Raw genomic sequence first — 144,179 nt, forward strand, 5'->3', positions numbered from 1 at the left:
TCGCCTTTTTAGTGTCCCGTGTCCACTGTTGCGCTAGTCACTTCAGCATAGACACCAGAAACGGACTGACTATAGGAAGGGTTGGTTGATAATTGGAATGACTGGCTACTTGCAGATGCCTTTGGCTTTGCCTGAAAAGAAAGAAACACCAATCAATTAAGGCTCTTCAGTTATTACTACCATGAGTACCATTGTTACTCAGATAAATAATAAATAATTTCTAATTCACAACTGTCATTACAAGTGCCCTTGTCAAAAGAAATGGTTCAGACTCAGCAATGTTGGTATATATTCATTCGTAGCCTTATAGCATAAAAAGCTTCATATGGAAAGGACCCAAGTGAATTGATGGTTTGCTTGGAACAAGAAAATGTCACGTGCGCATTATGACATTCAGAGATTACATTTCCCACATTTTGGTAGAGCTGCATGGCCACATACATACTCCGGACCATAGCTTTCAACTTGCAATGTTCCATTAAACAACTTTGCAGATTTTACTGATCCCAAAACAATGAAGCAATCTTGAAACAAGCTCAAACCATGCATGTTGTTTACTTCTGACGCAGAACAAGCAAGCCAAAGATACTGTCCAGCTGACAAGCTGGTAGAATAGCATCCATACAAAGAAGCCATGCTTGCACCACAACTGTGCCACAATAGCTGTCAGCCCCTTTCAGATATGGTTTGTTGTGTCATGAAAGAAGTATCAATGTGAAATATTCTTTTCACTCAAGCAGTGAAAATTCAAAGTTACGGTCGCGAATGCATCAACATACCCTCCCCATTTTCTTAAAAAACAATATTGCACTGTGTTCACCAAACAATTTGTCCTTATGTTAGTGTGTGCTCTTCGAAGCAACTGGTAGCATTTTCGTGACGTAAAGAAACCTACAAGTATGCCTGGACCCCATACATGGCTCCTACAGGCAGTACTGTTTATTCTGTCCGTTTCTTGACTTGTAATTCCACAACCACACAAATAATGCAACATAGTTTTCCAGATTGCGTTGCTTTATGTCAATGCGCTTAATTCGGGAAATTTCTGAAATGAATCAATCCTCTCCTAAAAAATTTTTAATTTGAGTAATTCATTAACATGCCCAGACATGAGCACGTCCCGTGGATTTTGAGAGCCAATGTGGACAGAGCTATTTGCTCAAATTTCTACGACTTTCATGGCAACAGGATGGAAAAATTCTGTGCTGTTAATAAATGCAAAGAAAAAAAATTTGTCTAATTTGTGCAACGTTGCGTTCCAATTTTCTTCTTTTTTATACCGTAGTGAGGATAATCCGTGGTAATTAGTTGGAATTAATGCTATTCGCCTGCAGTCTGGGACAAAATATTTTTAGAGCCGCAGCGACAACACTTTTTCTTTGGGATCTATCCAAAATGCAGATTCGGTAACATCCAGGAAAAATGCTTCTAACTAAACAGGTGATTCTACATTGTTTTTTTGCAGAGACCCCTTTTCTTATTACGGTGAAACTAAGGTTGATTTCATTGTCGTCAGGCTCAGGCAGCAAAATAAATTTTTTTAAACAAAATTAAGAGTGGTCGCCAGACATGTCCAGTTAAATTTATCTGAGCATGCCCTACTGTCTGCAGTGCACATCTGGCCACGTTAAAGGGCCGCAAGAGGCACCAGTTATATTTTCTAGGGAAAGAAGGCAATGAAATATTGACACGTGTACTTATATTTATCGGGCGACCCCGTTTCGCCGCCTAACAAATGTTATCGCACAGCGCGGGACGCGCTTGCATGTATCCGAAGTTTCTGGAAAGTTATCGATGCTTCTATCCGCAGTCTGATGTCGCCGAACCTTGTGTTATCTGATTTATTCGCCTGACACGAATGGTGTAGAACTTTGTGGAAGGCACGCGGGTCCCAACGATTAGTCTGGAACATTCGACGATTCTGTATAAAAGCCGACGCGCTTGACCCGCTGATCAGATTTTCGACGATCGCCGACCGTGTTCGCCGCTATCGTTGTGCTATAAGTGTAACCTGTTTTGTGGGCACAGGTTCGCCCAATAAAAGTTTACTCGTTCACAGTATTGCTACTGTGTTCTTCTACGTCACCACCACGTGACAATATGTTACTTAAGGCAATTAGTCACAGGAGTCCTAGATCGGAAGAAGAAAATTTAAAGACTAAAAATTGTTTGGAACACTTACGTCACACACTAGTGAGTCACGATCTATAGCTTACCATTAGTCTTATTGGCACCATCATTGCATTGTGCTAAACCTAACCTAAGCAGCAGAACTGATAGTTGGGGGAGTTGGTACGAATTCATAGTGAAATATTTAGCGCGCACAATTGACAAGGATACAGTGAAGGAGGACACACGAGCGGTTGTGTGTGCCCCTTCACTATGTCCTTGTCAATTGTGCGCGCTAAATATTTCACTATGAATAACCTAAGAGACTGAAACCTGGCATGATAAAAATGAAGCTTGAGAATGAAGGCCTACTCAACAAGCAATAGAAGGGCAAAAAGTGATATGCATGATAAATAAAAAAGGTGCTGTTGAGGACGGTAAAGAACTAGGCACCATGACAAAATTTGTAAATATGCAAGCATAAGATGGAGTCAATTGAGGCAAGCCATATATATTTACAGATTACCAGGAAAGGCCTTCGTCCCGCAGTGGACATAATGTATGTGAGAGCACTGGGCCTCTTCGATTATGCTGTGCCGGACTGTCCGCAAACTGCCTGTGGCTTCCGGTCTGGCTAGCACTGACAGAAGAGCCCGTCACAGTCCCTTTATCCAGCTGTCTGGGACTGTCCGAGGTTTTGTTTGAAAGCAGCGTGATCGGAAGTCGCTCTCCTCGCGGCCGTCGTCTGCTCTTAGCTACTTGTAGATAGTGTCCTACCCAGTGAATTCAGTTGCGTGGCCTCCGAAATCGTGCAGTCTCAGAGGCCACGTCGCCGACACAACCATAAAGCTTCCATAATGGAATCGCAGCCTGAGCACATTGAACATGTTCAATAAGCTCAGTTAACACCGTGCTCTTGCTCTTCGGGCCCCTTAACCACTGTATTTAAGCGAGTTCATTCATTGCCTGCAAAATTAAGCGTCATTGCCACACGAAAATAACAAAAACACGGTTGTGCCACATCGCTGTTCACCCAGAAAGCACATGCCAATATCCTAAAAGCTTGTGACACCGTCTACTAAAGGCCCAACGGGTGTCTAGGACAAAGCGCGTCTACACTGTCTACCAATCCTGCACGTCCAAAAGCAAACGCTTGAACTTGGTAACAGAAGGGATCAACATACATGTCAACAGGAATCGGCGAAGTTCTCATTATACAGGGTGTGCCACGTAACTTGAGCCAACCATTAAAAATATGAAAATGCGACGTAGCTCAGCAGAACCAGGGTAACGTTGTTTGCCGTCACTTGGCGATACTCAGATCTTTTTTTCATCTTCGTTAAATAATCAACTTTTCAAATATTATAATTAGATTAGAAGTGTCCATGAGAAAATTGTAGAGCAACATGAAAAGCTCCCCATAGAGCTCTCACTTGTTCAAGACACGCTACATAGCAGTGTTTTTCCGAGCGTGAAAGAAGCTCGCGAATACACACAAAGTGCTGCGAATGGCCAGTCGCGAAACAATTTTGTGTGTATTTGCAGGCTTCTTTCACGCTCGGAAAAACAATTTTATGTAGCACGTATTGAGCAACAGAAAGCTGTATCGGGTGTTTTTCATGTTGCTCTACAATTTTCTCATGGACACTTCGAATATAATTGTAATATTTGAGAAGTTGATTAATTAATGAATACTAATTCCTTAAGTTGGCGGAATGAAAAAAAAGATATGAGTATCTCCAAGCGATGGCAAACAACATTAACATTACCTTGGTTCTCTCCAGCTACGTGGCATTTGCATATTTTTAATGTTTGGCTCAAGTTATGCGAGACACCCTGTATACCACCCCCGCTACCAGCATTAAATATCTACATGCAATATGATGTTTCCTCGTACACCAGTTTCAATCATCTGAAAAGCGAAATCTACCTGTTTACTACGCATATAGCAATGAGTATGACATTTCACGAAACACATCAAGAAAAGCAAGCATTTGCGCCGGATCACTGTGCTTCGCTCTTGAAGAACACAAGGTCTAAAGCTGCAGCAATTAGACCATTCGTGAAAACCTCGCATTATTGCACAAGAAGCACCGATATAACGGAAGCGATAGCTGAGTGCACAATATTTGCCGTCTGAAACGCGCAAAGTACACAGAAACACACAGCCTCTTTTAAAACATGGCGTCAAGCCCGCGCGCACCTTTTTACGACAGCCATCGTCTGCTTGCTACTTGCATATGTCCAAGCAAATATCTGCTAACAGCTCTGAGAGACCGTAGACAATCTGTGATTTCTGTTAAAATGAATTCAATTCTGGCAGCTCCCGGACTGCTGGACGCAGCTTCCAAAGCTGATTGAGAAAATCAAATGTGGAACAGCAGTCCTAAGCAGTCCAGGACTATCAGGGACTGATACTCGAAGAGGCCCACTGATGCTTCGTCTTCCTATCCTACGTAATGTATTCGTACTGATCAGCTCAAGCTGCATGGCGAAGAAGTCTCTTGTTAGTGCTCTGCAGACAAGCCTCCTGTCCAAACAGTGGCTCTAGAGACAGCCGTCGTTCGACAACTGTTGATCGGTTCATAGAAGGGAGAATTCCGCGACAAACTTTTCAATGAAGTATGCAATATGATGATTAACTTGTTTCATAAAACTTCATAAGTAGACCTGATCTGTGACTCACTTTTGCATGTAAGTAAATAATATGAAATTGTCTCTGAACAGTTGTGCCTCACTGCTGTACACTTGTGAGAAAGAATTAAATGTATTTGAAGGTTTGTATAATTAGGCAGGAGAGCCGCACTTGCTGGATGGCTCATCATATTATTTGGAAAAAGATTCAGCAATGAGCAGCAATTGTATCACTAATGACCTTAAACATCTTTTATACTTATTAATTTGTAAACACATGTTGTCGAACAACCTAATCACTAAAGTTTTGAACACATTGCACACAATTATAGCACGTACTACATGAAATAAAACCTGTAATAGAACTTACCACATACAATATTAGTGTGGCGGCAGGTCAAATGGCTCCTCAGCAATGCTTGCGTGCCTCCTGGTAGAACAGAAAAAGACGTTAGGCTAACAGTGACAGCACCAAACCACACAAGCTTAAGTTGTAAACAAGTGCCCCAGAACATAGGAAGTTCTAATTACATACGGTCAACCTGCTTAACCATGTCACAGACATTCAATGACAGAATGTACTTTCATGAAATACATGCTAATACAAACATGCTAGCACACAGAATCAAACTGCATGTATGAAAATTCTGATTAAAACTATATTTCCTAGCAACCACAAGCGACTGTCTAACCTACACTCAGAGGGTGGAAAATTCGGGATCCTCTCTGGTGAATAACTAACCATATCTCTACCGGTCAGCAGCGATACAAAGGTGAATAGCAAGTATTATATTGATAAAAGAAACACTTAAGTTCTACCAAGCAAGTACAATAATTAAATTATTTCAAATTCATCTTCATGTCAGGCTAATCAAGTTAATTTTCTTTAGATCACATAAAAAATTCTGGAATCAGTCACCATTGCTGAAGCAATTTTATGACGGCCTGCAGATAGAAGTTGTTGGAATAAGACAAGGGGCAGGGGGAGAAAACACAAAGGAGTGTGATAAAGCAAAATGGGGCCTGTGCTAGGCAAAACAGCAGATCTAAATGACGGGCACCCTCAGGTGGTATTTTGCAATGTTATTTCGAGAAATTGTTTCAAGGAGCGTGTCTCCTTAATTATAGTCATGTAATCTTTAGAAACGGATGGCATAAGGATATACTTGTTGAGAGTTTCATAATGAGTCATGAACACGATGCACGCGGGAGTTAAAGAAGCACCTTTAAAAAATGCTATAGAAACTTGCAGAAAGCAAGTTTCTATAACCTCTCACAACACCGAGCTTTGCCTACAAGTGTTGTAACATTTCCTTGCAACGTGCAGCACTGTTTTCACAGACATAGTTTGAATAATTGTGTCACAAGCTTTGGAAACAAAAGTGCATAAGTGCTAAACAAGCACATATGAGGCCCTACCCCTACTGCATAGTCACTTTTATCTAGACTAACACATGTAGATGGATTATGTCATCCGTTTGGTAGCTTCTGATCATGCTCGAAAGCATGAATCTCTTAACTGCAAATTCTGCAAGAATGTGATACCTACCGATTACTTGGGGATAGCACGAAAGGACGGGAGAGGGCTAAACAACATGAGCACAGGCTAATACTTTTAACTGCACACGCATACACGTAAATATTAGGCCTATTTGTCCTGCCTATATTTGCAGCTGCAGGACAGCGGAATGTTGTAAATAATAACCACACAGTTGAACTGCCGCATGTCCCTCTTGCTACACTTCGCGTCAGGGCCTGGTCTGATTCACCTTTTTAAACCCAGATTGATTGAGGTGACAAATAAAATTCTAGCTCTCCCAACAGTCGTTTTGAGACTATGGCTGACCTTGTGAATGCGATCTAGCAGTGGTCACCCCACTGTAGGCCAATGTCAGACCTGGGTATAGAAGTTCTCCTCCACTTGGTGATGCCTCGACTTCTTGAGGACGCTATGTCGTGCTCCTGTGACAGAACTTCACAGCCAAGGAGTGCGCTGATGCGAAAGGCAGAAGTCCCTCCTTAAAAATGGGGTACAGATCCAGTGCGCATGACACTCCCCAAAGAAAACACTGAGGTCCAGAAATTGACGATAACTGTCTAGTGGTAATTTTCCAGTAGAACACTTTGTGGGGCTACTTGGTTCAGAGCTTTCTGAAGATGAAGCGCCAGCACAGACAGCATACTAAGAAAGAACAAAGACAGGACAAGGTGCTACTTGCAACTGTTTATTGAGGTCAAACGCGGCTCAATATATAGCCATGGGGAGAGGAGAAAGAAAAAAAAGAAGCACTGATTATGTGAATGCCCACGTGCGAGAACACCGAAGCTGTACATGAAGGGAATCACAAGATCAACCAAAATCTAAAACTTATCTAAAAACATGCATTCATTTGTGTAGGTATTCAGAAACGGGGTGCTGACACAGGCGCCCCCTCTATTCTTAATCTGGTTGGCCTCCAACAGTTCACGCGCCAGTGTTTTTGCTTTTTGTTCTTTCTTATTGTGCTGTCTCTGTTGGTGCTTCATCTTTTGAAAGGTAGATTTCTCCTTCCATGAACTCATCTGGCACTGTAGAGAAGACAGAAAACAAATCACTGTACACATTTAGTAGCCTTACTTCCCGTCATATAGGGTAGAAAGTTTCCAATGAAGCAGAATACCTTTACTATGCTGGTCCTCCCAGCAGCTAGTTTTGCGACTAGTTGACAGTGTTCTCGGCAGTGAAAAGGCGCTAGCAAAGGGGTTTAGCAAGTTTTTATTGTCTCCTACAAAGTGCCACGCATGTTCAAGTAAGCAAAGCTACTACTAAAAGGCAAGCTCCGCTATCTGGGCCTGAAGATTTTCTGTGGTGAGCATCGAGCTGGAGCTATTCCCCGCCATCTAAGGCGTTTTTACCTTTCTTATTGGTGTACTTGAACAATGAAGCATGTTGTTGCTACAGCAACACCATAGAGCACCTTTAACACTTGGTACCACCCCGAAGTGGAGGAGAGCTTCCATAACATGCAAGTACAATGTTTGCTTTTAACAGTGCATTCGCACTGCATTTCGGCATGCATCGTCAAGAGGCATTTAATGTAGTTGAACGTAGCTGACGTCTCAGGTCAGACAACTTCGAGGAAGCCAAGGCCTATGACAGTTATGCAATCTGTACACAAAGGCAGCCATCAATTCAAGCAAATTGCTCAGAGAGTTGGAACTACCTTTTTATTTTCAGCGCTAAGCAATCTTGGCACATACAAAATGTTAACCGGACAGGCCAAGATGTGAATTTTGCATCAAAAAGTATGTGCTGGAGTTCATAGGAAGTACGGTTGGCGCTGTTTACAACATCCCACTGTCCAGCAGCAGCAATTGTGTAGGACAAACCAGTCTACTAATCAAGGATTATCTTACGAAACATGCACAGACCTTTGACACAACATGGGGGACCAACATAGCTATTGATGCTGCTTTGTGCAGTAGTACACCAAATCTTTAGCAGTGAAGTGTCTTCATGACACATTTTCAAAGCACACAAAACTTGCATAATAGTTCCCACTATGCTAGCGTGTCATCACTTAACCTGCTTGGCAAATTGAAGTGTTCAGATCAAACTGCAGGAACGTTCTGAATTCGGCTGCTTGGTGCATGTTTAGAAGTGAATCGAACAGGGCTACAGAGAGGACAAAGGGAATATGCTGCTGTGTCTGCCACTGTCACTTCGTACTGGCAGTAGCACTGTTCATTCCCTTTTAAATATTTACATATTTTAGTCGCCTGACCACGCGACGCAGCTGCGAGCTCATGCTATAATTTTAGATTGTTACGTTGCCTTCCAATGTTGCGCTTAATTACGGCGTGGCATATTCCCCTATTATAGTTAGTTCAACCCTAGCTCACAGTGAGCTTATTAGTCGCTAAACTTAGTTGCCATGGAGCCCATGCATGACAGTGCTAGTGATCAGTGTGTAGTGTTTTTGCATACTCATTACGGCAACACTAGACAAACAATTATTTTATTGGTGCATGTTTTATCTGTTGCCTCAGATCCTGAATTCTGGCACTATTAGTGTTCTTCAAACACCACTCATATGTGCACCCAAGTCAGGTATGAAACAATATCACTTTCAAGTCGACGTGCTCATGCTGAACCAATTTGCTGCCACAGGAAAACAAATCATCAATTATCTTTTGAATGCATCTGCAAAAATTACTCTACTTGCATAGGCCTCGTCATTCCACCAACATTTGCAGTCAATGTCCATGACTGCATATGAAAGGCAGTTATACAATAGAATGGCACAGCTTACCACAACAAAGAGCACCACTCGACAGACGGCTGTGGCATACTGACATTGCAACGAGGCCCCCATGGCTGAGAAACTGAGCGCAAACCGGCACACAGACATTCTTCATTGGTGCAACAGCTGCAATTGAAATACTAATATCAGGTATTTTCAGACCGGTCGTCCAAAGTAAAAAAAAACATTTTCATATACAATTACACTTTTGCACATAAGCTTGTCACCGAATTACTGATTGCTGTATCATTTGGTATCTTCAATTGTATCGTTCAACTCATTTAAAAAAAGATTTCGTGAAGCACCTTTCATGAAACAGCAGACATTTTGCTCGACATAACTCACAACGTGCGTTTTATAGTAATTATTGTAGTGATGCATATATTGTTAGATACGGGACCGTTTCCTGAGCCTACTTCGAGTTCCCCAGACCACATCGAATCGCACCACAGCTAATTAGGGAGAGCAGAAGCACGGATGCCACATTCCTGAGGCACGACACGTGCAAACAAGTTGGCGGACCCCACTTCGTGTGCAGCCGGTGGAGCTATTCACTGCTTGACTCTTCCCGAAAGTAAAGCGAGAGCCTGGCACTGTTCCAGGTAACGTGAGTCCCGAAGCAAGACGGCTGTGATGTACCGGGAAGGCCTGGCGGCGTCGCCCCCGTCCGCCTTTGAAGAGGGCATTTGCAAGCCAGCGAGGCAATACCGCAGAGAGAAGAAAGCCCTCGGACAATCGGAGCCCAAGCGTCGTCCCCGTCCGCCCATTGTGTCGGCGCATTGCAAGTCAGCAAGGCAAGACCGCAGGGGGACCAAGCAGCGACTCTCTTCGCCGGGTGTGACTCCATCGCACGGGCGCCTACTGGCCGAAAATGGAGTCACCTGAGCGGGCTCTCCCATTGGCCGAAGGTGACACCGAAGGGCGTAAGAGACGCAGACAGCAGAAGAGCATTCCTACAGCATTCCTTGATTCAACTCTCTCGAACTTCTTGCGACGGACCGCAGCGTCCGAGTTGCTGCCGGCCCGTAATGACTCTAAGACTGTAAATTGACTCTCACTGTAAATAATGTAAATAAACCTCCCAAGTTTTTTATACCGAAGTCCTCCTCAACTCCTACAATATATGCTGAAAATTAGTCTACGCAACTAGAGACAGTCAGTATTAGAACCAGCCTTTAACATCAGTGTTGACACATCCTTTGATTTTTGTACTACTTTGGAACATTTGTAACTCTGGAATGTCGATTACACACTTTTGGCCACCGCTATTCCGTGTTAAGGTTACGTTAAAAATTACTTATCACATGCATTTCCTTTACAATTACGGCCGCATATGGGCAGAATTTACGTGGCAATCAACTACCAGAATACGTCAAATGCTGACGTATTGCGTCGGAACGTTGATCGTCAGCCTGGTAGCTGTCAGTAGCAGAAACAAAACAAAAAATTCTAGAGACATCCAAAAGACATCCAATGCCGATTACCAGCTAGCAAAATAATCCATTTCTTCTGCAGCGACCCTTAATGGGTATCACGCGGACACTTTCAACTGCGATCGCGCACGATTGCTCGGGCTGGATCCCAAATTAATGGGCATCGTGTGAGACCAGTGTTACCTAACACTGGAGATCACACGAGGTTACGGCAGCAAGCAGGCTACACCGTCTTTTCATTGTAATGTATGGGCATCGCATACAACATGCTCTATGAGGTGTTCGTACACAAGCAAACTTTCAATTCCGGGCAAGCAATCTTTCAATTACGGGTATGAACACAGCGATTACGCACGCCAAGCCAAGACACTGCGTGCTAAGCTTAAGGAAAAATAGAATTTCGCTGTGATGCAATGCGTCGTCGAATACGGCTAACATAGTGTTGCACCGCGTCGTGAGAGATTGCTAAGGGGAACTGACTTCACTTTATTTTGGAACGCCAAGAACACAGCACAACACAGTGCAAACACGAATGCCAACGTCAATAAACCAGCTGGCACATACAGCCGACAACGGACTGCTACAGACGTCATCGACGCTGATATTGTATACGCGCCTCAATGTACGCTATAGGAAATCAGCACAACAAACGCTACACCCTCTATAACAGACTCGCAATGTCGCGGCCTTATCAATCCTCATGGCCAATTGGGAATGTCGTTACAGGGCATGCTCACACAACACAGCTGAGCCCGTCACCGGCCATCGCGGTGCATTTCGCACGCGCGACGTGCACTAACAACGAAAAAAGGACACTTAAATCATTTACCTGCGTAGCAGTCCATCGTCGATTCCTTCCTATTCTCAAAGTGAAATCCTAAATGCAACAGGTATACCACCCTCGCACACCGCCATTTCCAGTCGCTGTTCACTCTGTACTGTTCTGCCGGAGAAATGAGACTCGTCGTGTAGGAGCGATGAAGGGTGGTAAGCAGCGCCACCGCTAAAAACTCTCCTGTTAGTGTGTGTGTGTATTTACGGTTCGCCTATGAATAATGTTCAGACAGCGTCACCTATGGTGATATTATCTAACCGTTGGTAAGCGTGGGCCGTGTCTTGTCTTGATATTATTTGCATGTTGGTTTTTCCCTCTTAACATGTTCAGTTGCCCTCCACGTGAACTTACGGACGGCTCTCCGTATTTCAAAAACAAAGCTCGCGTCCGTTTTTTTTTTTTTTACGTAGAATTGAAGCGTTTTCATGAAACTGAACCGTCTACGTAATTTTTACAGCAAGTTTGACCGTAAAATTACGGTATTTTATTACAGTGTAACATTTATTAAGCTGGGATTCGATACAAACATCAGTTTTATCAACAAGTGCGAATCTAAATCTAACTGCGACACAATACATGGCGAAATGGTCGCCGGTGGCCGCTTACGGCGCACCGCGACAGACAGAACAAAGAAGCCATCAGTAAGAGGCTGCCTATCCTTCGATCAGCGCCTGCCATCGCGCGTCCCAGAGCAAAGAAAATGGAAATAGAAAGAAATGACAGACGAACAGGCAGGTGCACGAACGATCGGAAGACGCTGTCTCAGGACATCGAGGTGACGGAAGAATATCACTAATACACACGAGGAAAAACAGAGCGACGGATCCTTGAGGAATGCCTGAAAGTACTAAAATCGCGCGCAAAATGACGTGAAGTCGCGTCCGTCAATGGACGCGACTTGACATCTACATCAAAGGTAGGCTTCTATACAAGCTAGTAATCTGATATTTTTTACTATTGGTTTTAGCTTCAATATTATAGTTTTCCATGGGAAACACGGACAAATGCCTTTTCAAAATCTAAAATCGAAAATGGGAGCTGACAGATGAAGTAGCGCACGTGGCGCGAAGGTTATAAACAGGGAGAAGGTGCCTCAGACAGGCTCGCCAACGTTTCGATAGGAGGACCTATCTTCGTCGAAGGCGGGCTCATCATCCTCCGCAGGTTAGTTTTAACGGGTTAGTGGAGTGACGCCACGTGCGGTCGTTCTCCGTGGCGGCTGGTTGTAAAGGAGAGACGGCAAAGAAAATGAGCGCTGTCGCCTGACGTCTGTATAGGCTTGCTTTCTAGACCAGGGGACAAGAGCGGAGAGTGCGAAGGCGGAAGAAAAGAAAAGACAGAAAGGAAAAAAACGAATAAAAAGATTATGCAGATCCCACGCACTGTGGGAATCGATGTAAGTGAAGCTTTCCGTACTGGATGCTTTGACTGACGATAATTAGCGGTGATGTTGACCCCTAAAGCTTAATTTCTTCAACGTTTAGGCTAACACGAGAGGGGTGAGTTGATGTTAAACATTAACTCGCGTGCACCACTGCTGTTTTTCCGCGTAGTACACACAACACAGAGGCAGAGCTGTTTGCTTAAGGCGTTGTTGTGCGCCATATTTTATTACCTGTGAGAGGGTTGAGCGCTGTCATTGCCTCACATGGCACATCGTATTGCGGCAGAAGTATTAAACTTGGATTGGATTATGGGGCATTGGTGCACATTCGACGCGGTGGGATGAAAACGAGTTTCTCCCGCCGCCTTTCCTCTCTGACTCGCGCCTGTCATCTATACACATGCTCTCAACTACCCCCCGACGCGCCGTGCGAGACAGCAGCAGCACACGAGTTTAAAGAATGACTTGAGTGGCGTAGCAAGAAAGCGTCGGGTAATATTAAAGGCGCCGTAATATTTCTGCGGAAAACCGCAAGGTGGAGAGAAGTAATTATTTAAGGGAAAATGAGACAACCACCCAATCGTAGCAATTGCTACAAAGGAAACCCATACGGATTCCTCGAAAGAAACGCCTCGCAGTTGAGAAAAATTCGTCCTGGCCCGGGACTTGAACTCGACACTACCGCCTTTCCGGGACAGCCGCTCCACCATCTGAGCTAACCAGGCGGCTAGCAGATGGCAGCGCGAAGTCGAATTTGTCAAGAACTCCCAGCAAAGGCAAGAGTTTGATGTAATAGGTCTGCGGGAACCCGCAAGGTGGAGAGCTTGCGTTGAATGTGTTACCGTGCGTACGTGTCTCGTGGCTTTTCCAGAGAGCGAAGCGTCCCGTTCAGCCATTCTTTCTTTCCTTCTCCTTAAAGTTTTGTTCAAACTTGTTGAAATGTCTAGTACACTTAGCCGCTTTCAAGGTCGCCTGCTTATGCGCGGCTCAAAACCACAGTGTTGGAACGATTTGTAAATATTTTCTTGCCGCTTCTTTTCTCCTTTTTTATTCATAATTAATTTCCTTCTCTCGCGCCTCTCAACCTAGCACTGGTTTAATGGATAATTAGTTAAACCTTTGTCTTACGAATACATCACTCCCGTTGGCTCGGTCTTAGATGTGACGCATGCCTTTTTCTGGTAATCATTCATTGAACGGTTGTTCCCCAGCGCGAATTGTAAAAGCAATGCCTGACTGATTGGAGGCGTGTTTTCTGTAGCCTAAAAAAGGCACAACATTCCTCATATGCAAGCGACTGGGTTTGAAAGGATTTTTGGATGCCTGTGGCAGCTAGACGCGGCATTAAACAGTTGAATGTGTCACCGTGCGTTCGTGTCTCGTGGCTTTTCCGGTGAGCGAGGCGGCCCGTTCCGGCATTTTTCGCTTTCGTTCTCGTTTAAGAGGAAGCTTTTAGCTCGGGTGCTCCTGTCTAAGTACATGTAAAAGGAGAATTCGTTTTTCTCAGCAACCACTGCGCCAAATTTGGCGAAGTTTGTTGCATTTAAAAGAAAAACGTAAAGTCGAGTGACCGCTGGTTTCGAATTCTTGATTCAGGTCGTCAATTTTTTATAAGGAATTGGCGAAAATCGAGAATTTTCAGAAAACGAGCCTATCTAGTTTACAACTCCGTAACTCAGTAATGAAAAATGATGCTACAATTCCGTGGATTGCTTATAATAGTACTACAAGTAATCGTTTCATCCAGCCGAACTCGAGCTACGATGAAGAAGAAGGTGTGTGGCTGATGATAATTACAGATGAGGAATTTGTACAAGTGATGATGATGTACAGAGATGAAGAGTCAGTCATGAGTCGCGCTCACACTTCCCGCGGTGGAAGCGGCCGCCTGGTCATGCGGCATTATGATGAAACGAGGCGAGCGTACTGTTTTAAGTGCAATACATGCACAATTTCTGTACCACGGCAACGGCTGTCGGAAGAAATTCTAAGGGGTGAGACGCGGTAATTAACCGGAGATGTCTGCTCAATGACCGTGTAGTGTTCAATAAAACGACTGTCGAATTTCGCGCATAAACCGGGAACGCACACAGAAGTCCATAGAAGAACTTCGTCACCAGGGGAAAAAGTGACAACACAGTGAGTCGAGTCGTAGCCATGCTTCCGCACATCCTAAGCAATGTCGGTGTAAATGCGGGCTCGATGACGGCAGTCTTCGAGGCGAGACGAAAATCGGTCTGAGAAGGGCGTTGCTAAGGACACGGGAGCCATAAGCAACGAGATGTCCAGGACGAAACAAGGTGAGCGGCCATAGACGAGGAAAAATGGACGAGGAAAACGGTGGTGTGTTGTATAGCCGTATTGTAAGCAAATGTCACAAACGGCACGATTGCAACCCAGTTGGTGTGGTTGGGGCTGATGTACATTGCAATCATATCCGATAGAGTACGATGAAAACGCTTTGCCAAGCCGTTGGTCTGCAGGTGGTAAAACGAAGTGGTCTTGTCAACGGCTTTTGAGGCGCGCAGAACTTCGGTAAGAAGATGCTAGCGGAAGGCTTTGCCACGGTTGCTGATGAGAACGCGCGGAGCTCCGTGACATATGAGGATGTTGCGTAGAAAGAAATCGGCGACTTCAGCGGCTCTCCCAGATTGTAACAGGCTCTCTCGACGTAGCGTGTCAGATGGTCTACGGCCGTAACAATCCAGCGATTGCCATTGGAGGTCTTGAGAAGAGGACCATACAAGTCTATTCCAACAACCTCGAAAGGCGAAGCGGGACAAGGAAGAGGTTGCAAAAGACCAGAACGAGGAGTCGTAGGTCGTTTGCGGCGTTGACAAAGAGCGCATGATGCGACGTACCTGGCTACGGCAGAAGAAAGGCCAGGCCAAGAGCACCGACTTCGTATGCTGTCGTATGCCTTGTGGTATCCGAGGTGACCTGCCATCGGATTATCATGAAAGGCTTCAAGCACCTCACGTTGCAGAGAACGTGGTATGATGGGTGATTAGGTTTCAGCCAGTCGAGCTTTGAGACGGACAGGGATGATGAAGTGGGCTCGGGCTGTACATCAGTACGATTAGGCGATGCTGAGTCATTATTGCTCCGCAAAGGGTAACAAGATATAGCAACTGTGTCTTGGTGACTCTTGCCATAGCTGTAGGTAACATCGAAATCATACTCCTGTAAACGGATCACCCAGCGACCAAGGTGACCCGATAGGTTCTTTAGCGACCATAGCCAGCACAGTGTGGTATGCTCGGTGACGACTGTAAAGTGACGGCCGTGGAGGTATGGGCGCAACTTTTGCGCTGCCCAAAGAACAGCAAGGCAGTCTCGTTCGGTCATGGTGTAATTTTTCTCACCAGCGTTCAGCGCCCCACTGGCGTAAGCGACGACTCGTTCACGCAAGGTGGTGTAACGTTGCAGGAGAACAGGAGAACAGCGAAACCATGACTGCTGGCGTCAGTGTGAATGATAGTAGCTGCACTTTGGTCAAAGTAGCACAGTACCGGGTCGGACGTCAGGGCATGCTTGAGCATCAAAAAGGCAATTTGACAATCGGCGGACCAAACGAAGGGCGCGTTATTTTAGAGCAGTTGATGTAGCGGAGACGCAAGCGCTACGAAGTTGCGTATAAAACGCCGGAAGTACGAAGCCAGTCCGAGAAAACTGCGCGGGTCTTTTGGGCGCAGAGGACGAGGAAACTCAAGGACGGCGGAATGTTTCTCAGGGCCCGGTCTAATGCCATCTGTGCTGACTAAGTGCCCCAGAACTTTGATAGTCTTTCCTGCGAAAGTACAGCTTTTCGAGTTGAGCTGAAGGCCAGCGTTTACGAGGCAGGTTACCACTTGTTAAAGACGCTGCAGGTGTCCTGGGAACGTGGTTGAAAACACTACGATGTCGTTGAGATAGCAAAGACAGGTCTTCCATTTTAAACCGCCTAGGACATTATCTATCATGCGTTCGAAGGTGGCAGGTGCATTGAGAGCCCAAAGGGCATCACATTAAACTCGTATAGCCCATCTGGGGTGCCGAAGGCGATTTTCTCCTTGTTGGACTCTGACATCGGCATTTGCCAGTGACCGGATCTAAGATCACGACTAGGTAAATAATCGGCACCCTGTAAAGAATTTAGTGCCTCATCGATCCGTGGCAAAGGGTAAACATCCTTGCGCGTGATTTTGTTCAGGGCACGGAAATATGCACAAAAACGCACTAAATCGTCTTTCTTCTGTGCTAGAACAACTGGAGAGGACCAGGGGCTCGAGGAAGGTCGTACTAAATTCCGTTGTAGTATGTCCGATACGTTTTCCTCGATGATTTCACGCTCCTTATGAGACACGCGATATGGCGGCCGGTGAACAATGCGGGAGCCGTCAGTGTGTATGCGATGAGTTGCAGCAGCCGTCTTACCGAGGGGAATTGATGTCGAACAAGGAACGATGTTTTTCTAATAGTGCGAGCAGATCACGACTCTGGGCAGGGGTCAGGTCAGGGCTTATTGTTGCCGACAGCGGTGTAGAAGATGCAGTGAGTGGTGACGACGTTGACTCTGGTAGCGCAGTCGAAAGGGCAACAACTGCATTAGGCTGTGTATCAACAGCGCAAGTGACACTTGATCCACGGGGTGACAGTCGAGGTTCGGTAGTTTGGTTTAACGCGGTGAGGAATGTAGAGCCATCAGAGAAGCGAACAAGGCCAGGAGTAATAAGAATTCCTCTAGATAGCGTATGACCGTAGGGAAGAATGAGAACGTCGCCATCCCGAATGTCACTGGAAGTGACACTTATAATTTCTTTTCTTGATGGCCAAAGAACATAATCGGAGGAGGTGACGAGGCGCATGCGTTCTTCATAATTAGGAAGAGAGTAACGGGTGGCATTGAGGTGTACGAGTCGCTCACGACAAGAGATAGCAGCAGACGCCGAAGAAATCCTATCCTAAATTAACTTCGTGGGAACACTGGGGAAACACAGCAAAATCAATGTGAGTATGTATTCCGTCAATGAATACTCGAACTGTACATCGCGCGACGGGACGAAGAACGGCGTTGGTCGCTGCACGAAGAGACGGGCCGAAATAAATCGTCATCACTTTCCGGAGGCGGGAACAAAAGTTGTCCGAATAATCGAAATGGTGGCACCTGTGTAAACAACAATATCTGCGGAATGCAACAGGCACACCTTCCGCAACCACTGACAACAAGTTCGACGGTTGCGCTGGAGGAAGTGTAGGCTGTCCGGTGGATGTAGTTTCCCCTCTCAAAACTGCATCGGAGAGTTTTCCGAATGAGCGTTGGAGGCATGAGAAGCAGGTCGGAGAGGTGATACGGAACGACGACGTGGAGAAGGCGATCTGCGGCGAGATTCTCGAGAATTCAGAGGCGTGTTGGTAGGGTACGGAAGAGAGGGGGATCGGTGAAATGAGGAGCGGTAGGAGGTTCTCTGGTAGCCCGCTGCTGGACGGACGCCTGTTCACTCTTCGGATGTATAACGACGTTTCTCACTTTGTTGACGCCGTCGACAGAACTGGGAGATATGCTCGCGGTAGCCACAGTAGTAGCAAATGGGTCGAGCAGGGAGTGGAGCAGAGTGGCAAGGCTGTACACGCACTGGGGGCGACAATGAAGCCACGGGGACATAGTGGTCTGTTTGTAGAAGGGCGGCGGTGACCGCAGGAAGCGCCGCGACGTCGGCGTATGTTGGCACCTGTCGAGCGCAGGGGCCGTTGGAGCACGTTAGACGCGATGCAGAGGCGACCTCTTGCTTGACTATGTCGCGTAAGCCGGTCGGAGAAGGCGCGACGCCAGGTTCTGGCGCACAGTGAGAGCACCGCCCATGAAGTTCCTCCCGAAAAATATCACGTAGGATCGGGTGCAATTCTACTGCTGAAGGCAAACAAAGGTCTGTGTTATGCGTGCATAGCCGTAGAGATTGAAGTTCCTCTAGGCGCTGGCGAGTGGCTATTACATCTTGGATGGTGGCAGGATTTTGTGTAGCGAGGGTGCTAAAGCCGACGGTGTTTATGCCTTTAATATAATGCCGTAGGCGGTCGGTCTGGGACATGGTGGCGTTGACACGTTTGCACAAATCCTCAATGTGGGATGTGTACGATTCCCCGAGGAACTGCACATGCTCACCGAGCTTATTCTTCACGACCTCAGTGCGGACAGCGGAAGCGCTGAAGATCTGAAGAAGTTGCTGCGTGAACGCTTCCCAGTCGGGGAGATCAGGCTGATGGTTCCAAAACCAGGTTATCGCAACATCGGCAAGGTTGTAGGGTCACATTGTGAACTTCTGTGAGTTATCACACTTATTGAAGTCGCTTGTCAGGTTGTAGTTATGGAGCCGTTCCTCGGCGTCATCTCCCCGCTGACCAGCGAAGACTGGTGGGTCACGGTGGCGGTTGTGGATGGCCGCGACGGATGGTGAAGGCTGTGCTGGGGTGGTAGGAACGGACGTGCTCGGATTGTCTTGAGCAAGCATGGCATGAGATGGTATGCGGCGACCCGAGCGGAGCTCGAGTGAAAAGGGCGAGACGACACGGGGAACGAAATACACCTTCCACCACTTATAAGGAACCGTTTAATCAAGCCGAGCTCGAGCTACGACGAAGAAGAACAAGCTGTACGGCTGATGATGATAATTACAGATGAGAAATTTGTACAAGTGATGATGATGTGTAGAGATGAAGAAGTGTCAGTCGTGGGTCGCGCTCACGGTACATCTAAAGCGCACAAAATTGATGTTACACGTGAATCTAAAAAAAATTCAGTAATATGTAAATACAGCTTTTGCAGAACCCTCGTACACAACGTAACAAAGTCACGTAAGATATAAGTTGACCTAAAGAATTTGTCCGCTTCGAATAATCTAATGGATACCTCGATATCTGTTTTTGATGCACAGCTATTAATTTGTAAGCTTCGTTCTTCGTCGAATTTTTCAGAATTCTTTTAGGATAATTCAGGTAAATTACGGTTCTAGCAGTCACTAGAATTTAACTTTCTCTCTTAAGTGCAACAAACTTCATTAAAATCGGTATAGGGGTTATCTCAGAAAAGCGTTTCTACGTTTTACATATATTTGAATAGGCCGCGTCAGAGGTGGGCCCGAGCTAAAGCTTCCTCTTAATTGGTGTTCAAGCTTAGTGATGTGCCGAGGGCTCCAAGCCGCTTTCAAGTTCGCCTGCTTACGGGCGGCACAGAAACTCGATGTTTGAACCGTTCGCAAATGTTTTCTTCCCGCTTCTTTTTTCCTCTTTTATTCATAATAGATTGTCTTCTCTCGGGCCTCTCAATGCGGCCAGAAGCAACGAAATGTGTAAAAAATATCGACCTACCTATCGTCATAAGTCGCGCTTCGATAGCCTAGCACTGCTTTAAAGCATAAATTAGTTACAACTTTGTCTTTCAAATCTCCGTACCATCTCCAATTACACCTGTCCTGCACCAACCGATTTCAGCTAGCTCCTTACGAATTTCTTAAATTCATCACCCTACCTTATCTTCTGCCGTCCTCGATTGCGCATCCCATATCTTGGCACCCATTCTCTAACACCAATGATCCGCTGGTTATCTAACCTACGCATTACATGACCTGTCCAGCTTTATTTCTTTCTCTTAATCTCAATTAGAATTTCGGCTATCGATGTTTGCTCTCTGACCCACACCGCTCTCTTCCTGTCTCTTAACGTTATGCCTAACATTCTTCGTTCCATCGCTCTTGGCGCGGTCCTTAACTTCTTTTTGAGCCACTTTGTCAGTCTCCAAATTTCTGCCCCATATGTCAGAACCAGTACAATGCATTGATTGTACACATTTCCTTTTAATGATAATGGTAAGCTTCCACTCAGGATCTGACAATGTCTGCGGAATGCGCTCCAAACTAGTTTCCTTCTCATGATCAGGGTCCCCTTTGAGTAACTGACCTATGTAAACGTACTCCTTCACAGACTAAAGAGGCTTACTGGCGATCCAGAACTCTTGTTCCCTTGCCCTGCTATTCATCATTATCTTTTTCGTCTGCATATTAATTTTCAACAGCACGCTTATAGTCTCTCTGTTAAGATAGCAGGGAGGGGCTTTCGTCCTGCCTTCGAAATAAAATGGGCTAATGATGATGATGATGTCCTTCGAATACATCACGCTCGTTGGCTGGGACCTAGATGTGGCGCATGCCTTGGTCTTGTAATCATTCATTGCACGATTGTTCCTCAGCGCGAAGTGTACAAACAATGCCTGACTGATTGAAGGTGCATTTGCTGTAGACTAAACGAGGTAGAACATTCCTGACTCACAGGTGACTGGTTCTTAAAAGGCTTCTTGGATGCCTGTAGGAGCTAGACACCCCACTAAGCAGTTGAATGTGTCACCGTGCGTACGTGTCTCGTGGCTTTTCGCGTGAGCGAGGCGGCCTGCTCCAAAATTCTTTCCTTTCGTTCTCGTTTAGGTGCTGTTCAAACTTGTTGAAAGGTCTAGGGCCCCTAGCCGCTTTCAAGGTTGCCTCCTTACGGGCGGCTCACAACCTCGATGTTAGAACCATTGCTAACTATATTCCTCCCGGTTTATTTCTCCTTTTTGCCCCGCAGGGGCGTCTGCGTCAGCAGGCGTTTGGTGTGTCGCGACACCACGTACCCGAGCACACGAGGGTTGTCCCCTCCCGCGTGTAGCCGTGCGCGGCTTAGCCATGTCCGGGGAAATGCGGATCCTGGGTGTTGAGCCGTTGCTGGATGTTCGGACCATTAAGGCCCCACGTCGGATGCAACACAACTCTTTGGCCTCTGCTTCACGTAGACGGCACCCCTGGACTGACCCACCCTGGGGAAAGCAGTAGTTGCCTTTTGCTGTCTCTTTCTCTCCCTCCAACCTTCGTCTTTCTTCCACTTTCCATCTTTCCTGTCTGCTCCTGGCTTTCCTTTACTTCCAATTTTTCCAGACAGCAAGGGTTAACCTTGTGTGAATAGCTAACTTAGGTTATTTCATATTTGGTTATAATGATAACGTACAGCAGGCGTTAGCATGACCTCTTTTTACAGTCCCTGTAGCGTCCTCTTGTAGGCATTCACGGTGGGTGACTGGCGTTATTGCCGAAAACTACGCATTCCTAAATGGCTAGTTCCTTACCCCCCTTCCCTGATCGCCCTCAGAAAAGAGGGCGCACCGATGAGGTATTCCATCTTTTTAGTCGGCAAGAAGAATCTTTCCCCCGTTTCCATGTCATTCATTCTAAAAAACCCGATAAATCTGTTCGAAAAATTTCACCGTTTCTTGTTTCAAAATCTTTGAAGTTTTTGGTCGAGGTTATAAGGTGTCGAGGATGGGAAACGGTGATCTTCTCTTCGAGCTCCGCGATAAGAAGCAATATGAGAAATTGCTGAAACTAGTGTCACTTGGGAAGACCCACGTAACAGTAACCCTGCACCGTACTATGAATACGACCCGTGGCGTAGTGTCAGAGGATGATCTCTTGGAGCTGACTGAAGCGGAACTGCTGGAATGCTTCAGTGAGCAGAATATGATCAGTGTCAGAAGAATTAAGATGAGGCGGTATGGCAAAGAAATTGAGACTAAGCACCTGATACCTTCGGTTCAGGTGTCCTGCCCGAGTCCCTCGAGGCCGGGTACATCAAGCTTTGCGTAATGCCATACGTGCCAAATCCCCTGCTGTTGCGATAGTTGACGGGCGGAGGCAACGCCCCTCCCGTAGTGAACGAGACAGTCGTTCCAGCCGAAGAACGCCGGGTTTATTCACGCTCGGAAATATAAAGAAAAGATAAGGGGAGAGGGAAGGTGTGACAGAAAGAGTGCGCACATGCGCACTGAAGGAAATAGCTTGCTTGTCATGTTCATGGGTTACCGCATTTCTTCACCCTTAGTAACCAAAACGCACGACAGGTTTCCTTGATCGTGTGGAGCGACGTAGCTCCTGAGGTTGCGCTTCTGGTATTTTCTCAGGTGTTTCAGAGGTCCTTGGTTCCTTTAATACCGGGGAACCCGTTGTAGGAAGCCTCGACCGGTCGACGGCTGCTGGGGTCTCATCTGTGGTCCGCTTACGAACTTGATCCAAGTGGCGGCGGACAAACCCGTCCGCAGTCTTAACATCCAGGAGGCGAGCGCGGGAAGTAGTTTCCACAGTGCCTGGGGCCCACTTATCGCCAACGCCGTAATTTCGCACGTACACATGGTCTCCCGGTGCAAAGTTCCAGCTTGAGTCATTCACAGCTTTAGCAGGGCAGGCTCTGGAAGGGAAAGACATGTCCAATCTTGTGCGCAACCGGTAACCTAATAGCATCTCTGAAGGAGAAGGGCCTCCTTGGTGTGGTGAGTTTCGATAATTGCACAACAGCCGGGCCAACGACGTTATGATGCAACTGCCTCCTATCTTCTTCAAGCCTTCTTTGACTGTGCGCACGGCTCGCTCGGCTAGGCCATTACTCTGGGGGTGATAGGGGGGTGCCCGAATATGCACTATTCCGTTTCGCTTCATAAACTGCTCGAACTCCCATGCTGTGAATGGCGTCCCGTTGTCTGACACGACCGTGCGCGGTATACCGAAACGGCTAAATATTGTCCTGAGGGCATTAATGGTACTGTGAGCGTTAGCCTGCGACATGGGAACCGCCTCAATCCACTTTGTGTGTGAATCGACGACTACCAGAATCATTTTCCCTTTGATTGGTCCCGCATAGTCGATATGCAAGCGCGACCACCTTTCGCGCGTATCGGGCCAACTTACTGGTTCTTTCGCCTGAGGCATCGGTAATGTTTGCACGCAGTTGTGGCAGGTCGCTGCAATGCGCTCGATGTCGTGGTCTAAGCCGGGCCACCAAAATAAAGACCTGGCTTTTGCCTTCATAGCGGACACGCCGTGGTGGGCTGCATGTAGTAGCTTTAGCAGCTTCCCTCGCGCATTTGTCGGCACTACAAGACGATGACCCCAGTAGAGCACTTCTTCAGTAACAGACAGCTCATGCCGTTTTTTGTAGAACTCTGCCATCTCTTCCGTTTCCATGTCAAAACTGCGCGGCCAACCTTCTCGTGTGTACTTGCGTACCTGTGAGAGTACCTCGTCAGCGACGGCGAGTGCTTTGAGTTCCTTTAGCGGCACGGCAGGCTGATCCCACTGGTCCAGGGTCAGTACAATTTGGGCCTCATCCTCCTGGTCCGCTTCATCCTGTGACGGTTGAGGCAGGCGGCTCAGAGCATCGGCATTGCACATGGATTTTCCAGGCTTATGTTGCAATCGATATCGGTAGGCCCCGAGTATGATTGCCCATCGCTGAATGCGGGCAGCGGCCATAACCGGCGTTTGCCTGTCCGCTCTTAGGAGACCCAACAATGGCTGGTGGTCAGTTATTAGTGTGAATTGCCTGCCCAGCAGATAATCTCGGAACCTCGTGACACCGTAGACGAGAGCTAATGCCTCACGCTCGATCTGCGAGTAATTCTTTTCTGCGGCAGTGAGCGTCCGAGATTGGAATCCTAGGGGCTGATACTGTCCTGCAATGCGATGGAATAAAGCCGCTCCCACGCCGTAGGGTGACGCATCAGCCTCCAAAAATAGCTCTTTTGAGGAGTCGAAGTGAGTCAGCACCGGAGCGGAACACAAAACGGCTTTAGCCTTCCGGAATGCCTCATCCTCAGGCCCTTCCCAAGACCATCTCGATTTCTTTTCTAGAAGTCGGTATAAGGGTCTGAGGAGCGTGGACAGATTAGGCAAGAATTTGTTATAAAAAGTGAGCATGCCCAAAAATGACCGAAGCTCCGTAACGTTTCGAGGAGTCGGAGCCAGCTTAATTGCCTCGATGTTCTTTTCTGACGGGTGCAGCCCTGCGGCATCAATTCTATGTCCTAGATACGTAACGGACGATTCGCCTAGTCGGCACTTGTCCGCCCGGAGCTTGATGCCGTATTCCCTGAAACGCTGCAGAACTGCTTGCAGATTCTTATTTGGCTGATCCTTCGCATCTGCTATTAAGACATCATCTAAGTACGCTTGAACCCCTGGAAGACCTTGGAGAACGTACTCAATCGTTCTTTGAAAAATCGCAGGTGCAGACGCGATTCCAAATGGCAGTCGATTATAGCAGAAGAGGCCCTTGTGTGTATTTATAACAGCTAATTTACGCGAATCTTCGTCTAGAAGAATTTGGTTGTAGGCATCGCGTAAATCCAAGATGCTGAACTGCTGTCCCCCGCGAAGCGTAGCGAAAATGTCGTCTACTACGGGTAGAGGATACCTTTCCATTTCACAAACTGGGTTCAGTGTTACTTTAAAATCTCCACAGATGCGAACTGTCCCATCGCTTTTCAATACAGGAACCACCGGGGTGGCCCATTCTGCATAGGAAACAGGCGAGATAATGCCGGCGGCCACGAGTCGGTCTAACTCGGCGGAGACCTTGTCTAACAGAGCGAACGGAACATTTCTTGCCTTGCAGAACCTTGGTGTTGCTCCGTCCTTTATATGCAGCCGTGCGGGTGGCCCCTTTATGAGTCCCAAGCCCTCCGTGAAGAGGTCAGCGTACTGCTCCATCACGGGTGCTGCTCCTTGGCTATCCAGCTTCACTTCGGTTGACTGCGACGTGATCTGAAGAAGCGGCGCCCCTTTTATTTCGAGTTTCTGCAGTAAGTCACGGCCACAAAGGCTAGGGCCTTCGCAGTTCAACACTACGAGATTGCAATCAACTGTCGCAGACTGATAGGAAGCTTGCATTTGCAGAACGCCCAGCACTGGTAGCTTTCCAAGGTAACATGAAAGGGTTAGCGCAGCCTCACAAAACGGTGGCCACCTATGACGATGAGCTTCGTATATTGCTTTAGGCACCACGCAGACAGGCGAACCGGTGTCAATTATCATTTTCAGCGGAATTCCATTCCACGTGACAAGTTTCTGTATGGGCGGAACCAGACTTTCATTACTTTTTACTGACCATATTTGCAACCCATTGCTGCCGCTGACTTCATTTCAGCTGAACATTCGGTTATCGCCAAGGTTCGTTGGGCGGGAACTGTTCGCGAGCATACTCTCGCCAAGTGACCTTGTCGCCCGCATTTGTAACACCGGCGCCTTCGCAGCGAGCACGCAATGGCTTGATGCCCTTGTCGGCCACAGCATCTACATTGTTGCACTGTCATACTCGGTTCATTCCTTGATATTGCGGGTTCCCCTTTCCGCTGAAAGTTGAGCCCATCGATGGCGTCTCCTTGACTGCTTATCTGTTGCGAACCTAGCTCTGCGCTTTCTGCTGCTAGAGCAAGTGCTTCGGCTTCCGCAAGAGTCAAATCCTTCTTGGCTAGTAGCTGTTTTTGCAAGTTTTTCGACCGCACTCCGCAAATGATGCGATCCCTCAGCATTCGCTGCAACATCGAAGAGAAATTGCAGTTATGGGCTATTCGACGAATCGCTACGATAAACGCCTGCATAGACTCTCCTTCTTGTTGGCTTCGATGAAAGAACTTGAAACTTTCCGATATCTCGTTAGGAGATGGATCATAGTGCTCATTCAAGGTTGAAACAACTTCTTCATAGCTTAGTGAGCTCGGCTTTCTAGGTGCTACTCTACCGCAAAGAATTTCCACGGTCCTAGGTCCTAACGCCGCAACCAACAAGGCTCTCTTCTTGGCGTCGTCTGTAACCTCGTTTGCTTCAAAGTAAGCGTCGACTTTTACGAGGTATGCGTTCCACTTATCTGTGTCCTCTATGAAATCCGGAAGCTTGAGGGCCATGGTCGCGGCTGGGCTGATGGGCGTCTTCGTGTCGTGGCTGGTGCCCGGTCGCTGTTGCGTATCCGTGGGGGTTCTCGTCGCCACTGTTGCGATAGTTGACGGGCGGAGGCAACGCCCCTCCCGTAGTGAACGAGACAGTCGTTCCAGCCGAAGAACGCCGGGTTTATTCACGCTCGGAAATATAAAGAAAAGATAAGGGGAGAGGGAAGGTGTGACAGAAAGAGTGCGCACATGCGCACTGAAGGAAATAGCTTGCTTGTCATGTTCATGGGTTACCGCACCTGCAATTTTTAAATGCCAGCGTTTCGGCCACAGTGCAGAGAGCTGTCGCGGCCGACAAGCTTGTGCAAAGCGCAGTGACCATGAACACACCTCTGAATCTTGCGAGAACTCTCTCCACTGTGTAAACTGCGATGGAGAGCACGCCGCGTACTCATTGTCGTGCCCATCCTGGAAAAAGGGAAAAGACGTTGTGGCGATAAAGCTAAAAGAGAATATTTCATTCAAAGAAGCACGCAGGCGGGTATCGTAACTCGCAAAGAACAGATTTGCCTTTGCCGAAGTGGCGCGTCTGGGGGCAGCGCCATAACGGCCCCCGTCGGCTGTCCGACCCACACACAGTGAGGCGGCAGTGAAGACATCCCCCCCCCCCCCCCCGGCTGCTGCAGGTAGCGCTGTTCCGCCGCCCCAGCAGAAGGGACCATCGACCTCTGGGCCGGTGGCCTCAAAGGTCTCGTCTGCCGGGACGAGGCCTTCTTGTCAAATGCAGCACTTGGAAGAGCGCGTCTCCGGTTTCTCGCAAGAGGTGATGGACACAACAACCAGCCAGACGGAGCCTCCAGCGCCTAAGGAGCGGCGAGAGTCTCGCGATCGCTCCAAAAATGACAAACCTCGCGTCATGGCCCCTGGAGAGGGCCCGTGAGCGCTAATTTTCTTCTCTGATACACACAGCACAGAACACATTTATCATAATGGAGACACAAATACTACAATGCAATGTTAGAGCACTTCTTCATAACCTTGACGATATTAGAGAACTCCTACAGAGACGTAATCCAAAGTTGCTGTGTGTTCAAGAGACACATCTGTAACACACAAACACTAATTTTGTTGGCCATTACACCATCTTCCGAAAAGACTGTGACGAGGCTACCGCCTCCGGCGATGTTGAAATAGTTGCGCACATGTCTGTAGCTGTCAACATGCCGCCCTTCAGACGCCCCTTGAGGTAGTGTAAGTTCGCGCTACCCTTTTTAATAAACTGGTCACTGTGTGTTCTATATACATGCCTTCTAACGTATTACAGCGTCGAATAGAACACGCATTGAGCGACAGATATAGCAATGGGTTCTTCCTCTCTTCTGCCTCACCTAGAATGGAACGTCATCAACAAACTTTTCGGAAGTGAGCACTTCGCTGTAACTTTAAACCTGATAACTCTGCATGAGAACCCTCCGCATATTCCTCGATGGAAATTAGCATCGATGGACTGGGATCATTTGAAAGAATCATTTTATCTACCACGAAATCTTCCAGATGATTTTTCTATAGATGAGGCTGTTGCATATTTTACCGCTTTCATTATTCATGCAGCCGAAAAGTTTATCCCGCAAACGAATGGTGGTTCACTTACAACACGCGTTCCCTGGTGGAATAAACACTGTAGAGAGGCGCGAAAGATACAGAACAAGGCATGAGGCGTATTCTGCAGATCGCGAAATCCCGTAAATCTAGTTCAATTTAAACAAAGTAAATCACAGGGAAGGTGGACACGACGTCAGGCAAAGAGAGAAAGCTCGGTGAGGTTCTTCTCCTGCATTACTTCATACGCGCAGGAGGTTTTCGAAAGTGTGGAATGGCTTAAGAAAGTGAAAAGGGCAACAAACCCATCCTTTGACTCTGGTGAACAACCAAGGGGATACCTTGCAATACTAGGCAGACTCTCTTGGTGAGCACTTTGAGCATGTGTCGAGCTCAATCCACTATTGTCAGTCCTTCCTTAAATACAAAGAAACAGAAGACCTTAAGCCGTTTGTACGTAAAGGCAGACAAAACTAACTGTGTAACCAGCCATTCAGTATTGCCGATTTGAGAGCTGCCTTGATCTCGTGCAAGAGCACTGCACTGGGACCTGACAGGGTCATGTATGACTTGATCAAAAACACACACTGACCCACAAGTTACACTACTCGCCCTCTTCAACCCTATTTGGGCTGCCGGATACCTTCCACACACATGGAAAGAAGCAATTGTGGTCCCTGTTTTGAAGCATGGTAAAGACCCTTTCTTGGCGGCAAGTTATCGCCCGGTAGCTCTTACAAGTTGCCTGTGTAAGCTTTTTGAAAAAAATGATTAATCGTAGACACATACATTTCCTTGAACTCAACAATATACTTGATGCCTATCAGTGTGGCTTAAGAGAAGGGCGGTCCACAACTGTTCATCTTGTACGCATTGAAGGATATATCCGCGATGCATTTGTACATAAACAGTTTTTGTTATCGATATTCCTCCATATGGAGAAGGCGTATGACACAAAGTGGCGTTACGGGATCCTGCGAGTCTTGCCTGGAACGGGCACCCGTGGAAATATGCTAAACATTATTGAAAGCTGTTTGTTGAATCGTATCTTCCCCGTGAAAATCGGCAACGCCGCGACCTTTTATACAAGAAACTGGTGTACCCGAGGGAGGCGTGCTTAGCTCCACGTTCTTTATGGAGAAGATGAACACTTTTCGTGCTTCATTACCACCGGCCATTTTTTATTCCATCTACGTTTGACGACGTTTAAATAGGCTTCAAGTCCTGTAGCCTCGCAGTGTGCGAGAGACCGGTATGGCATGGCTTGAACAAGGTGTCTAAGTGGGCAGACAAAAACGGATTTAAAATCAACCCCCACAAAAGCACTTGTATTATTTTTACCCAAAAGGGAGGCCTGGTCCCAGCTCCTTGTGTAGAACTGTGTGGACAACAAATATCTGTCAACAAAGAGCATAAATTTCTAGGTATTATATTTGACTCCGGGCTTACTTTCCTCACACACATTAAATATCTTAAAGGAAAATGTCTAAGAACAATGAACTTATTGAAAATTCTATTCCACACAACATGGCGTAGCGACAGGAAGTGATTGATGAATCTTTATAGGAGCCTAATTCGATCACAATTGGACTATGGTGCCGTCGTATAAAACTCTGCCGCCGCGAGCACGCTAAAAATTCTATATCCTGTCCACCATCTAGGTATCCGCTTAGCCACTGCCGCTTTTAGGAGAAGCCCTATCGAAACCTCATACGCAGTATCAAATGAATGGTCACGCCATCTACGGAGAACATAGATCAGCCTCACATATTTTCTCAAAATACACTTTAATCATGAACACCCATGTTTTAATGCCGTTAACGATATGACATGTGCTACACTTTTCCGTAATCGTTCCTCTGTAAGACAGCCTTTCTCGCTGCGTGTGAGGGAGCTTAGCGATGAAGTGCATGTCCCACTCATCGAGCATCGCTTAGTGCATCTAACCAAGCTGTTACCTCCTTGGGAGTCGCAGGTGGTAGAATTTGATATATACTTTCTAGAAGTTACAAAGCACGCTCCAGAAGCCGAAATCCGAATGCATTTCCTAGAACTCCAGCACAAGCACTTGTGCACGGAGTTCTACGCAGAGGCTTCAAAGTCACATGCTGGGGTGTCCTATGCAGCCGTCGGTCGATCCTTCTCGGAAACCGATGTAATGCATTCGGAAACAATCATCTTTACGGCCGAGGCCTGCGCACTATTGTCGGTTGTAAAGCAAATAAGTAAATCAAAACTCCAATAAGCAGTTATATATACAGACTCCCTAAGCGTCGTGAAGGGCTTGATGTCACTGTGTAAGCACAAAATCTAGTGCTTACTGAACTCTATTCCTACCTGTCTAAAGCGTATCTATCTAATCAGCATATCATTATATGCTGGGGGCCAGGCCATAGGGGCATCGAGGGCAACGTTTTGGGGGACGAGATGGCCACGTCAATTGCACCACATGCTGTTAATCCTACCGCTGCTGTCCCTGTCACAGATCTGAAACCCTTCTTACGAAAGAAACTGCGAAAACAATTGGCAACGCATGTGGGACACAGAAACAAATAATAGGCTTGGTAAAACGCGTGGTAAAACCACGATTAGGTTTTTGGGCCTCCGTAACAAAATTTCGCCCTCATAATTTTCTACTTACTGGAAATGAATCTCCAACCTGTGCTAGGTGTGGTAAGAGGCTGACCGTCCTCCACGTCATCCTGGAGTCTCGGGAAGCCGAAGCTGAGACAAACAAACATTTTCCTCTTGCGTACCGTTAATCCGTCCCTCTTCAGCCGCCTATGTTTCTTGGAAAAGAAGCGCCTTTTAACATCAAAGCAGTCCTCGATTGCTTGAATGATATTTTCCTACATGTTATAAACCCACAAAATTCGTAGCGCATCCTCTTTCTAGAGGATGTTGATGTGATAGTTGTTTTGTATAGCACATGCCTCCAGGCCCTTGTGTTTCAAGGGCTTGAATGAGGTAGAAGTGCTCTAGCCAATTTTAGCAGCAGATATATTTTGTATATCGTAACATTGTCTCGCAATGCATCTTAATGCTCGTAGTACCCGTCATTTGTCACCGCTATAATCTTATTACACATTGATTTACGCACTTTATAGCGACTATGGAAAAGGCCCCTTTCTAGCCAAGTCACATCAACTTCATAGAAATCATAGCTCCACAGAAAACTCATTAACACTGGCATGGCGCTCTTTGGCCATACCTGGCCCTTGCGCCACTAAACACTAGACATTCATTCATATTTCTCCTTTCTTCTTGATAATTGATTTTCTTCTCACGCGCCTCTCAACGCAGCCAGAGGCAACGAAATCTCTAAAAAAATTTCGACCTGTCTATCCCAATAAGTCGCGCTCCGATAGCCTAGCACTTCTTTAAAGCATAAATTAGTTACACCTTGGTCTTTCGAACACATCACGCCCGTTGGCTCGGACCTAGTTGTGGTGCATACCTTCTATATACTTTCAGGGTCCGGCGAAAGAGCGGAGGACAATAGCCCGCCGCCGTCGGCGAAAGTACAACGCATTGCCGCCAGGTGCCTCCACCTAAACAGGGTTTCCCGACGCTGGCTTACCAGGGCAGCGGAGGGGCGGAGGCGGTGTGCGTGGTGGCAAGTGGCACCGCAGCGGATAAAAACACAGCAACACGTGTTCTCCCGCTTTGTTTGCCGCAGATCTGGATAAGTGACGATGTTTATTTGAACATATATTGCCCCACGAGGAGCACTGAGCAAAGGTACCAAAGAAAAACGACCGAAAGGCATCCGAAGCAGATACAGATATTACAGAACGTGAATGGATGTGAAATGCATTTGTCTTTTTCTGGCGCCAGTTGAATCCATTGGGAATTTAGCTTTACTGCATTCATAGCACCTCAGGATAATGCAACGCGCACAGCAGCAGAACAGACTAAGAATACCAAATACAATAGGCGATGTCGGGTTGAAAGAGTGCACACACCATGCTTTAAATCACCTCAACAGAATCTATTCGAAGAATTGTCAAGTTTTCAAAATCCGAACGCCATGCAAGGACCTTCTAGAATGAAGGCATATATGAAAAAGTACTCCATGTAACATATAGTGTGTTCAGAAAGAGCCTCTCTGGCTTCTTCAGTGGCATACCTGAAAAACAATGAAACGTGCGACACTTATTCAAATCTGCAGAATAAATTAAATGAGAAGTGTTTCAAGTTTAATGAAATACATACAAGGGATGTTTATTTTCAAACGGCTCTCGCTTTTCATCTTTATGTGCACGATTGTGCAAAGAGCAACTGAAGGTGTTACACTGGTTATCGCAGTTTTAGACTCTTTCTTGAAAGGGGCTTTTGAGCAAAGTACTTGTAGGTACCGTGCCTGTCTGTGATGCTAAATGCATAGTTTGCAAGGAGAGGCCTCACAAAACGCACTGCAATAAGTTCCATAAGCTTCTGTCCGTCCATCATGTCATTCTCTTTACAATGCAGACAGTTTGAGGCACACAGAGCTGGAACTGCGTATGCCACCTAGCTAGTCATGGGTCTCTGAAGAGCTGCATTTTCTTTCAGGGCTGGCTAAGAGTAAACACGCAAGATGTCCAGGACAAAAAGCAGCTGGTCAGAGGCATATGAAAGTTCCCCACGGTCCTGGCTGCGAGTGAACGCCTACAGTGACTGCTTTGTTAGTGGCTTGGATGCGATTGCCACACTAATTCTCGCAGTTTATCTGCTCACTGATGACGCGGACAATATAGCCACCGACATAGACGGTCGCAGCTATCTGCAGAGAGGGCATGTTCACAGGCAAAACAGTAGTGTTGAGTCTTTGAAGAACATTCAGAGCAGCTCTTCCCAGTTTCGAATGAGGTTGAACAGATGTTTCTGGCTTCTCAGATTATACAGTTAGTGACATGACTACAGGCTCACTGTGTGCCACATTCGAAAGTGTATTGGATGCAGCTATTCCAATTTTCAGCACTTTCTGAATTCCTGAAAGGGCAGCACGAACATCTAGTGCACCATTGCACCCAGCTAACCTTCGCAGTGTTCCAAATAGAGACTCTATCGGGTCACTTTTGAACTTCCGTGTCAATGCAAATGCAAATTTTTCAACCCTAAATAGGTGTTCTATGCAGGCCACAGTGCTGTACGTAGTGGCCAAGAATGCATCGTATGTCTCCTTTGTCAGAAACTCACGAGGATGGGTGCACTTTGTTTTCAATTCATGCAGATGCATTGGCATACGGACCTCTAGCCACTCAAGCCAGGCATCTTCTGTGCTGTCGTACTGCTTAAGATCTGGGAACCTCTGGCGCAGATGTTGAACTCTATTACTGGTGTCGTGGAGAACAAACCAGCGACAGAAGTTCTCCATAAAAGTGATGGTCGGGCCTGCACTTGCGAATGAAATATGGCAAATGTGACCAGCTTGTTCCTGAAGGTGTTGCAAAACAGGCGTTACTGCGAGTTGAATATGAGTTGAATAGCCCTCACCACGTTCATTTTTTCTATGTTATTAGGAAAAACATGTTTCCGACTGGGATAACGTACCGGATTCACAATCAAGTTCTTTTGGAGCTCATACACATCTTTCAGATATGGCGCTGAAATTTCTCCTTTGGGTCCGATGTCGTGTGCCAAAAATTGAGACCGCACATTTTTTAGCACATGGCAGGGGTGGAAGCTCATGAAAAGCTGCCTATCCGGGTCACATGAATGGTCAGTTCTGTAGGTAACGATGCCGTTCCCTAGAAGTCTCATGGCTTGTACATTTGCCTTGTGGTTGTCAGTGAAAATTCTGAAAATATAGAAACCGCAAGACTCCACTTTCTTCATTATGAAGACCGTCAGCGCATGAAGCTGGGTACCGGTTAAACCCTTTGTAAAAAAGTAACCAACAGAAATCCTGTACGAGGATGAAAGTTCACTAATCACAAAACACAAAAGGGTGTTCGCTAGCACAACGTCACTGCTAATGTTCGGCAAGCTGACGTCTGCCTGCCCCACAAAACAGTATTGTTGCTTATTGCACTGGAGCTTCTATTTAATAGGCATCTCATCAATGATGAGAGAACACATTCTTGACTGAGGCACCTTGAGATTTTCAAGCTCTGCTTTGAGGCGAGCTTCAACCAGTACCTGGGGCATTTAAGCGAAGATTGTCATCGTGGGCACAGGACTCGCCTGCTTGGCCGAAAACTCCGAACTGTTCCTATATAGACTGGTCAGAATGAAGAGATCCAATTAACGGCATCAAACACGGCCTACCCATCCCGATGGTGCATAAGATCCGGGTATTAGGAATGATGATAGAACACAAGGGCGGCACTGACGAAGCACTTCGCAAGATACCGGCAAAGGCCACCAGCACGACGCAGCTCATTCGACGCATCACCAATAAACACGCGGGCACGCGCGAAGGCAGCGTCATACGACTCATGCAAGCCTTCGTCATTTCTCAAATAAAGTACACGGCAGCGTTTCACAATTGGACGGTAAAGAAACAAATGTGCGTTGGGACTTGCGCCCGGAGTCAGCATCACCAAGCTCTTAGAACTAGGCTTACACAATACGCTCGAGCAATTCGTGGAAGCGCAACAAGTGTCCCAATTCGAGCGTCTATCCAAGACCCGCGCGGGCAGACACGTGCTCGAAAAGCTCGGCATCACATGCCACACGCAGCACGACATCAAAGTAGAAATTCCGAGAACCATACGGCGAGCAACTATACGTACCCCCATTGCCTCGCTACATGCACCCCCAACACCACACCGCGAGACGTAAAACCAGGGCACAACACATGAACCAAAGTTACTCCAACAAGTAGGCGGTCATCACCGACGCGGCCCGTTATCGAGACAGGAAGAGTTTCATGGCGGCAGTTACTAGCCACCGAGGCAACTACCTCACGAGCGTGACGCTCGGGAGGCACATGCCGTCACACGGCACATGCCGCCGAAGCAGCAGAGGAAGAGGCCATAGCACTGGCCCTCACACAAACCAAAGCGACATACGTGATCTGCGATTCGCAAATGGCAATTCACAATTTCGCAAATGGACGCATCTCGCATAGGCGTACACATACGCCAGCGACATGTCATACACTAGGGAGAGGCTCATTTCGATAACCGAAGGCATTTGCTATGGATCCCAGCACACACTGGATTGAGCACCCCCAACGAAGCGGCTCACCGCGTTGTTCGAGGCCTCACTCACCGAGCGTCATCGGAGGAAGAGCCCCCGCGGGGTACTGCAAATGTCTGGGCGTGGGAGTATGACCAGGTTCCACGACATCACGACACACTACCAGTTACAAAGACGCATATACCCATTTCCTCACGCTAGGTTAGACAGGACGCAAGCAGTACACTTCAGAAAAATTACAAACGGATTCTTACAGAAACCCCAAACTCATGCACGCCATGTGTCCAGACATGTACGCTACAAGCATATGCGCATCGTGTGGCGAGGTTGCCACACTTAATCACATGTTATGGGAGTGCCAGCACTTAAAAAACAAGTCGGGCAGGGCCGACCCCTCCGTCTCTTCCACCGCCAGTCTCCGCTCGCGCTGGAAGACCGCACTGCTTAGCTCGAACCTGATAGCACAGCTCTGGGCCGTCCAGCGAGCCGAGGAAGCTGCTTCGAGACAAGGCCTCGGAACCGCGTCCGCGGCGGGTGCCCAGATCAAATAAAAAAACGCCGGACTCGAATCTTATTGATTTGAAAATAAAGTTTACGCTCTCTTCGTTCTCGCTTCAAAACAACTTACTTGAAAAGAAGAACTTCTCCCCAGTCCATGCCAGCCAACTTCTTCTTGTTCCCTCTGCGCTGCGTCCGGAAGTACTGCACGCCCTATATGACGATCCGACCGCTGGGCACCTCGTATTCTCCCAGACGCTATCGAGCATATAGGAAAGGTATTGTTGGCCGCGCCTGACCGCCGACGTCGCCCGTTTACGTCAAGACATGCCGAGACTGTCAGCGACGCAAGACACCACCGACAAGGCTGGCGGGAATACTATAGCCGATTCAGCCTCCTTGCCGACCATTTCAGCAGATCGGGATGGACTTGTAGGGGCCCTTTCTGGTGTAACAGTGGATTTCTGGTAAATAAGTGGATCGTCGTGGTGACGGACTACGTCACCCGCTTCGTTGAAATGAAAGCTCTGCCGAAAGGTAGCGCATCCGAAGTGGCGAAATTCTTCGTCGAGAGAATCCTTCTGCGACATGGCGTCCAAGAAGTCCTCATCACCGACAGAGGAACGGCCTTAACCGCGGAGCTGACTCACACCATTCTGCAATACAACCAGACATGCCACAAGAGGGCAACTGCCTACCACACGCAGACGAATGGTCTTAAGGAGCGCCCGAATAAGACCCTTGCCGACATGCTAGCAATGAACGTCGACGTCGAACACAAGACCTGGGATGCCGTCCTGCCGTGCATAACCTTCGCTTAGAACACGGCGGTGCAAAAAACAACGCAGATCCCGCCGTTCAAGCACTTTTGAAACTAGAGGAATTCACGTACCCCTCACTGACACCTGTAACATTGGAGCTCTTTAGGCACGGTATCAAGCAATTGGATTGGAATGATATTTTGGCCGATAGAGATACAAACAACTCGTACAATAACTTTATAACAACATTTAAAGAACATTGAATAGTTTCATCTTAAGACACATCACAGACCAAACAAACCGCGGAAACCATGGATAACAAACTATCTAAAGCGACAGATAAACCATCAAAATAAACTTTACCAGCAATTCCTTAAAACACGTAATGCGCACTTACGGGATGAATGCAAGACTGTTGGAACTAAGTTGAATAAAGAAAAAGAAAGGGCGAAAAGGGACTACTACTACCACATCTTCGATCCACAACGTCCAGAGCGACGTAATACCATGTGGAAAAATTAAATGAAATACTGAATAAAGGAGCCACTCCCACTAAAATCGATAATCTGGAAATAGACGAAAAAAACGCTAAGAGGAATTGAGCTTGCAGAACAATTTAATGATTTCTTCGTGAAAATAGGCAATTCCAGTCACAGCGAACAAACACAACCGACATAAATCCGATACCAAACACGGTTTTTCTTAAGCCAACTTCCAGTTCTGAAGTAATTATACTATTCAGTAGAATAAAAATAGTCGCAGCTGTGATCCTGATGGCATAGAAATTCGACCAATAAAGTATGTATTAGCCGTCATAGCAGAAGTACTAACACATATCTGCAAGTTGGTGTTATCAACAGGTATTTTTCCGACGCTCATGCAACTAGCGAAAGTTACCGAAATATATAACACAGGAGATAAAAACAATTTAAGCAATTATCGCCCAATATCTATATACTCCCCATTTTCTCAAAATGTCTTGAAAAAATAATAAACGATAGAATTGATATCTTCTCGAGAAAGTACAATCTTATTACCGAATGTCAATATGGTTTCAGAAAGAAACGTTCAACTAAAAGTGCTCTATTAGCACAGAAATAAATCGTATTATACAATATCGAAAAGAGGCTTTGACACTTGCATTATATTTGGACTTCAGTAAGGCCTTTGATTGCGTAAGTCATGTATCATAATTAAATTGATTAAAATGCTATGGATTTAGAGCAATCTCACTCAAACTTATTCAGTCGTATTTGAGTGCGCGGTCTCAGTACGATGAAATAAATGGCTTTAAATCACGCACACAACCAATTAAAACCGGGGTGCCACAAGGCAGCATTCTAGAGCCTGTATTATTTTTATATTACATCAATGACATAATCAACATCGACGAAGATTGCAAATTTAGAATTAATGCTGATGATTGCACATTATTTTTTACTGGAAAAAGTTAGGTATTCTCGAGGCGCTAGCAGCAAACACCTGTTATAAGCTTCGGGATTGGTGTACTAAAACAATATAACGCTAAATGAAACAAAAACAATATGTGTCCTTTTTCGAGCCCTTGGCACATCCCTACAGTTACCGTACCATATTACCCTAGGCCCATAGGGAATTGGAGTAACCAAATCAATTAAGACGCTTGGAGTAATTTTTAATGAACATGTATCCTAGAATGAGCAAATAGATCAGATTAGCTTAAAGCTGAGACGCGTAGTTAGTGCTTTAAATCGTCGTCGATATCTTTTGCCTCTTATCATAAAGCGACTTATTTATCAAGCTCTCTTCCATGCTCACTTGAACTACTGTGCTTTAATATGTGGAAATACTATATTAACCAATTTGAATAAGCTAAAAATACTTCAGAAAAGAGCTGTTAGGGCAATAGAGAACATGCCATACCTTAAACATTCCAGACAAGACATCTTTTTGTTAAACATAACATTGTTATGGCGAACGATATATACAAATGCAGGCTGCTACAATCCTACATTAGTGCAAATCGCGGGAAGCTTGACACATTTCTTACACTTGCAATTTTTGAACCTACTCAAAGTATTTACTTCCATCGGTATAAACCCCCCTGGAAAACTCCATTCTCAGGCACTATTACGGAACGCAAAGGCTTAGCCACACAATACCAAGCACTCTTAACGCATATGAGCAGCAAAACATCGAAATTAAAACGCTAAACCCCTCCAAAGTAATTAGTTTGTTCTTGTACTAGGCATTCCTTAAATTGTATTGCTTTATATCATTATGTTTTCACTAAGCATATAACTACGATGACATTTATCTTCTGCTGATTTATTATGTGCAGATATGATGCTATGGGTACTATTCTTTTTCGTACTGGTGTATAATAGTTATTTGCTTTCGCTTGTGTGTTTACCCTGTCACTTTAATTATTCACTTTTTGCTTGTATAATTATTCGCTTTTTGCTTGTATATTTACCCTGTCATTACCCCTACAGGGTTGACGGTGCTTAGTCAAGCTGTAGTATCCGCAGCTTTTTCGCCGTCTTCCCTTTTGTACAGATGTTTTTGTTTGGTGAAAATAGAACACTGACTGACAAGCTGGTTTACAGCAGGATTCTGAGATGACTCTCGACGCCATGCTGCCGCACGTCACCGACTAAGAGAAGCTTGAGGTCGCCACCTATCTCCAGCACGCCGAAGAAGCCCGACAGCTCGCCCACCTGCGGATCAAGAACCAGCAGAGGACCGACAGCCGACACTACAACCTTCGACGACGCAACGTCGAGTACCAACGTGGCGACCCGGTTTGGGTCTGGACCCCAATCCGCCGACAAATAGTTAACGAGAAGCTTTTACGCAGCTATTTCGTACCCTACAAGATCATTCCGACGCATTGGCGCACTCGACTATGAGTTCGTGCCAGACAGCATTTCGCTATCACAGCGGCGCCGCTCACGACCTGAAAGAAACCATGTTGTGAGATTTAAGCCGTTCTACCAGCGCTAACGAACTTTGGGACTTTGCATAGCTGAACTTTGGACTTCTTTTCTTTTTTAGGACTGTATAACATTGAACTTTGCTTCTTTGTTGTTGTGTTACTTTTTAATGAGTATCGTTTTGTTTTTTTCGCTCCCCTGTTGTGTTTGTAGCGTCCGGTTGACGCTAATTCAGAGGAGAGCATTGACACGCGTACTTGCTTATCTTTTCGAGTGACCACTTTTCACCGTCTAAATAATGTCATCACTCAGCGCGGGACGCATCCGCATGTATCGGAAGTTCCTCAAATGTTATCGATGGTTCTTTCTGTGGTCTGTTGTCACCGAAGTTGCGTAATTTGACTGCATGTGCGATGCGAATTGTGAAGAACTTTCTGGAAGACACGCGGGCATTACTGATTACTCTGGAACCTTCGATGGCTCGTTTGTAAAAGCCGTCGCGTTTGACCGGCAGAGCAGATTTAGACGATCGCCGACTGTGTTCGCCGCTATCGTTGTACTCTAAGTGTAGCCTTTGTGGGCACAGCTTCGCGCAATGAAAGTTACTTTCGTCATTCACAGTACTGCTACTGTGTTGTTTGTCCTCACTACTACGTGACAATATTTAATTTTGTTCTCTCGCACCTCTCGACGCGGGAACACAATGAAATGTATTAAATATATCGACCTACCTATCGAGATAAGTCACGCTCCGTTTGCCTAGCACTGCTTTCTAGAATAAATAAGTTGCAGATTTGCTCTTCCAATTCGCATACGTCACGTCCGTTGGGTCGGACCTAGATGTGTCACATGGCTTGTTCTGGTAATATTTGATTGCACCGTTCCCCTGCGCGAAGTGTACAAACCATGTCTGACTGATCGGAGACGCGTTTAGTGTAGCTTAAAGAACCCTGACCAGAACACATAGCAAATTTCGGTTATACGACGGATGTTGTTACGGGTGCTCTAAGGAGCGTTGTGCCGCGAGAATTTTTCGAATTGGTTCACTTATATGCGAGATAGAAGTATTTTGAATGCAGCGCATCCGTGATTTCAGGAGGCGAGTGCTACTGATACGAGAGACGCTCTCTTCACTCGCCCCCTCGAGCCTCCACAAGAGAAATTTCTTCGTGGCGTTCTCTGATACCGTAGCTCGAGGATCGCGTGACGCATATGTCACGGGACCCGCCTTCATATTTTTTTTTTTGTTTCCTCGCTTTTGCGCAAATGTCAGCGAAAGCAATTGTGATGAATATGCTGTGAACGAACCAAGAATTTTGACGGCAAGGTAGGCTACAGGTCTTTTCGACTATCTTCAGCTTTAATCTGCGTAGACTTTCAGCGCAGCTCTATGCCTAGGTGCATTCAGTTGACTCCAGGCACACATTCTTCGCACATTAACGTGCGAACTACTTTGCCAAGTATCTCTTAAATTCACAATAATAAGGGTTTTTTTTCCCTCTGCACAGTTTCGCTGCTTGAAATCAATAGTAAGTGAAAGCTTAGCAATCGAAAAGTCCACATGTGCATCCAACGACCTAATTTCAGCAAAATAAATGCCTAATGTTTTGAAGGGCTGAACATATTCAATCGGCATCCCATTGATAAATATTGGGTGCGTAGAAGCCCTTTCTGACGCGTATGAAACATTACTAGTTTAGTTTTAGCGCTATTTAGTTTGCCGCCGGTTTGTGTAGATAATAGCTGAATAAAATCTAGTGTAATAATGGCACGATTGGCTAAATCAGCAGTAGAGCAATCAGTGAAGAAGGAGTTCTTACCTTCAGCGTAAATGATGTACTTCGCCATCTCATCAACGGTAACGATATCTTTAATAGACAGTTTTAGTACTGCGTCATGACGATACGTACGCAGCACGCAAGTGCTTTGCGGAACGTAGGAGCGCGTCTCGCGTTAAGGCTTTTAGTACTGCGAAATGCCTACGTACGTAAGAGGGCAAGCGTTATGCCCCAACCACTGGCACGCGCTGGAAAGCTTCGGCGCGCGCCGAAGGGTCAAATGCGTCAAAGCGTCGGTCGGGAACTCGATGAAGCGGAACGTCGCGCAGCGATTACGTCTACTGGCGATGCTAGAAGTTTGCCGGCGCGCGGCGAAGCTGCGCCGGCGTGCACCAATGGGAGGCTGCGACGCCTCGCAGGCGTCAACCAATCGGAGGCTGCGGAGCCTCCGGCTGCTAGGCCGACCGTGCGGAGACGCCGACACCAACGATCGTCCGAGTGTTTTGGACGCACGACGCGCGCGACAGTGTTCCTGAAAGACAGTGTTGTAAAAGTAGGCCGACAACGACACGATCAACCGACCGACGACCGTAGGTTGTGGCAGTGCGACGTGGATCCGAAGCGACTTCGAACGACGCCGACTAATCCAACCTGCCCACTGGGTTCCGCCGGGCTCGGTACGATCGTCTGCTAAAACAGCCAACCGAATCACGATTGCCGCAACGTCTGTGCTTGTTGTATGTGCATTTTGTTGTGCTCAAAACGAATGGAAACACGTTTACGAGCTCCGAAGTCTGGATAATCAACACTCGCCTATCGCCGATGTTGTTTACGTTACGCGTAGGCCTAGCGCGTCCATCGAGTTCGTAACTGGCGAGTGAACGAACTCACCTGAGAAATCTGTCGAAGGAAATGAATTTTCAGGTCCGTTTGGTGCTGCAGTGATTTAAAATATGGCACTCTTGACTTCGTGTGACCTGTGATGTGGTGAATGAACCGTGTGGAAGTTGGGTTGGTCGACCGCGGCGTGTTTCGTGTGGTGTCGGTTGACTCAAGTTTAACGGGCAAGCTCTGCGCTGTTTCCAGTGGTAAAGATAACTCCCGAAAGCGAACTACACTAGTAGCCGAACTATTGGAAGTACTTACATAATCAGCCGTGCCGCCTGTTTCAGATGACATTGCGCTCTTTTATTCGGCATGTGAATCCAGTTCAGTACAAGTTCACTGTACTCATTCACTCACTTCTTTCAAGTGCGACCGTCTTTTGGGCTAGTTGGGGATAAATCGCTCGTGTAGCAATCAAGAACACTGACGCACTGAAGCATACGTGGCAACGCAGTCATATTTGAGTCAGTGTGTCGTTATAGTTGAGCACTGCAAAAAGAAATTATCTGTTTGCAACGTGTGCCCTAGGGCGTGTGCAGTGCATAGCAGGACCTGCATCATGCAAGACCTATGCATGTAGCAGCGTATACCACGATTGCTTCGATGCCCGCTTCAGAAGCAGCAAGTACTGAGTCAATGAAACTGTAATTGAATTTTTATCTCACTTTTTGCTTATGGAAAGTGTAGATGGTGTGAGTGCATTGTGGGGAAGGTGAAAAGGTGTCATCAGTGTTTTGTGCAGTCACTATGCTTAAACTGCTGGAATCCCTTCAGCCTCTACTAAAATGTTTCTTGCTGCGATACTATAAATTGTAGTCAGGACAAAGATGTACTCAAAACCAAGTTACTAATGCATCTGCCCAGAATGTGTTTGATTAACAAGTTAACGCTTCCACAACAACAATATGCCGATGAACAGCATATGTGCTTACAATAAATACATTCCGTAAAGGTGAACGACTGGGCCTACAATATCAAACTTTGTAGTAGCACCGTAAAAAGTGCTGCCATGCGTATCAGCCACAACGAAACTGCTGCACGTCCAACCTTCTTCCTTGGAGGCACTTCTATAAAGACTGTTCGGGCCCTTCTCATTCTGGGTGTAGCATTTAGCTGTTCTCTCAAATTTTCCACATATGTCACCAGCACTGTATGTAAGCACCGGCCCTTTCTTGGGTTTGTGTCCCGTGTGTCCCTTCCCTGATGACCTAAGGTTTTCCGAGCACTCTACACTTCTATCATTCTGTCACGACTTGAGTACTGCTCATCAGTATAGTTCCCGTACCAAACTCGCGAGGCTACAAAACTTCAGCTTGTTTTGTGCCGGACAATACGCACCCTTTACTCCCGTCTTTTCGGTTGTCACAAGCTCATGCCAGCCTTCGAGGATTGCCTCAAACCCCTCAAGTAGCACACCCTGCAATACCAACGCAACATTGCACTAGTCTATACTGCAGGGTGTTTGACGTCTCTCTGGACAGCACTAATCTTTCTTCAGTTCGTCTGAACAAGTGGTCAGCACAGCCTGAGCCCTCATCACGCCTCTATGGCCCGACACCACAACTCCATGATTATATCTGGCATGCAGAGCTTTCTCTCCACCCCCCTGGCGATTTGGATTCTCCTTCCCAGGAACCAGACTTCATTGGCACTCCTGTGTGTTGTGCACCTGTCGAGTGTGTGCGTGTGTGCTGTGCTGTGTTATTGAGCAAGTGTGTGTGCACGTGGAGGGGAAGGAAGTGTCTTCTGCATCCTGCAAATTCCTGCTTTAGATGGCTGGTTATCAGATTCTCTAACATACAGGCATCAGCCTTCTTTGTAGTCTAGTGTGCCAAGTTACCACTAAGATTATTATTATTATTATTATTATTATTATTATTAGAATCATTACTTTGACCACATTGATTGTGTTGAAGCCAGCGTGACACATAATTCAAAATATTTCTGGAGCTTTGTGGGCTCTCTCTTCTAAAAGGAGTGCCAAAGATGTACGTCTTCTTCATGAATATAGTGGTGTTGTCTCGAACACTGCTGATGCCCTTGCAGAACATTTCTGTTTGCTATATGGTGTGAAATATGCTTCAAGTAACCTTCCTTCTCAGTCTGGCGCAGTGTATGCTAACAGTCAATGAAAACCTCGTTTCCAAGTATATGAAGTGCCTTAAACTTTGCCTTAAACTTTCCCTTTCTTGTGGTGTTGATGGTATTTCCTCCACAGAGCTTAACCCTTTGAGACGCTGTCTACACAATTGGGCACAGCAGGAGCGTGCATCAATAGCAAAAGCACTGATGAAAGTAATGGTATTTAAAATGTGTTTCATACATCTTGAAACACTTATTATTGGAACTGTGCTGCAATTTTGAATAATGTGCAGAATGTTTTAACAAAATGAGTGAGAAGGTGGACGGCTGGGTGTTGTTACTCTGTGTCAGTATGTTGTATGTAGCGGGTTCACTTCTTTCATTGTTTTTTACAATGTCGTGCACCAGGCGTAATTGTCAAGTGGCTGGATAAGTGCTTTTCAAGCTTTTCAAAACACGAAATAGTACATGTTTTCATATTTTGTGTTCCTGTAGTGAGTTTTCGCATGGAGTCGAAATTTTGTAAACTTGACAAAACTCGCTAAACTATTGAAAATTCTTAATATTTGTTGCGGCTGTACACTTTCTACGATTCTGAGGATGCAAGAGATGTGGTGAAAGCAACTTTTCAATCAACGGGATAAAGTGGTGTCTGAAAGGGTTAAGATGTATGGAAGCATACTTGTTCCTCGTTCTCACAAGCATCTTCAATAGTTCCCTAAAGTCTAGTACCTTTTCTAGCACTCGGAAGGTAGCATGAACATTGCCAATGCATAAATCAGGTGCTAGATGTGCAGTTACTAACTGCCGACCTATATCTATCCTCTTCAGTGCGTCAGGTGTTGGAATCGATATGGGATTCCTCGCTTTCTGTTAGTGCTAAGAGCATTTTAATAAATGAACAGCATGACTTTGTGTGCCGACATTTCAGACTGTCAACAGTGTTCACTACTGCATCGACTTCCAAAAAGACATTTTTTCACTCTCGAACTGGTGCAGAAACAATAAGTACTCTTAAATGCTTCCAACACTATGGCATTAAGTTATATGCACAAAACGCACCATGTGAAATTTTGATACACCCTACGTGATGCTCCACTCCTTAGGGTCGATGAAATGAAAGATCTTGGTGTGTACTTCGACAAAATGCTAAGCTTCTCTTCACATAGATAATTACACAAGATGTCCTTCACGCTCTTGGAATTGCATGCCGTATATTGCATGATTTCCACTCACCTGTTGTGTTTCTGAAATTCTGCTGTGTGCCTCCAACTACTAGAGTATGCCTCTGTAGGAGGGGGGTGCAATGAGCAAATCTAACTCTGACCTCATTGAACGCATCCAGAATAAATTGATGTCTATCTTCAAGCACCACTTTTGCCATTCTGGCGACCACAGTTGAGCCTTTGTTCCTGCACCTTTTGTTCCTGTATAAGGTGGTCCATGACATTATACATTCCTTAAAGCTTCTTGATCATATGCATTTGTTTGTGCCGCAACAGTATACCAGGTAGCATTCCACATTCGTTGCCTGGGCTTGTTACAAGATTGTGCTAATAAGACTCGACTCCAAAACATACTTCAGAGTTCATTTCCTGTGTTTTGTGTATCTGTAAATAATCACGTAGGATTAACTCCCTTTTACTTTTCCGCGTTTCCTTTTTTCCCTATTTGTTTCTCTATCTTCCATTTTTTTGTCTACTGCATTCATGTTTTCTCTACATTTTGTCTCACATAGTGCTCGTTAAGTGCACCAGTACAAAGGCTCTCTAGCTGTTCCTGGGCACTACAATAAAAATTTGAATGATTGACTATTATCGTAGTATAAAATTGTGCTTTTTAAGTATGTACTAGTATACTATTTTAGTGCAGTAGCTTTCGTGCAATTAAAAAAAGGGCATGAATTAAGAAGAGAGAGAGAAAATGATAAATGAAAGGTAGGGAGATTAACCAGGACTGAGCCCGGTTGGCTACCCTACACTGGGGAAAGGGGGACGGAAAGATTAAAAGAAGAGAAAGTCCACTGGGGATATCAGCCGGTCACTCAGTCTGGATCACAGACGCTGACTCAATCCGGTATCTTTCAAATATCGCAGCAGCGCTTTTGTGGCCTTTTGTAGCTGCGATATGCGAGGCCATGGTCCCAAGATCTTGTTCAAGGTGAACGGCTTTCCATCTAGCTGATTGAGAGCTCTGCAGAGGTCTTGCCTTTCATCTTCAAAAGATGGGCAGTAGCACATTAGGTGTTCTATGGTTTCCTCGACACCGCAGGCATTGCACTCGGCGCTATCAGCCATTCTAATCAAAAATGCATATGCACTGGTGAATGCGACGCCCAAACGTAAGCGGCACAGCACTGTTTCCTCATTTCGCAGAAGACCTGGTAACAGTCGCAGTTGCATAGAGGGATCGAGGGAATGCAATCGATGTTGAGTGAATCCAGGTGTGTGCCACTTTTCCAATGTCAAAAGAGTGTGCTAGCTTGCCTAAGTGTTGGGCTGTGTCAGTCTGCGATAAAGGTACAGAAATAAGGGTTGCTCCTTCGTGGGCTTTCGTAGCAGCTTCGTCAGCGAGGTCGTTGCCGGAGATACCGCAATGACCAGGCAGCCACTGAAACACGACGTCGTGTCCTTTCATGATCATGTGATGGTGCATTTCTCGTATCTCCGACATGAGTTGTTCACATGACCCGCGACGGAGAGATGACAGAAGACATTATAAGGCCGCCTTTGAATCGCAGAATATTGCCCACCGATTAGCCGGTTGGTTATTAATATAATCAACGGCACCTCGGAGGGCAACAAGCTCCGAACCGGTCGATGTTGTCAAATGAGAAATCTTGTATTGGATGCTTAGTGATCGTGATGGTATAACCACTGCGCTGGTGGAGCTGGTCTGAGTGGAAGAACCATCCGTATATATGTGGACTCGATCAAAGTAGAAAGTGTGCAAACAATCCAGAGCTGCTTGCTTCAAGGCCAAGGTAGGCAGGACGGTCTTCTTTCTTATCCCTGGAACCGTAAGACGCACTTGAGGTTGCTTTAAACACCACAGAGCTGAGGTTGAACGTGTTGAGGGTGTGAAGCCCGATGGTAAGGAGGCACGATGGATGCTGACCTTGTTGGAGAAGGACGCCTGTGGTCGTCGTTCTGGCATGAATTAAGAAAGTGCAATAATATGCTATGTGCCTGATCATATGCATTGTGCTATTCATTTCTTCTGAGTTTTAATAATGGCTGGCTACTGTATGCAGTGTTGTGCAATAAAATAATATGCCACAGCAATTATTGCGGGCCTCGCAGAACAAATTGAATATATCTTTCTCAGTCAAAACATCATAGCAGGCTGAAAACAATAAACTGCAATTTTTCTTTTTGTGGTGACGAAGTGTATAAATTGTGAAAATAACCTGTTTATATTTTCTTATACTATGCAAATGAGCTGCTCCCATACATTCGAATAAGTGCTTCAATAGTACGACTTGGCAAAGGGCAACGAAAGACTCCTATTAAAACCCTCTAATTCTCAAGTTTGTATTATCTGACGGTATGTCATTTGATTAATGTAAAGAAAGGCAAACTTGATATGTGGAAACCAGTTACAATAGAACATGGCCCTTACACTGTGAAAATGTTTTGTAGCAATACACTCAATGTGAAGGCCTCCGGATGGGGTGTTGATGCGTCAAAACAACCTAGAATAATAGAGGTGCTCCATGGGCTAGATTTGGCAGAATCAAGAATTTGGGGGGAGACAAGATACGAATTGCATACATTTTAGCTATTCTAGTTTTTTTTTTTTTTTTTTTTTTTAGTGCTACAGGGGTTTCAATTCTGTTTTGCTGATTTTCTCAGAACCGACTTGTTCACGTTTCTCTCATGCACCAACAAGCATAATTATATTGACACGGATGCTTTATCTGTATCCGGTTACCGTATTTCACCGGCTAAAAAATGTTAAACGTTATCGCTCGGTGAAGGATGCACCTGAACGTATCGGAAGTTTCGCGAATGTTATCGATGGTTCTGTCTGTTGTCGACGAACCTTGCTAATCTGATTGCATACGCGACACGAATTGTGTTGTAGTTTCTGGAAGGCACGCGGACACCAGCGAATAGGCTGTAACTTTCGACGACTGCCGTATGCAAACCGACGCGCTTTACCCGCAGATGAGATTTTCTACGATTGCCGACATTGCTCGCCGCTATCGTTGCGATTGAGCCGGCACTATTCATTTACCGTCACTACTACGTGGCAATATTTCCAACACAGATTTTTTTCAGTTACACATTGCACGCCTAATTCTTACATAGTTGGCTGTGCAATAAGCTACCAAAAAATGAAATGGTGCAACAGTTTTTGATATATGGCATCGTCGTGCAGGTGTTTGCAAAGCGATCTTGCAGACCATTGCAGACAGACGACGCGCGAGCGCTGATGTCGATATTTTATACACTATTGTTACTTCAAAAATAAAAACAAACTGTTGCGGCAGGTGTATATTCATTATTCAAACGTGTTTTTAATATCTAAAAGCACATACAGATCAATAACTTATTGTTTCGAGCTTAGTTTACAGCAAGCTGTTTTAGGCCGGACTTTGACGGATGAAGACGGAGTAGTCCAGCAACAGTGCGCCGCAGCCGAGGAGCGAGCTTCGGCGCGCGTCGGAGCTTGTCTCCAGTGGTTGCGCGCCCTTTCCCTCCAGCCGAAGCGAAGCGACGCATTCGCTTGCCAGCGCGCGCCGAAGCTTTCGGCGCGTGCCAGTGGTTGGGCCTTAGACGCCGGGCGCGTCGGAGCGCATTGGCCGCGTCCGCCAGTACGTCGAACCGTCGGTCGAACTAGACGCTGTTAATCTCGCTAACGTGATGTAACGTGTGGGCGCGTTCTCGCTTCGTCGAACTATATTTAGGCCTTTAAGAGACTCTACTTTTAATACGGATGAAATGCACGAATCATATCGAGAAAAATAAAAACCGAGTACTCGCTTTCTGAGGCTGGCACGGTCATTTACGACGAACTGCGCCAAAAGCAGGTCGAGCCTTTCGCGCAAACAACACACACTGAACACTTTCTCAAAAACAATGGTCCTATATTTGCTATGCATTCCCACTGTGCAGGATCTGGGAATGGCTTCTGCGCGTTCACTTCACGCAGCAAAGCCAAATCGTAGGCCATTGAAAAGTACAGCCTTCCGCTGGTCGCCTTTGACGCTGCCATTTTGGCAAACTCTTTTCTCTCGCGCTCTCCCGAACAACCGAGAACCACGAGAGCAGCACGCAAGGCTCCCTACGTACGCACGCAAGAATGGGATGCGTGCGTACGCAGCGGCCGCGTACGCATCACGTACCGTTCGTGTTGCGTTCTGCACATGCGCTCTTTGCAGAACGTTGCGATCTTACGTACGCGAGGCCGTTGCGTACGCTACGTACGCAGTACTAAAACTGTCTAATATGTAAAAAAAATCCAACTGGGCCTTAAATACTTCCCTAAGGCCATCCTAGATGTTAACCTGCTTGAAGGAAGATCTAAACCCGTTAATATCTGCATACTGTGAACAGTTTCGTAGGCACGATGATATTAAACAGTGGGCGTTACCACTTATATCGCAGTGATGAATCTTTTGGAAAAGACCCTGATGACTAAGGCTATCGAAAGCTTTTGTGAAGTCGAGAAACAAACCTCAAGACAGTTTATTATTTTTTTTTAATTTTCTGTATATATTCTGCCTCTGCAACAAGTGCAAGCTCGATTGATTCATTTCTTTTTAAAAACCATATTCATCATCATCATCAGCCTGTTTTATTTCCACTTCAGGACGAAGGCCTCTCCCTGCGATCTCCAATTACCCCTGTCCTGCGCCAACCAATTCCAACTAGAGCCCGAGAATTTCCTAATTTCATCGCTGCACCTAGTCATCTGCCATCCTCGACTGCGTTTCCCTTCTCTTGGCACGCATTCTGTAACCTTAATGGTCCAACGGTTATCTAACCGGCGCATTACATGACCTACCCAGCTCCATTTTTTCCCTTGATGTCAATTAGAATATCATCTATACCCGTTTGCTCCGTGATCCAAACCGCTCTCTTTCTATCTCTTAACGGCATGCCTAGCAATCTTCGTTCCATCGTTCCAGGTTCTAGTTAGTAACTGACAATGTCTGCTGTATGCGATCCAACCCATTTTTATTCTTCTATGAATTTCCTTTTCATGATCAGGGTTCCCTGTAATTAGTTGACCTAGGTAAACGTACTCCTTTACAGGCTCTAGAGGCTGACTGGCGATCCTGAACTCTTGTTCCCTTGCCCGGCTTTTCATCATTATCTTTGTCATGTGCATAATAATATTGAACCCCGCTCCTGCACTCTATCTGTTAAGGTCCTCAATCATTTGTTGTAACTCGTCTGCATTGTTGCTGAATAGAACAATGAATAAAGGGAAAAATCAGACATCCAGCCGTTCGTAGCAATTGCTACAAAGGAAACCCATATGGGTTCCTCGAAAGAAAAGCCTCAGAGTTGAAGAAAAATTCGTCCTGGTCGGGACTCGAACTCGTTTTCATTTAAAACGTCGTATAAATTTACAATAGACAAGTATTCCCAGAATTTTTGCAACGTGACAGAATTTATACCCTGGTACACGTAAGATTGTCTTGCTTTTTAAAAGGGCTAGTTTGGGGCACTGACATAAAAAGGGGAAAAAGATCACTTATCGGATAATTAATGACACCTGCTTTTATGGGACATCTGACACAGTCCGCTATGAAAATATCCAATATTGTAGCTGTGTCTTCTTTTACAGTTGTTAGTACATTTATTACATTGCGATGTAATAATGCCTCGAAATCAAGGTTCATAGCACTAGCAGCACATAGAATATTCTTCAAATCTTATCCTATTCTAACTGCATACTTACCGTCATGAATAAATTGCAGAAGTGCTTTGCAAACGTTGGGCGGTAACAAACACAACATACAGATGAATGAGATTTTAGGGTAATCATTTCGTAGTCTGGCGTGACACGTGGAAACATTGAAAGGACTTCACAATTTCTTTAAACGTTAAAATGCATCCGCCCTCCTCACATGCTATCACGGTTTACGCAGTGGCAATTGTACGTTCACAAACATAAGGTGTCCTCTTCGCTACAAAACCGGCCGTAATAGCACAACAGCAGACACCGAGGAATCTCATTACAGCTAATCAAACAGCTGGGTCCAACAACCAAGGCACCGCTGATCAATGCCATAGAGCACGTGATAAAACAAAGTAAATTCTGGCTGGATGGCTTGAAAGCAAGATGAGCCTCATCTGCAACGGCAAAGGCGATAAGGACAAGACGAGCTCGTACAGGTGAATCACAGTAAGGCCGGTGATATATAGAATGTTGACGTGTTGACGTAAGCCACCCGCTGCCTCGGCTATGGGGTGCACTGCTAAGCTAGACGACGCGGGATCAAATCCCGGCCGCTGCGGCCGCCTTTCGATGGGAGGGACATGGAAAAGTGCCCTTGTCCTGTGCGTTGGGGGAACGTTAAAGATCATCTGGTGGTCAAAATTAATCCGGAGCCTTCCACTAGGTCGTTCCTCATAAGCAAATCTTGCTGTATTTTTTTAGAATACTGCGGACAATATCGCAAGCAGGAGAGGGTGCGGACAAACAAAAAAGAAAACATCCATGGCAACAAATCACAAAGTATTACGTAGGAAGGGTGAAGTTGACGGTAATAGATTCTACTCTGTAATTGTACGCGGGAAGCATGAATATTTATACGAGTTAGTCCTAGCAAATACAGGTTTGATGTGATGGCTGTTTATGATGTGAGGCTCTTCCAGTGTGTTTCTCCAAGTAGTCTTAAGGTTTTATTCCTAGTTTACTAAAATAAAGGGAAGCTAAGAAATTCTAGCGCGCTGTTTTTCTTCCTTGAGCAAGTGGTTCAAGTTCGACCAAAGGTGAGTCAAGAGGTTTGAAACGTTTGTAAACGTAGTGGACGGCTAATCTTTGATTTTTTTTTCAGGTTTTTCTGCGTTTGCCAGAGTAAACGGGTCCCAAACAGCACTTCCGCATTCCAAAGAGGGTCCGATAGTAGTTTCATATATAATCAATCTTAGACATGGGAAGATTCACCCTACTTATGTTTCAAAATGGCTCATTTCTTTCGGGCTGTGGAGCATATGTTGTTCATATGGGTAGAACAGTTAAGAGTAGAAGTTAATGTCAGTCCTTAATATTTGCATTCCTGAACCTTTACGAGGGGGCTGTTTTTTATATGGTAGGCAAAAGGAAGTTTGTTGTGTTTATTAGTGATGCACATGTGCACAGTTTTCTGATCGTTAATTACCATTTCTCATTTAACAACCATTCTGCCAATTTATTTAGTGTTATTCAAGGCGATTTGGTCAGAGACAGAATTGAAAGTGGTAAATAGCATGCATTGAAAGATACAGACGAGTCCGCCACGTCCACAATATCATTAACATAAACAATAAACAGGAGTGGTCCCAAAATAGACTTCTGCGAAAAGCCTGAGCATACATCTAAAAACCGTGAACAGGATCCGTCAACGCTAATATACCGATTACCGTTGGATAGATACGCTTTAACCCAGTAAACAATATGCGAGGGCAAAGCAATTACTTTCATTTTTAATATTAACTTTGAATGCACAACCCTATCAAATGCCTTCGAGAAGTCTAGTAGTTCAATATCAACCTGGCTGCCTAGGCAAAGAACCTTGAAAAACTCGTGAACTGTTGTGATTACTTGAGTTACTGTGGAGTATCCATGCCGGAAACCGTGTTGTGCATCAGTTATGTTTTTTTGCGATAAAAAGTCATTTATCTATTTTGCTAATATATGGCTCAAGCATTTCAGAGGAATAAGAAGTTACAGATATGGGACGATAATTATCTATCTGCCATGAGGAGCCTTTCTTAAATACAGGGATAACTTTGTCTGTACACTAGTATTCAGGAATCGTGGTTGTATCTATAGACGTCTGGAAAATTTTTCCTAAAAGGCGCGCCACTTCGTACTGAACATCTTTTGAGGAACGCATTTGGAACGTTGTCCGGCCCTGGCAATTTTTTAATGTCTAAGCGCAAGATAAGCTCAGTAACGCCTATAGTAGATGTACTAACGCTATATGTTCATTATCTTGGAGTACTTTGGCAGATAAATTTTACATCGAACATGGCCTCCAAAAAACACTTTGAAAAGAACGTGTTGAATGATTCAGCTATTTCTTTTTATATGTAAGTACACCATCATTCAATAGAAATGTATTTATTTTGCAAGAGTTCTTTTGAGACAAGAATTGCCAAAATTTGGCAGGACTTTCAGTCACAAAGCGGCCAAGCTTAACAGAAAAACAGCGCTCTTTTGATTCCTGTAGCTTTGACTTTAGATGGAGAGCTAAATTCGATATAAGGATTTTACCATGTTTTTTTCTTTCTGTAACGTTTGATTCTGCGTTTTAATTAAATAATTTCTCGGGTTATCCACGGGTTATCTCGACCTATCCGTTTCAATGTATTAGAAATGAAGGTGTCAATACAGTGCTCGCAGCATCTTTGAAGTGCTGTTCACATTATGTTGAAGTTATCACAGAAAGAAAGAAGGGTTTCTTCCAATCGACGTATAATGTTTGGGTCATCTACCGCTTCGTGGTTTTTAACGCTTATCGATTTGGGGTTGCATGAATGGGAATTGCATGGAAGAACACAGGTGAGATACATTAAGCTATGGTCAGAAATCCTCTCGTGGATTTCAGTTGTGCACTCGCCTAAGCCAGTCGAGCAGAGGATTAGGTCTGAGATTGAAGAGGATGTTCGAGTTACACGTGTTGGATGCAAAACTGTTTGACGTAGGTTATACGCCAGCATAATGTCCAATAAAGTTTGAGAACTACTCACATCAGTGGGGCCAAACGTCAACGAACACCAGTCAATATGAAGAAGATTGAAATCTCCAGCAATAATTAGCTTCTAATTAGGGTATTTGTCCAGATGATCGTATAGATCTAACAAAAAATTGGAATTAGCCCCAGGTGGCCTGTATACTCCCGCCACAACGATCTGATTACCTGATAAATTAACTTTACAGAAAACGCTTTTGTGGTCCGAGTTCACAGGAGTTCACGGCAACATCTTTTTGATAAGAACTGCTATTCCGCCACCCCGTGTAGCACGGTTTTTACTACGACATGTGTATTAAGGCGGCAAAAAGAAACTATTGTGTATATCAGGACAAAGCCAAGTTTCTTAGATAACGGTGACGTGGAGGTCGTATGAGAGGAATACACAGTTTAACTGCTTCTGTTTATTACACAGACTTTGCGCATTCAAACAGAGGAGTCGGAAAACTTCTTCCGTTTGTTTATGTTTGCCTTTTGATGTGGCAGATTTATTTCTTAATCTCGCAGGTTTTTTTATGCTATCTGTCCTTTGTAAAGGGATTCTGCTGTCCGTCGCATCACCCCACGTGTAGATTGTATTGTGTATCAAAAGTTTATCATGCAGTTTATCATAAGTTTGACCTTTTCGCCTGGATGTCTATCGGAATTTACGGAATGCCATAGCTTCTTTCTTATGCGCAACGTTGCCTGTGAAAAGTCATGCGATACAAATACGCCAGTATCTTTCAAGGTGAAGCAGTTCTTCAAAATGGAAATTTTTCATTGTAGTTGTACAGTTTCATAATAACCGGCCTCAGCTTGTTACTGCGGCTTCTGCCAATTCTGTGAATGCGTTCAGCAGAATTAATGTTTAAGCCAAGCTTATCCTGAAGACTTTGCGTACCACCATTTCTTCCAACATTTCTCTAGTTTCGTTGAGGGGTTCAGGAATACCAAAGATTACTAAATTATTTCTGCGCGCTCTGTCTTCGCAATCACGAACCTTCCTTTCTTGTAATGTTACGGTCTTGTCCAGACGCAGTACGGATTCTTCAAAAACTTATATCTTTTCTTCGTTTGCTTTCAATAATCTTAGTACTTCGTCGAGTTTCGAAACCTTAGCGTTCATTTTAGAAAGCATGCCATCACGCTTTTTTTCAGACGCTTTTATATCCTTCGGTTCAGAGAGGATAGTGTTCAACACATCCTGATCAGGACGGCGTTAGTCTCTAGGTCACCGCATAGAGCGAGGAGTATCACAGACCAGCAATCAGTAATAATACATAAGCATTGCCCAGGGCACGGTAGCATAACCAGAGCGTAATAACTGGTACGAGCACCAGAATAAAAACTGAAAACTGACCTGCACCGTCAACCAAGCAAAGTGAGCTGACATGCTTCGGCGAATGCCGCCGTGCCCTCTGGTCAGGTTACCATCGGCCACTGCTTTTATAGCCGGGATTGGTGACGTCACCCGCAAGGAAAGCCAAGAAGGTAGTCCGTCAGCACACGGGTAGTACGCTGCCGTATCTTTTGCTCCGACGGCGATGCGCGATGCGATAGGTGAGTTGAATTTCAATGATGCGTTTTCACGAGCTCCCGGGTAAGACAGGTCCTCGAGGGGCTGAAGAAACAGCAGAGCCTGCACCGTCGACCAAGCAAAGCTAGCTGACATGCTTCCATGAATGCCGCCCTGCCCTCTGCTTGAGGCACGTAACACCCCCTAATTCAATTCAATTCAGTACAAGCAATAAAATTAGAACGGTCGAAAGTGAGTGGAGAAAAATGATTAACTGGGGAAACTGGGTTCAGAGCAGGCAGACGCTTAGAGAATAATATGTTAGTACTAACTCAGTGCACAGAGCTTTAAGTTGCTCAGAATAGACCTTTATGGATGGCATTTCCAGATATTAAGGGAGCCAACGACAATGTAGTGAATTGTTATTGGACGTTGTCAACCATGACGGCATAGATGACGATTTTCTGGAGCTGCTCAGGTAGTTATACATAGTGTCCCAGCTAATTTTAGACAGAGTTTAAAAATATACCGGTGCACTCTAAGACGATGCGACCAAATGCATGATGCTGACTATTGTATGGAGTAACTCACACTATTTTTGTGTTCTGTTTATTTGCATAATTAGACAATATTATTTAACCAACTCCGAAAGCAACGAAGTTAGGCAAAAATTCCAATTAGAAAGTTGTAGAGCGCTTTGCAAAACGTCCGATTAAACAGTTTCCTACTTTCCAGCTATTACGCATTGGTGTTTTTCTGCTTACTGCAGATGTCCGAGAAATTAAAAAAAACACCACGTGACATGTCCGCTTGCGCGCCGTGATTTCAGGGCTCCCAAACGCTCGGCGTACAAACGAAGATAGCATTTAGGCGGGTGTGCTACTGCTGCGTCTGTTTATCGCTATGATGAACCGCCGGGAAGGAAGCACATCGGTGGCGTAAATGGCACAGCCAACGCCTGCATCACTGTCCTGTCGCCTTTCAAGCGGCAGCACATCCCGCTAGATGCTATGTTCGTTTGTACGAGAAATGTTTGGGAGCGCTGCAATGACGACGCGCCAGCGGGCATGCCATGTGGTAGTCTTTTATATTTGGCGTGCATCAGCATTAGGCGAAAAAAAAACACTTATACCTAAAAGATAGAGTTACAAACTGTTTAATCGGACGTTTTGCAAAGCGATCTACAACTTTCTCATTGGAATTTTTCGCCTAACTTCATTGCTTCAGAAGTTGATTCATTAATCCTGACTAATTATGCAATTAAGCATAATGCAAAAAAGTGTGACTTCCTCCATACAATAGTCAGCAAAATGCATTTGGTCACTTTGCCTTAGAGCGCATCGGCATATTTTTAAACACTGCCTAAAAGATAGCTTGGACTCCCTGTATAGGGAACTCAGTACAAATTGTATAGGAAGGCCGTAAATGCTATGAAGTGGTGGAAATACACCGAATACTCAAGCAAAGGTATCCTTTGTCTCCGTTGTTATTCACGCTTTATGTTAAGGGCGTAGAAACACGATTGCAAAGCATTGAGTTAGGGTTTCATTTACCTTGCATTCGTAATAGTCAAAGGCTGCAATAGAACGTTCCTGGGCTGATGCATGCAGACGACATAGTGCCACTAGCGGACACTGCAAGAGCTCGAGACTTGCCAAAATGTGTGGCAGCGCAAATGTAGGACTTAAGTTCAGCACATAGAAATCGGGAATTATGAAGAGACGAGTAATTACCTGGTATCACATGAACAGAACGTCATACCCATAGTCAAACAATTTAAATACCTGGACCTATACATAAACAACGTAAAGACTAACTCAAACACCCACCAAGATACCACGAAAATTAACGGGAAGCTGAATGGATCAATAATTAAACATAGGGCGCTTTGGAGCCACAATAAATATGATGTGCTGCGTTGAATGTGGGAATTGTGTAATGGTGCAGCGCTAGCGTTCGCAAATTCCAATCCGTGCTTAAAATCAAATACCTTGTCGAGCTTAGATGTTAACCAAAGATCGCTAGGGCGGTTGGCTTTGGGAGTCCACGGTGAAACCCCAAATGAGGCAGCGCAGAGTTACATGGATTGGGCCTCTTCTGAAGCCATAGAAACTCAAAGCGAAATTCGTTTTCAACAAAGACTCGAGGACAAGGATGAAAATAAATGGGCAGCTAAAACGCACACGTATCCCCAAAGCGTAGGTACAGAATGGACAAAGAAAGTTGAAAGAAGTGTATATAGACAACCAGGAGACATCTAAAAGAAAGTGAGAGTGGCAGCAAATTGAATGCAAAGAATGGAAACAAAAAGGCCATGGAGATTTCCAGGAATGGAACGAAAAAAATGTCAAGGGGATATCTGTACGGTAACACGCCTTGCTGTATGGGGTTCGTGCTGGTTGTCTAAATACAAAAACATAACGGAGAAAATATTCGCAACAATATGAGACCTGTGTCTGCTCCATCGAAAATCCGGAGACAACTCAGCACATCCTGATAGACTGCGAGGGTGTCCGCCCAGTGATATCAGTAGGTAATGTACACCTTCTAGAAGCGCTTGGATTAAAGTGGATGGAAGGATAAATTGGTCAGCGGTCGAGATAAGCAAGATACGTTTGGAGCACTAGTGTAAACATCAGGGAAGAGACTCGTACGACCGGATACATTAAAGACACAGGTAGCGGTACAAGGTAGATGTACAAGTTTTCAGGAAGAGAAAATATATTAGGGAGATGTATAAAAATGCTGGAATAAAACCCATGCCTGATTAACTCAAGCAGGCTTGGTGACTGTCACTGGTCCGCTTCAAAGGGCATGATATAAATCATCATTGTCGTCATTGGTAATGCACCTGCACTCTGTAATATTAGTCCGGGAATTTGGCACACAAATTCATCACTGTGCTGGAAGGCTCTCCCTGCTTGGGAGATTTATCCGCTTGCGACTGTTGATTGTTTCGCTCCCCATGTGCTAGCTGCTGTAGGTATTTCGTGTAAGCGGGAGTTTTACGAAGGTGACCACACTGATGTGCCTGACAGCTTCTGAAATGAAATCTTTTTAAATGTTCTGCACGAACTTCCGGGACAGACCTCGCATATATAGAATATCTTTAAATAGTGCATCTTATACGCACACAACGTAAAAAATGCATTTACGACAGGTGTAGTTGCTAGACCTGTCAACCGGCCTTGATAATTAATTTAGAGACAGATATTTTTTTTGTGTAACATCACAACTCATATGTATTATACCTATTTGCCGTTCCTTACACTGTTGCTCCATAGCAGTCTAGCATAAAAAAACCCATTAAAGCTGTATTTATACCAAAAGTCACGCCGTAGGTGATATCTTGTTGACGACCTTTACGACTTGGGACCGTTAATTAGACAAGTGATTAATGTGGCGCTTCCAAGTTTACTCGCTGAACCAAACACCTAAAAAACTGTTCACTGTAGCTGCTTCGAAACTGATTCGTGGCTGTGTTTCCATTCACTTGACAGTCGGCCGAAAATTAAAGTTATTCTAGGTTTTTTCCTCCTTGAAGCTTCCCCAAAGACATATTAAAGAATTATTTACCTGTATTCTAATTCAGTGATATTATTTGACGCAGAAAGAAGTTGGTGTCGTTTCCTTACATCATTACGTCTGGGTAATGTGCTATATTTACTATATCATTTATATAAGCGGGAGAAAGCAGTGGGCCTAACTTTAGTCCCTGCGGTAAGCCGTGTTTAATTTACATTAATGGTGACAAAAATAAAAAACGCAGAAACGCTCTCACTGAACCAAATAAATTACCAACCACCGAACCAAATTAAATTAAATTCGCCGCATCTAAGGGTCAATTCTACCATGTGTGCAAACATAATTTTTATTTAGATGCTCAGTATGTCAACCATTTGAAAATATTGGTACAGCTAAACAAGAACTAAATCGCAAAGTTTATCGATCCATAAATTTATACAGAAAACAAAGTACGTTGCACATGCACCTGTTAGACCATCTGCAGGGGATAAATTTGACTGAACAGCTGACGTGAAATTGTTGCAAGTTTCCGATTGCTTTGTTCTATACGCAAATCTGCTTTAGGCGTCTCAAAATGCCCACTTTATAAGATTATAAAATATCAGTTTTCCGGCGTATTTGTAATTTGGATGCTTCAGCTTTCATAACTTCTGCTCCTTTCCACAATTTTTTAAAATGCAAATTGGGGGCCTAAAGAAACATTATACACGCTACTCAGTAACTTTACCTTTTTCTTGCAAGTGCAACAAGTGTCATCAAATTCTGTGCTGCGGATTGCGACGAAAACGGTTTCTTCGTTCCGATATATTAGAAAGGAGATTATGACTTCCCTTATAATAGTGAGCTTTTTCATACAGCAAGGGAATGAGTATATCAGCACTGAGGGCTGATATGCACTGAGGGCTTATGCCATCTTGGGGCACAAGCTGTGAAATCTTGCCTTTACGGAACCTTCGTGACGAATATGGTGCTGTAGGCTACAGGTATAAGGCTGCTGTTGGCACATTTTTGGCTAAACGAACAGAAAGTAGATGTCCCCAGCGTTGTTTCCACGTACTTTCCAGTGTTCTAGCACACAGCCTACGCTGTATGTTTTGTCTGAGGTAAAACTTTAGCCTTTTCCAGTATGGAGGCACCGCGTGACTTGAAAAAGGTTGCAAGAATAGCGGTTCAGGCTAAGTACCAGCTGAAATTATTATTCGGCAGCGGTTTCCGCTTAAAGATTTAGTTGGGCACCATGTCCCAATTAATTTTTTTTCTGAACTGACGTCCACGTTGGGTCACTTGACCTTTCACTCTCAAGTTGATGTAGCCAAGCGAGGTAGGTGCACAACAAAACTTGCCAGATGAGGACCAGCCGGACCCAGTAAAGCCGCCGAGGACATTTCACTTTCGCAGACTCTTCTCAGAGCAAGGCCCGGAGATCGTGCAGCGCCAAGAGCGGCGAATCAGCCAAGAAGGCAGCGGACAGCAAGAAGCCGCGACGGCGGCGCACGGCGTTCACCCAGGCGCAGCTGGCTTTCCTCGAGGCCAAGTTCCGCTACCAGAAGTACCTGAGCGTCTCCGACCGCGGTTCGGTGGCCGAGGCACTCAGGCTCACCGAGACGCAGGTGAAGACTTGGTACCAGAACAGGAGGTACGCCTTTCCTGCCAACACACTAGAAGGTCGCAGCAGCGGAGTCGATTGTTACCGTAAAAATGCGCTGCGAAAAAGAAACACTTCCACAGAAACGTTTTCTAGTCATCCTCTCATAGGTCTTCACACATTCTTCTTTTACAGAGACAGCGTTAATGATAGCAAAGTCACAGCGCAAAAAAATACTGCGCCAGAATAAATAGGGACTTGCTAAGAACAAGAGCTTGCCGTTTTCGCACGTGCGCACATCTAAAAAGAACGAAAAAAGGCAGATAAGCGCTTACTCACAACTAATGGTGCATCCCATAGGGAGAAGAGGACCTCAGCGCGGTGATCCAATGGCTGAGCAGTTGTAGTTTGCGACGCCGAGACCAGCTGAGAACACTTCAAGCTGCTCCCGCGCGAAACGCGGAGTGAGAAGGAAGTCCTGTGAAGCAAACGTATCATATCCCTTTATATTAGTGGAGTTTCCGTCGTTTCCGTTCTGCGTTCGGCAGCGATGACAACTGATACGCCAAGTTCGTGTGATAATCAGCGCGGAAAACTACACTATCTCGTCACATGATAGGCTTTCACCCTCCCACCTTCTCTCGGATGGTTTCAATGGGGAAGGAGGCAGTTGTACTTCACTGCACTACTCATTAGGGCCTCTGCTTCTGTTGTGCCAATTGAATGCGTCATAAATGTTATTCGAATCAGACAGCATGCATAAAAAATGAGAAGCGTGCGTAGAACCCACCACGCAAAGGAGCATCACAGTCATCTTGCCAATCCAGCAAAACAACCATATCACAGAAGTTTGTGTAGAAACGCTGTAAATTCAAATTTTGTGACCAGAACAGCATCGCCTTTCCCATGCTTCTCGTTGTCATGAGCTGCTGAGCTTTCGGATGCCGGAATCTATTCAGCGAAAAGAAGATAATTCTCATTTCGCGGCGAGGATTCGAACTTACTACCAACCAAGTGGCAGTTCAGGACTCTGCCGCTCAGCCACTCTGCTAATACTAAAGCAGTGGAGAATGCCTATCCCGGAGAGCGCGATCGCGGCAGCGATAGCCACAATTCGCTAACGCCCGTTCAACATTTGTGTACCAGAGAAAGCTGGCGCCGTCTTTGTGTTCTAGCACTCGCCTCACGAGCTGCGGAGGTGGTCCTAAATTATTTTTTTCCTTCTACATGTAGCGACAACAACTGAGCGCGTCTCCTTCGTCTTCATTATCCTTGTTCTTCTAAAGCGATCCGCTTCCTCTGATCTTTAGTGAGAGGTGCTGACGAAGTCTTTTTTTTATTAAAGATAGCGTGAGGCCTAGTAGTGAAGTAGCCCACGTATTAATTTGAGAGAAGTCTAACAAACCCAGCAGTAAGAAGCCGAAAGATCATTATAGCAGATGCCAGTGAATTGAATTCTGGGGTTTTGCGTACCAAACCACGATTTCATTAGGAGGCGTGCGTGGTGGGGGTGTGTTGATTAATTTTGACAACCAGGGGATCATTACCGTGGCCCCAATGCACGCGATATGGGCGGTATTGCATTTCGCCCCCATCAAAATGTGGCCACACTGGCCGGGATTTGATCCCGCGACCGCGTCCTTAGCAGCGCAACACCATAGCCGCTAATCCATCAGGCGACTTGTAGAGACCAGTAGCTAGGTCCTTAGAGGTCAAAGGAGGAAGGAAAGCCACTTTTTCACTTAACCCTCAGAAGGTGCACCTTCCACAAGCGAATGCTACTAACACTTCTCTTCCCCATCTCGAAAATTCCCCGTCTCGATACATTGCTAGGCCGCTACTACGAATTTTAACTTCAACAAACACCGCATGAAACAGCGTGACCCCATAACCTCAAACAAATGAAACTCGAAACTCATCCTCGACTCTACGGATCGATATTATGAGCGTCCCCTTTTATAGCGTAGTGGTGGACACGTTTTACCTTTCTTCAGTGCCAATTTTCAGCCTTTAGCAGTCACAATTTTTTGTTAAGAAATCATATATCCTGGAAGTTACTGCCATAAAATGTATTCATGTTTCCTGCTTTTCCACCACGTATACCAGAGTCACTTACTATTTTCCATCGCGGATTCATTAGGCGTTCTATTACAATTGCAGTGACTCGGGCAGATTCACTACGCCCATATTGACCTCTGGATGCTACGCTCACGAAAGGCGTAGCATAATTATTTTACTTATTTATTTATTTCAAATACTGCAGATCATGTTGGCCCTGGCAGGAGGGGCACAGTCAATCATGTTGCAAAACAAGAAATAGCAGGCACAGTCAAACAATATTAGCAGAGAAATGATAACTTTCCATGCCTTGGTTTCCATGCGTGGTTTCTACCAATTAACAACGACCGACGTGTCTTCCGCTCACTGCGTCAAAGCAGCCGGTGCAGCCAACGTGCCCAAAAAGTCCCGAAATGAGCTACAAATTGCTGAGGGCCATACAAAGCGCCACAAAGGTGTTCCAATAAGATTCAGTGAACACCTACTAATTGCGCCACAGCGGCCGACCTGTCTTCCGCTCACTGCGTCAAAGTGGCCGGTGCGGGCAGCGTGGCCTAAAATTACCGCATTAAGTTATATATGGTAGGGGGCCAAGAAACCGTTACAAACATGTTCCAGTAAGGTTTAGTCAACGCCAACTAATTGCGCCACAGCGGCTGACCTCTCTTTCGTTCACTGCGTCAAAGCGAACAGTCCGGGTAGCGTGCCCTAAAAGTCCCAAAATAAGCTATATACTGTTAGGGGCTACAGAAAACGTCACAAACTTGTTCCAGTAACATTCAGTCCTCTCCAGCGGTATCTCTTCGTCGGTGGACAGCGTTATGAACTTCGACTTTAGGTCTATGACTGCACCGTGTTGATTCAGAAAGTCCATGCCGAGAATTGCGTCATGGGAGCACTGTTACAGGATGGAGAAGGTCGCAGTATAAGTTCGGTCATGCACTGTAACTCTTCCTGTTCAGATTCCAGTCGGCGTTATAAGGTGTCCTCCAGCTGTCTGGATATAACGGCTGTCCCATGTAATCTCGCTTTTCTTCAACTTGGCGGCGATAAATCCACCAATGAAGGAGTGTGTTTACTAGAGCGTTGACGGTGTGGCTGTCGAGAAGCACGTCGAGGTCGATGGTTCTTTTTGCATTGCAATTGGGTCATGGCGTCGGATGACGGCTGCATCACGTTGTCCCACACGTGTTTCGTCATGTCGTAAAGTCTTGTTTAGACGGCGTTTTCTTGCGTCGTCGTCGAGGTGACTCTCTCAACGTTGTCGGCAGCGGCAGAAGGTGTTCGGCATCTTGACGAACAGCAGCCGCACCTCCAAAGTTTGCTGCATTCTCTTTTCCGGATTAGGGCTGATCGACCGGTCTCGGGTCGGGCCAGTGCACAGGTGGTGCTGCCGCGAGATGTAGCGACCTGATGACAGGGACCGAGAGGGTCGTCGGGTTGCCCACAGTGCTGCTGTGAGGAAGTCGGCGATGTAAGGCGGACGTTTGCCAAGCTGTGGTCGCCACGCGGTAAAGTCCCATATAGCGGTACGGGCACCGGCGGTAGACGTGGCCCGCTTCTCCGCAGTGAGAGCAGAGCGGGCGGTGGTCCAGAGGGCGGCATACGTCTGTCTTCCTAGGGTAGCTGCGCTGGCCTACGAGAGGTCATGCTGTGGGCGGCGACGCACGACGGACTTTCAGTGCTGCGATACCCTAGAACGGGCGCAGAGGAGTACCTGGGCGGCAGGTGACGGTGGCGTAGGTGTTTTTTTCTGGCTGTGGCTGCGGCAATTCCGACCGACCCTTAGGAATTCCTACAAATCGCTGAACTTCTTCCTTCGAGATCTTAGCGATTGAGGCCACCTGAGACTGCGACATTAGAAAGAGCTTCTGCAGTTGTTCGCTAACGACCACTCTGATGGTCTCGCACAACTCGTTGGTGCCGAATGCTTGAACATCGGTGTTGTTTGCGGTCCACGTTTGGCGGTTACATTGCCTTGTCCTCATATCGAGCCCCTTCTCAATAGTTGTGTCCTCAGAATTAAATTTAGCAAACATTTTAGGCGGTTTCTGTATCAATCCCGCATAAACTCTTGCTTCACGCCCCGCATCAAGAAGCGGACTTTCTTCTGACATGTCGGGCTCGGCGTGTCTTAACAGGTGACTCATCTCCGTGAAAATAGCGATGTTCTCGTTGGGGAGTTGCACTCGGGCTTTTAGCACAGCTTCGCTACTTTCTTTTCGCAGGACGCTCATAAATGTGTTCAACAAGGTGCTGAAAAAAAGGCCCCATGTCAACGTTGACTCAAGTGTCCAAGAACGCTCAAGCGGCCTCCTCCAAGAAAAAGTAGACGTGGCGCAGCTTGTCTTAGTTCCGGTTATTAAACGTAGCGACCCTTTTGTACGTTTCCAGCCAGCTTTCCACGTCTTTGAATGAAGATCGCCGGAAGGTTGAGGGTTCCCTGGGCTGCTGCAACGCTATCGGTGTAGGTGGCACTGGAGCTGTCATCATGGCTGCTGTCGAGGCCGTGCACTTACTGGTCTTCTCGGGAACAAGCCCCCATTCCGGGGGCATGTTTCTAAGCCGGAGGCTAGCTCGATGGTCGCGGACGACTTTGGTGTTGTCTTCGCTGTTCTGGCTTGTTTGACGGCTTTGCGGGGGCGTCCAGTTCTAAAACGCGAAGCACCTCTACCAGATGTCACGTTGTAGTTACGGTGAAAAAAAACAGTAGCTACGATTGTGAATTACGGAACTAACTCATTGTTGGACGAACTTGTGCCCAGCAAAACAAGTAGCACTCAGGCACAACGAAAGTAGCCAGAAATGTCGGCGATCGCCGAAAATTTGATCTGCGTACCAAGAGTGTCGGCTTTTATACATGACCCTTCGAAGGTTCCAGCGTAATCGCTGGTGCCTGAGTGCCTTCCACAAAGTACTACAAAATTCGTGTAGCGCGTACAATTTGATTACAAAACGTTCGGCGAGAAGATACACAACCGATTGAATCAACGGTAACATTCGAGTAAGTTCCAAATATTGGCGGCGCGTCCTGCTTTGAAAGATAACATTTAACATTTTTAGGCCGTGAAATGTGGTCACCGGATGAAGATAAACACGGAGAAGTGGCAAATATTCTCGGGGGCTATAGAAAGCATCAAAAAGTTGTTCCACTAATATTCAGTCAACACCAGCTAATTGCGCCACAGCGGCCGACCTTTCTTTTGCTAACTGCTACAAGGTGGCCAGTGTGGCCAGCTTGCCCTTTTAAAGACCGAAAATAAGCTATATATTGTTGAGGGCTATAGAAAGCGTCATAAAGCTGTTACAGTAGCATTCAGTCAATGCCAGGTGATTGCCCCACAATGGCCGATTTTTCTTCCGCTAATTGCGTCAAGGTGGCCAGCATGCCCTTAAGGTGGCGGCCCAGTCTGGCTGCACGCGCTCCGCATTTTAGTTATTGTTTGCGGACGCACTCTGCTTTCAGCGCTAATTTGATAGGTATGAATTACGTTGTATTAAAAAGCCTACTTTCTCTGTTTTCCAATGAAGCCTAGTATTATTGCCTAACTTGAAGCCTTACCTCACGACAATCAAAACAGTGTGAGCAAAAAGCGGTATTATTGCTAGCCTCCGTTTTACGGCGTTCCCGGCAAAAATTTCCAACATAGCAAAGTGAACTTTCTTGTGTATTTAAATGAAATGTCATACAACGTTTCAAAGAGAGATCGCGTGTAAATTAGAAATTTATGCAGGCTCCAGAACAATGGGCAATACAATAAAAGTTTATGAATGGCATTTTTTTTCCATTTCAACGTAGAGAAAAAACACTTATTGGTTTTCTAGGCGCTTATGATCTATGCAAAGTTGTTTTGTATTCTGAGGAACAGTTCATGAGTTACTGTAACTTCAAATTGACAATTTATGGCTATATCTGGTCAAGCGTTACCGATGAAGGGGCATAAGAATTCCAACTGCAACTCTGAAATTTTCAATAGTAGAGCAGCAAGCCCTTCTTTCCGATTCTAAGCAGAGAAAATTGTTTCATGTTTACTAAAGAATCTACAAGTGAGTTTGGCCGATTTTTCTGCTGACCAAGTACGTGCAAATCGACACTCTTTTTTATGTACACAATAATTCCCAACGAGTGTAGCACATTAGTGAAGCCATGCAGTGTCTTGTAATTACTAGCACTCACGAATTCTACTAAGCAGTGCTGTGTGCACTAAATAATAAATCTCACGGGCGTATCTTACTGTTGACGCCATTTGTACAAAAAAAAATCAGCTGTTTCACCTCAGTTGCAAAATTTATCAAATGTGGCGCCACTAAACATTACAAAGCGGGAAAAAACGCGGTTGGATTCTTTCACCAGATTTGAGTGTTCGGCTCAGTCTCGTCGCCGCGCCGAACTCACAATCGTTCAAGCGCACGTGCCTGCAACCAGGTCTTGACTGTAGCCCTAAGCCAGCGAACTCAATTGTGGCTGCTGGCAGAACATAACTGAATGAAAGAACAAAAGGAAGAAAGGATGAAAGAAAGAGAGAGAGCAAAAACCGAGCGTGCACTGATGTTCTAGCCATTCGGCGTCCGTTGTTTCCGGAGCGGGTGCGGGCTAGAGTTTACCGGTGAGCGCACTGGGACCTAGGGCGCTATTCTGGACATTCCGCCATTTTCTTCGGTGCGTGACGTAGGCGCGACGCAAACAAAATGGCGCTGGTGGCCCAGTTTTGCTTACGTAACGTGACGCCAACTTGACGTTTCGCCTAAGAAACTGAAATGAAGGCACTGAACGTAGCGTTATCAGTAAAGCAAAACAGTTTTCCTCCGCAGTAAAAATAAAGCACCTATCTCATAGCATATGATTATTCCGTCGAAAACGCTTCTCGCTTCCGTCCTCTGCTGCGTACAAGCCGTCGTCTGCTTCAATAGCTAGGATGCGTGTCCCCGGAAAATGGAATGAGTCATCGCATGGTTGGCGCCAACGCGCTTGTTTTCTTGCTTGAGACAACATACGCGACCTACCAGTGGTGATTCGCGCACGTTCTAGGCCACGTTATCGCTATCTCGTGAAACGCAAGTGACTCAGCCCGACTCGGCTGGCTGAAGGCTCGTTTATAGTCCGACGTTATCGGCGCGCGGGCGAGCGTCGTTCGCGGTCAGTCACGCTACGTCGGTTGCGCTGCGCCAGCCGAGATGCCATCCCTCTATACTTCAACGCGCGCGCCATCGGCTGCTATCTTCAGAGCATGCGCAGAACCATCGCCAAGTCGCGCGCCGTCCGCAAAAGCCGTCTGCGGATTTGGCGCCTTTTTCTTCGCAGTCTGATTAGTTTCGCGCCTGTCGAACGAAACATGGCTTGGACGTATTCCGCGCGACAGAAACTTGTCCTTGCGTTATTAGTGCACCGCCTCCGACGGAAGCGCAGGCGCTCCATGTACGCTCGTGAAATTTTCGCGGAACGGAGAACCACCGGCGAGTACCACCAGCTAGTGCAAGAGCTGCGGCAGAAGGACCCGGAGTACCATCTCAAGTATTTCAGGTAACGGCACTTCGCACAAAGGGTGTGTTTTATTGTTGTTGAGATTGCGCCTTCCCCTTTAGCTCGCTGTGAAGTATGTGAGCCGCTCTTTTCATTGTTAGAGATTACCTTAATTGGGTGCCGGACTTCAAACAATAAAAAATTCATCTGCGCTAACTACCGGCCTATTGGAGAGCCAACACTGCTCATAAAGTAGCTTACTATTGTCTACATTCTTTCAGATGTCGTTCGCCATCGGCACTCGCCAGGATGTTGTGTAATTAACCATAAACTGGGGTTCCCAGCAAGTATATCAAGAACTCCGGCTGAGCAGCTGAAATGACGGGCTGCGCCAATTGCCGGCTGTGGAGGCAAGCGACAGCTTAGCTCGGTGGGTGGGCAAGTTGTTCGGTTTCCTGAAGATTCCGGTCAGAAGGAAGAGCCACCGCTTCCTTAACTGAAACACCCTTAACTTGCTGCAGTAACCGTAATAAACGCACAACTCGCACGCCCACCGAGCTGGGCTGTCGGTTGCTTCTTCGCTCGGCAGGTGGGGGAGGAGCCTTCCGAGGCCATCTGCTTTGCTCGCGTCTGCAAGTACTGTATTAGCAGCCGAGAGCAGTTTTCTGGGACGCGTCGTTGTCAAGCTTGCACTTGGATTTCACCGAAAGTTCGTCAACCGGGCCCAGCTGAAAGCTCTGGCCACAGGGTTACAGCACTAAAAGCTCCACCAACCTCTTTTATCAGAGCAATAAAGTTTACTGTCTCTCTTTAATTAAGTCAACAGAAAACATAGGCAAGTACCGATGTGGAATTACATCTCAAAGAAACAGACCATAATATGCTACCTTAAATATGAGCAGTGTTAGCGCCCGATTAGCCCAGTAGTTTGCGCACGAGAATTTTGTCAAAATGCACGAAGAGAAAAAATGACTGTGCGTATGATGTTTTGCATCACCGAATGTGTTCACACTCCGTCGTGTTTTGTTGTCTATTTGTTAAATTTTGCTGTACTGCAACCTGTTATTATGAGATTGGGTACTCTTCTGAACATGCTTAGCGTTATTTAAAAGAAATCTTAACTTCAAATCATTTTCCCCACAGGATGACCAAGGCCTCTTTTGACAGACTTTTGAGCCTTATGTACGACCGCCTCATCCATCCGCCAAACCACAGGAACCCAATCGGCCCAGCAGAAAGACTAGCAGTCGCAATACGGCAAGTATTCTGGCTTTTATTTCCGTTCAATCACAGTACTCACCGGTGAACGTCTTATATGGCATGACGCTCGACCTACGAGGTCACCGCGGTGTAATGTCTTGACTTTTAACCAAGGCGAAGACAGTTAAGGATTAGGATTTTTTTTTTCGAATGTTCTTTCCTTATCCAGTACATTAGCTGGGAAAACGACTATGCGTCGTTTGTCCACTTGTAGCACTGATCTTTCTAAACGCACTCTGACCGGTTAGCCCAGTTGTCCGTTCTTTAGTTGACTTGCATAGTTGGTACTTTTTTTTCGTACCACCTGCATGTTGCACGTTTCGCTCAAGTCTTGCATTGAAAAAGTTCGTCTGAAAATGATTCCACAGTTGAACCTCATTGAATTGCTGAGTAAATATGACTGTTGCGAGTCTGCACTTGTGTATTCTTCGTCCGTCATGCTTTTTTCCCACGATGTTACAAACATGAATCAGTTCCAACTTGCCCAAATCGTATCCTTAATTGTGACTTCAATTTAGCCTTTTCTATCCTTCACAGATTCCTGACAACCGGCGGCTCCATGTTGGACATCGCTTTCAGTTACCGCATGCATGCGTCCACAGTGTCCGGGATTCTGAAAGAAACCCTACCTGCTATTTGGGACTGCCTTTCCCCAGTTGTACTCGCACAGCCAAGCAAAGATGAATGGGAGGCCATTAGAAAGAACTTCGATTCCAAGTGGAACTTTCCGAATGCTGTGGGGTGTATAGACGGCAAACATTTTGCTATTACTTGTCCTGATGGCAGTGGTTCGGAGTTTTACAATTATAAGGGTTTTTATTCATTGATCATGCTGGCTCTTGCAGACGCAAATTATCGCTTCATATTGGTTGATATTGGTGCCCATGGCCGAATGTCTGATGGCTCTTTTTTCAGAAAAAGTGCTATCAGAACGAGTTTTGAAAATAACACACTTGACTTGCCTTCGGGTCACAATGGCCTGCCGCTCTGCATTGTTGGAGACGCAACGTTTCCACTGAGGCCCTACTTAATGCGCCCCTACCCCGGTAGACAGTAGAATGAAACGAGAAAAGTATTTAATTATAGGTTGTCGCGTGCACGCCGGTGCGTCGAAAACGAATTTGGAATTTTAGTGTCTCGATGGCGTAGCTTCCTCGGAACTGTCAGCGGTGACGTAGCGTTGCTCACAGACATGGTTAAGGCGGCGGTTTGCCTGCACAACTTTCTGTTGTCTGACAATGCCTACTGCCCAAATGATTATGGTGACAGGGTCAGTGGTGACAGAATCCAAGAAGGCGGCTGGAGGCAGGCCATAGCGCACGTAAGCCATCAGAGTTCTGACAATGGCAGCCGCTCTGCTGCAGACGCCATGCAAATCCGGGACACCTTGGCAGATTACTTCATAATGACAAGTGTACTTATCTTTATCGGGCGACCACGTTTCGCCGCTTAACAACTGTAATCGCACAGCGACGGACGCGCCTGCATGTATCCGACGTTTCTGGAAAGTTGTCGATGCTTCTACCCGGCTGTCTGTTGTCGCCGAACCTTATGTTATCTGATTTCATCGCCTGACGCGAATGGCGTAGAACTTTGTGGAAGGCACGCGGGTCCCAACGATTAGCCTGGAACATTCGACGACTGCTGTATAAAAGCCGACGCGCTGGACCCGCTGATCAGATTTTCGACGATCGCCGAGCGTGTTCGCCGCTATCATTGTGCTATAAGTGTAGCCTGTTTTGTGGGCACAGGTTCGCCCAATAAAAGTTAGTTTTGTCGTTCACAGTACTCCTACTGTGTTATTCAACGTCACGACCACGTGACATCTGGTGGAGGTGCTTGTGCGTTCATGTACCGAACGCCCCCGCAAAGCCGCGATCCAAGCCCGAAGCCCGAGGACAAAACCAACGTCGCCCAAGACCAGCGAGCTAGCCGCCGGCTGCAAGGACTGCCCCCAGAGCACGGACTCCTACCTGAGACGTGCAGGAAGATTGCCACCAAGTCCTCCCCAATGGCAGCCCCAGCATCCCCCGTCGTGCTGCAGCAGCCCAGGGAGCCCCCCACGTTCCGCGGTTCAACATTCGAGGACCCGGAAACCTGGCTCGAGACGTACGAGAGGGTCGCTGCATTTAACAGCTGGAACAGCGACGACAAACTGCGACATGTCTTCTTCGCATTGGAAGACGCTGCCAGGACGTGGTTCGAGAACAGAGAAGCCACGTTAACGACCTGGGACCTTTTCCGAAGTGGCTTCCTGCAGACATTCACAAGCGTCGTACGCCGAGAACGAGCCCAAGCACTACTGGAAACCCGAGTGCAGCTGCCCAACGAGACCACCGCGATTTTTACAGAAGAAATGAGCCGCCTATTCCGCCACGCCGACCCGGAAATGTCCGAGGAAAAGAAAGTCCGGCTACTAATGCGTGGTGTTAAGGAGGAACTTTTCGCCGGTATGGTACGAAACCCACCGAAGACTGTCGACGAGTTTCTTCGCGAGGCCACTAGCATCGAGAAGACACTCGAGATGCGAAACCGGCAATTCGACCGCCGCACCAACGCTACAAACTATGCCGGAGTTCAATCACTGGCCTCCGAAGACCTGCGCGAGGCTATCAGGGCAGTCGTACGAGAGGAGCTTCAGAAGATCTTCCCGTCGTCGCAGCCTCAAGTGGCCTCGATCGCTGACATCGTCAAAGATGAGGTTCAGCGGTCGCTTGGAGTTCCGGAGGTGCAACCTCAATTACCGCAACCCCAACCCGAAGCGATGACCTACGCCGCCGTCGTACGCCGTCAAGGCCCTCCTCAGCGACCGCGCCAGGGCCCTGTAACGCCGCAATTCCGTCGACCAGCGCCGCCGCCGCCGACAGCGCGCCCACCCGTCGCCCAGCGGAGCTACCCGAGGAAGACCGACGTTTGGCGCGCTCCTGACCACCGCCCGCTCTGCTACCACTGCGGGGAAGCGGGTCACGTCTACCGACGATGTCCATACCGGGAATTGGGACTGCGAGGTTTCGCCGTCAACGCTCCGCGCCCGCAGCAAGGTGAACGCCCTCGCGATATCGCTGACTATCTCGCGGCTACTCAGTGGAGTTCTCGACGACCGTCGCGTTCACCATCACCAGGCCGCTACCTGTCGCCGCAGCGCCGACCATACACTGGCCCACCTCGGGGCCGGTCAGCGAGCCCATATCCGGAAAACTAAAAGCAGCAACCGATGGAGGTGCGGTTGCTGTCCGTCGAACTGTCGAAGATCCTCCGCCGCCGACGAAGACGCCGAAGAAACTACCTCGGCGACATAACGACACGCCGCCGTCCCGACGAAGTCTGGAAGGAAAGAATGCGACGACGAAAGACGACCTGACGACGTCACATACCAGCCACAAGTCAACGCGACGCAGTCGTGATCCGACGCCAAGACCGAACTGTAATGCAAGACAAAGAGCCACCGACCTCGACGTGCTTCTCGACGGCCACGCAGTCACCGCCTTAGTCGACACAGGGGCTGATTACTCCGTCATGAGTGGACACATCGCCGCCCAGTTGAAGAAAGTTAAGACTACGTGGGAAGGCCCTCAAATTCGTACCGCCGGAGGACACCTCATAACGCCGACTGGAATGTGCACGGTAAGAATTACCATTCACGACCGGACTTACCCTGTCACCTTCGTTATCCTCCAACAGTGTTCACGAGACGTCATTCTCGGCATGGACTTCCTCAACCAACACGGCGCAGTCATCGACCTGAAGTCGAAGTCAATAACTCTGTCGGAAGACCATGCGATACCGTCGGAGAACCCTCGTAGTCACCACGCCTTGAGTGTGCTCGAAGATCAGGTGAGCATCCCGCCTCGCTCCAGCATTGTTATTTCGGTCGGCACCGAAACACCCGCTGACTTAGCAGGTGTCATCGAAGGCGACCAACGTCTACTGCTAGACCGTGAAATTTGCGTCTCAAGAGGGATCGCTCGACTGCACGGAGGAAACACGAAAGTGTTGCTGACAAACTTCAGCCAGGAGTAAAAGCACATCAACAAGGTCACGACGATCGCATACATCGAGGAAATTCTGGAAAACAGCAATGCGTTTGTCCTCTCGGATTCCGCCGCATCTACCCCGACGACCATGGTTGCCGAACCAGACTACGACATTAATCCAAGTCTCCCCGTGATTAAGCAACAGCAGCTCAGAAGTCTGCTCCGGCGATACAAAGGCTGCTTTTCGACGTCATCGAGGATTCGACAAACACCAGTCGCCAAGCATCGCATAATCACCGAGGAGTACGCTCGACCACTTCGCCAGAGCCCTTACCGAGTTTCGCCGCGAGAACGTGAAGCTATAAGAGAACAAGTCGACGAAATGCTGCGCGACGACATCATCCAGCCGTCGAAAAGCCCGTGGGCATCTCCTGTTGTGCTGGTAAAGAAAAAGGACGGAACCCTACGTTTTTGCGTTGATTATCGTCATCTGAACAAGATCACGAAGAAGGACGTATACCCCCTCCCACGTATAGACGACGCATTGGATCGGCTCTGCAACGCTAAATACTTCTCGTCGATGGACCTCAAGTCTGGCTATTGGCAAATAGAAGTCGACGAAAGAGATCGCGAAAAGACCGCCTTTATCACCCCAGACGGCCTCTACGAGTTCAAGGTTATGCCATTCGGACTGTGCTCGGCGCCTGCAACGTTTCAGCGCGTCATGGACACTGTGTTAGCCGGACTGAAGTGGCAGACGTGCTTGTTTACCTGGATGACGTAGTTGTCTTCGCCGGAAATTTCGACGATCACCTTAGGCGGCTTGCGACAGTGTTAGAAGCCATCAAGTCATCAGGGCTCACTCTGAAGCCAGAAAAGTGCCGCTTCGCTTACGATGAGCTTCTATTCCTAGGCCACGTCATCAGCGAATCCGGAGTACGCCCCGACCCGCAGAAAACAGCTGCCATTGCAAAGTTCCCGCAGCCCACCGACAAGAAGGCAGTGCGTAGATTTCTTGGCATGTGTGCCTACTACAGGCGATTTGTCAAGAACTTTTCACGCATCGCTGAGCCGCTGACACAGCTAACTAAATGTGACGTCGAGTTCAAGTGGGAAACGCCACAGGGCGACGCATTTCAAGAACTCAAACGACGCATGCAGTCGCCGCCCGTACTTGCGCACTTCGACGAGCACGCCGATACCGAAATACACACTGACGCCAGTAGCCTAGGCCTCGGTGCCGTCCTAGTCCAGAGAAAAGATGGACATGAACACGTGATAGCTTACGCTAGCCGATCATTGTCAAAAGCAGAAGGCAATTATTCTACAACCGAAAAGGAATGCCTCGCCATCGTTTGGGCCACAGCGAAATTTCGCCCTTACCTATACGGCAGGCCATTCAAGGTGGTCAGCGATCATCACGCGTTGTGTTGGCTAGCTAACCTAAAGGACCCCTCAGGACGGCTGGCACGGTGGAGCCTTAGGCTACAAGAATACGACATCACTGTAACCTACAAGTCCGGACGAAAACACTCAGATGCCGATTGCCTATCCCGCGCCCCCATTGACCCGCCGCCGCAAGATGACGAGGATGACGACGCCTTCCTTGGAATAATAAGCGCGGAAGACTTCGCCGAACAGCAACGAGGAGACTCGGAGCTAAAAGCCCTAATCGAGTATTTGGAAGGGCACACCGACGTTGTCCCAAGGGCATTTAAGCGTGGATTATCTTCGTTCACGCTTCAAAACAACCTACTCGTGAAGAACTTCTCACCAGTCCGCGCCAACCACCTTCTTGTTGTTCCGTCGGCGCTACGTCCAGAAGTACTGCACGCCCTACATGACGATCCGACCGCTGGGCACCTCGGTTTCTCCCGGACGCTATCGAGGATACAAGAAAGGTATTACTGGCCACGCCTAACCACCGATGTCGCCCGTTACGTCAAGACATGCCGCGACTGTCAGCGACGCAAGACACCACCGACAAGACCAGCGGGATTACTACAGCCGATTCAGCCTCCTTACCGACCTTTTCAGCAGATCGGGATGGACTTGTTGGGACCGTTTCCGACATCAGCTTCCGGAAATAGGTGGATTGTCGTGGCGACGGACTATCTCACCCGCTTCGCTGAAACTAAAGCTCTACCGAAAGGCAGCGCAGCCGAAGTGGCTAAATTTTTCGTCGAGAACATCCTGTTGCGACATGGTGCTCCAGAAGTCCTCATCACCGACAGAGGAACGGCCTTTACAGCGGAGCTCACTCAAGCCATTCTGAACTACAGTCAGACAAGGCACAGGAGGACAACGGCCTACCATCCGCAGACGAATGGTCTTACGGAGCGGCTGAATAAGACCCTCGCCGACATGCTAGCGATGTACGTCGACGTCGAGCACAAGACGTGGGACGCGGTCCTGCCGTATGTCACCTTCGCCTACAACACGGCGGTGCAAGAAACAACACAGATCACGCCATTCAAGTTGGTTTACGGCAGGAACCCGACGACGACGCTCGACGCCATGCTGCCGCACGTCACTGACGAGGAGAATCTTGACGTCGCTACCTATCTCCAGCGCGCCGAAGAAGCCCGACAGCTCGCCCGCCTACGGATCAAGACCCAGCAGCGTACCGACAGCCGACACTACAACCTCCGACGACGCTTCGTCGAGTACCAGCCCGGCGACCGTGTTTGGGTATGGACCCCGATACGCCGGCGAGGACTCAGTGAGAAGCTGCTGCGACGCTATTTCGGACCCTACAAGGTCATCCGACGTATTGGCGCACTAGACTATGAGGTCGTGCCAGACGGCATTTCGCACTCACAGCGGCGCCGCGCACGATCTGAAGTGGTCCACGTGGTGCGCCTTAAACCATTTTACGGACGCTGATGAACTTCCTTAGTTTGTTGTTTTCTTTGCTACGAGTGCTTTTTTTTTGTTACTTTCGTTTGTTAGCAGCATCGGGGCGATGCTTTTTAAGAGGGGGGTAATGACAAGTGTACTTATCTTTATCGGGCGACCACGTTTCGCCGCTTAACAACTGTAATCGCACAGCGACGGACGCGCCTGCATGTATCCGACGTTTCTGGAAAGTTGTCGATGCTTCTACCCGGCTGTCTGTTGTCGCCGAACCTTATGTTATCTGATTTCATCGCCTGACGCGAATGGCGTAGAACTTTGTGGAAGGCACGCGGGTCCCAACGATTAGTCTGGAACATTCGATGACTGCTGTATAAAAGCTGACGCGCTGGACCCGCTGATCAGATTTTCGACGATCGCCGAGCGTGTTCGCCGCTATCATTGTGCTATAAGTGTAGCCTGTTTTGTGGGCACAGGTTCGCCCAATAAAAGTTAGTTTTGTCGTTCACAGTACTGCTACTGTGTTATTCAACGTCACGACCACGTGACAATATCGCCATCAGGTTCCTTGCCATGGCAGCTGAGGATGGTCAGGCGCTGCTAATGCATGGTATGAACTTGCTCTCTGTCCGTAAGCTTATTTCTTTTCCCTTCAAAGTAGGAAAAATATCACAAGTCAGGTCAAATATGAATGTTTATTAACAATCTGGTGATCACAGAGTTTAGGAGATTCAACTGTATTGCACTAGCAACATATCACATATACATCCTTCGTTAAAAGTTCATAGCCCGGGGGTTTCCTTCTGCGGCCACTGTGTGACTCATGTATCCCCAGTATTCCAAATCTCGAAGATATTTAGTCTTGCCAGCTCCACTGCGTAAGTCTTACACGATTGCTGCAGCGGTCCCACCACGCGGCTTGCAAGCAAACCCTTTAGGCACTAAAATTTTGACTGAGGCTGTGCATTCTTGCAACACTTGTGTTCCTTCGTGCTAGGTCATTGCACATCTGCTTTCTGTAAAAGCATATCACGTGAACGTGTGCATTTGTTTTGTACGCCATAATAAAAGGATTGACACAAAATGTTTCTCATTATATTTCAGCTTTATAATTATGTGCAAGACATTCGTGAACATGGATCACCACATGAAATTTGCCTCCGGTCAGTAAATAATTTAGTTTAATTTCTTCTATACAGTTTGTGGGGATGCGCGACTCTCGCGCGTCCTCTGATGTTTTTCCCGCATAGCGCATCCCCTGATATGCTGTTTTCCCGCACGGCTCGCGTGGCCTGGCGCCCGCGGCGTGGTACAAGCGCGGTGCGAGAGATGTCGCGACCGTCGCGCCGCGGCGGGGTTACTCGGGCGCCGAAAGGGAAGGCGCTTGGGCTCTTGGGTTGGAGACAGCAAGCAGCACGGACGTGCCGTGCCGCGCGTGGAGCGACCCTCTTTCCCGGCGGGTCGGGGGACAGCGTGGACGTCCCGCGCGCCGCCGACCCATGCTTCTGCGAGACCGCCTCGCGTGGCCGCCTTGGAACGCGCCACCGTCCGCGTGACCGTACACGCGAATGACCAGGCGTTGGGATCCAGCATGGGGCGAACATATTCGCTCGCCATGCGGTCGCGGTAAGTCGAACTTCTAGATTTGTCGCGGGCCCATCGGCATGTTTTGGGGATAGCAACTCGGCTAGCTGGCATTGATCTATGAAAGGTGCAATAAATGCCCTTGTGACTGTTTGCACTACTGTGTTGTCGTTCCTTTGTCCCAAGAGTACGGAGGAGAGCCCCGTATCTCCCACAAGTTCAGGTTGCTAAACGATGGTTGTAATGTCCCAAGTGAGTATGTGATCACAGTATACGTACAAAACTTAAATATATTCGCTGCATTGTAGTTTTCATTCATGCCAACGCTTGCATTAAACTTTTCCAGAAGTCGAAATGACAGCGACTGGACAACTATTTCCCTTTTTTGTGCGCCTCACATGATCTCATACTCGTTTGTGACTTCAGAAACATCGTTCGGCAATGTGACACTGACACCGCATGGGAGAAGAAATTCAGTTGTAAATTTACTGACCACAGGCTATTATGAGACGGTCCATGTTCACTAATGTTCTACGCATAATTATAAAGCAGAACTACATAAAGGAAAATTTTGTCGAGACCTCTTTTAAGACTTGCTTTCCTGTTTAATGTTTCATTTGAACACATGCAGGATGCGGACTATATCGCACAACATGTTTGATATGTGAATGAATGTGTGCTCCCTGAATAAATACATGGCCGTAACTTCGGCATTGCACACTTTCTCCCTTGTGTTTTCTCCTTAAGCAATACAAATGCCATTCCCAAGGCATCACAGACAGCCTGTACAACAAACAAGACTGCAGCATTGAAGTAGCAGGTAACACTACTAACCACATCAATACTTGCAGTTAAAAACTTCTCACAATGCGGCTAAAAGAGCAGGCAACGTGAAATGAACAAGAAACCAATGGTATTAGGAAACTGCACTGATTGGCAGAAAGTGCAAAAATATGAACTGGCAATGCCCTCCAGATTACAAAAAAAAAAAAAAAAAACATTGCCGTAAGTGCGAAAAATGAACACGCAAGGTTTCACAAAAGCAAATGGCTCTTGCAGAGATGTGCAAGTGCCATTTGACAGGGCTAGTTGGTTCTATGTGGAGAAGGGCAATAAATACATCTGCACTCTTTGTTCTCGTTCGTAGCCTGGAGGGTAATGGTAGAGGATTGTCGAAAATATCAACACAAAAGAACTGAAACATGGAAAGGCACACATGGGCTCGTGTGTCTCTTAATGTTTCAGACATTCTCTCTAGTCCCTTGTGATGTTCCTTAACCAATACCTTCCAGGTTATGAAAAGAAACGAAGAGTGAAGGTGACTTTGTTGCTGTTACCAGCAGCACAAAAAGGCATGTTTAAAACTAAAGCTCATCAAATTCGGCGATGAGCCCCATTATTCTTGCCTTGCACCTAGAAGCAACTGCCCTTGGCATTCTGTCAAGGCTCATGGCTACAGACTGTGCAAATGCCTCATTTTCAGTCATCTGCTTGCCAAGTTGGGAAAGGAGCTGCTGCTCAATGTAATCACAACTTTGGGACTTTTTAGATCGTTTTGAGGGTGGATATCCCGCCGTGCGATCTCCCTGGCAAGCAGCTTCCCAAGGACTTTCTGCTGGGGCTTCCGGGGTAATGTCGTTGCTGCTGGGGGGTGGTGGCGTTGTCGTTCCATCCTGCATCGTGTTGAAAATCGCCTCTGCAGTGGAGGCACTATCTTCATCTCCTGGTAGGCCCCCTGAGCCCACGTTGCTGGTTGTTCTAAAAAGAAACGGTCGATTGAATTAAGTTGCGCCTTGTCTTCTTTTTCACTTCTTTTATTGTACTGCAAAAAATTGACAGTGTCTTTTTGTCAAATGGAACAGCGCTACACAAAGGGACGAAGACGAACGTGAGACAAACACACAGGCGCTCACTGTGTCAAATTCAACTGATAGCATGCATGCATTTTGCTTTGTCTTTGTCTCCTTCCCCGTGAGTAGAGCTGTTCAAATCCACAAAATGCTGAACCAACTAGCCGATCCTCCACATCACTACCCGTGTCACAAAGCGAAAATATTGGTTCTGCCTGCGTGATGCCTCGGTGAGTAAAGCCTACATCCTCCAGAAGCACTGGCCACCTCCCCAAAAGATCCAAAAATCCACCCAGAAAATCACAGGCAACAACACAATTGTCTAATCATCAAAATCTGCAGAATTGACGCATCAGATGTCTGATAGTCCAAGTTCGTTCTATCACATTGTTGGTAAAACTGTTGCATTACGTACTAGATAAAGAGCTTTTAAGTTTAATCCGATTATACTATATATTTGGTCTCCCCAATTAACAGCTGTATAAAAGCTATGAAATTTGCAAAAAAGGCGAGCAATGCCGACACCTTTCTCCTAATGCTAACTGTAATAAAGCGCAGCAGTGCATGCCATTGCAAGGAGCCAAACAAAGTGCAGGCGAAGGCCTCGTGCTCGGTATGGAGGCGCCACACTGTCGGAATATAATAAGCAGCGCCAGATCATGCGCGGCGCGCGTGAAGAGCACGGGGCCCGTGAAATGTATGCTTCTCGACAGTAAGCTCGTGAAAATAGAACTTCCAGCCGCTTCGTGCCGCTCGACACACACACAAACACGCGCGCGCGCGCGCACGCAACAAGCACGCACGCACGCAACACGCACGCACGCGCTGGTAACTCCAGGTAGCTGGCACATCCAACAATGGGCACGTTGCAAGTGCTAGGCGGCGCCCTGTCTTTCCGACCCCTAGCGCCATCTGACGAATAGTTGCGCGAATGTGGTAGGATTACTCACGGCGTCAGCAGCCCGCGCTGCGTGTTTGGCGCCCTGTCAAACGGTAGTGATGGCGCGAAACAGCGTGCCGATATTAATTTTAACCGGGTTTCGGGAATTACAAGATCTTCATAGCTTTTTTAGGAAAAAGAATTTAGAGAAAGGAAGTCGTCCATTTGAAGTGGGGCACGTCTACGGCGTGAGCGAAGTGCTGAACTCGCACTGATCGGAAGTGACTGCTAGGTTTATTCCGCAAACGAAAAATAATGCACCAGCGAGATGCGTGAAGCTCAGCTTAAGTTACTTGGTTATCTATGGTGTGGACGCATGAAATTACAGGCGACATTGATTCTTGAAGATCGGCGACAGCAGACAAATCCTAGCGGGGAGCTGCGATTGCCGTGCTGGCATCGCAGGGAAGTGCAAGGACGCCGCGGTAGTTTCCCTGTACCTACAGGACGGCAAATACGAATCCAAAACATCTCATCCAAGAACGTGGGGCGTACGAACGACTCGTAAGACCTACCAGAGTTATTCTAACGTTGCCCTCCCCAAACACAAAAAAAGGGGATGAACTTACCCGTTGTTAGACTACGCTGGGAAAATATTTTCGCCCAAGTTACTGGAAGTGCGATACTATTATGTTGCGATTTTTCAGTGCGTGCAAAGGAGGTTCCAATAAACGACGTTGTCAAAAATTTTGGTGATCTCATCTGCCCCTTCGTTGATATGCTTGGCGCAAAAGGGTGTATGCCAGCTCAGCCGGCTGCAACCCCTCCTTAAATCTCTCAGGAAGCCCTAGCGCTGTTTGAATGGGAGAGGATTGCGAAAGAGTTCCACAGCTTTACTGCGGTATAGTGTGGGAACAAACTACTTTGTTTGCTGCATATCCTGGTACGCACTGCAGGCAGTGACGTAGCAAAGGGGGAACGTCTAGAGACACGCGGAAATTGTTGATATCCTCGCCTTCCTCGAATAAACCCGGGGGATGGGGAGGGGACAGAAGACCTATGGGCCCCGGATGCCAGACGACCTAGCTACGCCACTGACTGCAGGTGTCCCGTTGCTGCCATCATTGCTGTAAAAGCAAAGAATTCAGCGTTATAACGCACTTGGCATAACGCCGGAACATAAAACAGCTTATGCCGTCGGACGAGCGCTATCCAGTGTTGACGCCGTTCTGGTTCATATGGTCGGCTTGGAAACCTGTAAAACTTTGTTCCTCGTGAGTTGGTGTACGTGCTCTTGCAGCCCACTACTCAACAGCTCGGGTTGCACTTCGGCATTGCTCAGAAAAGGCAACAGCTACGCGCGAAACAGTGCACATACAGGCTTTCCGAACGCAAGCGAGCCGGTCGTATCCTGCCGGTTCCGCGCTCGCCGCCGCGAGGGGCGCCCTAGTAGGCGCGGGAACTACGTGCGCAACCTGCCTATGGAGACAAAACAACTCACTTTCTCGGACGACCACACGTATCGTAGAATTCCATGGTAGCGGCGAACTCCCACGTCTGCCTCGGCACGTATCCGCTGCCGCTCCTCGTCGCGAGCTCGATGACTTTGAGCTCGCGGGTGAACCGGTCCCTTAACCGCTTCCACAGCTTGTGGCATTCTTCCACTACAAACCGAAATGTAGGACACAAAAAATCAAACATGACGGTGCATGCTGCAAGAAAGAAACTCGCTTTGGGCGCCTAACATGCAAAGGCGAACATAAGCAGTCGTAAACAGCTCACCTGTGGCGAGACCGCTGCTCTTCCTGATCTCCTCCCAAGCGTTTAGCTTGCGCTGCTGGTCGCGGAAATCTAGTCGCTTGGTGTCATAGACACACGGGTGCTGTTTAATGGCTTCGAGCAACCGCTCGACAACGTTGTTGGGGTCAGACATCACGTTTGCACCGCTCGCGCTACTCGTAGTGCCGCTGTCACAGGCAGCGGCAATTTTCTTCGCGCGCAATGCATTGTGGTGCGAGAGTTCCGCCGACTCCGACGCGCGAATGGCTCAGGAGCCATATCAGCGTCGGGGCGCGTCGGAAGCCGCCGGTTACGTCGGCTGCGCCGGTGTGGCGTAGCGTGCGCGCGCGCGCGGACGTTACGTCGGACTATAAACGGCCCTTGAGAAACGGCCGAATATCACCGATAGCGTTGCGCGCGCCAGAGATATCCACTAGCGCGACGCAAGCGCCGGCGCTGCCATCTCTTGTTCATTTCGCTGGTGCGGGAGGAAACTTCAAGGCGCCGCCTTGCGTACATTTCTTTTTATAAATTAAAAAGAGGCATAACTTTTGATTGTGCGAAAAGGCATTAATCTTCATTATAATACAAATGCAGCAGTGAAAAGTGGACAACATTGCCGAAAGTTTGCTATGTTCAACCAATATTATTTCGTATAAACGCGTTCTTGTAAAAAATGATGGCCCCAAAGACAAATGCCTTCACTACCCGAGAGCAATGCAAATACTATGAGCACGCGTTATGAACAAAAGATTTTCGTGGCGCCAAACGGCGGGAAAAATGTGGCGATACGCATTCCTCACGGCTGTCATTGCATATGGCTGCTCATTAGCATAATTCGCGCGGCTCGTCGCAGCAAAAATTATGGCGGAAAATCTCAGCAATGGCGGCCGAGCGCAACGTCACGCATCGTCAAAATGACGTTTACGAAACAGCCCTTCCTGTGACGCTCCTCACGAGATATTCCTTCAGCCAATCAGAAAGCTGGCATGGCGCATACCTTGGATCGCCACCATATATTCGCGCAATTGCAGATGCATTGCACTGGTTTCTGCACGCTACCGCTCACATTCTTTTTGAAGCGCTAACATCACAATATATCTGTCAAGGAGCAAAAAAATGTATTAGTCCATAAAATTTGCAGCTCCACGTCACATTTCGTCATCTTGATGAAAACACAAAATGACATTTCGCAAAGCTTCCGTTTCCCGGCACAAATTTCAAGGCACGTGAGCTCGCCACAGCCAATCACAGAGTCAACATGGCGGATAATGGCGGCCGTGCAGCCGCCATGCGTGTCGAGAATAGCACCCCTACTAACCGTTTGGCGTCCATGGCAGGGGGGGGGACACTCCGTATGGCTCCCATTGGCCGTTTTCGAGCAGACGCTCTTTCGACACAAGCGCCGAGGTCCCCTTCAGTTACGGCCCTAACCAATGGGCGACGCAGAAGCAAAATGGCGGCGCACATGATTGCTTACGTTGTCATGGCAACAGCATCCGCGCCACACCTCCTCTCCCAAACGTTTTTCTTTTCTTTTTGTTTTTATTATGCCGACCCGCTCCAGCTTTAGCTCCACTCCCTCTTCCCCTTTCCCCCATGAGGCGCGCGCCGCTCACTTTTTTTTGTTTTTACCCATAAGCGGCGCGTTTTTTTTTTTATATATATATATATAGCGCGCTTGTAACAGCGCGCCACGCGCCAGCTCGCAAGCAATGCGCGCGCTACGCAGCACATTGGCATTGCTTGCGAGCTGGCGCGTGGTGCGCCGTGGGCTATGCGTTGGCAGGCACGCAGTCTTGCCCATACTTATATTATACCAGCATGTGCCGGGACATAAAAAACATTCCACTTCCAACACAACAGATCTTTTGGTCTCGCTTTATTGACTTCGTTTCCGAAAACAGATTGTTCTTATAATGTGGTGTGATTCACGCTCAAAAAATGAGCAAAGGTGAAAGGTGCATGACATATACAAGAGTACTAAACACATAAGTTCACAGACGGTGAAATAACAAAAAAAAAGCGCTAGAAAACGCGAAGGCCGTTTCATGTACACACACATAAAAACAACAACAAGATATTTATATAACGTCCTCAAGACCGAAATGTAGACGAGCTTCTGATATATGCACTAATATATTGCACAAAACTGGACGACATGTATGACACAGTCATGACAACTATAAAAAGAGAAAACTCACTGGTAATGGCAAAAACAATGACACTCAATATACCTAAAAAATAGAATAAAATGCTAACATTGTTTGATTGAGAGCCATACCAAAAGAAAGAGCTTATTTATCAATCTGCACGAAAGTATAGGAAATGCGTGACACGTTGATTATTGCTGAACAAATCGAAAAAACATGGCAGAAAAAAATAACATTGTACTAGAAACTGAAACACACATTATAACATTGCACTTGGCCACAACTTGAGTAACGGTGGCAAGGGGAACAGAAGGTAGTCGGTTTTTGCAGCAGCACATAGAAAACATTCGCAGAAAGACTTATTCCTCAATCAAAGACCAGGTAAAATAAGCCAACAACACGACTTTTCTTTCGACCCGAATGCAATGCTTAGCTATAAAATTACGTCACTTAAGGCACTAAGTCGTACCTATTGGGCTCTCCTGTGTATAATAAACACGAACTGCAAAAATCTGCATGTAGGACACTTGCAATGCTCATGCTTTCCAGAAGAAAAAGAAAGCGTATCATGCCTACACATGAAGGTTGTTGGCGCGGTTTTCCCATCGGGGGTTATTGAGATAGTACACAAACGCTAACAGTAATTTTTCAGCTGTTAGTACGTTTGTAGAACGTGATACACAGAAAAAGCACTGAGGGCAGTATGGAAAGCTGGGCAAGTTACTGAAGTTGCAGAATGAGACTTGGCACAGAAAAACACAAGTCACAGACCAGGTGACAATGAGGAGGAACATCTATTTGTCAGCTTTCTCTACCGGGAAGAGGCAAGTGTAGCACAATCAAGGCGCAACGACGTCCGGAGCCTCATGGAGCACACAAATGGACAGGGCTGTGTTCGTGTACATGCGCCTTCTGATGACCTTGGGTCTGAGCGCTCACCTGTTGTCTTTAGGCACCCGGAACAACCTTGCAGGGCTTGTTCTTGCGGTATTTGTGCACCACAGCACGATGCACGAGTGGTACGAGCCGTGAAACGGGTGAAACATCGCGGAGCACGAGCACACAGCTACCGAAGACCACGAAACTGACGAAACTAGCCACGCCGGTCAACGCACAGCAGCGCACGCTTCGCGATAACAGCAGATAACGAAACATGAAACGTCATGCAGCGGGCTGAGCTGGCTCCAGGCCGGCGGGGCCACTCGGCGTGCGCGCGGAGACAGTCGAAGGTGAGGGAGTTGCGAGGGTAGTAACGAGGGAGGGCGATTGCACAGGAGTTGGGGAGGGGGAAGGGCTACGCCACCTGGATCGGCGCGCGTGCGCGCGACGATCTACGAGGCCATGCAAGGGAAACGGATTTTTGCGTTCGCCCATTACAGAGATGGCGCCAATTACCTCTGCCACCGAAACCGAGGAGTTTCCCCCCACTGTCCATGGCGCGAAAGGCTCTCTGATGGGCGCGCCCTCTCTTATATACCCCTTTCATCTCCCCTGCTCCCCCTCCTCCTCTCCCACCACGTGCCGCGCGCAGTGGCTCGCTTAAAGCTCCTTGATAATTTGAAACCAGCGACACTCTCCTCCTCGCGGCGCTTTCCTCCTCGATTCTCCTCGCCCGCCGGCTGCGCACGGCACGCTTTTTCTCCTGGGCTCCAGCGGACGGGCCGCAGCATTCTATGGAGGAGTGTTATTTTGGGCCAGTTGCGTGCCCCATGCAGTGATGTTGAAAATTTAGAAAAACGCTGATAACAGCATAAATAATGCTGAAGGCAACGTTTGTGAGGAGGTTGGTATTTTATTAAAGCCTATGAACGGGCTATACTCCAGACAATTTTTCTGCGACATGATGACATGCTTTACTTTGTGCGTCTGATTTAGTATTGCTTGTGGCACATCCATTTGTGTGTGGCTTATTAAGTGAAAGCCTTAGATCTCCGTTTCAAGGTCGCGTTGTGAGCTACAAAAAAGATCACGTGACTGAAGGAAGGCCGGAAGCGAACCAAAGCATGTGCAGCCGTGTAAAGAGATGACTACTGATTAGCAAAGTGAAATAATGATTGATTAGTGATTGGATTACGATGAATTAAGGTGTACTAATGAGGATTAAGGTGGATTGAAGTCGATGAAGGTGAATTAGGGTGAATGAAGGTGGATTAGGGAGGACCATGGGGATTATGGGGAATAAATTGAATGAAGGTTAGGGTAGACTAAGAAGGATTAAGGTGAATTGAGGTCGATGAAGGTGAATTAGGGTGGATTAAGGAGGACTATGCTGGACTAGGGTGGATTGAAGTGAATGAAGGAGCCTTAGGGTGGATTAAAGCTGATGAAGGTGGATTATGGTGCATTAAGGAGAATTATCGCGGATTAAAGTGAATAGAGTGGACTCGGGTGGATTAAGGAGGATTAAGGTGCATTAACGAGGATTAAGGTCGATGAAGGTGGAGCAAGGTGCATTAAGGATGATTAGGGTGGACTAGGGTGGAATAAAATGAATGAAGCAGGATTAGCGTGGATGAAGGGGGATTAAGGCGCATTGAGGAGGATTAGGGTGGACTAAAGTTAATGAAGGTGGATTAGGGTACATTAAGGATAATTATCGTGGATTAAGTGAATTAAAGAGGATTATGGTGGACTAAGGTCGATGAAGGAGGATGAAGGTTGATTATGGTGAATTAGGTTGGACTAAGGTACATTAAAGAGGATTAAGGCCGATTAAGGTGGATGATGGACTAGCGTGGATTAAGGTTTATTGCAGTATGCTTTACAACCGTAATGCTCTTTCATCAACCTTAATCCACCCTAATCCTCCTTAACCCTTGTTCATGCACTTTAATCCTCCTTAGTACACCCTAATCCGCCCTAATCGCTCTTAATACTTCTTCATCTAGCCTAATCCACCTTAACCCTCTTTCATACATCTTAATCCTTATCCATGCGCCTTAATATACCTTTATACACTCGAATCCAGCTTAATCCTCCTTAATACACGCTAACCCACCTTAATCACCCTTAATTCACGTTAATGAAATCCCTAATGAATCATTAGTTAACTTGGCTAATCATTCCCTAATACAGGGGTGGAAATGCTTTGGTTCGCCTCTGCTCGCTTTCCTTAGGTCACGTGATATTTTCGGCTCACAACTCCGCCTTGAAACATAGAGACCTAAAGGCTTCCGCCTTAAAACTTAAAAAGCAACGCAATGTGGTCGAGCTGGCGCTCATCGCCTGCAATAGCCCGGGTACTCACGGGTACACTTGCCACTGATTTTTTCAGGGCTTGCATTCATTGTATCTGACTCACGCACAGATCGACGTAAGCTAGAAATAATAGCTCCTCTACAAGCCGCTATTTCAATTTTCAGTAAAACATGCAGCGGATCCTAACAATCGAGAAAAGTGCGATCGAGAGGATGTATCTTCGCACATAATTGTACACAGCGGAAAGCAGAATCTATAGTGCTGCGTTACCGACTGAATAACAGTTAACGACGTGCGAGGTTATGGAGCCTCCACAGAATATTAAGTATAGTGAGGACAATCGCACTCTTATGTAACGTACAAACAGCCGCAGCAAAAACGCTGGTGAGCAGGCCGAAACAACGAAAAAAATGCTGCATTACGGTGTGCTTTGCTACGAGCAATAAGAAAGACGCCTCACTTCGCAAACAACGCTGTACCTTGTCGGAACAAAGTTCTTTCGGCCAGTGTTGTGCAGCCACTGCTTCCTGCACAAGCCGTCACGCTTTCCTTGTGGTATCATAAAAACGGCATAACCATCTTCAGGCTTCTTGTTGCAGTTATATACACAACAGCACGGCATAGCACTAGCACATAGAGCAGGAAACACAGCGTACAACGTTCGCTACGCCGAGCTAAAGCACCAAGCAAGCCAATTTGAGGAGAAAAATGGCTCGAACGAAAAAGAAAAACACAAGCAAAACGCAAGATCCGCGCGCTTCCAAGGGCAACGGCAGGGATACCAATCGTCGTCCAGAAAAACGGGGCAAAACTGGTTGCCGCGGAGGGGGGGGGGGGGGGACGCGCAAAAGGCGAGGAGGCCACGTGGCGGCGGCAGAGTTCAAAGAATGGCGGTACTTTCAAATTATCAAGGGACTTTAAGCTCGCTCAGAGAAGCGCGCCCTTTCGCGGACATTCGCTGTGGAAGTGGCACCATCTGTCGGCCTAGCGGGAACCTTGCCCAGGCGTGACAAACGAGCGCTAACAACCACGCTCAACGGACATGGCGAGCCCCTTAACAGCTCCGCTATTAAAAATGACATCCACACCTGTGTAGCACGAAACTAGAAAGGAAACCCACAGGGGCTTCTGAGAAACACAGCTTCATAGTTCAGAAAAACTTTATCCTGCTCCTAGGCTCAATTCCTGGCACCAGCGCCTTTCAAGGCCGGTCGCTCCACCATCTGAACCACACAGGAGACTAGCAGATCGCAGCGCAAGCCAGAATTAATGGATAACTCGCAACACAACGACAATGAACCTGGCAAATCAGTTCAGCGGAATACGACAATGTAGAGGAAGGGTGATGAACGTAGGTAGCACGTAGGTAACACGTAGATAGCATGATGCCACAAAGCAAACTCACATGGGTTTTTAGAAAGAAAATTCCAAGTTAAGCAAAAATTTATCCTGGCCCAAGATTCTAACCGGAACCAAAGCCTTTCAGGGGCAGTCGCTCCAACATGGTAGCTAAATAAAAAGCTAGGAGATCGCAGCGCGAGGGCTAATAATGAACTACACCAAACACAAGGGCACTGAATATGGCAAATCAGTCCTGCTAAATTACATGGGTAGAGGAAGGCGATGAGCAAAACGTGAACAAGGTGAATGCAGAAGCCAACGTTTCGACAAGTGGACTTGTCTTCTTCAAGGCGACGTATGCTTTCCTCGCCACAGTATATATAGGTGCGGTTCTTCTAGAGGGGAGAGGGTGTGAGACGGGAGGATGCGGAAACGAGGGAAAATGTGTTAGCGTGTCGAATTGAGAATAAAGGAACGCTGTGTACAAGGTCAAAGCCAGGGCACCCCCACCCCGGTCTGTCAACACACGCGCGTTAGGCGGCGTGTCAAGGGCGTCTGCCACGCCGGCTGACAAAAAAAAAAAGAAAGGAAAGGAAAGGAAAAAAAAAAAAGGGGGGGGGGGGATACGCCAAGAAATCAAAACGAGTGTTGTTGCCTATAGCTTGAAGTTTAGCATAGTGAATAGATTCTAAAGCTCCCTTTGAAACGTTTATGCCTATTGGTTGCAATGTCTTGAACTTATGGATAAGGTATGATTCTCTGTATTTTCTTTCTCGTTCAGAACGGAAATTTGACTGTAAGATGCAGAGTTTAAGTTCATCAAAGTTTTGACCTGGTTGGTTGAAATGCTCCGCGACAGCTTTGGGTAGCTTTTTAGCTGTGTCCGCGCGATGTCCGCTTAATCTGACGTTCATTTATTGTCCTGTTTCACCGATATATTGTTTCTTACAGAAGGAACATTCAAGCATATAAATCACATCCGAACTTGTACAAGTGAAGCTAGATTTGACTTCATGTGTATAACTATTTGCGGTGCTTTTAATTTTAATGTCACTTTGAAGGTGCCTGCAGGTTTTGCACCTAGGGCGACAACATGTTTTTATTACGGGAGAATGCTGTTGGCAGACTTTTGCGTGCACTAACATGTCTTTAAAGTTCTTGTTTCGGCGATAGGTAACCCTGGGTACATCCGGGGACGCTTTTCGCAGACGCTCGTTACTTGATAATATTGGGTGGTATTTTCTTAGGATGTTGTTTATGTTTGGGAGTGCATTAGAATGTTTTGTTATAAAGGCCGGCGGTTTGTCAGATTCTAATGTGGGCTGTCTGTTCGCCAATTCCGTCTGTACAGAGAAAATACAGAGAATCATACCTTATCCATAAGTTCAAGACATTGCAACCAATAGGCATAAACGTTTCAAAGGGAGCTTTAGAATCTATTCGCTATGCTAAACTTCAAGCTAAAGGCAACAACACTTAGTTTGATTTCTTGGTGTATCCCCCCCTTTGTTTTTTCCTTTCCTTTCCTTTCCTTTTTTTTTTCTTTTTTGTCAGCCGGCGTGTCAGACGCCCTTGACACGCCGGCTAACGCGCGTGTGTTGACAGACCGGGGTGGGGGGGGGGGGGGGTGCCCTGGCTTTGACCTTGTACACAGCGTTCCTTTACTCTCAATTCGACACGCTAACACATTTTCCCTCGTTTCCGCATCCTCCCGCCTCACACCCTCTCCCCTTTAGAAGAACCCCACCTATATATACTGTGGCGAGGAAAGCATACGTCGCCTTGAAGAAGACAAGTCCACTTGTCGAAACGTTGGCTCCTGCATTCACCTTGTTCACGTTTTGCTCATCGTCTTGAATTTCCATCTCCCGCATTTCCCGTCTTTTCTATGGGTAGAGGAAGGGTCATGAAAGAAAAATTGACATCTACGCGTATGTTGCACGAAGCTACAAAAAAACCCGCACGGGTTTCTCTTGAACAAAGCTTCGTATTTGAGGAAAAATTTATCCTGTCCCCGATTCGAGCCCGGTGCCAAAGCCTTTCAGGGGCGGTCACTCAAACATATAAGCTAAACATGAGGCTTGCAGATCGCAGCGCCAGGGCGAAAAATCGACAAATTGAAACACAAGGACATTGAATATCGTAAATATATTCTGCGGACTACCACAAGGTAGCGAAAGGGTGATGAAAGAAAAATAGATATCTACCCGTATGTTGCACGACACTACGAAGGAAACCCTGACGGGTTTCACTGAAACAATGCTTCGTATCATAAGAAAAATTTACCCTCGGCCGAGATTCTAACATTGAATCACAGCCTTTCAGGGGCGGTCGCTCTAACATGCCTTTGTCATGTCATTGCATTGTGTAGAAGCCTTCAATTTTTTTTACCATGTGTGTATAGCCTAATTCTTTTAAAAAAATAATTATGTACCAGATGCAGCCTTTATGTAACATGTTTACATATTGTTCTGTAGTGCAATGTGACCGCCGTGAGCAGTGTTTCGTTTTGTGTTTCTTCTTTTTATGTCACTTTGTATGCTACTGCCCAATAAGGGGGGCGTTCCTCTGTCAAGCTGTTGAAAGACAGCTTTTACTTCGGTCCCCCTGCATCATCATGTATGACGTGATGGTCGAAATAAACTTACTTACTTATGTAAGGTAATGAGGAGCAAGCAGATCGCGGCGTCAGGACAATTAATACGGCAAATCAGTGATGCGGAATTCCATGGGTAGACGAAGGCTCATGAAAGGAAAAATTGACATCGACACGTATGTAGGACGAAGCTACAAAGGAATCCTACAAGGGTTTCTCAGGAACAAAGCATCCTATATGAGGAAAAATTTATCATTGTCCGAGATTAAAACCCGGAACCAAAGCCTTTCAAGGGCGTTCGCTCCAACATGATAGCTAAACAGAAAGCTAGGAGATCACAGCGGGAGGGCGAATAATCGACGGCTCGAAACACGAGGACAATGAATACAGCAAATCGTTTCTTTGGAATACCACAAGGTAGAAGAATGGTCATCAAACAGAGAATGACATCTATACGTATGTAGCACGAAGGTACAAAGGAAACCTTTACGGGCTTCTTTGAAACAAAGCTTCGTCTTTGATGAAAAATTGATCCTTGTCCGAGATTCGAAACCGGGACCAAAGCCTTTCAGGGGCAGTCGCTCCAACATGTGAGCAAAACAGGAGGCTACGAGATCGCAGCATGAGGACAAAAAATCGACACCTCGAAACACAGGGACATTGAATATGGCAAATTAGTTCTGTGGAATTCTATAGGTACAGGAAGGGTGATGAAAGAAAAATTGGCATCTACGCACATGTTGCACGAAGCTCCAAAGAAACCGAAACGGGTTTCTCTGGAATAATGCTTCGTACTATAAGAAAAAATTTATCCTGATTCGAAATTCGAAACCGGGATCAAAATCTTTCAACTGCGTTCGCTCCAACGGATAATCGACAACTCCAAACACAAGGACAATGAATGCGGGAAAACTGTTCTTCGGAATTCCAAGGGTAGAGGAAGGGTCACGAAAGAAACAATGGCATCTACGCGTGTGTTGGACGACGCTACGAAGGAAATGCTGATGTGTTTCTGTGAAACAATACTTCGTATTATTAGAAAATTTACCCTGGTCCGAGATTCGAACCCGGGATCAAAGCCTTTCAGTAGCGGTCTTTCCAGCATATAAGGTAATCAGGAGGCAAGCAGATCGCAGCGTGAGGCTGAATAATCAAAAACTCGCAACACAAAGGCAATGAATACGGACGGCAAATCAGTTCTGCGGAATTCCATGGGTAGAAGAAAACTCACGAAAGGAAAAATTTCTATCGACACGTATCTAGCGCGAAGCTGCAAAGTAAACCTCCACAGGTTTCTCTGGAAAAAAGCTTCGTATTTGAGAAAAAATTTATCCTTGTCCTAGAGTCGAACCCGGGACCAAAGCCTTTAAGGGTCGGTCGCTACAACATGGGAACTAAACAAGGAGCTAACAAATGGCAGCCCGACGGCGAATAATCGACAACTAGAAAAACAAGTACATTAAGGCAAATCTGTTCTGCCGAATACCATAAGATACAGCAAGGATCATGAAAAAAAATTGACATCTACCCTGTTGTGGGACGCTACGAAGCAAACCCACACTGGTTTCTTTTGAACAAAGCTTCGAATTTGAAGAAAACATTACCTGGTCCGAGATTCGAGCCAGGAATCAAAGCCTTTCAGGTGCGGTCGCTCCAACATGTGAGCTATTCAGGAGGCAAGCACATTGCAGAGCGAGCGCTAATAATCGTCAAATCGAAAGACAAGGACAATAAATACGGCAAAGCTTTTCTGCGGAATAGCAGACGGTAGAGGAAGGGTCATGAAAAGAAAATTGGCATCTACACGTATGTTGCACGAACCTCCAAAGAAACCTAAACGGGTTTCTCTGGAATAGTACTTCGTATTTTAAGAAAAAAATTATCCTGCTCCCGACATTTGAACCCGGGATCAATATCTTTCACGGGCGTTCGCTCCAACATGAGAGCTAATCAGAAGGCAAGCAGATCGCAGCGTCAAGGCGAATGATCGACAATCCGAAACGCAAGGACAATGAATACGGCAAATCAGTTCTGCGGAATTCCATGTGTAGAGGAAGACTCATGAAAGGAAAAATTGACTTCGACAGCTTTGTGGCGCAAATCTACAAAGGAAACCTACACGGTTTTTCAGGAACAAAGCTTTGTCCTTGAGAAAAATGTATCCTTGTCCGAGATCCGAACCTGGGAGCAAAGCCTTTCAGTGGTGGTCGCTCCAACATGGTAGCTAAACAAGAGGCTAGGAGATCGAAGCACGAGGAATAGTAATCGACAGCACCAAACACGTGGACAATGAATACGGCAAATCTTTTCTGCGGAATTCCATGGATAGAGGAAGACTCATGAAAAAAAATAGACATCGGCACGTATGTAGCACGAAGCTACAAAGGCAACCTACATGGCTTTCTCAGGAACAAAGCTTGGTTCTTCAGGAAAAATTTATCCTTGTCCAAGATTCGAACCGGAGACCAAATCTTTCAGGGGCGGTCGCTCCAACATGGGAGCTAAACAAGAGGCTATGAGACCGCAGGAAGAAGGCAAATAATCGACAACGCCAAACACAAGGACATCGAATATGGCAAATCAATTCTTTGGAATTCCATGGGTAGAGGAAGGGTCACGAAAGAAAAATTGACATATACGCCTGTGTTGCACGGCGCTACGACGGAAAGCCTGATGGGTTTCTCTGAAACAATAGTTCGTATTATAAGAAAAATTTACGCTGGTCCGACATTGGAGCCCAGGATCAAAGCCTTTCAGGAGCGGTCGCTCCAACATGTAAGGTCATCAGGAGTCAAGCAGATCACAGCATTAGGGTGAACAATCGAAACCTGAAACACAAGGACAATGAATACGGCAAATCTCTTCTGCGGAATTCCATGGATAGAGGAAGACTCATGAAAGAAAAATAGACATCGGCACGTATGTAGCACGAAGCTACAAAGGCAACCTACATGGCTTTCTCAGGAACAAAGCTTCGTTTTTCAGGAAAAACTTATCCTTGTCCGAGATTCGAACCGGAGACGAAATCTTTCAGGGGCGGTCGCTCCAACATGGTAGCTAAACAAAAAGCAAGGAGATCGCAGCGCGAGGGCGAGTAATCGACAACTTCAAACACGAGGAGATTGAATATGGCAAATAAGTGCTGTGGCATTCCATGGGTTGAGGAAGGGTCAGGAAAGAAAAATTGACATGAACGTGTATGTTGCACGAAGTTTCTAAGGAAACTTATACGGTTTCTAAGGAACAGAGCTTCGTATTTAAGGAAAATTTGTCCGTGTCGAAGATTCAAACCCGGGATCAAGCCTTTCAGGGGCGGTCACTCCAACATGGAAGTTAAACAAGAGGCTAGGAGATTGCAACGTGAGGGCGAGTAATCAACAACTCCAAACACAAGGACATCGAATATGACAAATCTGTTCTGCAGAATTGCATGGGTAGAGGAAGACTCATGAAATGAAAATAGACATTGACACGTATGTAGCAAGAAGCTACAAAGGCAACCTACCTGGCTTTCTCAGGAACAACGCTTCGTATTTGAGGAAAAATGTATCCCTGTCCGGGATTCGAACCTGGGACCAGAGCCTTTTAGTGGCAGTCGCTCCAACATTGTATCTAAAGAGGCTAGGAGATCGCAGTGTGAGGGCGAGTAATCGAGAACTCCAAGCACAAGCACATTGATTATGGCAAATCTGTTCTGTGGAATTTCTTTGGTAGACGAAGACTCATGAAAGAAACGTAGATATCGACACGTTTGTACCAGGATGCTACGAAGGATACCCTGATGGGTTTCTCTGGAACAATGCATCGTATTATCGGAAAAGTTTACCCTGGCCCGAGATTCTAACCCGGGATCAAAGCTTTTCAGGTGCGTTCGCTCCAACACGTGAGTTAATCAGGAGGCAAGCAGATCGCAGCGCGAGGGCGAATAATCGACAACGCCAAACACAAAGGCAATGAATGCGGCAAATCAGTTCTGCAGAACTCCATGGGTCGAGGAAGACTCATGAAAGTAAAAATTGACATCGTCACATATCTACCACGAAGCTACAAAAAAACCTACAAAGGTTTTTCAGGAACAAAGCTCAGTATTGGAGCGAAAATTTATCTTTGTCCGAGATTCGAACCCGGAATCAAAGCCTTTCAGGGGCGGCCGCTCCAACATGGCAGCCAAACAAGTGGCAAGCAGATTGCAGCGCGAGGGCGCATAATCGACAACTCGAAAGACAAGGACAATGAATACGGCAGATGTGTTCTGCGGAAAAACAGAAAGTAGAGGAAGGGTCATGAAAGAAAAATTGACATCTACCCTGTTGCACGGCGCTATGAAGGAAACCCACACGGGCTTCTTTGGAACAAAGCTTCGTATTTGAGTAAAAATTTATCTTGTCCGAGATTCGAACCCGGGATCAAAGCCTTTCAGGGGCGGTCGCTCCAACATGTGAGGTAATTAGGAGAGAAGCAGATCGAAGCGCCACGGCGAGTAATTGAGAATTCGAAACACCAGGACAATGAATACAGCAAATCTGTTCTTCGGAATACCACAAGATAGAGGAAGGCTCATGAATGAAAAAATGACATCGAGACGTATGTATGACGAAGTTATAAAGGAAATCTTCACAGGTTTCTTTGCAACAAAGCTTCGTATTTCAGTGAAAATTCATCCGGGTCCAAGATTCGAACCCGGTACCAAACAAAGCCTTTCACTAGCGGTTGCTCCGACGTGTGAGCTAAACAGGAGGCTAGCAGATCGCAGCGCAAGGGCGAATAATGAAAACCGCTAATCTGTTCTGCGTAATTCTATAGGTAGAGGAAGGCTCATAAAAGGGTAAATTTACATCGGCACGTATGCAGCACGAAGCTACAAAGGAAAACCACACGGCTTTCTCTGGAACAAAGCTTCGTATTTGAGGGAAAATTTATCCTGGTCCGAGATTTGAATCCGGGATCAAAGCTTTTCAGGGGCAGTGGCTCCAACATGGAGGTAATCAGGATGAAGCAGATCGCAGCGCGAAAGCGAATCATCGTCTACTCGAAGCACCAGGACAATGAATACAGCAAATCTGTTCTGCGGAATTCCGTGGGTAGAAGAAGGGTCATGAAAGAAAAATTTACATCGACACGTATGTTGAAATCTTAAGTGAATATTTATAGAGAAAGCAGAGTCCTGAGTGAATCATCTTTTCTACTGGCTTAGAAAACAGCAGCAAAATAGATATGGGTCCTTTTTTTCCAGGATTATTTGTGACACTGCTTTTAAACAAGACTATTGATTTAGCTATCTCATTTTTCTGAGTAAGTATACTGGTGCTTTAAACAAGATTATAAACATGGGTTATTCAAGGCGTGATAATGTAAAGGAATATTATTACTGGTTGGATTTTTGTACGATCAGTGTCTTTACATCTGGTTTCTTTAGGAGCCGTGAATGTGTTAAACATTCGCTACTGTCTGTTGGAGTTAAAAAAAATTTATGACTTGGAAGGAGGCATCAAATAGTCATCTATACGAGGATTGCGGGAACACTGAGGAAGAGAGGTGAAATTCTCGAGAAAAACACTTCCTAGCATTTGTTCGTTTAAAAATTTGTTTTCAAATCAGTAGTCGAATTCCGACAAAAGAATACTCAAGAAAGCTGCTGCCATAAATGTTTACTATCCTTGATACTATCAAGCATGACTGACAAGTCTTCACGTTTAGCGTTTCGAAGTGTTTTGCTTTGAAGATTTCTGTATTTTTAAATCCCTGGAATGCACCCAGACTTCCATTTTTCAGTAATGTGTTGTACAGTTTATTATTTTCATTGATCATTTTCAACAAGTTTGGCGCCTTCTACGGTTTACAACCATCAGCAGTCACAACCATCAGCGGGTCTGTAGAGATCACCACGCATAATGCTTCCCGATGTCACAAAAATCTTTACTGCTTCAGGCGCAGACCGAGAAGACTCGTCGATGCATTCCTAATTCTTTCTGTCAAATATAAGGAAACAACACCACCTCTTTTTGTTTCCCTATTAGAAAAAAATACCGCAGTACCCTTCGGGGTGAAACGCATTATCATTTGCAAACCATGTTTCTGTCAACGTAATAGCGATGAATGCAGTATTCATTCGATTCAGAAAACACAACTCATCGTATTTGTTTTGCGCCGACTGCGTATTGAAGTGGAGGAATATAGGAGCCAACAGAGGGCATCCTGTAAGCAGAAGAATATAATCAGGCGGAGAAACAGGAAAATTATACATGACTGTGGAGAATAAAAAGAATACAAGAGCACCAACCAATAAATAGCTGTACCAGACTTCCAAGGTCGTCCACTTGCTTCACCACAGGAACAGAGCACCCATCTGTTTGACGTAAGAAAACCTTCCCATTTCTGCACCAGCGTATTCATATCCATTTGGTTTTGCCGACTGTTTTGATGCAAAGTTTAGTTTCCTGGTTTCATTCGAGAAGTACTCAGCCATGAACAAACATGGATTCTTCTCCGCGAGTGTCTTTCTTTTGGAAAGCAAGTTATCACTCTCTGAGTTAGGAAATGGATTATAATACCCACCTCCTTGCGTTTCTTCGTGGGAAACCTGTGCAGTGTTCCTATACGACTAAGCACACTAAGCGCCTTGGAAACTTCCATAACCTTACTTAATAGTTCATCTGTTTTGGGAAGTCCATGAATTAAAGCTTCAGGCATCTTCCTCGCCTTTCCAGCTTGTCAACATCAGCACGAATCTCGGCAATATCTGCAGTTTTGCTCTTCCTTTCAATTTGTTCACCTTATTTGTGGAGCTGCTTATGATCCTGGTCTTGCCTCTTCATAAGTGTAAGAATTTCGTCCTATTTAGAAGACATCATGAAATTGAAGATTCAATGTTGTCAACTCTCTCTGAAAGGACCCAAGTGACTCAAGCTTCGTGATAATGTAGAAGAGCCTGGTCTTGGGCCTGTAGGTACATAGTTTGAAAAACAACGAACAACCAGCCTTCGAAGAAGCGTACACAATAGGAAAGAAAAAACAACCACACACGCCGGGTATAGCAACTGAGTTTAATGAAAAACTTGGGTCGAAAAGAAAATCACCACGCTCTTGCGATATACAAAACCAGGCAGTCACCAAAAGAACATAAAAGAACATAAAGAACATCGGTGAATGACACATTCTAAAGGCAACCACAGATCCAACATGTCTGGTTGCTTTTTCTCTCCTTTTGTGTTCGCGTATTCGAAGGCTTGGTTTCGTTGTTTGTCAAGTTAGTGATAATGTTGGAAAAAGCGGTTTACACATCTTGATTTCTTAGCGTTGCCTCCACGTATCCTTCTGTGCTGCAAGTAGAGCACTTCCATGAATCTTTTAACGAAACTTTCTTTGATTTTAACATCGTCTTTGTCACGTCAGAGCACTTGCCTGTGCGTTAACTATGATTACAACTCGTTGTTAGATCCGGACCATTTCTCAGCATTGGAATATGACGCCACTAGCACGGGCCCTACAATTGGAGGAAAACGAGGACACCTGCACGGCATCGACAATTGGTCGAAAGTGACGTGGCCCCGACGACGTCGATGAAATTTTACTGTTATTTTACCTGTTTCTAATCCTGTACATAATGTAAACAAACCTTCCATTCTCAAAGTCCACCTCAACGTCGGCGAACTACCTCACTCAACGGCAAGATCAAATACCGTGAATTTCACGAACCCGGTCACTGGAAAAGAGAGAGAGAAAGAAACATTTATTTGAAGGAATAAATGGGGTTTGTGGTGTGGGGCCCACTTGTTTCATGGGTCCCATTCAAGCGTAGGTGGCTGCCCTCAGTCCAGGGCGCCGCAGGCAGTTGCCGCTCTGCGTGCCCTGTCAATCAAACTGAGTTCATCGTCAAGGCTTTCGCTGGCCCGCAGCTCCTCCCACAGCTCCACACTCGCTTGGTCTATAGGGGGCAGTCCGAGGATGGCCCAGCAAGTCCCGATGGTGTGCCAAAGTGTTGACTTCTCGGAGCACCATGGGTAACGAGCGGGGTACACCATTGGGTGCATTTTATTAAGAATGTGTAAGTTGGGGTATGTGCCATTCTGGATTAAGCGCCAGCTGACAGCCTTCTCCTTTGTTAGTTTTTGATGTGGAGGGAAGTAGATCCCCCTGAGTCCTTTGCATTAACTTAAGATGGCCGCGATGTCGCACGGTACTTAGGTAGGCTCCTGCGGGGCAGGATCACGCAGTGCTCGGTCTGTTGTGTATCCTCGAGCAACCGTGTCTGCCTCCTGGTTCCGTTCCAGTCTCATGTGACCCGACGTCCATATTATGGTATGCCGGATGGGGGGATTTCTTGTATCTAGAGGGTCGGTAGGATCTGGTGCGCCAAGGAGAATACTCGTTGCGGTTCGGCCAACTCGTCCATGCAGGAAATTTTGGCAGGCCGCCTGAGAATCCATAAGGATGTTCAGCGACTGTCTCTGGTTATTGCCGTGGGCAATGGCTAATGCGATGGCTGCTTCTTCAGCCTCTGTGACGGAGGTGCAGCGAATGAATGCGCTGCTGATTTCCCGCAGATGATGATCTACCACTGTGCCTACAGCCCTATTGCGATTACCGGTATACAGCTCTGCATCTACACAAGTTGTATTGATCCTATTTGAGTAGTTTTTACGAAGAGCTTCAACTGGAGCCTCCCGTCGCTCGTGATGAAGTTGCGGGTCCATATTACGAGGTATGGGGGCTACCTTGTAGTTGGTCGGAAGGCTGGGCGGAATATATTATTGTTTGGCCATGTCTCGAAGGGAGCCCACATGCCCAAGGCGTCGCCGCAGGTCTCTCCCAGCGGTAGTCTGTGTGAGTCGGGAAAGTTGAGAGGCTAGTTGTGCTTACCTTAAATCTTCCAACGTGTTATGGACGCCAAAGCATAAGAGTTTGTTGGGGTTTCCTAGAGGGAGCTTAAGGACCGCCTAGTATGCCTGTCGTAGCAGGGCGTCTACGTGGCCTTGCTCCCCTTTTGTGACAAGCTGATAGGGGAGGCTGTAGGTTACTCTGATGACGACGAGGCTGCTGACAAGTTTCAGTGTATCCCGCTCTCGCATGCTGTGGCGATGGGTGGTGACGCGCGCAATCATACGAGCGACCTGTAGAGTGGTGGTGCGAAGGGTGGTGAGGGTGTGGTTATTCTGACGGTTCGACTGCACCCACATGCTCGGGATGCGCAGGAGAGTCTTCTCCGCGGCTTCTTAGCCGGCCACTATAATGCGTACTCGATTGCCGGGATCTTGGGTGTTGGGTTCATTGTTCTTTCCGTGCCAGATGTGGATAAGCTCCGACTTTTCTATGGAACAGGCCAGGCCACGTTTATGTGCATAGTCCTCCACGTAGGTGGCAGCTTGTGGAGCTTGGTCTCTTTTCTCCGAGGGAGCCTTCTGTGGCCCATAACGTGATGTCATCGGCATAAAGCGCATGTTTGACGCCCTCAAATTGTTGGAGTTTGTGCGCGAGGCCTATCGTAACTACATTGAAAAGCAGCGGGGAGATGACAGACCCCTGCGGGGTTCCTTTGTTGGGGACGCTTAGTGAGGAAGATCGAAGTGTGCCCTGCCCTATCGTCGCAATGCCATTGGTAAGGAGGGTCTTGACGAATTCGTAGGTTCGATGGCCGCACTTGAGTTGAGCGAGCCCGTCAAGGACAGTCTGATGACTAACATTGTCAAAAGCGCCTTTTATGTCTAGGGTAAAGAAGATGTAAAGGCTACTCAACCATAGGCCATATTCACACTATCAATCAGGTGATATAGAAATGTGCGGAATATAACCAACCCTTATATATAGCTTTCATTGATTACGAGAAAGCGTTTGATTCTGTCGAAACCTCAGCAGTCATGGAGGCATTACGGAATCAGAGTGTAGACGAGCCGTATGTAAAAATACTGAAAGATATCTATAGCGGCTCCACAGCCACCGTAGTCCTCCATAAAGAAAGCAACAAAATCCCAATAAAGAAAGGCGTCAGGCAGGGAGATACAATCTCTCCAATGCTATTCACAGCGTGTTTACAGGAGGTACTCAGAGACATGGATTGGGAAGAATTCGGGATAAGAGTTAATGAAGAATACCTTAGTAACTTGCGATTCGCTTATGATATTGCCTTGCTTAGTAACTCAGGAGACCAATTGCAATGCATGCTCACTGACCTGGAGAGGCAAAGCAGAAGAGCGGGTCAAAAAATTAATCTGCAGAAAACTAAAGTAATGTTTAACACTCTCGGAAGAGAACAGAAATTTACAATAGGTAGTGAGGCACTGGAAGAGGTAAGGAATACATCTACTTAGGGCAGGTAGTGACCGCGGATCCAGATCACGAGACGGACATAATCAGAACAAGAATGGGCTGGGGTGCGTTTGGCAGGCATTCTCAGATCATGAACAGCAGGTTGCCATTATCCCTCAAGAATAAAGTGTATAGCAGTTGTGTCTTACCAGTACTCACGTACGGGGCAGAAAGCTGCAGGCTTACGAAAAGGGTTCTACTTAAATTGAGGACGACGCAACGAGCAATGGAAAGAAGAATGATGGGTGTAACGTTAAGGGATAAGAAAAGAGCAGATTTGGTGAGGGAACAAACGCGAGTTAATGACATCTTAGTAGAAATCAAGAAAAAGAAATGGGCATGGGCAGGCCATGTAATGAGGACGGAAGATAACCGATGGTCATTAAGAGTTACGGGCTGGATTCCAAGGGAAGGGAAGCGTAGCAGGGGCGGCAGAAAGTTAGGTGGGCGGATGAGATTAAGAAATTTGCAGGGACGACATAGACACAATTAGTACATGACCGGGGTAGTTGGAGAAGTATGGGAGAGGCCTGTGCCCTGCAGTGGGCGTAACCAGGCTGATGATGATGATGATGAAAGAGGATCTGTGCCCCATGTTGGGATACTGTCTCGAGGACTTCCTTTTTGATTTGGAGAAGATCAGTTTGAGTTGATATGAGGGTCACTGGGAGCTCTTCGTTGCAGGCCAGACACACATCATTCTTTTCAGAAGGCATCACAAACGGCCACTTTCGACAAGTCAACACCAAAAAGAAAAGACATACTAGCAGCACCTTGGCAGCAATGAAAAAAAAACGGCTAGCGAGTGGTACTCGGAAAACACCAAAACAGTTTTCACCAGCCTCAAAAAAGTAGAAATACACAAATAATTAGGCAACGTCCTTCTGCCGCCGTCACCACTGCCAGAATGAAAAATTCCGTGACACAACACCAATCGAACGTTCACTTTCAGAAAAAGCATTTTCTTAATAATGTGACTTTTGCATAACCCATGCTTGCGCAAGCAGCGAAAGCTTCGCTTCACACCGATTTAACTCTGCTCCTTTTTAATACCTTTTGTGGTTCATGACGTCTAAAACATCAGCACGCTTTGAAATCTCAGCCTGTCCAAGTATTGTACAAAGAACCACGTGTTTAATAGGTGTGCATGCAATCAATATATCCGCAAACGGTGCCAGAGAACATGAGGGACAAACAAGGCCACCGCTACTATCAGAAGGTGAATTGTCCTTGCGTTTCCCTCGTGCTCTTTGGCGCACCCCAACGTTTGCGGCCATGATAATCTTTCTGACGAAACAACATGTTTTGACCAAACTATACCGCGCTGCACTCCCTTGTGCTGGCTGCCGAGCAGCATTTGTACTGAGTACGACTTCGGAGAGTTTTTATTGAGCGTTGTTTGTGCACAGGACCAAGTGGAAGCGGCAGAGCCAGATGAAAGTTGAGCAGCTTCGTCGACCGGACCCGGATGCGGCTCAGCTGGCAAACCCTGCGGCCGCCGGCGTTTACCTCGATCTGCTAACCACCGGAGGTGAACATTGCCTCGCCAAGCATGGATACCTTGGAGGCATGTTCGTGGCTGGATTTTAGGGCGTAGATTGGACAACCCTCCGCGACAAACAAGCCGCGATGTTGCACCACATACCTATACGCATAAGTCGCGCGTCGTGACTCGACCGAATGCCCACCACCCCATAAATACAAATCTCCGTCGCTGAGAGCTGTATCGTAATTAATGTAATTTATTACTACGGTCGAATAAACTGATGTTGCACCTGTTCCAGAAAGCTGTGCTTTGATTGCCTCCAAGTAGGCCTTACGTGAAATAACCGGTCACATGGTTGTGCAGCATATGATGGACACAAACAGCACAGGACCTAGAAGTTCACTGGTTGCATAGCTCCGACTCAACTATCATTCGACTCACTGCGCAAATAGAGTTCGCCTTATTCTACGCAGCTTCACACGTCCAGTAAAGTCCGTTATTAGGAACCCAATAAAATCTCCAAAAAAGACAATAAAATACAACACATCGCGTTGTCAGCCATGGGGCCGACCATCGCACTCATCAGAGCACGGATAGAACGAACCCATGCCATACTAACCATTCATGGCAAGTGTGTGCGGCTACAATTTCCTTAATGGCAATAGCCATCTATAAGATTACATACGGGACTCAACTGATCTGTGTTGTTTCTATACCCCCGAAATCCTCTTTAGATAAATCTCTTCGATAAAACTCAAACATGGTGCATTAAGACTCGTAGCAGTCTTTTGGTATGGGAAAATATGGGTAGCTACATTTATATTTGGCCATTTTATAGCAGAAAGAAATTAAAACATAGCGCGTTTGCGCACTACCAGGTATTAGTGTGTCCTTTGGTTCCTTGAACACATGCTGCAGCTAGATGGTGCCGCTGCCCTCATCACCATCTCGAGTGGCGCCGACGGAAACGGATGCGTCTTCCCAGCGGAGCTGGAGCAGTGCGCCAGTGCTATGTTTTTGAGTTGCTTCTTTGTATATTTGGTATTTAGGTGTATTAAGTTACACAGCCACACTGCTTTTTCTTCAAGTTCTTCTGTTTCTTTTTTATTTTGTGAGGTAGAAGTAGACAACTGTAGTCTATTGTACAAGCCACGCGGGAAAGCACTGACGGATACGTCAGTGATATTCACGAAGGGGTTACCACTGAAGTGCCGGCACCGGCAACCGAGAACAAACGAAGGTTGATGCTGAGACAGGGAAGAGGGGGGGGGGGAGGCTTTCGGCCCCAGCTACAACTTCAGGCACCGGGCAGGGGAGTTCACGTTGTGAGGGGTTCCAACATGCACACAGTTGCACGAATAGGTGCAGACGAACGAGTAAAGATTAGCGCGCTTCCAGGCCAACAGGTCGGGGGAGTGGCAGCGAAGGCTTAGGAACACGTGTGGGACGCAATATAGGAAGGCATCGTAACGGTGTTAAGGGGGAAGTATTTGACGTACTGCAGGAATGTGATGCAGGGATCCTGAGGCAATAGGGAAAGGGGTTAGATATTGCTACGTAGGAAGACGCAGACGAAAATCTATATACAAGTATATTTACAAGGGAATACACCGCACTTGGCCAAGAGGCAACAGCCCGCGCTAGCATCCAATCGTCGTCGTCGTCTTCACACTGCTCATCTTATCGTCATTGCAAATACTGCTCCGTAGCACTATCCCCGGCGGCAAAAGCGCGTCCCGGAGCGACTAAAGGCCGGAGTCGGAAGCAGTGTAGTAGGCCTTGAGCCTACTGACGTGCAAGACATCACTAGATGCCAGAGAAGAGGACGAGCAATTTCGTACGTCACAGGCGTCACCTAGCGCAGCACGCGGTAGGGCCCTGTGTATCGCGAAGGGAGCTTCCTGAAAGTCCGACGTGACGAGAGGGCGACCACAGGAGCACGAGCGCACCAGGCGAAAACTGTACGTCGCGGTGGCGGGCGTTGTACTGACGCTGCTGAGTGGTTTGCGAGGCCGTCAGTCGAGCACGGGCAAGCTGGCGTGCATGGTCGGCGAGGGCGATGGCGTCGCGCGCATACTCGCTTGTTGAGATCGCAGCAGGAGGAAGTGCCGTGTCAAGGAGCAAGGTCGGTTCGCGACCGTACAGTAGATAAAATGGAGAAAATCGCGCGGTGTCGTGCCGGGAAGAATCATACGCAAATGTGACGTAAGGAAGGGCAATGTCCCAGTCGTTGTGGTCCTTGGAAACGTACTTGGACAGCATATCGGCAAGAGTGCGGTTTAGCCGCTCTGTCAGGCCATTGGTTTGAGGATGGTATGAGGTAGTCAGCTTGTGTTGAGTGGAGCAGGAACGCACAATGTCGGCGATAAATTCGAGAGGAAGTCACGACCACGGTCAGTAAGCAGCTGTCGCGGGGCGCCATGACGTAAGATAATGTCACGCAAGAGAAAGTCCGCGACGTCAGTGGCGCAACTGGTAGGGAGCGCCCGCGTGATAGCGTATCGCGTGGCGTAATCAGTTGCGACGGCCACCCATTCGTTCCCAGAGGATGACGTGGGAAAGGGACCGAGGAGGTCTAATCCAACACGAAAGAACAGTTCCACAGGGACGGTGATCGGCTGGAGATGACCGGCAGGTAGCACCTGAGGTGCTTTACGACGCTCGCAGGGATCACAGGCAGCAACATAGCGTCGGAGGGAGCGAGCGAAACCAGGCCAACAGAAGCGGCGGCGGACGCGGTCGTACGTGCGGGTTACCCCAAGATGTCCTGCAGTGGGTGCGTCATGCATCTCAAAGAGCACAGTCTGTCGTAGATGTTTTGGAACGAGAAGAAGAAGATCAGATCCGTCATGGAGGAAGTTCCTTCGGTACAGAATGCCGCCCTGGAGGACATATCGGCGAACGGATGCGTCGGTAGGTGTAGAGCGCAGACGCTCGATGAGTGCTAGCAGCGATAGGTCTCTGTACTGCTCATCGGCGATGTTAGCGAAGGCAGACGCAGAGAAAATGCCGTTGGTGATACTACTGTCCGCGTCGTCAGGCTCGTCTACCGGGTAGCGAGACAGGCAGTCAGCCTCCTTGTGTAGTCGGCCAGATTTGTAGGTGATAGTATACGAATATTCTTGGAGGGGTAAGGCACAGCGACCAAGTCTTCCTGTAGGATCTTTCAGTGAGCATAACCAGCAAAGCGCGTGATGGTCTGTGACAACGGAAATGGGTCGGCCTTATAAGTATGGGTGGAACTCCGCAACCGCCCAAACTAGTGCCACACACTCACGCTCAGTGATGGAATAGTTCCGCTCCGAGGGTGAGAGGAGCCTGCTCGCGTAAGCGATAACACGGTCGCTGCCGCGCTGGCGTTATGCCCGTACTGCGCCAATTCTGTGACCGCTGGCATCAGTATGGACTTCGGTAGGCGCGGAATGATCGAAATGGGCCAGAACGGGAGGCGTTGTGAGAAGGTCGATTAGATGCGAGAATGCAGAGGCCTCGTTATCGCCCCACTGCAACGGGGCGTCTTTTTTCAAAAGTTCGGTTAGTGGTCGTGCTATGGCCGGGATATTTTAAACGAATCGGCGGAAGTACGAACAAAGGCCGATGAAGCTGCGCACATCCTTGACACACTTCGGAACAGGGAAGTGCGTAACAGCATGGATCTTGCCTGGGTCCGGTTGCACTCTGTTCGCGTCAAATAGATGCCCAAGGACGGCAATCTGGCGACTGCCGAATTGGCACTTCGATGCATTGAGTTGCAAACCGGCTCGATGAAAAACGTCCAGGACTGCTGAGAGGCGCTCGAGGTGCGTAGCGAACGTTGGGGAGTATACTATAACGTCCTCCAAGTAGCACAGACACGTGGACCATTTGAAACCGTGAAGAGGCGAGTCCATCATGCGTTCGAAAGTGGCAGGAGCGTTATATAGACCGAACGGCATCACTTTGAATTGATAAAGACCGTCGGGTGTTTCAAAAGCTGTCTTCTCGCGGTCGAGATCGTCCACGGCAATCTGCCAGTAGCCGGAACGAAGGTCAATAGAGGAGAAGTAGCGAGCACCGTGGAGGCAGTCAAGGGCGTCATCAATCCGAGGTATGGGATACACGTCCTTTTTGTAACCCTCTCAGGGTGCCGATAATCCACGCAAAAGCGCCATGAGCCATCCTTCTTTTTTACCAGTGCAACAGGTGACGCCCATGGACTACATGGCGGTTCAATAATGCTCTTGGCAAGCATTTTGCGAACTTCTGCGTGCATAACTTGACGCTCAGCCGGTGGCACTCGATACGGGGGGCGATGAATAGGAGGGGCATCGCCGGTGTTAATGCGATGATTAACAGCTGTAGTTTGGGCCAAAGGACGATCGTTAAAGTAAAAAAATATCACGGTAGGAAAACAGAACGCGGTAGAGCTCACGAGCGTGCTCGGACGGCATGTCAGGCGCAATCATTTTCTGTAAGTCGGCGATGGTACAAGTTGCCGACTGCAATGGTAGAGGAGGATCGGCTGAATTGTCGTCTACTGCAATAGATGCTACTGAGTGATCCTCGAATGAGCAAAGCTGGGCCAGAGACATCCCGCGTGGCAGCACTTGTGTCATCAAGCCAAAATTGACCACTGGCACGCAGGCGCAATTCGTTGTAATAGATAAAACTGTATGAGGTACTGTGATACCGTGTGTAAGGAGGACGTCTTGCATAGGAGCCGCGATGTAGTGACCGTCGGGCACTGGTGGGGATGACACTAAGTCAACGTAAGTCAGTGCCGAAGGTGGCAAGAGAACGAAGTCGACGAAGCTGAGGCGACTGGGGTGTGGTTGAGCGGGATCCAGAACAGGCAGGTCAAGGCGTAGAGTACTGGTGGAACAATCGATGAGAACAGAATGTGCGTAGAGGAAGTCTAAGCCGAGGATGATGTCGTAGGGACAGTGGGCGATGACTGTGGGCGATGACTGGCACGATAGTGGAGCGATCGGCGACGGAGACGCGGGCGGCACACATACAATTACGGGGGCTGTTCCGCCATCGGCGACACGGACAAGAGGCGTCGTGGTGGGCGTGATTATTTTCTTCAAGCGCTTACGAAGGTCAGCGCTCACTACCGACAAATGCGCCCCAGTGTCTATAAGAGCAGATACAGAAACACCGTCGACTTGCACGTCAAGAAGGTTCAGATGAGTGGGCAACGTCAGTAGAGAATTTGGCGGCGTAGGGAGCAATGCAGCGTCACCTCGACGCGCTGCATCGTCTAGTTTTCCGGCTGGGAGCGGCGTCCGAAGGGAGTCGGCAAAAAGGAACGACGGGGTTGGGGAGAGCGAGATTGGCGCCGTCGGGGCGAAATCGAACGAGAATAGGGGCGGTTCGGCGCAGGATAATCAGTGGCGGCATTATCGGAGCGTGCGGCATAGGGACGAGAAGGGCCACCTGGGGGGCGAGAGTAGGCAGTATAAGTAGACCGGGTTGGGGAACTCCAGCGACTCCGACAGGGCCGAGAAATGTGCCCGATTCGGCGGCAGTGAAAACAAATGGGCTTGTCGTCAGCAGTGCGCCATTCAGATAGGTCGCGCAAACGTGGTGGGTAATAAGATGCGGGACGTGGCGGAGTCGAAGAAGCCGGATGGGTATCAGGGCGATGAGCTGAGCAGATGGTGTCAAGACCCATGTTTGCGAATTCCTGGCAAACAACTGCCTGGTTCAGGGAAACCGTGACTGCAGGTGCGTTGGCGGAGCTGGAGTCGAAGGCAGCCGGATAGGCGGCCTCGATCTCACGCCAGACGATCCTGGTAACATCGCCAGTGTTGTTGGGACGAGGAACGTCGGCACAGGAAGATGCCGCTGGGGTGTTGGGCAGACGGGCAAACTGCTGCTCGATACGTCTGCTTTTAGCGAGTTCCAGACGGCGGCACTCTATTATAACTGCATCCACTGTCGCCACATTGTTGAAAACGAGCAAGTTGAAGGCGTCATCGGCAATGCCATTGAGGATGTGAGAAACCTGGTCGGACTCAGTCATGTACGCGTCAACTTTGCGGCACAGAGCCAAGACGTCCTGAATGTACGTGACGTAGGGCTCCGTTGACGTCTGCACACGGCTGGATAACGCCTTCTGCGCGGCAAGTTGGTGACCGTATGGGTTGCCGAACAAGTCTCGGAGCTTTTGCTTAAGCGAATCCCAACTGGTGAGCTCATCGTGTGTCCGAAACCAAACTCGAGGTGTGCCACCGAGGTAAAAGACTATGTGGCGAGCATGATAGTAGGGCCCCACCGGTTATCGCGGCTGACGTGTTCGTAGAGGCTGATCCAGTCCACGACGTCTTCCCCATCTTTGCCCGAGAATACGCCAGGATCACGGGGAGCGGGGAGAGTGATGTAGGTCGTCGAAGTGGCAGCAGGTGTCGGAGGCGGCTGAGTCGAGTTGTCATCGCCGAGAGCCATGAAGGAAGGCTCGACGCACCATCCACTGCGAAGCTCCGTGACGAGGTACAGGGAACGTCCACCTCCACCAGATATGTAGGAAGACGCAGACGAAAAGCTATATACAAGTATATTTACAAGGGAATATGCCGCACTTCGCCAAGAGGCAACAGCCCGCGCTAGCCTCCAATCGTCGTCGTCGTCTTCTCACTGCTCGCCTCTTCGTGATTGCAAATACTGTTCCGTAGCAATATGTTAGGAACGTTTCCGAGAACGTGTAGATCGCACTTTGTACGGCGCCAGAGGTTGAAAAGCAGGGGTGTCAGGTTGGAAGGGAATTGATAGCTTGCAGTAAGCAGGCAGTTTTGGACGATAGGTAAAAAGTGACTTTACAGCTGTTGACAACCCCCGAGAAGTGCACCGAGCAGGATTCAGGCAGCGAGAGCGTGCATGTGCATGACGAGCTACATTTTCGTGAACGTTTGCCTTTACTGCCGGAACATAGATTCGCGGCACGGTCATTACAATCTTTTGGCGGGCCCTAGGCACTCAGGAAGGTAAACTAGGTCTTGACTGTAGCGACCCACCAGCTGTCACCTTACGTCCATAGAGTGAAGCAGGCTAGACAGATGCACACCCGTAGCACATACAACTTTTTATACTATAGAGATAAAAGCATAAGATACAAAATACAAAACAAATGTAGCATGCACTAACGGAGTTTGCAGGTGATTTCATTAAGAAGTAGAGTCCATTCTACGAACTCTTAGAAGGAGTACTAATCTTTAGCGAAATTTAAAAATTATAATGTTGAAATTATGCTTGAAACAGTTCAGAGCCGCTGAGAAGCTTCCTCCGTCTTTGCGTCCTCTCCGTACCGCTATCGAAGCTGTTCTCTGTCATTCTCGTCATGCCATATATGCCATGCATACCTTTGATATTTGATGATGGATATCCGAATTACGTGCGATGTTAAAGATTTTTTTAAAGGAGGGTGCATTAAAATGCCCCTGCCTCAAAATTTCACGTTTAAACAATTGCTTATTGGGGAGGATGAGGACTATATTGAGCTGCAACTGCTTATTGGGGATTTGGGGAGGACAAGGAGTGTCGCTCTGGCAATGGCTTCTTTGATGCCTCTAAACGCGCGGCCAGCGGTGTCATGCCAGGCCACGGAGGTACTCGGTGTCTTGAGGCCCGAGGGAAGGTCGTGTAGAGGCTGCAGTATATTGGCGCAGCGAGAAATGAAGCGGCGGTAATAATTGGCGAGGCTAAGAAATTTGCACAGTTGCCTGGTAGTGGATGGCTGAGGAAACTCACGGATGGCTGTGACGCGGGTCGGAAGTGGACGAATGCCGTGTGTGTTGACGCGATGGCCGAAGAAATCCAACTCCGTAACGCCGAACTCGCTCTTCGAACCATTAATGACAAGACCAAACTCGCTGAGTCTTGCGACCACTTGACAAAGATGGAGCTTATGAGCTTCGGCAGTGGTGCTGTAGACGAAAGATGTCGTAAAGATAGGCAAAGCAGCAGGTCAAGCCACGTAACACCTGGTCAACGAAACGCTGAAAGGTCTTCAAACAGGCCAAAGGGTGTTATAAGGGTGGTCTTCGGAATATCTGAAGGTTTCGCAAGAATCTGGTGGTAGGCATTCACCAGGTCGACCTTGCTAAATATGGTGCAGCCGTGCAGTGCCGACGTCAAATCCTGAATGTGAGGTATTGGGTATCGGTCCGGGACAGTGAGAAGTCACTTTATGGCGCCGAAGGTGCGCCAGTCACCGGGATTTTTAGGCACCATATGGAGGCCCATGGACTGGATGAAGGACAAATGAAGTCAAGGTCAAGCATGTATTCCAACTCCTTTTTGGCGACAGCTAGACGATCAGGCGCGAGGCGACAAGCCCGAGCAAATACGGGAGGGCCAGTCGTGATGATGAACGCGGCTGGCGTGTTCGAATGGCAGCGACCTCGGATGTTATTCGCACTACTTGCCTTGTAAGCTTGTTAGTTTAATTAAAAATTATGGGGTTTTACGTGCCAAAACCACTTTCCGATTATGAGGCACGCCGTAGTGGAGGACTCCGGAAATTTCGACCACCTGGGGTTCTTTAACGTGCACCTAAATCTAAGTACACGGGTGTTTTCGCATTTCGCCCCCATCGAAATGCGGCCGCCGTGGCCGGGATTTAATTACGCGACCTCGTGCTAGCAGCCCAACACCATAGCCACTGAGCAACCACGGCGGGTTTGTTAGCTTCGAGGAGACACGCATAGCTGTCGCCAGCGCTTGCACCGTAGGACGGAGGGTCAGGAGGGCAATAAACTGTGACCATGAAGAGAAAACCGACATCCATAATCTTGTTGGCCAACTGCGCCAGAGATTCCAGCGTCAAGGATGAAGACGTTGTCAGGACTATATCATGCGGTGGAAGGCGCTGTAGGAAAAGTTCCCGGACAAATGCGCTGTAGGTTGAAGGAGCGAGGTCGCCGGCTAAGGCTTGCATGCGACGCAGTAAGTCGGTAGGTTTGCGGCCTCCGAGCGCCTCCAATGTAAGAAGTTTCTGTAATCGATGCCGCTCCGTTTCAGTAATGCACTGGATGAGCGTCGCTTTAAGGTGATCATAGGGGCGGTCGGCGGGCGGGGAGCGTAGAATATCGCGAACAATCACAGCAGTAATAGATGGAAGCGTTCCAACGACGTGGTCGAACATGGTCAACTGTGAACTGAGGTGGTGGCGATGGAACAAGGATTCGATGTTAAGGAACCAAAGTTCCGAGTCCAACGAACAGAACTCCGCGAGCTTGAGTGCGGTCATCCCGGGATCGCGGGGTAGTGGCGTTGACGGCCGTACCTGATCGAGAGAATCCGAGGTCATGGCTGACTGGATAGGGGGTGCACTACAAAGACATCAGGGTTCAAGCACTTTGTGGTGGTAGACCCAGCGAAGCGGCTGAGGCACCCGGAGCTGAGAGCGATGACGCCAAGTCCGGAGTCACCATTATGTGGGTGAAGAAAAACCAGACAGACGCTGGTGCCTGGTGCCTACAAATTATATTTTTAGCCGATCGAGCCCCCTAAATCAGGCGGGAGCCCGCCGATTCCACTGCTCGCGCGCCATCAACGTGCTGGGCGTGTCCTTGTCGTCTTTTGTGACCGGACCATTGTGGCAAGTACTAGTGCACTACAACGTAATGGAGTCGCATGCAACAGCATTGTGCTTCTGCACATTGTGTTATTTAAGGTAGCTAATGGCCTCTTTAATTTTCCAACTCTTGCTAGGTTCTGGCTACTGGTGGGCAAGAAGCCAGAGCACCCGATTTTCTCGGGCACACTCATGCACACTTTCTTCTCTGAATCTCACAGGTTGCAGATGCTCGGTCTTGCACGATGTGGCGTATTCTGTGGCTTCTCTGGTGGTACCCTTTAACTAGTTCAACAAGCACTGTGCTTCACCAGTTGTTCAGGAAGTGCAATGTAGTGCCACTGCACAGTGAAACTCACTTCATAAATATTCTTGTGCCACACTTACTACTGAGGCTTCATCGCGGTGATGTGCACTTCCCTGCATTCCTCAGAGGTACCCTGCCCCATGCAAAACAATGTGATGGACCTGGTCAGTGCCCAGCACAAATGACCCGCGTTTTTTTAAGAACTTGTTCAAGCCTGACGAGAAGAAAGGCGACGCGGGTGTGTCAACACCCGCTCCGCATTGTTGTGCATGATGATAGACTGGTCCACTGAGTTTAAGGCGGGACCGGCGCTTTGTTAGAGAGACAAATGTCACCAGTTAACCACCTAATTCATCTGGTGAGCTCTGACACCTACCTATATGTGAACTACTTTCAGCTATTTTTAAACACTGTATAAAGTTCTTTGCTTCTAATTTGCCAACTCCAAGGCTTCGTCTATCGCCGATCGAGGTGACAAGAATGTGCAGCTGTCATGCAGTGTCAGTGAGGGCACAAACAGGTTAGACAAATTCTTCGCTGTGGTCATAAGTTTACTTACGCTGAATTATCGAAGATCAGAAAGCTTTTGCTAGCCCTTATCCATGTGGAGGTACTGTGGAAATAAGGTTTAGCATAAACCACCAGGTCTGGACACATGCTTGTATTTAAGGACATTTATTCGAGTTTCAGAACGAAGCGGACTTCTTCATTTCGCTGATGGTGATAACATGAGGCAACTGCATGCTGTCGGAAGGTGAATCGGCAGACGCGATGGCAGGTGGTTCAGTGATGTCAGGAAAGTCCGTGATGCCAAGTCCATTGGAAGTGGCAGCCGGGAACAGTGACAAATAATTGATGCAACATTCCTCAGCAAGGATGACTGCGAGCAGCTCCGGCAAAAGGTGGACAGAAAACTTACTGGTTTATCGTCCGTCTCAGCCACCAAGTGCAAGCTGTGAAGGCTGTCAATATACGCAGTCATTGACATCTTTGTTGTCAACAAAGTGCTTTGTAATCTAAGTCACGGAAGGGTGGATGTAGTGTTTCGATCTCCAGGGATGCGAAAGATTTCAGCATTGCGATGAAACTGAGCCTGGTATGTGACCAATGGGGCTATTTGTAAACAGAATGGAGCTCATGGCATCTGCTGGGGACAGCAAAAGGCAACCCATCTTAGATAAACATTCCCACGGCACGTAATGTCCGAAGTACCGGAAATGTAGTAGCAGTGCTCAATTACCTACTTTCTGCTATAGAGATTTCTCAGTGAGGCGTCCATTCTAAGGCCATTTGAAAGGAAGACTGGACCCAGCTGCAGTGGAAGCGTGTGACTAGGTACTTTCCAACTCTGCTTCTGCAGTAGAGGAACTTTACTAAGAGCTCAGCTTTGGAAATGCTGGAAATACTGCAGTTTGTTTTGATGGCACTTCTGCTTCGCTTCTGCTTTCTTCTTTTCCTTTTTTGTGAAGACCATTCTGTGTTTATATAAAACTGTTATTTATGTAATTTTTCTCAGTCATGAAGTACAAAAATAACTTTTATCATCAAAATTAAATGTGCACATTGGTCAAGTCTGGCGAAACTTGTGAACACACCCATAACCATTCTCAAGGCAAAAAGAAGTCACTTTCAGGCCAATGTTATGCTATTTGCCTTGCCCAGCAGATATATGTGGCAATCTGTGTCTATGTTGCTCTACACCGTCTATTTGACAAACTTGTCTAAAGATTTATAATGGGCAGTTTGTACGAAAGCCAGTTCTGCTGTAATTCCACCGAATGAAATGCATAGCATAGTCAAGAAAGAAGGAAAGAACTGTGATACCTGGTACCGTTTCGTATTTCAGTTTTGCAGTTTTTCTCTAACAGATGATAGTGAGCCCTAGAGGTGATCCACGCACCTACTCAAGGTAGGTATGACGTAGTTGCATTACTTGCATGACTCCTTTGAAATGTGCAATACACCGTTCAACCTGTATGCGGCCGTGCTTTTTATGCTTGGTGTGAAAAACACTTAGCAGACACGTCAGAGTGGTGAGTTGAAGTCATGTCACCAAACGCCGGTGAACAATTACGGTGGCTCATGTATACAGCCATTCTTACGAAGGCAGCTTTTCCCTGTGGCAAGCAGTCACCTTTGGCTCCTGCGCTCATGTGCATGTAGCTCCCAAAATGTATTTTTTTGGCACAGTACCTGCTGTCCAATGGACATCTTGTCAACTACAACGCTCCACATATTTTGATGGTCTTGCTTGCTATTCTCTGAGCATTTCAACTTAAGTGCACTTACACGCTCCATGGAAAATCCTGCTTTTCCATTAACGCTGTTGTCCCATTACCTAAAGTTCAAGGATGTGGCAAACATGCATCAAATACTTTCTTGAAGTACCTGTATGCCTGTTAAAAGTAAAGTTTATAGTAAGAGCAAAATATCTCGGCTCAGGCGAGCACTCCGTTATTGTTTGTTTTCTTGTCTGCTTTGCTACCCGTCGTTACAAAAACAACCGATTTGCAGCACCAAGACTACCAAGCACAGAAACCTGCTCTCTGAATAAAATATACTGTGTGTGTTTCGTGTTTTGAGAACAGATTTCAATTCAGCATTCTCTTTTTGAAGATGCGACCTTGACTGCTGCAGGCTTTTCATCTCCTTTCTTGACCTTTGCTGCTTGACGCAAGTCTAGCTGCACGAGCTTGCAAGGAAGCCGTCTCAGGGGTGTCGACCTACGATGTAAAACCAAGTGACAAAAAAAATGCTAACTTGTCAGTCAGTAAGCTTTCATACCTGTGCAAATGTAAAGTTTTGTTAACGCTATGAATAAGCCAGGGGATATATCCGGCTGCATTCTTCTTTTTTTTCTGTCAACATCCATGTTACTCAAACCTACCAATTTTTGGGGCCTCGAAACTGAGAGATTCGCCAACCAGTGGGGGGGGGGGGGGGAGTAGGGGGCGGGGTAGGGGGCGATGACCATAAAATAGTACAACTAATCTTTTTTTATTGAGTCACAGCAACGTCAGACACCACTCTGAATTCCTGCCAGTACAGGTATTAGACGTGTCAGTGCTTGTACTGTGACCGGTGACTCCACGTGCGCGTGTGTATATTTAAGGACTGCATACTAGGTCCCATGACAGCGGCCCCTTTTGACTCTTTATATGCTTTACCATCATGTGGTGTGTATGCTATCACGTGCTGTAAAGCTGTCGTAAAAGACCCGGATGTTATGTACTATCAGCGTCATATGAAAGTTGAACAGCGGAGCGCGTGGACCAAGCATAAGTGAAGATATAGTGCGCGCCGTCCAGTCATCACCATTGACAGGCGCGCACATCCAGTTTGGCCGCACTGCGCGATCCCCCTCTAGTGAGATAATGTCCCTTCTGTTCTGGTTCTTACATTTGAAAGGGAGAAAATGAAAAATAAAAATGAAGCTAGAATATTGCAGTTTACGGCGAGTCTTATCGCACAGATCGCCGAAACCACAAGCGCTGTCGGCGCGAACAGCGGTGCACGTTGTGCAGTTTGCACCGTCATCGCAAGGTAGATTCGCCCGCGCGGTTTGGAGCTTGCGCGCCACATTCGTTCTTTCGATTGGGAAATTTATGCTGCGCGGTATCGCTGGCAGCCGCGACGGCGGCCGGCGTGCCCAGCGCGTTTGGCCGTTTGACATGGTTTCACTCCCAAACCTGCAGCGCCTCGCTTTTACCACAGCGTCGCAGCGTTATCGGCGTCTAGACGCTATTCAAATATTGAATCTGACTGGTTATGATCACGAGCATTAAAATAAATTCGCCTGTAAGGTTGTCGAGACAGCGATGCCATGCCCATTATAACTGTGCCTCGAAACAAAGGTGCACCGAAGTGAATATGGGCCCAAATTATCATAATTAGAAAGTAAATGAAGAAAGACCAACGAGAAAAAAATACCTTTATTGCAGGCGAATGCAGTTATCTGCAAAATATAAGCATTGGGCTTCTTGAACTTCGACGAGACCTTGCCGAGGTGAAGGCACCATGGTTTCCACGAGAAATTTTGAACGCTATTTCATGTTTAGTATTTAGTAAAGTCACCTCCAGCGGCCACAACGGCTTCCATTCTGCGAGGAAGACTGTCGAAGAGATGGGTCGCAAAATCCGTTACCCGTAGGCGCTCCTATTCCTCTTGTATGGCGACCCACCGCGCGTCCTGCGAGCCGCGCTCAATTGGCCGCCGCGAGAGTGCCTTCTTCATTGCACCCCACACATTCTCGCATATGTTCATGTCGGCGCCTTGTGGAGGCCGCTCCATGAGCATCACTTCCAGCTGTTCAAACAAGCATGCTATTGATTTGGCCATGTGGATGGGGCTGCGGTCCTGTTGGAAGAAGTAGATGCCGTCAGGGAACGGGCCGTCCAAAGCATAGGGCACAACGACGCTCTCGATTACATCGCGATATGCGGCAGCATTGAATTTGCCCTGTAGACAAATTAGTGGTGCAAGACTGTCCTTGGACAGCGCACCCCACACGCTGACGCAGCAGCGGCCGCTGCTTGCCACACGCTGTAGGTTACTGGGCTCATATCTGAAGAAGGATTGTAAACGGGAATTGAATGAGTTGCGGTATCTTATGTCACCACCAGAAATGGCGAAAAACGGCAAGCTTAATAACAATTCCCTATAAAATATACCAAATCGTATTGAATATATCAAAGTATGGGCTAGTTTTCGAATCGCAATAGCAATAAGTAATGCGCAGTGAATTATAGTCATCATGCAAAAAAACGAGAAAGCCGACATGATTAAATGGGATGAATGTCAAACCTGGTGTTGTCAGTTCTCCAAATTTGTTGACGCTGGTCCCAGCGGGTGGAAAATGTCGATTCGTCGGAAAATATCACACAGCGCCAGTCTTCCGCAGTCCATGTTGCATGGTCTTCGGCAAACACAAGTCTTCCGTGCTTCTTGGCTTCTGAGAACGCAGGCTTTCGCGACGGCACCCGGTTTCGCAGGCCAGCCTCGTGCAGTCGACGTCTGATTGTTGATGTACTGGCGGAGAGGTTCAAGCTGTCTTTGATCTCTCGAGATGTAAGGAACGGGGCGTTTTCCGCAGCTTCTATGACAAGTAAGTCCTTATCGCTGTCGGTCACCCGCTGCCTGTGTCCACGGGGAAGGTTCCAGAAGCGTCGATCATCACGGAATGCCTGGCGAATTCTGTCAACTGTAGGCAAACAGCGATTCGTAATCCTGGCGGTCTCACGCTGATGCACTTGGTGCCGGTAAAGAGAAACAATTGGCGCTCTCTCTTCGGACGAAACACCCGGAATTTCCAGTTCACTTGACGCTGGTAGACCTCCGTATTGTCTTAAGGGTGGATAAAAAGCAGTTCTGATCGCTACGGACAGGCGAATCAGAAAGACCTACCGTTGGACATGAACTACAACCTAGTGATATTTACTCATCATTTGTCTCATGCACACATGCCGATAACGCTGCGACGCTGCGGTAAACGCGAAGCGCTGCAGATTTGGGAGTGAAACCATGTCAAACGGCCAAACGCGCTCGGCACGCCGGCCGCCGTCGCGGCTGCCAGCGATACCGCGCAGCGCAAGTTTGCCGATCGAAAGAACGAATGTGGCGCGCCAGCTGCAAACCACGTGGGCGAATCTATCTTGCGATGACGGTGCAAACTGCACAACACGCACCGCTGTTCGCGCCGACAGCGCTTGTGGTTTCGGCGATCTGTTCGACAAGACTCGCCCTGAACTGCAATATTTCAGCTTCATTTTTATTTTTTATTTTCTCCCTTTCGAATGTAATAACCAGAACAGAAGCGACATTATCTCACTAGAGGGGCATCGCGCAGTGCGGCCAAACCGGATGTGCGCGCCTGTCAATGGTGATGACTGGACGGCGCGCACTATATCTTCACTTATGCTTGGGCCACGCACTCCGCTGTTCAACTTTCATTTGACGCTGATAGTACCTCCTCTTAGACCTTTATAAAGAGGGTTAACCGAGGGGCCAGATTTTTATTAGTCATATCATAAGCTAACAAACACTGACACCAAGGGCGACATAGGGGAAATTACTTGTGCTTAATAAATGAAATAAAGAAAATATAAATTAATGCAAATGAAAGTGGATGAAAAAAGTAATTGCCGCAGGTGGGGAACGATCCCACAGCCTTCGCATTTCGCTTGCCAAGGTCTACCAATTGACCTACCGCGGCGACGTCTCCCCATCCACTTTCTTGGGTATTTATGTTTCCTAATAGAACCCTGGGAGTGTTAGCCACCACTCACAGACCTTGGCGGCGGATGTGGAACATCCTTTCTGCCGCAGGCGTCACGAGAACGCGACCTTTTTGGGTGGAGGCAACCGGTCAATAAACCCACGCATGCTACCTGAAAGCATCAATGTTGCCGGATTCGAGACCCTCGTTATGTAATAAACGAAAAGAAAGGGGGTTAAGCGAGGGGTCCGATTTTTATTAGTCATATAATAAGAAGCCAACAAACCCTGACACCAAGGACAACATAGGAGAAATTACTCGTACTTAATAAATGAAATAAAGGATACATTAAGGGAAATGAAAGTGGATTTTCATGTATTCATTGATGTGGATAAATACACCATGTCTTGTTTGTATGCGTTATTCGAAATAAAACTTCATTTTCGTACACATCACTGTCTTCTGTTACTGAATTATACTGAACTAAATATAGAAGGTTCTTTGTTTGTTTTTTACTGGAGCATACTTCTGCTTCTTGAGCCAGAAGGCTCGCAGAGACAGACATTACTTGCACAAGAAACCAAAATGACTAACTAATTAACAGTCGTGCTCATTAATTATCTTGGGCAACATCACAATTTACAAATTAAGCCAGTGAAATTAAGAGTAATATTCACTTATAATGACTAATGGAGATTACATCAGTTTCCAAACACGTGTTTCCAAAGTTTTTAAAGAAATGCATTGGCCTCGAAGTAATATTTAGCTTCAATGCATAAAAAGGTATTTTTGTGAAAAAAAGCAAGTGTTACAACAATGCAGTTTTACCGTAACATTAACAGCATTTATCTCTAAAGTGGTGCTAGTTTGCAAAATTCATTCCAAGTGGATCTGCCCTCTGTAATCACTGGCATCAATTTCTATATTGCAATATATGCACTAAAGTATTTACAAAAAAGTTCATTTGAGAAATCTTGGTTATTAGTCAATTAGGCCCTTCAATTTCCGATGTAACGTCTGGCTTTGTGTCATTCAGATCAGTGAGTAGCTGTATGCTATATGCCATGGGAGATGCTTAAAACTTCTGTTAACACGAAAAAAACACCTGGTGTACAGAAACAGTTCAAACTCATCTACGTGCATGCACATACATTGTTTTGGTGTGATAGATTATGGATCTCATTTACATCTGCCTGCTTCATTTTTCTTGGTGTTGCCAAAGATGCTTGCACGCGTCATGACCTTTGGAGTTTCTGTGTAAGCAGTAGGCAACGCCTTATTAATAAATGGTGAAGTGATTTGCTATCAGCACAAATATTTATACTTACTGAGGCCTGCATAGCCGGTTATAGAAGACACTGGTGTGCTCTTAGTGCAATTTCAACTTGTAACTTCACAATTGCCTGTGATTAAGCAAATGGCCTCACAGTAAATATTCCGAAGTTGCGTGCTGGCACATTGTAAAAAAAATACTCAAGATTAGCACGTCGTATGATAACTGGTTAAACTACTCGCACTAACACAGTAAATGCACTGCACTAGTCATCACGTGGGCCACACACCTCAAGGTAGCACCATGGCTCAAAGTGAGGTAGGCACCGAAGTTTGCTGGAAACACTAGTACCTTACAGTATTTTGTCTATTATTAATCTCCAAAAGCATGATGGAACTACTATGAAATCTGCATCCTAAGTTTAGTTTTTGAAACAAATATTTGTTCGGTTTACTGGACGGATGTGGGCACGCATTTTGTAGCTGTGTATTCGTATAGATGTAGGAGCTCGGTGGGAGATCTATGCAGGCAGCATGCGCTAACATGATGTTGCAGATACTGCTTGATGAATTGTAGTATATTATATCCGCTCGCATCTATCGTGTGCGCCACGGCCCTTTCAGTTACTTCGCTCAAGCATAGGCTCCAGCTTTGCTCCGACACCACTTAAGTGCTGGTTTCTTATGTCTGTCCGTCCACCCAGTTCTTTAAGCTGATGACGACTGCTGTCTTCATCGATTTTCGTTTTTCGTTGTCGCGATCGTCATCCTCATCTTCACATTGCAATAGTACAAATAATAAGAAAACTTTGTCCACTACGGCCACCACTGGGATTTCCATCCAGGTCACTGCATCAATGTGCATTTCACTGTTCGGCTACCCACAGCACTGGCTATTACAGTTTTGTTTCACTGTTGTGGTAAATCTCATGAACAACTAGCATCGACACTCGTAATTATATGATTCAATTATACACTCAGCGCCTATATAAACTCGCAACATTCACTCTCGCCGGCACAAAGCACACTCTCAAGAGCCATCATAAAACACCCTGCTTACATATCTAGGGAGTTCTTCAAAAAGCTTTTTAGTAGAAGGTTCGTAACAATGAGTACCACACCAACATGGGCTACCAGTTTTGTGCAATGTCACACTCATTATGAAGATCCTATAGATGGATAGTCATTTGAAGAAAACCAATTCAACAAATGGTCCATTCTGTTCTATGGTTCTGCATGCCTGTTTACCACAACCTGCGCGTTCACATAAGAAAAAACCATATATCATGATATTGAAGAGGCGGTGAAATAACCTTTGACATCATCACAGGAAGTTGGAAACAGGTACCACATAGCGCTAACTTTGATAATTGCTAATTATGTCTTATACACGGCTGGACATGCTTTGGTTCGCTTCTGGCCTTGCTTGGGTCACGTAATATTTTATGTCCCTCACAACGGGACCTTGAAACAGATATCTAAGGCTCTCACCTTAAAAATGAAGAACACATAAAATTGATGGCTTCTACACTGCATCCCATGGCAACGAACGACTTGTACTTTGTTTAATTTATTCACTTGAGAAATGCACATATAATAGCATCCACGTTAACATTAGAAGTATTCACAAACACTGGCCGGGGTTTCTTATCGTTGTGGCATTATTAGTGAATTTGTTGACGTTTTCTCATTAACCAAAATTAACATTCCTCGTGAACTGACTAAACAGTATTTGCAATCTGGCTACCATGAAGATACCTTTACACATAGTGATAAAGCTGGCGGTGGCATCGCTGTGTTCGCAAAGAATAAATGGTTATCTTCGCAACTTAACATTGCTTTAACATCGGCTTCATGCCTGCACTTTAACTTTTGCGCTTTCATTTATTGTAATCTATAAACCTCCAAATTTCACATCGGGCAGGTTCACAGACCAATGACGTCTTACTTGTTTTCCAATGGGTGCATTTGTTTAATAAATGATGTAAATATTGACTTCATCACCATCATCATTATCAGCCTATTTTACGTCCACTGCAAAACGAAGACCTCTCCCTGCGATATCCAATTACCCCTGTGTTGCGCCAACCGATTCCAACTACCACCTGTGAATTTACTAACTTCATCGTCCCACTTAGTCTTCTTCCATCCTCGACTGCACTTTCCTTTTCTTGGCACCCGCTCTATAACCCTAATGGTCCACTCGTTATCTAACCTACGCATTACATGACCTGCCCAGCTCCATTTTTTTTTTCTCTTAATGTCAATAAGAATATCGGCCATCCCCATTTGCTCTCCGATCCACACTGCTCTCTTTCTGTCTCTTAAGATTACGCCTAACAACCTTCGTTCCATTGCTCCTTGCGCGGTCTTTGTTTTCGAGCTTCTTTGTAAGTCTCCAAGTTACTGCCCCATATGTAAGCACCGGTAGAATGTACTGATTGTACACCTCTCTTTTCAATGAAAATGGTAAGCTTCCAGTCAGGATTTGAAAATGTATGCAATATGTGCTCCAACCCATTTTTATTCTTCTATGAATTTGCTTCTCATGATCAGGGTTCCCTGTGATTAATTGACCTAGGTAAACGTACTCTTTCACAGATTCTAGAGGCTGACTGGCGATCCTGAACTCCCGGCTATTGATCATTATCTTTGTCTTCTGCATATTAATCTTCAACCCCACTCTTACACTCTCTCTGTTAAGGTCCTCAATCATTTGTTGTAACTAGCCTGCATTGTTGCTTAATAGAACGATGTCATCGGCAAACCGAAGGTCGCTGAGATATTCGTCGTCAATTCTTACTCCCGAGTCTTCCCAGTTTAATAGCTTGAATAGTTCTTCCAAGCACGCAGTGAATAGCATTGGAAAGATTGTGTCTTCTTGTCTGACCCCTTTCTTTATCGGTAGCTTCTTACTTTTCTTGTGGAGAATTAAGGTAGCTGTGGAATCCCTGCCGATATTTTCCAAGATATTTACGTAAGCCTTCTGTACTCTTTGATTACGTAATGCCTCTACGACTGCTGGCATCTCTACTGAATCAAATGCCTTTTTGTAATCTATGAAAGCCATATAGAGAGGCTGATTGTACTCGGCAGATTAAGTCAATATATCAAGATTGGCTTACTAACACGTAAGTGTCAAACTACAGTTGAATACCTGTGTACTGTAGCCACTGATGGCACTGAGCCCACAATGTGAACTCTCGTACACATGTAAAATTTCTAGCTTATACTTTTGTCTACTCCTGCCTAGACCATATAAATCTGTCACCGTAGCAACATATTACGGTCTCATTTATTCGGGTACAAAAAACGTCCCATCACTTTTTGTCAGGTGTCGCTTCTTACAGCCTAACACGCGTCAAGTGCAAGTTCGCTCAGTACGTTTTAGATTGCAATGCATTCCTAGGAAAAATGATTTATTATTGCATCTGTGATTCATTTTTTCAAGTTTACCCTGTACTAGCAGAATCTTGTTTAATTTTAGGCAACGTAAGAAACAGTGCCTTTAAATCAGCTTGCACACTTTATTAGTCATAGTCGAAAGCAAACTTGCTAGGGCATGTTGCTGGTGTTCTCCCAAAAGTAATAATTTGCCAACTGCATTTACATGGCTCACAACAGAGCAGCTGCTTTGCTCCGTGCCAAAAAAACAATGCAATCAATTCCACAAGTTTAGGGAATAGCATTATAATCCGTATAACATTGTCTTTGGCTATTGAACTTGTAGATTGTAACTGTAGTACTGTGTCTGACGTAATAAGTAATAACTTTTGGTAAACTTTGATAACATTAGCAGACCAATTTAGGAAATTTTTCAATTGTGTTTCTGCAGCATGCACACTACCAACTATTGTTTTCTGGCAGACAACACCTGGTTCGACTTTTCTACCACAGTGTTCCGACGATGATCCTCCCATTGTCATGTTGCCGTAAAATCATGGTTATCATTATTGTTCGGTATTCCGCTCATATTTAATAGCCGGAACTCGCCACGCCCAGACGTTATCTCTGTTGACGTATTGTCTACGAACATTGAGTACCGGAACACAGTACTGCTGACAATTGTTAATACTATTATGATACACAACTTGTATCAGGCGGCTTGAAACTGGCTCTTGTGTTCTCTATAAACAGGGGGGCAGAAACATTGTGCTTATCTATTCCGCTACTTCTATAAGTTCAGGCAATTACAGTAATACTTGAAAAGCACCTTTTATCGGTGACTATTGCATCCTTGAACAGTCACAGTCTGATCTGTATAAATCAATATAGCTTTGCCAGAAGTCGAGCTTCCTTTACCATGGACAATAATGAAGTTGTTGGTGCTCTTTTTGTAGATGCTTCAATGTGCACAACATTGTAAAACCACATGCTGAAAACATTCTGCTTTGTCCAAGTTGGTAAGAAGATCTTTTTTTCTTGCTCTGGCTTACAATGTCTTCAAATATTGCATTTGCTGCTGTTATTTTTCTCCTGCAGGAGACTTAACGTTAACTCTCCATTGAAAGGTATTCCAAGTTATAGATGTTGTGCCATGACTAATAAGGAAAGTGCTAATGTATTTGCTATGTTGCACATGGCACATTTCTCTGCTCAATTTAGACAAATGATTGTATTAAACATTTTCAGTCTAAACAATTCTGCGAAACTTAGAAGCCTGTTCATCAGCATCATTCACAACAGCGTTTTGTTCTCTCTCATGTAATACAACTTTTGGGTAACGTCGAAGTTCTTTTTATGTATTGCGGCCTTTAATGGTTTTTCTGACATCACGTACTTATTTGACACGAAGTAAAAAAAAACAATCAACCATTTTAGAAAACATGTCCCATGAATAATTATTGTATTAAAATAGTGGCTCTTGACCAACTGTGGATATGCATTGTCTGCTTATCTCAACTGCCCGGCACTTTAATTCAAGAGAAAACCATCTCTTTTGCAGGCCCACATTTCTGCATGAAAAAAAGACTCAGACATGTGATGGAAAACGTTGAACCGATCAACAGTGTCAATTCCAACAACAATAGTGCAAAGATAACACTACATGGTGTTTTATGTAGCAGCTTACAGGATCCACATGTGCCAAGAGTCCAATATAGTTGCAGCGAGTTACAATTTCCCCGTTGACTCATACTTAAACGGATCTTCAAAATGACCCATGTCGTTTGGAAAGCAAGAAGCCTTTAACATAGCAACCACTTCATGAACAGTGGCTTGTGATTATTTACATAAACACTGAATTTTAGGCTGGTGTAAGGAAACTTTATTCTAAAAATAATCTCAACTGCCTGGCTGCTGGGACGTTAGAGGAGTAGGTGTGCTTGGACATTGTCCTACTGAATGATGGAAATTGAAAATATGACTGCTATGCAACTTTTCCAAACTTCTTACACTGACCTCAAGGCAACCTCACGTTCATAACACAACAGGACGAAAACTCAACATGTTACATCAACTTTGTCGGATTCATATATACACAAATTTTGTGCTCCCTTGAAAAAAAGAAATTAGCACAAGCCTTTGGCCAAACACCTGCGAACAGAAGCTTCCGTGAAGCTATAAATTTTGAATAAATAACCATGGCCTACTTATACCAAGGGAGTCCTAGATTCCTAAAGCATGACCATGTACAGTGTGGGTGGCACCACACCTGTGCATTGATGTAGCTTCAGCACTCGCTTGCAGCCACAGCACCACCAGAATGATAGCTGCACATTCTCTTTAGTGTCCCCTTTAACAGTGGACTGCACATGTTTCAGATTCCACAAATTGAAAAACTTTGGCATACAGAAAAAGTGTTTCGCACATCACAAGGAAGATAGGCAGACTTTTCCTTATATAGTACAACAAAGTTTATTGTTATTATGCTTGAAAAACTATGTCATGCTTTGAAATTATTTAATACAATATTTTATAGCCTCTCCCGCCCCAAGCAACAGCCATACAATAGCTAGCTTCTTGTCCATTCTTTCCTACTGAATGAGTGCACGTATTTGAAGAAAAACCGTGTAAGTGAAAATAAGATGCTTGTGTTTATTGTGCAAGAATGCTGCTTTTGGAGTAAATTATGCGCAGATTGGTTGATACGTGTGGAATGCAAAAATGCTTGTGTACTGTGCTTGGGTGCCCATTACTTCCAAATCCCCCATTACGATGCCTCCCAATCATGTCACAGTTTTGGCACGTAGAACACCAGAATTTGAACGAGGTGAGAAGCTAAGGAATCGCACAAGTCTGCTGTCTCTTTTGTTGCATTTCCTGCCTCACAGTAGCAATGACTGTTAGAATAAATCACATATTTACTGCTAGCATGTGTTGTGCGTTGTGCTGTACAAGTAGCAACATATTTTTGGTGAATAAATCAATGTACACCATGTGAAACATCATTTGACCTGTCTGGTCAAAGTAACTAGGGCACTGAGGGCTATTTTAGTCACTTATAGCAATAAGTTGTGCACTTAGTACTCCTTCGTTTGCAGCACATTTCACAGAACATGGGATTGTATCGACTGAAACTTGCTAAATAAGATAATTGGCAGCTCTACCTACCTCGCTTGCCCCTGCCAATTAATAAAAACTGCCATTAACTCCGTGCCTAGCCATCAGCAAGGTGAGTTTCAGGCAACATATTGTTGCAAAGTCAGCACGTCCCAAGTTCTGTGAAATTAATCTCACCGCTGCCTGTAACTGTTGAGAAGTCGGGGGTCCGTGCGGCCAATGAAGTTTCCATCGATGGTGCCGTGCCAGGCGCCGGGAGAAAGGGTTCCGAGCCACGTTTAAGAGAATGAAAAAAGGGATTGTATTCAAAAGAGTACATGGTTGAGAGTTACAAAACGGCTCCAACTATCGGAGCACACTACGGTAGCGTCTTAGCAAGTCCGAGTGTCACACTGTTTCCAAGCGTTCTCCTCTTCTCAGCCGTATAGATCCACTTTTATGCCCTGCGTCGTCACTGCCCAGTCGCCTTCCCCAATCGACGTCAGGACACAGGATCGCGTCAGGAGACCAATCCCGGCGTCGGGAGACCGATGGCATCGGGACACCGAGTGCGTCGCGCCACCGATGGCGTCAGGGGGTAGGTTGCCCTTTTTCTATGAAGGGAGCTTGGTCGGGAAAGCAGGCACCTCACTTTGAACAAACAGGGAAAGAGGGGGAACGTCCGCTAACTCCGATTCCAGAGTGGTCGTGCCAATTTATGCGGCGGACAGGTGTGAAGCATAGCCTTGCACGGACCTCCGCTCCGGCGTGGACAGGCCGATTTGGGCTGCTGACGAATGTGAAGAATCGTAGCATGAGGCGTGACAACTGTATGTCGCCGGGGTGGTATTCCCTACTCTGAAGGGCCGCCGGGCACAACAATATGTACAACCAGCACTATAAGCTTCCAGAGCAACTGACCATGTTTTGTTAGCAAGTTGCTATAATAGGCTGGCTGGTTTGCAAGTAAAACATGGGCCGCTACTTTTATAGTACAGTCGAACGGTTTTACAATGAATTCCGCAACAACGAAATGACCTGTGGTACGAAGGATTGATTATGTGGTGGCCAAATTTCTATCTTTCATGTATTGTGAATGCCTTTTAACAAAAAGCACTACAACCAATTTGCTTACACAGTGCACGAGACTTAGGGTCCCTGGCGGCGAATTTGTTGCTTTAAAATGAATGCCACATTATCTGCCCTTGGCTGACGTCGCTAAGCTGCGCTATCAGCAGTGCCAGTGACGCACTCCATGAGCGCACTGATGTCAGTAGTCTTGCAGTTCTCCTTTACAGGAATCGCTCAATCCGAACGCTGCGTGTTGTAACACACCGATGGGTTCGGCGGCTGACGAACATGTCGCAGTTCACGGCGACGTGATGATGTTATCGTAACTGATAACCAAAGACACCTTGAAAGTCTGCTCTAGGCTGAAACAACACTTGAATGCCCACCAAGGCAACACTTATGAAGAGCCTGTAAATGGACAAAGAATTTTGACGACAAAAGAGACATAGTTGCATTTAGCATTCTGCAACTCTACCTGGTATTGCTGCCAAGTTCTCTGACGGAGCGTGCTGTGAACCTCCGTTCAATGAAGATGGCTGCATTCGTACAATCAGCCACACAAACTATGAACAAGAACAGTGACCCATTTCACTAAGCGTCCCTTAGTTCAAGGAATAAGGCTTTTCTCTTCTTTTACGTGTCCAGCCTGCTCAATTCTGAGCGGTATGGTGTGCAATCTTTACAACGAAGTGACTTGTTTAACGAAAGATTTTGGAGGTCTCAGGCACTCTGTTCAAAAGGTGTTTGACTGTACATGTCAGTGCTATGTCAGTCTGTCACCCCGAAGGTCCAAGCCAAGTAGGTCCGCTTGCTAAGTTTCTGTTACTGAGTAAGATGCACTCCAATCCCATTTTTGCTAAGACTTGCATGCCAATGAACCACCAATAAGTGTGCAACTTTTTTTTCTCAAAACATGGATGAGAAGAGACTTCTTGCCGCAAACCAGCTTGGTGCATTTATTCAACAAATGCTGCTTTGTCACTGAAAGTCGTACCGTAACATGTTTGAGGAAAATGGATTACGACACTGTTGCTTTAATGCAGTGCTGCTGTGATGCTAAACACTGTGCTGTAAGTCCATTAGAACAGAGTATTCTCTCATTGCAGTAACAGTAGAATTTTGTTATTTCAAGTGGTGCTGAGGCACCACAAGGCATTACTGCTATAAAAATTTTGCAAAATCTTTGCCAGTAGGCAGTGAGCTGTCGTGCTCATTTCAAAATGCCTTTGCTTCACAACCTTGTGTTATACTATATGTGCGTCCTTCATATATTACGGGAAGTTGCATCGCTTCTGTATAGGATACATTTCCTGCGAGCATTCTCAGCCCAGGTTATGAAGGACTCCTTTAAACTCATGTGGACAACTGAGAGTGACAAGAGGCATCATTTTGTCGAAGTAGGCAATGCGCAAGCTAGAACAAAGGGCAGTATACATGATTGGTACTACCTAAGCTTTCCTATTTAGTGGGCAATGATCAAGCAGCGCTGGCACGATGTTTAGATCTCTGTGTTTCGTGCAGTTTTTTTTTTGCCTTGTTGTTGCCATGGTCTTTAACTTCCCTGCATTGGTGTCATTTACTCCTGCTAAGCTTGTGCAATTTTTGCTCCATGTTTTTTGGATAGACTGCAGCCGAAGTACACCTGCAAAGTAGGTGAAACATGTAGAGGGGTCACCGAAGGTTGCACGCTGGTTGCACAGCAGGTTGCCTTGAACTCCGGACTCATCTGACATTGATGCATGGAGCCTGGGTATGTGTCCTTTCCAAGAGACCTGGCTCAAGTTCTGGCACGGCTCGAGTGAAATTTCGAGGCACCCTGAAAAAAGAAGACAATATCTATAAGCATCAAAATATTCTTCACCATAGGACAAATCTGAAGCTTACTGTCTACACATAGCAGGTAATGAAAGCAGACAGAAGTTATCAGACTCAAGGTAAATAAACGCGCTAAACGTGTTAACGAATGTGAAGAACTGCTTATAAGATCGCATGCTTGTCATTTTGTCTTGTGTGGATCAATAATTGCGTCTTAACATAATGTCAAGTGTACATTATTTGGCCCTCAATATGCCCCATTTCTGTAAGTAGGCTATACCACGCCAACTGTGCCCACCTAGCGCTCGACCACTTCGAATGTCTTTTTGAAAAATTGGAAGTCCTTCAATATAGGACAAATGCTCATTTCACGAAGTACCTCTGGCAAATTTTTTTTTTCTTCTGGCATAAGCACTATGTGAATTTTATTGTAAGGCACTAAGCTATGCATTATAAAAGTCACAGCCCAAAACCCAGTTTCACCATTATGAGAGCAGAATACACTTTTCTCATAGGCACACCAAAAATTGAATTCTTCGATTATTAGTTCTTCAATTTATTACAGGCTGTTAAAAAATAAGGAAATAGCCTAATAATTTTATTTTCAGAGAACTGGCTTCCAGCAGAAGCTGTAAATTTATGTAATCCAGGTGTCCAGGACTTGTGCTGTGTGCAAGAAATTGTTTCAGAAAATCTATTATGCAGCAGTGCAGAGGGTGAACTGGTAAGAAACTCCGTTTTAGGGTATGTTTGTCGGCATACTTACCATTGAGGCGGTCCTTGTAAAGTTATGCCAAATACCACGTATGAGAGTACATTGTATTGTTCTTAAATTGGTAAAGCTTTATCGAAGTAGTTTTTGTGTTAAGCGAGAAAGAAATTGTACAAGTAGTCTCCCACTAGTCTCGAAATTTGCGTCGTGGCTCATCTTATCCACAAAGCCTCTTGGCGGCTAAAATAAAATGCCTGGACTTTAGCATTTCTGCACCGATAACGAGGAATCCAAACTTCTTCCAAGTTAAGTGCTTCATTGATGAGTGGCTACAGGCCACTGCATTCAAGAAGCGCTGCTGTATTAAAAGTATTTACCCACATCTTGATGTATACTGTCGGCCTGCTTGGCATCATCACTAAGGCTGCCAACCCTCTAGTGGGCGTAGTTCGAACAGGGCGGGGGCCAGGAGGCAGGGGCAGTAGCCACCAGCTTGCACCTGCAACAAATTTGCAAATGTTCTTAGTCGTACCATGTCGCAATTTACAAGAAAAATTCAGCAGTTGTCTGCGTAACACGGCTAACAATACAAATAAAGGCAAACAGCCAGCTTTTACAACACAACTAGAACCCCAACAAAAATGAAACGCTACTTATGGTTGCACAGAAAAAAATGCGCAACCGAGCTGTGCATGGAAATTCGGTTGGAACCTGAGCTCATGTCATCAATTGATCTGCTAGTCAACTGCGAACCTGCCATCTGAACATGTCATTGTATATTTTTAACCAGCATTATTTTAAGCTGCATTAATCCAAGTTCAACATCTTTTGACATAATTGATGTTGCTTGGTGATTTACTTAACAAATTCCTATGGTCCTTAATGCAACATAATGGAGATCCGGTAATTGATCCGTCACAAGTCTGAGCTCTCTGCTTTTCATCAGCCGTATCTCCCGGCCTTGGCTGCCGCTGTGAGGACGTTACATTGTCAGTTTCCTCGTTTGAAGATTAGCTTTCCTGTTTCTTTGAGATGGCTCGTGACCGCGATCGCGTTAATGCCATGCAAGCGAGACTGGTAGAGAACGACCGGCCCTCGTTTTCTAAAAGCTGCTCCGATTTGTGCGAAAAAAGATGTGAAAAGTGTTCAGGTAATCTTGGACTCACGGCTGCCTCCGTTTGCAACCGTCCAAAAGCGTCCTCGAGCGTTACCTTGGCAAGTGGCAAGCACGCGCTCTGCTCCTCTGCGACTTGTCTGATCCAGGCGCATTCCCCTGTATAGTCTCCGGGAGAAACACAGGACGGAGGAGTAGCATCCCTGGTGGCGGTGGGATCGCGAAGTACCCTGCACATTTTCCCGTTTACCACGATCTCTGGAATATATGGCTCGAGCAGCCTCAGATTTTCGTCTGAATGGCTAATGCTGGCGAACGCGATTTGCTGCTTGCAATTTAAGGAAATATGGCCTTCCTTGGTGCCACGGAAGGAAATAATTGGTCTCCGGGCATCGAACGCGCGCTCTACGTCTGCCTTAGCGTGCGTTCCAAGCGAAACAAGCGGACCTTCTTAGCCGACTGGGCTGTCTCTGCTAGCCCTTCCCTCGCCACCTCAGCCTTAGTCGATACTCCCTTGCTGAACTCGTCGCTCGTGGATGATTTCTTGTTTGGCAAAATTGCGTTGGGAGGGGAAAACCGCTTTACAGAATAGTCCTCTTTTTCTAGCCTATCATCCTGAATAGGTTTTTCTCGGAAGTTTCGGCGCGTGTAATGTTTCTCCGCCAGCTGCGCTGCCTTCTGTAGGTTTATATCTGGGAGCCTGTCCTGCAGCCAAAGTCTAACTTCTTCTGGAAGAACTCGGTAGAACTGCTCCAGTGCTATGCATTCAAGCACCTTGTCGTGGTTGCCAGACACTTCTGCACTTTTGAGCGACTCTTTTAAGTTAGACCTTAACTCGTACGCTAACTCAGTGTGCCACTCGCTGACCATTTTTGCCTGTCTAAACCGCTGTCAAAATGCCTCGGCAGAGCGGCGGTATTTGCGAAGAAGCACGGCTTTTTACCTTTCCATAGTTCTCGTAGTCTTCTTTAGACGAGCGTGCGAGAACTTCCACGGCCTCTTCTGGGACAACCGAAAGAAGTTTTTGAGACCAAAGGCTTTCGTCCAGCCCTATCTTTTCACACGTGCGTTCCAAATTCACGAGAAAGAGTGCGATATCACCGCCTATCCTGTACGGTAGCATCAGGTCCTGTATTCTCAGTTAAGGCGTATCGTCTCCACCGGTAAGAGGACTTGAACACGCCGAGCTGATTCGAATTTGCTCTATTTCCAGTTCTCTCAATTTAAGAGCATGATCTCGGTCTTCGTGCCTTTCTTTCTCCTCTGCCTCCTCGCGCCTTTTCTTCTCCTCTGCCTAGTTGCGCCTTTTCTTCTGCCTCTTCGCGTTTTTACTGCTCCTATGCCTCCTCGCGCCTTTTTTTCTTGCTTCTCCTCTCAAGTATTTCTCCGCAAACCTCTTCGACTTCCTCCTTAGTTAAATCTTGTGCCCTCATAACGTCCAGAATGTCTTTCTTTCGCCTTGCCGCGGCAACCGAAATACCCAACTCCTGACAAACCTCAAGAAGGTCCTGTATCCTGAGCTTCTCCATCGCGATCTGACGGCTCGTCTCCGGTTCTACCTCTAAATTAGCTTTGCTTCCGAAGCCGGAAATCTATGCAAGGCCAGAAGCGAACTAAGACAAAACCACTACAACTCTTTAAGATTACTTGCGCAATTGTCCTTAGCATTTACGTGTGCGGCAAAGGTCTGGCGATGCAAAGGCAAACGTCAGGCACTCACCCTCCAAAGTAGCTGACGCCGGCGGTACTCGTGGCTGCCGTTGAGCGGTGTAGCGGGCGTTATCTGGCTTCGAATCCCACAGCTTGCCATCCAATGTTGCGACTTCGGGGTGGAGGACGAAAGATGCACTCTTTCCGCAGACGAAGAAGAAGCGAAAAACTTTATACAATATTTACAGGTAGTGGATGATAGCGTACAGGTAGCAGTAAGAGCGCATCAGACCGACTGGGCGGCTGGAAGCGACTCTTTTTTCACAACGGACCGGTTCTCCCTTAAATCCCTTCGGCGACTTCTCGTCGGCAAGAACCAGCTTCTGGTTGGCAGGATCCAGACAGGGCAGGGTGACAACGTCGCCCGCGTCGAATTCTTGGTTCGTCGCGAAGATGGCTGGACGCTTTATACATCAAATTCGTATTAATGACGTTATCGAATGCTTTCTAAAAGTCAATGAAGAATGCATCAATTTGGTTGCCCGCATCGAGGTTAATACAAATGTCCTGTGTAATTTTCCTTAGCTGTGTTAATGTGCTGAATCCACGTCTGAAGTCGTGCTGGACATTACATAGTAATTTATGTGACTCAAGGTAGTCCATAATGTGTTTGAAAATAACGTAATCTAACATTTTACACAAATGAGAGGTTGAAGAAATCAGTCTATAATTAGATATAATGTGCTTGTCACTGGTCTTGAATAAAGGAAGAACTTGAGCCATTTTTCAGGAGGAACGTACTGTAGAGGATGTCAGGGACTTGCGAAATATGACAGTAAGGTAACGACAGATCCATAATGAGTACCGTACCAAGAACAAGTTCGGAATGCCGTCTGGGCCAGCAGATTTTTTTTAACATCAAGTTTCAAAATTAAATTCAAGACACCTTCTTCCGTAACGTTAGTTTCATTGATGGACATGTTACTACGAGCAATGGTGTCTGCTTGAATGACGTTGTTGTCACAGGTGAAAACCGACTGGAAATACTCATCAAAGCATTTGATATATGAAATGGATCATTAGTAGAAACACAGTAAATCACCACAGAAGTAGCTATCGTATCACGTTGTAAAGCAAACAACCAGAATTTACGCGGGTTAGTTTTAGTAGGTCCTGCAGCTGCACACGGAAGAACAAATCCTTAGCCTAGTTAATTTTCAGTCTAATCTCCTCTTTGGCTTTAATGAAACTTAACGTGGCTGCATAATTGTTTGAGAACCTCTTACACCTTTGCCTATTAACACGCAGTGTTAGGTGCAATATATTGTTACGTGTGGAAAGACACAGACGAAAGAGGTTATTCACAGGCTATTTACTCTGGAGCCAGGCAGCCAGGCCGACACTCGCTCGCGCCAAGGGTGCCGACCAACTTCATCGTCGTTCTCGCGGCGGCTCGTCTCTTGAGCAATGCTCGATGATATCGTAATACTACCCCCCCCCCCCCCCCCCGGCGGCACAAGCGCCGTCACGGTGCTGTTAAATATCCAAGGCTCGTGGAGAGTTGTTGGGCTTGAGTCGGGCGACGTGGACAATGGCACTGGTTGTCACAGCGGAGGACGTAGTGGGCGTGGCTAGAACGATTTCATAGGTGACATCGGTCACTTGGCGGAGCACGCGATATAGGCCTCTGTAACAGGAAAGCAGTTTCTCACAAAGGTCAACTTTACGCGATGGTGACCAAAGCAACACGAAGGTTCCGGCCACAAAATGGACATCACGGTGACGGAGGTCATAGCGTTGCTTCTGTTTGTCTTGAGACGCTTGTAGACGAGCGCGCGCAACTTGCCGAGCATGGTCAGTATGGGCGATTGCATCATGGGCATAATCGCTAGTTGCAGCTGTGGCGGACGGAAGCACAGTGTCCAGTGGTAGCGTCGGTTCGCGGCCGTACAAGAGGTAAAACGGGAAAAAGCCAGCAGTTTCGAGACGGGAAGAGTTGGACACAAAAGTAATGTAAGGTAGAGCCAGGTCCCAGTCATGGTGGTTGTCTGAAACGTATTTGGATAGCATGTCTGTAAGGGTGCGGTTCAAACGCTCAGTGAGGTCGTTCATTTGGAGGTGGTAGGAGGTGGTAAATTTATGCTGTATTGAGCAGGCACGCATGATGTCGTCGATGACTTTGGCCAAAAACTTACGGCCCCGGTCCGTTAGCAATTGACGTGGAGCACCATGCATCAAAATGACATCATGTAAGAGGAAGTCCGCAACACCAGTTGCGCAACTGGTCGGAAGAGCACGGGTTACGGCGTAGGGGGTCGCGCAGTCCGCCGCGACTGCAACCCACTTGTTTCCTGATGTAGATTCCGGAAATGGGCCGAGAAGGTCTAAGCAGACACGATGGAAGGGCTCGGCAGGGATGTCGAGCGGCTGCAGATAACCAGCGAGGAGCTGGGAAGGCTTCTTGCGTCGTTGGCAAAGTTCACAAGCGGCGACGTAACGTCGTACGGAACGGGCAAGGCCCGGCCAGGAAAAACGGCGACGTACATGGTCATAGGTTCGAGATACGCCGACATGTCCTGCCGTTTGTGCGTCGTGAAGCTCTTCTAGAACGGTGGAGCGGAGGTGTTTAGGTATTACAAGTAGGAACTCAGAGCCGTCCTCATGAAGGTTACGACGGTACAGAGTACCGTCGCGGAGGACGAAGAGGCGTAGAGCAGCATCGGCCGGAGAGTGTTCAAAACGGTCGATGAGTACTCTGATGTAGGCTTCACGGCGTTGCTCGTCGGTGAAATGAAGCAGCTGTGATACAGAGAATACGCAAGAAGCATTGGCAATATTGGAGGAGTCAGAGTCGTCAACAGGGTAACGCGACAAGCTGTCAGCGTCTTGGTGCAGGCGGCCAGATTTGTACACCACGGAATATGAAAATTCTTGTAGCCTTAAAGCCCATCGACCAAGCCGGCCAGTAGGTTCCTTTAGCGGTGAGAGCCAGCAGAGAGTATGATGGTCAGTGACTACGGAAAAAGGGCAACCGTGAAGGTAAGGACGGAACTTCGCAACCTCCCAGACAACAGCGAGTCATTCTCGATCCGTAATGGAATAGTTGAGCCCCGATGGTGCTAGGAGGTGGCTCCCATAAGCAATAACGCGATCCTGGCCACGCTGACGCTGGGCTAAGACGGCACCTACGCCATGACCGCTGGCATCTGTACGCAATTCTGTAGGGGAATCATGGTCGAAGTGGGCGAGAATAGGTGATGAGGTTAGAAGAGTGACGAGACGAGAGAAGGCGGCGGCTTCTGCCGTACCCCACGAGAATTGTACGCCTTTCTTCAAAAATTTTAAAAACGAATTAAATTATGGGGTTTTGCGTGCCAAAACCGCGATTATGAGGCACGCCGTAGTGGAGGCCTCGGGAAATTCCGACCACCTGGGGTTCTTTAACGTGCGCCTAAATCTAAGCACGCGGGTGTATTCGCATTTCGCCCCCATCGAAATGCGGCCTCGTGCTCGCAGCCCGCGACCTCGTGCTCAGCAGCCCAACACCATAGCCACTGAGCAACCACGGCGGGTTTCCTTCAAAATATTAGTGAGGGGTCTAGCAATTGTCGCAAAATCTAGAACAAAACGACAAAAGTACGAGCATAGCCCTACAAAACTGCGAACGTCTGCAGCTGTCTTCGGAACCGGAAACTCTCGGACAGCGCGAGTTTTGTCGGGATCAGGCTGTACTCGGGAAACGTCAACGAAATGGCCCAGAAGAGTTATTTGTCGGTGGTCAAAACGACATTTGGACGAGTTAAGTTGCAGCTTCGCCTTTTGATATACATCTAGTATATTTGTTAGACGCTCAAGGTGAGCGTCGAACGTTGCCGAGAAGACGATGACGTCGTCGAGGTAGCAGAGGCATGTGGACCATTTGAAACCTTGGAGCAAGGAGTCCATCATACGCTCAAAAGTGGCAGGGGCGTTGCATAATCCAAACGGCATTACTTTAAATTGGTATAGGCCATCAGGTGTGATGAACGCGGTTTTTTCTCTGTCCATATCGTCAAGAGCAATCTGCCAGTATCCCGAACGAAGATAATCATCACCATCAGCAGCAGCAGCAGCAGCAGCAGCTTTGTTACGCCCACTGCAGGGCAAGGGCCTCTCCTATACTTCTCCAACTACCCCGGTCGAAGATCAATAGACGAGAAATAGCTGGCACCGTGCAAGTAGTCAAGAGTGTCGTCTATACGTGGGAGCGGGTAGACGTCCTTCTTAGTAGTGTTGTTCAGATGACGGTAGTCTACACAGAATCGCCACGTGCCGTCCTTCTTAACCAACACCAGAGGTGACGCCCAGGAACTCGATGAAGGCTTAATGATGTTTTTATCTAGCATTTTGCTCATTTCATTTTGAATTACTCGGCGTTCCGGTCGTGGGTGAATAGGCGTAGCATCGCCAGTAAGAATCCGATGTTTGACCGCGAACGTCTGGCCTAAAGGGCGATCGTCGAAGTCCAAAATATCTCGATAGGACAATAATACTTGGCAAAGTTCTTCAGCCTGCGCAGAGGACAGGTCCGTCGCAACCATTTTCTTTATGTCGGGAACGGCGCCCGAGGCCGGCGTGAGGGGCATGCTAAGCTCGCGAGAACCATCGGTCAATAACGCTGCCACGTGATGGTCGCCGAGACAATCAACGGTGGCAAAGCGGTAGAATTTGCTTTGCCAATTCGAAGTTAAAGACAGGCATGCGATTGCGGTTCGCACTAATAGTAAGTATAGTGTGAGGCACGGTAACGTCATCCTGTATTGGAATTTCAGGCAGAGGAGTGACGAGGTACTCGCCATCAAGAACTGGTGGGAAATACAATAGTTCAATGTTGGCTATTGACTTTAGCGGCAGGCAAAGAAAGCCGGTGGGGCGTAAGCGGCAGTGGGGTGCGTCAGAAGGTTCTGCGACCATCGGCAACTCAAAGCGAAGAGTACTGGAAGAGCAGTCAATAAGAGCAGAATGCGCGAAAGGAAATCGAGGTTGAGAATGAGGTCGTGGGGGCAATGAGCAATTACGGTGAGAGGACAGGCGTGTAGCGGCCAGCGATGCTGATACGTGCCGTACACATGCCAATAATAGACACAGTACCGCCATCCGCAACGCGGACAATGCGTGCCGACGCTGGGGTGAGGAGCTTGTTCAGTCGTCGTCGGAAGACAGCACTCATAATAGAAAGATGTGCTCCTGTATCGATGAGTGCCGTGACAGGATAGCCGTCAACGTCAACGTCAAGAAGGTTTCGGTTCGTAGGTAACGCGAGCAGAGGATTTGAGGGCAGGGTCGACAACGCAGCTTCACCTCCAGAAGCTGCAGTGCCTAGTTTTCCGGCTGGATCCGGGAGGCGTTAAGCGGTGAAGAGAAGCGACAGGGTTGGGGCGAACAAGACTGATGGCGTCGAGGTGAGGTCGAGCGGCTGTAGCGAAGGTTCGGAGCAGAATCAGTGGCAGTGGGTTCATGGCAGGTGGTATAGGGAACAGAAGGTCCAAAGGTGCGGGAATAAGCGGCGGTGTATGTCCGAGGAGGTGGTGGCCATCGATTGCGGCAGTGGCGAGCGACGTGGCCGATGCGACAGCAGTGGAAGCAGATCGGCCTGTCATCAGGGTTACGCCATTCGGACAGGTTGCGGCGAGATGTGGCAGAAAAGGTCTGCCGAGGACGAGGAGGGCCGCTTGAGAACTGGGCAACGCTGGGTTGAGACGTGGAACACACGGAGTTCAGACCCATGTTCTCAAATTCCTGACGACGGCCTGAATCATCGCAATGGTGGTTGCTGGCAGATCGGGAGGCATCGTGGAGAAAGCTGGCGAACAGGCGGCCTCGAGTTCGCGGCGAACAATACGGGTGACGTCGCCACAGCTGGTGGTCTGACCCGGTCGACCCTCACATGTCGACGCAGCAGCAGTGTTGGGTAGCCGCGTAATGTGGTCTGAGATACGGCGGCTCTTAGCTTGTTCAAGGCGACGGCATTCTTTGATGATGGCGTCTATAGTGGAGACGTTGCCGAAAACAAGCAAATTGAAAGCGTCGTCGGGGATGCCTTTTAGCACATGTGCCACTTTATCTGCTTCGGATATATTGTCGTCAGCTTTGCGGCATAGAGCCAAAACGTCGAGGATGTAGGAAACGTACGGCTCTGTAGATGACTGAACACGAGACGCAAGAGCCTTTCTCGCGGCAACCTTGCGCCCAATGGGGTCGCCGAACAGTTCCCGTAGCTTTTCTTTGAAACTGTCCCAACTGGTGTGACCTCGTTGTCATGCGTTTGGTTCCACACGCGTAGGGTGCCGCCGAGATAAAAGATGACATTGGCGAGCCTAATGGTTGGGTCCCACCTTTTATTAGCACTGGCGTGTTCATAGAGCTTGAGCCAGTCGTCAACATCCTGTCCCTCCAGGCCAGAGAACACACCTGGGTCGCGATGTGGGGCAACCGTGACGATTGGAGCAGTCGTACAAGCTGAAGCCGTTGCAGAGGCGGGCTCGTCACCGGGAGGCATGGTGACAAGCTCGATGTGTCGACCACGTCGGAGTTCACTGGTGAGGACGGGGATCGCTAACCTCCACCAGAATGTTACGTGTGGAAAGACACAGACCAAAGAGGCTATTTACACACTGTTTACACTGGAGCCAGGCAGCCAGGCCGACACTCGCTCGCGCCAAGGGCACCAACCAACTTCATCGTCGTTCTCGCGGCGGCTCGTCTCTTGAGTATCGCTCGATGATATCGTAATAATATCTCGCGTCATCCAGGGAATTTTCATATTTTTCTTCTTTGTTTTAATGAAATGAAACATTGAATACATTTTTTATCCAATCATTTGAAATAACTAACCAATGCGTTAACATCACAAGTAGAACTTACTAACAAATTCGTCAAAACCACCTGATAGGGTATCTATTACTGAAACATCATCAGTGCGATTAAAGTCAGGAAATGTAGAGAAAACAAAACTCTCTTTTGTAATCGAGAAATTTAATCAGACAAGAACGGGACCTGGTGGTCAGAAATTCCCTCGATGACGTCACATCTGTAGCCCTTTGCAACAATGCTACAACTAATGAAGGCCAAATCGAGCATAGTGTTGCATCGTGTAGCTTCATTGGTAATTTGGACAAGGTTGAATAAAAGGAAAAATGCAACTAGTTCTCTATTTACGGAAGCCTCGTTCGCAAGTGTTGAACTAGGCCAATGAATACCGGGGGCATTAAAATCACCCATTCAAATTAGGTTAAGCGTATTGAGTTGCTGCTCGTTAATAATGTTACTGAGAGTTCCAACATGATCTACAGAGGAACTTGGCGGATCGTAGACGACGCCTATCACGACATGTGCTTTGTCTAGATAAAGTTTACACCAGACGGATTCTATATCGCCTGGTGGTGACAATCTTGAAAAGTTGAGGTCCGACCGAAAAAGCAACCCAACGCCGCCACCTTTAGAGTGATGCCAGTCTGCGCGAACCAAAAAGTAGCCAGGAAGAGCGAACTCTGAGTCCAGCATATCATCACGCAGCCAAGTCTCTGTGATACCAAGCAAATGAGGTGAGTGTGCGGAAATGAAAGACAAAAAGTCTCCAAACTTGTTAGTTATGCTCCTTGCATTAAGGTTTAAAATGGAAAGGTTACAATTGGAACTAGGTGGAAGTCAGTCAGAAGAAGTGGAATGTGATGAATCGGAATGTTTAGCTGTAAAGAATGAATCAGGCGGTGGTGACCAAAATGTTCTGTTAACAAAAAATGTTGGCTCTTTGATAAGGGCATTGGACACACCATCCGAATCGTAGCGCACTTTGTTGATAAAAGCATGATCATAGTGTAGGTTGACTACAGAGCCTTCGCCTCGAAAACGTGCTGAGGCATCCCAAATTATTTCCTGGTTGCCTTAACGCTGGCTGAAAAATCTTCAGAGATGTAATATTACGATCCTTTAAGCTTCCAGACGTTTTTCATTACCGTAGATTTTTACCGGAAATCCCGCAACTTCAGAATAACGGCGCGGATGCTCCCTGCGCTTTCCGCCGATCCTGTGGCAACGCTTAATGTGTGGGGGCGTAATTTGCAGCACACCAAAAAAATATCTGTGCAACCCTATCCAGCAAAATGCCCTCATTTTCATTCAGATTTTTGTCCTAAGCCGTGCATAATAATGTTGTTGCGACGGGATTGGTTATCAAGCTCATCATTCCTGGCAACTAACTGAGCCACAGTTCCAGTTAGCGTTTCAATCTCGGAGCGGAGGAGATGGGAAACATTGGGATTAGCCTTCTGTCCTGTTGTGGGCGATTCAAGTACTGCTACACGGGTTTCTAGCGAATGAAAATGCGAGTTCACGGAGACTTGGAAGGACTTAATTTTGGCAAGGTTCTCAGCCACCTGTTTTGGTCGTTAAAGAACCTCAGTAAGCATGGTGACTATATCAGCATTTTCGCTCGAACATGCCGCAGTAGCCGAATGTTGAGGGGCCATTGTGAAGGGCGTATAGCGTTCAAGGCGACTGGAATAGCTCTGATGAATTATCGAGCTTTTTTGAAGGGACAAGTTTGGGGGGGGGGGGGGGGGAGCAGAATTCAGCTCCACGTCTCCACTCAACAACATACAGTAGAAGGCATTCCAACATAAATCAGCCGTGTCTCGTGGGCAAAGAAACAGCAGCAATGATCGATTGCCGGATTTCAAGCATCGCCAATTTTCGAAATACCATACCTGCACAATGAAGAAACCGCTTTATCATCGTGTCGGTGCCACTGTCACTTTGTCCACTGACGAACAAAGCCTCGATCGCCGCTTTTAAACTCATGAATGGTGACATCAACGGGCTCCAGATATCGATGGTGCGCGCAAAGTACCAGAGTTAATGAAACACGCCGGCAGGCCGTTGATTTGCTGAGCATGCCAGAACTATCGCACACAAGGGCGATAGGGCAGACAGGCGATGCACTGGTGAAGGTCTTCTTGTGTTGCTTGGAGAACAATGAATCAGCCGGGAAACTTCCCAAGATGACGTCACATGGCGTACAGTCTGGTGAAACAGGCTCGACGACGCATCCAAGTATCTGCACAATGAAGAAACAGTGCTTTAACATCGTGTCGGTGCCGCTGTCACTTGGCCCACTTTGTCTCTGTGCGTTACAATCTCTCACATCACAACGAAAGACGCTGTGCAAGCGGTGCAAACCGCAATAACTCCGGTGCTTGTCTCGGTCCAACGAGCTGCACGCGCTTGTTGTCGGCAAAGACGAAATCGGCGACTCAATGCTGCTGGCGGTCTCTGTCATCGCAATCACATAGCACGGAAAGAAATTCCCGCCGTAACATCTGGCTGCAATTGCCCTTAGCGGAGCACTTTCAGAACCATTCTACAACGACAATGTGCTCGCGCATGATGCAACTCTACTTGCAACACAACCGCGGCTAGGTACCTGGTATACCCCCAAGTAAACGGGAATTGCGTCACGGGCACCAATTTCTCCGAGAGGAGAACTCCGAGAGGCCTAACTCCGAGAGGAAAGAACAAAAAAAAAGGAAGCCTGTTCCCATGGCAACGGTTTTGTTGATGCGCGAGGGAGAAACGCCATCCGCCTTGATGTCTGCTATGCGCTCGACGATCACAGAACTTTCTCTCTAGGCCCCAACGAAAATCAACACCGCTTGCATTAATTTTTTCAGATTGTTTTCCTCTTTCAGATTTTCTTTTCGACACCCTTCGGCTCGCAATTTTCTTTTCTTACAACATATGTGCAACGCATCTGTGTGAAAATTGATGTTTTTCTGTACAAGATTCTCGAGCCAGCATGCCATGCCACGCAGCTATTTCGTTCCGGCTAAACATAAGTAGGCCTGCAAATGTGGTTTATTCACTGTTTTTATAAGGAGCCCATCGCAGAGCAATATCATAAGAAGCCAAAAAACACTGACACCAAAGACAACATAGGGGAAATTACTTGTGCCTAATAAATGAAATACCGAAACGATAAGTTAATGGAAATTAAAGTGGATGAAAGAACTACTTGCCGCAGGTGGGAACCGAACCCACAACCTTCGCATTTCGCGTGCGATGCTCTACCAATTGAGCTACCGCGGCGCCGTTTCCCCATCCACTTTCTTGGGTATTTATGCCTCGTAGTAGAACCCTGGGCGTGTTAGCCAGCGCCAACACTCACAGACCTTGGCGGCGGACGTGGAACGTCCTTTTTGCCGCAGGCGTCACGAGAAAATGATCTTTTTTTTTGGGTGAAGGCGACTGTTCAATAAACCCACACACGCTACCTGAAGGCATCAGTGTTGCCGGATTCGAGGCCCTCGTTACGTAATAAACGAGAAAAAAGGCGCTTAACCGAGGGGCCCGATTTTTTTATTAGTCATATCATAAGAAGCCAACAAACACTGACACCAAGGACAACATAGGGGATATTACTGGTGCCTAATAAATGAAATAAAGAAACGATAAATTAATGGAAATTAAAGTGGATGAAAAAACTACTTGCCGCAGGTGGGAACCGAACCCACAACCTTCGTATTTCGCGTGTAGCTCTACAATAATGTAGAGCCAAGTATCTCATGAGTCAGCACAAATGGCCGCATTCTGTATTAAGAGCATACATGCACA

General features: G+C 46.8%; 2 protein-coding genes and 1 long non-coding RNA gene across 3 annotated transcripts in view; 2 read left to right on the top strand and 1 right to left on the bottom strand.

Moving 5' to 3' along the window:
- The window catches only part of LOC140215406 (uncharacterized), a 12,209-nt gene extending 132 nt beyond the window's left edge, over positions 1–12,077 (bottom strand). Inside the window, exons 1-4 of the long non-coding RNA XR_011892359.1 lie at positions 11,289–12,077; positions 9,036–9,152; positions 5,114–5,173; positions 1–131 (exon numbers count right to left, since the gene is read on the bottom strand). The exon at positions 1–131 is cut by the window's left edge and continues 132 nt beyond it. This is a non-coding gene — a long non-coding RNA (uncharacterized lncRNA). The remainder of the gene's footprint in view (positions 132–5,113; positions 5,174–9,035; positions 9,153–11,288) is intronic.
- Positions 12,078–26,408: 14,331 nt separating this feature from the next.
- On the top strand, positions 26,409–103,641 carry LOC126516683 (uncharacterized). The gene is made up of 4 exons (XM_072289873.1): positions 26,409–26,468; positions 27,180–27,328; positions 60,350–60,613; positions 103,264–103,641. Exons 1-4 carry the CDS (start codon positions 26,409–26,411, stop codon positions 103,442–103,444), a joined length of 654 nt encoding a protein of 217 aa, XP_072145974.1. The 3' UTR covers positions 103,445–103,641.
- On the top strand, positions 67,923–70,884 carry LOC140215407 (uncharacterized). The gene is made up of 3 exons (XM_072285980.1): positions 67,923–68,141; positions 69,225–69,338; positions 69,879–70,884. The coding sequence occupies exons 1-3, from the start codon at positions 67,954–67,956 to the stop codon at positions 70,396–70,398; spliced, it is 822 nt and encodes a 273-aa protein (XP_072142081.1). The 5' UTR covers positions 67,923–67,953; the 3' UTR covers positions 70,399–70,884.
- Positions 103,642–144,179: the final 40,538 nt, after the last annotated feature.

Source organism: Dermacentor andersoni, chromosome 1 (assembly GCF_023375885.2).
Source record: "Dermacentor andersoni chromosome 1, qqDerAnde1_hic_scaffold, whole genome shotgun sequence".
NCBI lineage: Eukaryota > Metazoa > Arthropoda > Arachnida > Ixodida > Ixodidae > Dermacentor > Dermacentor andersoni.

What these genes read in the sequence shown, in the direction of transcription:
- LOC140215407 (XM_072285980.1), top strand. Translation starts at nt 67,954, where the DNA reads ATGGCTTGGACGTATTCCGCGCGACAGAAACTTGTCCTTGCGTTATTA. An exon ending in TACCATCTCAAGTATTTCAG is followed by an intron (nt 68,142 to 69,224) that starts GTAACGGCACTT and finishes TTTTCCCCACAG; the next exon opens with GATGACCAAGGCCTCTTTTG. An exon ending in AGACTAGCAGTCGCAATACG is followed by an intron (nt 69,339 to 69,878) that starts GCAAGTATTCTG and finishes TATCCTTCACAG; the next exon opens with ATTCCTGACAACCGGCGGCT.
- LOC126516683 (XM_072289873.1), top strand. Translation starts at nt 26,409, where the DNA reads ATGGTCGCGGCTGGGCTGATGGGCGTCTTCGTGTCGTGGCTGGTGCCC. An exon ending in TGGTGCCCGGTCGCTGTTGC is followed by an intron (nt 26,469 to 27,179) that starts GTATCCGTGGGG and finishes TGTCAAATGCAG; the next exon opens with CACTTGGAAGAGCGCGTCTC. An exon ending in ATGGCCCCTGGAGAGGGCCC is followed by an intron (nt 27,329 to 60,349) that starts GTGAGCGCTAAT and finishes GACCCAGTAAAG; the next exon opens with CCGCCGAGGACATTTCACTT.